Source organism: Corvus cornix, chromosome 1A (genome assembly GCF_000738735.6).
Source record: "Corvus cornix cornix isolate S_Up_H32 chromosome 1A, ASM73873v5, whole genome shotgun sequence".
Taxonomy (NCBI): Eukaryota; Metazoa; Chordata; class Aves; order Passeriformes; family Corvidae; genus Corvus; species Corvus cornix.
The window spans coordinates 54672637-54816815 of record NC_047057.1 but is presented as its reverse complement, the minus strand read 5'-3'; the positions used below and the strand labels follow the sequence as shown (position 1 = coordinate 54816815).

The 144179-nt window shown below is 37.0% G+C and overlaps 1 protein-coding gene and 2 long non-coding RNA genes across 3 annotated transcripts; 2 read left to right on the top strand and 1 right to left on the bottom strand.

Moving 5' to 3' along the window:
- Nucleotides 1-24190: 24190 nt before the first annotated feature.
- On the top strand, nucleotides 24191-33455 carry LOC109146148. The gene is made up of 3 exons (XR_002047986.3): nucleotides 24191-24312; nucleotides 24779-24882; nucleotides 33322-33455. It is a non-coding gene; the product is annotated as an uncharacterized LOC109146148 (long non-coding RNA).
- Nucleotides 28086-79761, bottom strand: IGF1 (insulin like growth factor 1). Its single transcript, XM_010410451.4, has 4 exons — nucleotides 79454-79761; nucleotides 75030-75186; nucleotides 39988-40169; nucleotides 28086-33176 (listed from the first exon to the last, which is right to left on the bottom strand). Exons 1-4 carry the CDS (start codon nucleotides 79514-79516, stop codon nucleotides 33117-33119), a joined length of 462 nt encoding a protein of 153 aa, XP_010408753.1. The 5' UTR covers nucleotides 79517-79761; the 3' UTR covers nucleotides 28086-33116.
- A 35752-nt stretch (nucleotides 79762-115513) lies between these two features.
- Nucleotides 115514-137508, top strand: LOC120411846. The gene is made up of 5 exons (XR_005604402.1): nucleotides 115514-115611; nucleotides 120577-120724; nucleotides 125701-125797; nucleotides 127934-128018; nucleotides 136566-137508. It is a non-coding gene; the product is annotated as an uncharacterized LOC120411846 (long non-coding RNA).
- The last annotated feature ends 6671 nt before the right edge of the window (nucleotides 137509-144179 follow it).

Genomic DNA, 144179 nt, shown 5'->3' with positions numbered 1-144179 from the left:
ATCCAAAATACTTCTGGTACTGACCAGCAATAGCTTTTCATTAAGGTAAAACTGACTGTGTACAAGTACACATATTAAAAACATAGTAACATTAGTTTTCTTTGAGTATTCCAGGACTGAAAGATGAGTCTCATTGAGATTTTTTGCCTTAACATTTCTAGCTTGGCCAGACAATGAAATATCTCATCTTGCACGTTAAAATGTCACAAGCTTAAAAAGCAAATGTTGTTGGCGTATGACTGAATAGAACTCAGGCTAGAGTCAGAGTATTTGGGGGGAAATTCACATGGAGAAGTGTCATGTGGTTTATGAAATTATTAGCAACAGTTATTGGAATCCCCAAATGCTGAGCACGTTAGTGTAGACAAAGGGTGTCAAAAGGTAGATAATGCAGTCAAAGGTCAGTGATAAATTTTGTTACATTGCATCCCTTTTGAATGTCTGGTAATACTGGGTCTTGGAGACAGCTGGCTACTTTTCTAAAGGAAGAATAAGACGTAAGATAAGCATTTAAGTATTGACTGTAATTGTGAGCACTCTAGTTTGTAGGAAAGGGTTGTGCTCACTACTCTGGGCAGAAGAACACATGTCCTTGAAGGCTTCCAAAGGGAAGGCCTAGAGGATCACTTCTGCCAGCTGGTACTGTGGGAAAGCACCAAGTCAGGAGCTTGTAAGGTTAGTTTGTGATTTAGAGGCTTGTAGGTCTTGCTGATGAGGAAGGGTTGTGCTGTGAAGTAAATGTGACTTTTTCCTGTTCAAGCTGATCTTACGCTGTACACTATTTGGAGAAGAGTGCTTTTTTTGTTGTTTGAGTAAGAGTGGTTCCTTTCATAACTGCTAATTTTTTCTGTTCATCTCTAAGTCCTTTCTTGATGTGACCCCTGCATGCTGAGCAAACAGAAGCTGTCTCTACTTACTGATAGTACCTTGTGTACCTGCATCTCTAACATCATTTTGCAGCTGCAAAGAGGACCATGGCTCCTTTCTTCTTCACCTTTGCAAAAATTATCCTCCTCCTTTATTTTTCTGTAATGTTTTCTTATAAACATGGCTTGCTTTTAAATGGTGTGCCCTTCCCTAATATTTCTGGCTATTCTGTAAATTAAAATCAAGATTTCTGGAACTGTATCTTGTTTAATTATATTGTTTGCAGAACCTAGGAAAGAAATGCACTTTTCAAACTGACATTGAGTTGAAAATGCAAGATAACTCTGGAAGTTCATGGAAGTGAACTCTGTGGGTTAATGGTCCTATGCTTTTGGGAATAGGTGAGATATCAGTTCTTTCTTTGATAGATAAGTCAAAGTTTAATCAAAGGTTCATATGGACACCTATAGTAAATTAGGCACTTTCTGTTTCTGTAGGTTTTCCAGTTAGGAAGGAGATTTAATTTGCAAATCAACTTTAATGCCTGAAATAAAAGTAAATGCAGAAATATATTTTATTTTCTCTATTTTTTCCATATAAAGCTCGGGTCAGCATGAAGTATGTTGTATACAGTTTTTCATATGGTGCTTGATAGTCACAAAACTAATGAGAAATCAACCCTCTTCAGTCTGTGCAGTCCCTGTGTTTGGGTAGTGAAGTGTCCCAGTGGCTACATTAAAGCGAGAAGCTGACTTGCACAGTAGTTGCCTAACAATCCTCTTTTAGCGTGACTGGCTGCATATTCACCCATTGGAAAATGTGTCCTGTAAACAGATGAAATACCTGCAAAGGTGATTAGGTTCACACACAACATATCTGAGAGTGTGACTGCAGCCCAGTATTTGATTTTTTTTTTTATATGTAAGCAAAACTCTTTGGAGTGAAGAGAATCGAGGCTATGTTTTTAAATTTTAACAGTGATAACTGGAACTCTGCTATTTTTTCATCTGCCTTAGGTGGGTATGCAGGAGGTATTACCTTCGACTTTATTTCTGGCATGCGACATACAAAATTATGTTTTCAGATGCTAAGAACCATTCTTTCACTTCTACAGCTTAAACTTTCATTACATCTATGGTCATTTTTTCGTTAGTGTAACATGCTCCACTGCTTCTATATAGTGTATTCATAGAATTGGAATGATCTCTCCAATGCAGCATTCTTGCATTTTTCATAAGAAGCATTGTAGTTTTAAGGTTTCCTGATAATTTCTGGCAGTTTTGTTTGGAGTTTTTTTCTCCGTGTGTAATAAAGCTTGTAAAATTCTCTAAGTAATTTCTGTATCTGTTCTAGTAATTTGCCATTATTCTAGCATATTTCAAATTCACTTTCAAAAATGTTAAAATATGAGTTAGATTGTTTTAGCTTTAGGCTAGTGAAGAAACACCAGGTTTTATAGTTGCCTATATATACAATACCTGTTTTTAAGCTAAAGGAAGAGGTTACAAATTTAACCTAAGATAATTTTAAAATTAGGAATTAAAATAGGTTAAAAAGGGATTTGGGGGGATAATTTTGACAAAGAGAAACATTAGGAAATTATAGAACACATTTTATTCTTTTTAAATTCATTTATCTACCACATAATGTATTTGCAGTCCTTGAAAATATTCTGAGTTTGGAGTATTATGCCTTCTAAACTAATAAGGCAGTGAGTAATTCAGTGGTAGGAGTTGAAACTATGAGTGGCAAAGTTTAAAAGAGGAGCTGAGCCTGTACTTAGCTAATAAGAGAAGCTTTGAGCTAAATCATGTAACTTCATTCTTTTATTCTTCACTTCCCTGATGTGTACGGTGGCTTGGGTGAGGTAAATAAGGTAACTGGGTTTTGTGTAATTAATTCTCGGGGTTCATTTGTCACTTTCAGAAGTTGAATGTGTTAGTTAAGCACTAAACAAAAGAATCAAAATAAGTCTGTCTGAAGCACTCACAGATGTACAATTATCACATTTTAACTAGAACACTTGCTACAGTGTGACCTTTCATATAAAATACATATAGACATAGCCAGAAAAATATTTTTTGTAAAGAATTTATTCTGTTGAAGTGTATTTGTGCTAAGTGCTTCTGAAAGAGAAACTGCAGTAGCAGAAATACTCTTTATGAAATGGGTGACAATAAACTGCTGTAAATGAGATGGTAAATAATCACATTTGCTTCATCCTGTTTAGAGAATGAAAAGTAAAGTGGATTTATATCAACAAAGCACTCAACCCCATTTCTAACTTATTCATGTCAACAGTAGAACCAGTGATTAACTCCGGTAACTCTTGTGTTTTTGCAGCAGTGGTGCTGTGTTAACACTCTGTGTTACAATGATTACACTGCTCTATTTCCATCAAAGCTCCTAAAAATGTTTTTTAATGTTGCTGTATATCTGTTCATCAGCTGCTGTTGCATAGTTGGGACAGGTAGTATACTACAGTGGTATTGCCAGCAACATAATAACAAGTCTTTTCCTGTTCCAGTTTAATGATTTCATATGTAATCAGGGAAATTTAGTACAATGATGGTGAATAGTAGTTCTTGTCACTGGCATTTGATTTTACCCTCAAGAGAAAAAATTACATTAATGTAACACTGTCTAACATTGATTTGCAAAAAACCCCATTGTTTAGCAGAAGGCTGGGGAACAAGTACTTCTCTCTGACACCCACCATCCTGTTCAGTTCTTAGGTTTATATCTGTCTGGCTTCAGAAACTGATGAGAAGTGAGCACATTTGCACTGCATATTTTACATGTGCCTCACTAGACCCGAGTAATTTATTCACCTGCAGATTATTCACTGAGAAATGTACTTGTGGTATAACATGGTATCTGAATAGAAACTGAATTTATTACCTAACATTGTCTGATCTGAAAATAGTGGGAAAAAGGCACAAAATTAATGTGATGTTAGTCTTCTGCCTGTGGCCCAAGGGTCAGGTGATCTGCATGCTTTATAGTTTTGTAGGAACATATTTTACTTTTCACTGAGTGAAAATAGTACACCTGATCAGAGCTCCTGTTCTACCTGTCTGCAGAAGATCTCATTTGCTTGTTTTTCCTTGCCAGGTAGCCTAGAGCAGATATCCAATGTAATATCACCCATGCCAGGCTGCCCTTCAGTGCTCTCAATTGTCTCCATGCATTCCAAATGTTCTGTCACATAAAGGACAACTTCACTGCTTCATCTTTGTGGCTTGTTCTTTGTAAAAGAGCCTGTTTCCATCTGTTTCAACTCTATGGATATATGATCCATCATACCATGTCTCTCTGATCATAACAGTATCATGGTCCTGCAACTGCACACAGATCTCTTAATTCCTCATGTTTATTCCCAATTCAACAGGTATCAGAGTACTGATTTCCCAGAAATTGTTGCTCACAATAAGGCAAATACTTTAAAGCAGTGGAGTCATAAAAATAATATAAATATATTTAAGAAGGGAAAGGACTTTTTGTGTTCCACTAATACCCATTCAAGTACATAAAAGGTATGTTAACTCTGTGAAGCAGTGTGCCATATGCAAGAATGCTACTCTTTTCCAAATATTATATCATAGCTATTCAAAGTATGACAATAGCTTTAGGCAGGAGATAAAACTTTGAGTGCCATTAGTTTAAACTTACATGGAAAGATGTTTATGATGCTATTGGAAATACTGCATTGAATTGCACTTGTTTCCTAGTTTTGTATTGGGCTAAAAGAAGTCATTAGCAATTTTCATTTTGAGAGCATTTTTGGTACAATATGGTGGTGTGAGTCACCAGAAGCTTAGTGGCATAAAGAATTGCAGCCTGAAGGAAAAAATAATGGTTGGCCTACAGTACTGTCTCTCATTTAGTATATTATAATCATTGCCTTTTTATGTCTTGTTTTTCAAAATATGGATTTAGTGCTGGTGAAAGGTACTGACTCAGTTTTGAAACTTTTCCTCTGTCCTTGAACAGACACAGCACAGGCAGTAGCAATTTGTGTCTGTGAACAGATGCAGCACAGGCAGCAGGACTCTGATCTTCCTCCCACAGCTCAGTCCTATACCTTGAATATGGCTTTAGATCAGTGACAGATGCACATCAGCTTCTGGGTTGGGTTGCAAGTTGAAGTTGTCATGTGTTCCCACGGTCAGTAGGACGCAGTGGTGCCTCTACTGCTGCTGTGTCAGAGTTCACTTTTTCATTTTCTGTTGCTTTAATGGGCTAAATGGGCTGATATGATGATAATGGCAATATTAGCGGTGGTTAAATAAAGCTAACCCTGAGTTCCTTTAAGTGGCAAGACAAAATTTTAAGGACACTGGGCATACCTCCATTTCTGACTTTTAGGCAGCCTTAACTGGGAATATGAGAAGTGTCACCTCCATTACTTTCTGATATACACAGATCTTTCACTAGAATTCACTATGTATATGGTTTTTCACATAAGATAATTTAAAAGGAAGAAAGCAAGCATTAATTTGGAGGTAAAGAAGTGAAAGAGACTATAATTTCATTTATAGGGAAGAAAAAGAAAAATTAGAGTCCATCCCATGGAAATATAGTTTCTGTAAATTGAGTAAGTTGCAATACTTCGGCCAAATACAGATAAAACAAATTCTTTTGGCAAAGTTATAAGTTTTGATTATCCTACACTGAAATAGATGCTACAGCCCTATATATTATGATTTTTTTCTAGATGGGGAATATTCAGCATAAATAGATATGAACATGATTTAGCAGCAGATAGTTCAGGATCAGGAATATAGATGAAGTTACATCTAGAGTTTTGTTTACTGAAGGCTGTTACATATGAATGTATTGCTTATACCTGTCTGGTGAAAAACTGAAAGGATATCCCCAACACCAATTTTAACCCCTCAGTTCTTTCTACTCCAAACTTGACAAACACTTATTCTGCCCAGTGTTCATAACACTGTCATGGTTAGTTCTTTTTTTTTCCTGGAGACTTCTTGTGCTTGCAGCCATATAGAGCATGAAATAGAAGGAATATATCAGCTTTTTTGTCTTAGCCTAGACACTTAAAACACAAGAAGTTACACTATTCTAACATCTCTTACAACATGCTTATGTGCTGGTTTATTTTAAAAACAATTTTAATTCGTTAAACAGGAAAACAAAAATTGTAACCCAACCCCCAAAAAGCCAACCTTTACTGGATCAGCCTGGGTCAGTGTACCTTGGGTGGGCCAGAGCTGCTTAAAAGTAAATTTAGACTGGATCAAAACTGGGCTCCAAATCTTGTTTAAAAGTGTTCAAGTATAGTCCAAAAATATGTCTTTGAAACTTGCGTAAACTCACAGTACTTGGAAGCATAAATAATTACTCCTGCTGAAGTTACTATGACTTTTAAATGTATTATTTTACAAGAAAGGATATTAACGTCGCTGCAGCTACTTGCTGCTGCTACGTACTGCTGCATTTGGATGACTGTCAAAAATCTAGAAAGTTACTAGAAATCTAAAAAAGTAAAAAGCATACTCGAACTACTGAGTTTTTCAGATTAATAGCTGCTGAAACAGAAAATCCACAGCAGTTATTTTTTTTAAGTTCTATGTATAACTTATGACTGTGAGACTACTTGATCTGCGAGACGAAACTAATTTTCTTCATGGACAGTTTTTTTGCTTCTTATCACTTAAGTTTTCTATTTGTCATGGTAGCATTTTGATAGCAACAAAGATGAGCATTTTATTTATTTAATGATGATGAAAAATTTATTTAATTTGGTAATTGAAAGTAAGACAGGTTTATTTTCTTTCCTTTTTTTGTTGTTGTTGAGATCTAAACTTTTTTCTATTTAACAACAAAGAGCTAGTCAGAAGAGCTGACTTTTGCACTGAGTCTGGCTATTTTGTACTTAGAATAATATTTTTTTTTTCTTGGAGTAATGTGAATTTCAGTGTGATGGAAAAACACTGAAAAAGATGGTAGGGGAAGGATTGTCTTAGATTTTGAATTTTTTTGTGCCAGAGACATTTATATCTCTCTTCCAGATGAATGCATTGTTATGACAATTAATAGATAATATATTTAGCTATAATTTATATTTTATATTGCCAAAAAAAGCTATATTTATATTTTATATTGCCAAAGCCAATTCAAATAACTCTAGTTAAATGTAGACCCAACTACTAGATTTAGTTTCTTTCATTTTTTCACAATTCTGACTCATTATATCCTCCTTTTTTAAATTTAAATAGGCATTAGAAGTCTGTCTCATCTGCCCACAATAACCTTTACTAAGCAAATGTCCTAAAATTTAAAGAATCGATTAAAGCAGTAAGCAATTCCAGATGCAGTAAGAATTAATCACGTGTGTGTATATATATATATATATATAAAGAGTGATTTTTTTTTTATTAAAATCTTGATTTTAATGAAAATGTAGTAAGAAACTTGCAGTTGGAGGACATATTTTAAAGCATTTTAAAATTGACCCTCATAAGGGAAAAACAACTACCTTTGACAGTTTCTTTAAAAGAGTTACAGTGTACAACTTTGTCAGAGTAGTTCTTTGTTTCTGCTGAGAGCCACCTGCTTCTACTGCATGATCTGATTTTGGATGGCACCATGGGGATTTGGGTCCCGAGGCAAGAGGCAGGCTCTGCAGTTAAAATACATGTAAGAGAGAATCCTGTGGAAATGTCAATTAAATAATGGAAAGCAGGTAATGGGTTTAAAAACCAGGGTTCATTTTTTTAATCAGCTATTTTTCTTTTAGAATTTAGGAAGCAGCTTCCCCCCGTGAACAGCTAAGTCAGCAAGATGAAGCTTGTGCTTTGGAACCCTTCAGCTGGTGGGTATATGTAGCTACCAAGGTGGAAATTTCCTGAGTGAAGCAAAATTATTTAAGGTCACTGAAGTTTTACTGCATCTCATATACAGTCAGCAAATTGAAGAAAAAGATTGTCAGGAAAAGAGAAGGAACATAAGGTCAAGTGAGCCCTATCAAAGAGTATCTAGTGCAGTACGATGGCCAAGTACAGCCCTTAGAACTTAAAGGCAGAAGAAAGTTAAAAAGACCTTAAATCGAGGCTCACCTTCTGCCTGCCTCTGTCAAGTTCTGTATAAAGTCTGGTAGCACCTTTGGCCTTGTTGATAATGGAAGTATACCTGCATACCCACCAAAACTGATATAATTTTGGGAGGTTCATACAATATGACCTATCCAAAACCAGGCACAGACAGCACAGAGGTGATATTTCTCTCAGGAATAAGCAGTTCAGTTTCACCCCAACGGGTCTCTCTTTTTTACCTGTTATTAGCCAGTGAATTAAGTGTTAAGAGATTGAAACTGCCCCAGCTGTGTCATAACTCAGTCACAACAAGGCTGAAGAGTTTTTTCTTGATTTGGCATTCAACTACTACAGTAACTGCGCCTTGGACTTCAATAACCTCTAAGAAGACTACCTGTTGGGTTTGTCAGTAATCTCAAAACTGGGGGTTTTTGACAGAAAATGTTGCTTTTACCTTCTTATCAGATTGATTCCCCTTAAAAAGGTTAGACCCAGTGAGGATGTTGCTCAGTCATGCAGCTGATCCCATCAGGTTTGTGAATGTCAACTGCATTAAATATGGGTTCAGAAATGAAAAATGCCAGCTGTAGTTTGTATTGGAGTTCTAGGAGCCCAAGTGATAGGGAGATAAATTCTTTACATGCCCTTTGGTGACATTATTTTGTTCTTGGTGATCTGAATTTGTCTGAAATAAGTGTTCACTTATTCCCACTTTTTGCCCTCCCTTTTTGTTATTAAATGTGTTTCTTTGTAGTTTAGCCAATGGTCTTTGACTATTCAGAGATGGTGCAAACTTTGGAATCATCTCTCAGCAAGGAATATGAATTTCTTTTCTATAAAACTATTTACCTACCCACTCAATCAATTCCAAAACTTCATTTTCCTTTGTACAGAACGTAAGATCTGTGTTTGTTAACAATTCACCATTCACAGTTTATAAGTTACATATTCGGAGAACTGTCACTTACAGCAGCAATGGTAATAACTGTTTGCATGTTTCCCTTCATTGTACAAATGTGATAAATTTTGAAAGACTCCACAAAGGAGTTTACTTCAGCATACACAATGTTTCTTAAAACATGTTAAGTGTTATTGTCAGTGTCAGTATTTCTAAATGTGTTAAATTTGGCAAACAGATTGAATTACTTGTTTCTCCTAAGATGGCTAACATCTTGTATGTCCTCCAAGATTTTAGTATGACTTCATTCTGCACCATGTCAGATTATGTTTTTAGTCTGGGCCAACAAACACTATGTAAGAACACTTTTTTCTCTACTGGAAAACTGAAATCTTGTGTAATTAATTCTTAATTGGTACTTATATTGTTTTTTCCTTGGGTTTTTATTTTCCTGGTTTTTTGGTTGGGTGGTTTGGTTTTTTGGGCTTTTTTTTCGGTGTTGGCATTTTTTGGGCAGCAGAAAACCTCCAGTTTTCAATCAAATATCCTTGAATGTTTTAAGAAAAATCGATATATCTTTCAGAACACAGGAAAGTAAGAAAGATTTGTAGCTGTCAGTAGAAATGAGTCTCAAGCAAAAGTTAAAGAAAATAAAATAACTTCAGTAAATTAACTTAAATTTAGGAAATCTGTACTTGGATGTTGTCTGATTGCAATTCCCATTTCCTACAAGCTAACTGAAAGCTTTATATAATTTCCACTAACACTGGAGTCTCAGCTCATATTGTTTGGCCCTTAGCTGGATTTCTTCTCATTTCTTTTCAATTTTAGTCAGAAACCCTGTTGGCTTTTTAAGAGATTTGCAATCTGTAGCAGTCATATTATGCAGAACAAGAGGAAGAGTCTGTGCTTGGTCTTCTGTTTAACAGGAAGGCTGTCTTCAACAGAAGTGCTCCACTGCTATTGCTTTTGCAACATATCATTACAATCAGTATCATTTGTTCCATGCTTTTTCAGCATCTGTGAAGCAGCAGCTGGTTACTGCTTTCTTCATCATCAAAGTGCTTTCAAGGACATTGGACTAGAAACTTCTAGGAGAATTTTATTAATTTGCAAACACGAGAATATGAGAATTTGAATGTTGGTTTTAAATGTAGGTCAAGTAAGATGTTAAAAAATGTTGGGGAAGGCTCATCCACCGTGGGAATGTGTGTGTTAATCCAAATATGGAACATCTTCTTGGAAGCAATGGAATATTCTTCTTGTAATTTTGATGATTCTCCATTATTTTGATAGTTTTAGTTTTCTTCTTTATAATTACCTTTTATTTTGCTAGGGATACTAGAAATAAAATTGCTCCCTTTAAATCTTCATGTTGACATAAAATGTGTACATTTGACACACTTCATTCCAGGGATTTATGTGGATCTAACACAAGTAAATCATCTTCAAAGAGACATCTTGGCATATTGTAACCACCTGTAATTCTTCTGCAAAGGGGAACATCTAAAAATCGTGCTTAATTGATAGCCACCAGTCTACATTGCACTTCTGTGAAGTTTGGCAATAAAACCAAAAAGATCTGGACATTTCCATTTAGAAGGCATCACACTGTTGGCACTTCCCTTGCTTGTTTGTTCTTACATGAAAATGGGATTCCATTTTTATGGCAAAGCTATCAAGATAGGTATCATGAAGAGGCAGTTGCTGTTTTAGCTAATCAGTAACCTCTTTTTAACAATAATCCAGCATAAACTTGGGGAAGTTCAGATACGGAATCATCAACAATGCTTTAAAATAGGTAAGAAACTGTAGTAAAGACCTTATGGGACAGAAGAATATTAGATTTTCTCAGTGCTCTGTCATATTTTTAATGTAGCTAAGCCAAACTCATTGCACTTGATGTTGAATACCATTAAATAAACAGCTAAATTGCTTTGAACATACTATAAAATGACATCTTGGTGCTACTTGTTAGACCTAGAAATTCAAAATAATTCTTGCTTTCGTAGTCCTTTTAGAATTAGTGAGGCTGGTCATTTTGGAAAGAGACACAACAAACTTTGCTGTCTGGATTTGTCCACCTATCCACTTCTTGCTAAAGTATCTGTACTTCTATTGCACTTCGTTTGGTAAGTATAAATTCAAGTCATTAATTAGATACTATAATTTTTCCCAAAGAACCTCATTTATTCTATTCTGTTGTTACAAAATCATAGAATCATCGAGGCGGGAAGGGATCAACCTCCTTGCTCAAAGCAGAGCCAACTACAGCACGTTGTTCACGTCAATTTGCAGGTGGGCTTGAACATCTCCAAGGGTGAAGACTTCACAGCTTCTCTGGCCAACCTGTTCTGGTGTTCAACTCTCTGACAGTAAAAAAGGCTTTTTATTAAATATGGCAGCAATTTCCATTATGTTATGTTGCCTCTTTAACTTTCAATGGTTACTATTGAAAATTGCCTGGCTCTGTCTTCCCTACTGCCTTGCATCTGAGATTTATACACATTCTCCCCTGAATCTTTTTTCTCATGGCTGAGTGGTCCTAGTTCTCTCACCCTTTCCTCATATGTCAAAAATTGGAAATTATTTTTATTTAGGTGAGGAAACCATATTTTAAATCGTTTTAATACAATTCTAAAGTTTATCCCAACTTCCTTATTGATGTATTTTTGTTATTCCTAATAATTTTATTATAGTTGTGCTGATCCTAAAACCCCCACATTCTTCCCCCCTCTCTATTAAAATATCTCCTAGGACCTCTGCGTGCCATTTTAATGTGTAAAGTGTGTAAAATCATTAACTATTTTTCATTATGGTTTAAAAAATGAAAAAAATATAGTAAGTGTCTGCAGTTGTGTAACGTTTAAGGTTCAGTGGTTGTAACTAATACTGTGGTGTACTAAAGTACATTTATTTAAAAGGTGTTTTGATTTCTGTGACTAGGAGGTGTGTGTCCTTTCACATAACCAGCACTAGAAAAACCTATATTGGCTCACCCTGTTCATACAATCATTTCCTTTTGGTTGATAGTGTGTTCTTCACTCCCTCAAAATGGCTGAGAAGCATTTTCTCCCTCTGCCTTTTCCAGCATGTCTGCATTACCTCAGAAAATAAAAAATCAAAAATCTCCAATCTAACCTTTCTAAACTGCAAAACCACTGACAGTATCTACCTGTGTTTTTTCCTAGCTTCTTTTTTCAGTAACACTTATCATTTCTTATGACTCTTTCTTCTCCAAAATTTCTTTCCCCAGGATTGATTTTTTAACTTTTAAGGTTAGATATTTTCCAGTTGCAAATTTGCACTAATGTCTCTTCTTCTCTATGCTCTTTCAATAGAGAAAGGTCAGCGAGGGACAGGAAATGTGACCTCAAATGAAACAGATCAGGCAAAATTCTTTTCATGGGGCTTGCATAGAGTAAAAAGTGCTAAGTGTTAAGATTTTTTACTCTAGTTCAGGTTCTTACTTGGAGGCATCTCACTCTGGTCAAGCATCTTGGAATCTCATTCTGCAGAAATGTGTGGAAGACTTTCAGTCTCTTTCCTGCAAAATTTTACACACACAAACGAAAACAGCAAAAGAATCAATAGTAGAACACTTTTTTTTCCATTGAAGTATGACGTACAAGAATCACAATTTCATAAAAATAGCAGGATATAAAAATAAGTAATAAAACGCCTTACTCTGAAATATATCAAGGTAGTGATCAAGTACTCAGGATCAGGGATACAGCATCCTCACTTTTTTTTTTTAGATTGGTTTGAGAATGAAGATGCATGAACCCCATTTAGATATTAAGAAGAAATTCTTCATTGAGGGTGGTGAGGCACTGGAACAGGTTGTCCAGAGAAGTTGTGGATGTCCCATACCTGGAAGTGTTCAAGGCCAGGTTGGGTTGGGCCTTGAGCTACCTGGTCTAGTGAAAGGTGTCCCTGCCCTTGGCCGGGGGTTGGAACCAGATCATCTTTAAGGTCCCTTCCAACCCAAACTCTTCTATGATTAGCTATGGAAATAGAGGGGGGGTTTTCTATCTTAGTGGTTGGTCCCATGTGCTCTTCTTCATATTAACTTTTAGGCAACATTTTCATTTATCAATACAGCTTCATTTAGAAACCCACGTAAGATAATGATTAAAATCCCATTTGCTATGTGTTTATGAGCTTAGTGATTGTGAGAAATGTTATATTATCCATATAACATTTTTCATTAGCTGCATGATACTACAGGTCTTGTTTTGCATCAATCGTATCAAGCCAAAATCTATGATTTATGATCAGTAAATTTCTTGACTGTAGTGGGATTTTTGCTCAGTTTAAGACCTTCAGAATTTGGTCTATAGTTTTCTCTGTACTAAGAGAACTTGATCATGTTTTCATGAAATAAATCTAGTATTCTTTTCTATTGGTTTCTCCCTTCCAGGATCTCATTTCCTCTAAGACATCTGGCATGTAAAATTGGCTGACAGGAATGTTGTCTGGTGCATGAGCCTTGGAATGTTAGCACTCTAAAGCTCAGTGCCATATCATGAGTGTGTTTTTCATAATGTTGGGAAGGATAAGTTTCCAGTTTATTCTTGTGCACAGACTCAGGACTTTTCTTTTAACAGTGCCTTCACCAGTTGTTATATGTAGGAGCTAAACCTGTAGCTGGTAAGGTACAGAAAGCCACTATGTGTTCGGGTAACCAGTCTCAAAACAAGACATCAAAGCTGAGTCTTGATTTCCTCTCTGAATTGAATGCCATGAATACATTCACAATGATTGTAGCTGTTTTTCCCCAACTTGTGTTTTCACTTATCTGTTACAAGTTTGATGGACTGTAAAAATATTTGCTTTACAGAATAGTCATGCTCTATGTCTTTCTAGTAAAACAAACAAAACCAAACACCAGTCAACCTGAAATCATTCTTTGGTTCCACTAATATGAGAGGTTTCAACTGATCATACTTTATTTTGGATGAGGCTCTTAGGCAGGCTTATAGCTGAACTATTTTTAGTTTTTTAATATAAGGGATGTATAATTGAAATATTCCGAGCTGCTGTCATCTACTGCACATAACATATGAGTGGTATTACTCCATTAGTCAGAATTGCAGCACATTTGAACTGTCATACACTCAGCTATACTGAAGTCAGGGAGCTGCAGCTTCTCTCAGAACCTTCTTAAGGTTCTGTGTCTGTCGTATTAAATCATCAGGTGAGTGCCAAATTCAATGAAGCTCGCTGAATATAGTGAGGCTAAAATTGCTGCAAGAAGTTAGAGAAGTAAAGCCAAGGAGCAAACAGGGGTAGTGTGAGGTAGAAGAGGAATAAAAAGGCAGGGCTGAAAGCAAGCAAGCAAGCAAAAAAGAATTTGTTAAAATCAAGGGGCAGAGAAACCAGTGTGTGCTGCTGAAGCTTCCTTAGAGATAGCCTGGTCAGTCATCCCAGGCAAACGTTCCCTGTGCTTCAGTTGCTCAGGCTGTTTCCTCCTTGGTGCCACTGCTCCTCTTTCTTGCTCAGAGGAGGCTGAGGCTTTCTCATTTGTAGGTTTCCTCTCGGTATGTTTGATTTTTCCTTTCCTGTCTGGTTTCCCCTAATTCTGTGTTATGCAAAAATATTCACTTTTGGATGCTTTGTATCTGTGGAATTCCAAGGGGAGAAATCAATTTTTTTTTCCTAATCAACAAAAAATATAACAGTGAAATACCCTACTAACTGTAAATATCTTCACACTGACACTCTAATAAGTGTGTATAAACTCCTAGGATTTCCATTGCTATGGAGGTAGGGAACTCGCCTTGATTTTTGTGTTACTGAAAGATAGAAAGTCACCAAAACCATGCATTTTCAAGAATTTTTTTTATTTTAGAGAGCCAAACATTTTTCATGCCTTGCATAGCCCTGAGTCTCTGCCGAGAATTTCCTCCAGAGACAGAACCTAAAATAATATAGCCATAGAAAGGATACTGTATGAATCTGAAATCTCTGCCTGCTTCAAATTTCAGCTATTGGTTTTGCACAAAGGAAATATTTTCTTGTTTTTCAGATGTAAAATAGAGCTTTCTGTGTCACATACATGTAGAGTTAATATTTTTTAAAAATTTGTAGGCAGATTATTTCTAATTTCCAGTAAATTACATAGCTTCTCATAACGCTGTGTTCATAAAGGAATTTAAAATTTATACTAAAAGCAGGTTTAAACATCTTCCTTGAAGAATTAAAAGAAAAAGTGCAGAATCTGAATTTTGAACTCAAGTTTATGCATATCTGTAATATTCTGCTAAGTGTTTAATAGTGCTTCTGTGCTGTATAGATTCATTGATATCACTTGCCTGTCAGACAACGCAGTTAATGGAAGGCATCTTTTTATGTGTTTCATTTACTCTGACCTCTCTTTCCAAGACTGAAAGAACCCAAGCTTTTCATGTTTTCTTGTATGTCATGTTTCCCAGATCAGTGGTCAGTTTTGCATCCCTTTGGTACTTTCCATTTGATGCAATTTATGGACTTTGATGCAAAAACTGAGTACAGCATTCCAGTGGAAGCCTCAATGCTTCTGAAATTCCATCTTCTATTCTTCCTTCCCTAGTTTTGAATATGCATTTTACTCTGAATTGGCTCCACTGGAAATGAAATAAATAGTTAAGTAAATTTAGTTTGCTAAAGATGAAGAATTCTTCTCCTTGTTTAATGAAATTTATGTGCAAAACATGAGAGCCTTTTTCATTTTTTTCTTCCCTGTGGTGTTTTTGTATTAGGATGAGTGAAATTTATTACATGGAGGTTGTAATTTTGAATCTATAGCATGATGTTACACGAGCGATAAGTTGCTATATGGGAAGCCTTGTCACGATTTCTCAGTCCTGGATTTTGGTCTAATAGGCAAAGCATTAATATTTAAAATACCTCATCATATCCATGGCAGAATAAGTTTATGATACTTTCAGAGGACATTTTTTTTCTACTGTTTTAAGAGCAAGGCCTGAAAACGAAAATTTTCAGGAGTTACAAGTAGTTGTGGTGGATGAGTGCAAATGCACAGTGGAGAAAGATAGAAATTTCTTGGAAATTCCTCTCTTACTTTTTTTCCTATTGTGAATCAAGCAGATGCTAAGCTAAAGTTGGAAGCTAAAGTTAGTGGAAATCAGAAATCACTTGCTCAGTGCTTCATGATGTCTAAAATGCTACAGAGATAGATGTGTATTTGTTTACATAGATAACCAAATTAATCGTTTTACCCCAAAGCTGTAACTGTGTCAGCTGACATTCTTTTTTCAAGTTTCTGCCCTGGATGAAGTCCTCTGCATGCTCTAGAACAATGAAATGAGAAGTTTGAGACAAATGTCTCCACCTCAAAATGCTGCTTTGCCAACATGCAAACTGCACACTTGATCTTCTATAGCAAAATATTTTTTTAAAGGACAAGTTTAAATTCTTGAAATAATATGTAGTGTATTTTCCAAATATAAGTTTGAGACAGCCATCTGAAAATTTGGACTATAACTTCTTAGTTATAAATTTGATCTTCAGATCTTGAATTTAAGGTGAGATGAATGGCCTTAAAATGAAAGAGGGTGGATTTAGATTAGATTTTAGGAAGAAGTACTGTACTGTGAGGGTGGTGAGGCACAAGCACAGGTTGCCCAAAGAAGCTGTGGATGCCCCATCCTTGAAAGTGTTCAAGGCCAGGCTGGGTGGGGCTTTGAGCAACCTGGTCTAATGGAAGGTGTCCCTGCCCATGGCAGGGGGTTGGGACCAGATGGTTTCTAAGGTCCTTCCAACCCAAGCCATTTCATGATTCTGTGAATGTTTCTCTTCAATCTATAATGATATGCTTCCATGCTCTTTCTGCTTTCTTCTTGACCCAGTATGTAAACAGAGATGTCATTACTAAGCCTTTAAAATAAGCAAAATCTTGGTCCTCTTCTGAGAAGAGAGCATGACAAATAATTATGTGAATTTAGTGTATTGACTTTTCCATATTCAAAACCTGCCCAAATCTCATTTGATTAAGCATAAAAACCCTCTGTGAATTCCATTAGGAATATTCATGTATATTCACATTTTCATTGTCTCCATTTGGTTTTGATAAGTCATTTTTAAATTGCATGTTAGTCTTTCCTCTTATATGAATAAAGTTTTATTCTCCAGAGACCGAAGGAATTGTATTCACAATAGGATTTTATTTAAGCATTCTCTTTTTCAATTGAACTTGAAAACTTTAATCAGCTGGTAAATTAGAGTGTACTTGTTACAGCTTGCTTGTCTGAAGATCTTGCTTCCCTTATACAAGATTCTTATAATCTTACTGACCAGATGGTCAGAAGAGGGATCTCTGTTAGCAATTCAATAAGTATTGGTTTATTTTCTTGAATGGTCTCAGGTTTTTTGTCTCTTTTGAAGATTTTGCCATTTTGACAGCATAGTCTCTGTTGTGCAGCCCTACTGACAAAGAAAGAGTTGAGAAATATGTAGCCATTGCTGATTTCTCTTAATTCAGTATCACCTGATTACTTTCATGATTTAAGTTCCTGTTTTGATCCCATCTCGACATAGATTTCTCAAATGACTATTAGAGAGAGACAAAATCCCCTTACCATTTCTTTGTAGCTGAATTTCTATCTATGTTTTTTGAGGAGACCAATGAGACTGTTTTGACAGAAGAATAATAAAAAGAAACCTGTTATGGATAGCTATATAGTTCAGATTTCAATTGAAACTGGTGCATGGTAAGTGTTTACAATGGTTGTAGAAAACTGGATGTGTTTTTGTTTACAGGCCTGTTCAGAAGGACTTGGTGATACCCAAGGATGGTACTGTGTGGTGTTTTCAGTGAGATTTCTAGGCTTATGTCAGGATAGCAGCTTACTGTCACCTTCTGAATTTGCAGTCTGGTAGATTCCAGTGGCTGAGACTTTCATACTTTTAGGATGTTATAGGTGAGATAAATGTATTCCATATATGTATATACACACACACACATCTGAGATGCTTATCCTACACTTGATGCTCTATTTCCCAAATTGGGAATAGTAGAATGGCTGCAGCAAAATATTTGTTTTTAACAGTGAATATAAAACCAGTCTTGGAATTCTTGAGTGCTGCTCTTGATTTTGTTATTAATTATCTGGTTTTTAGCAAATTAGCTAGAATTTGGTCTTTCCCTTTTGTCTGATGCAAAATGAAGATAATTTTGCTTCATTTTCTTCTGAAAAAACACTGTGATAAGTTCCAGAAGTAGAAAGAATTATTCCTCCATGATCTCATAACGTAATTATCTGTACTAGTTACTGTCAACTTTTTTTTTAATGTTCAAATTATATGGCATATCACCTTGATAATGTGTTCAGGCTTAAGTAATCTGAGGTGCCATATGACACATTTTTAAACTGAGCATCTTAGAGGGGCTTTTATCATAGAGTATTTTGTATTTACTGTTATGTTTTAGCTTTTACATTTTTACCATTTGGCCTTTCAGTTTCCTGAAGCTTTTTAGGTTAAAATTTTTCAGGTTTATTCTCTTCCTGAGCAGCATCTGTAATGGTATGAACATTCTGAAATTGGGCAAATAATAGACATTTCTGCATAAGGGGGCAAACTGGATAGGAAAGAATCCTCTGTATTATTATCAATTATCGAGGATTCTTTTTAGCCAAATATTGAACAAAATTTTTTAGAATGGAGGAGACATTCCAAATAAAAATTGCATTTGTTTGTTCCAATGTTTGCACTGATAGATTGATAACCCTTTTCAAATCATATATTGCACATTAAGTCAGCTTTTTGTGCAGCTGGAAAATCTCTCATCTGCACAAGCATGTGCTGCATACATCTAATGATTCTTGGTCTTTCTGGTGCTTGGAGAGTTTAAGAAACTGATGTAACAAGTCAGGAAAAAATCACAAGATACTGGAAAAGCACTGTGGTGTCATGGGTTAAATTCTGATTTTTTTTAATCAAGGTCCCAGGGACAATTTACCTGTATCTGACACTATTGTGCTGAGTGATATTGGGAAGTTATTCCATCCAATCCATAACAAAATGAAAACTGTATGATTCATTTCTCACATATGGGAATGTAAGAGGCATAATGAAGGAGGTTTATTAAATATTATTTGGAAATGTTCAGCTTTAAGTAAATAAATTACTGTGTTTATTTGTTGCTGGGAAGCTTGAAGAAATAGTAAGCATTGCAAAGAGAAAGACAAAGTTTCTTGCTCATGGCCTAGATTTAATCTCACACAGAAGGCATATAGTGTAGAAAATGTTTTCTGAGAGATTCTCTGGATGTATAATTATTAGAACATGAGGGATGGGATGTTTAGCGCTGATATTTTTTTGTACGAAGAAACTTGTTCACGCAGAATGCAACAGTTGAAAAAGAAGCAGAGAGTAAAAAAGAAAGTGCTTCCAGTACTGATGAATGCTAAAGATAATGCCAGCAAGGATAGTTTCAGAACAAGATACGTAATAAATGGCGTTTTCTGAAGCAATATTTGTCAAGGTACTGGAAAATTACTTGCAGATGAAAATTCAAGCACACGTTTACAGAGTGTTCTTTTCATGCAGTCTACAGCTTCCTCACGAGGGGAAGAGGAGGAGCAGACACTGTTCTCTTCTCTCTGGTGACAGGGCCCAAGGGAACTCCATGAAATTGTGCCAGGGGAGGCTTAGGCTGGATATCAGGAAAAGGTTTATCACCCAGAGGGTGGTAGGGCACTGGAACAGGCTCCCCAGGGGAGTGGTCATCAGAGTTCAAAAAGCTTTTGGACAATGCTGTCAGACTCGTGATGTGATTCTTGGTGTTTTCCTGTGCCGGGTCAGGAGCTGAACTTTGATGACCCTTCCAATTCAGAATATTATATGGTTCTATATTGTATTAGCTTCATGTGATTATAGAGACACTTTCTAGGAAGCTGACTTCAACAAATGGTGGGGGCAGCTCCCCAATCAACCATGTTACCTGAAAAGTAAAAATCCACTTGCATAAGTTAAACAGAGGCTGTAAGGAAATTAAAAATCTGTGTGTTTCTAGGAGTCAGTGAATAACCTTACTCTTTGAGAATCCTCTTTCGAAAATGAAAGAGAATATGTGGATTTGGGTTTGTTTTTTTTTTCTTGTTTTTGCATTGGACAAGGGAATAGAAGAAAGAAAAGGAACAGAGAAATGTTAAGAGAGCATAAATGGAAAATAGCCAAGCAAAATCTAGTTAAAGGATTTGTACTCTGGCAGGGAAAAAACTTTGAGCTATATGAAATATAGGAAGCCTGAAGTTTATAATTTGTAATTTATCTGAAAGGCATATAGTAATTTAAAATCCTTAAATGAAATACAGTTTAAATGTACCACATATTGAATATTGTTGAAGAATATCAGTGAAGGAAGAAAAAAGAAGAGAGAAATTAAAAAAGAATAAAACTCATTGCAAAGCCTTCTGTTGAAGTAGCACAACAAATACACAAAAATTACTATAATACATCTATACTAATAGACTTTTATTACAGGGAAAAATACTTCTGGAGTAAGAATTTTAGCAATTCTGTCAATATCACTTTTATTATTGGGAAAGATTCTTAAAAGGAACCTACTTATGGTATATATTTATGTACTGATTAAAATACAGTACTGAGTCTTGGCCAAAGACTTGGATGACATTTTTATCCTGGTAATTCTGTTACTGCACTGGAGCTTAGAATAAGTAAGTTTAAAGAACCAGTCTGTTTCCTTTTAGAAAGGAAATAGAAATGCAGAAAGACTAAAAGAGAAATCATTCAAACCAGAGATTTTCTTTATTTAGTACCCAGGAGAATTCCAGTCTATCTCAAAATAGAATGGTTAGAAAGAGGGTTGACTTTATCCTCAAAATTAAAGAAGTATTCAGAGCCAGACTTGCTGGCCACTGGCATTCTACAGGGTACAAAAATACAAGCTGTGAACTGATATAAATGAAAACCCTAGGTGTCAGTGGTTACTGCTGAGGGCAGTAGAAGTGTCCACATTTGAACGTGAGATCAAAGTTTGTAGGATGATGGTGAAATTACTTGACTCACGGGAGGCCCTGGATAGGGTTAGCATGCTGCAAGTTCAGCCATTAAATTATCTTGATTTTGAGATTAGAAACAGTATGGATGGCAAAACAGGTAGAGCAAAAAGGGATATTAAGTATAGGAAGACATGTTTGAATATTAACTGGTACAGTGGTTCTGGTTGGCATAGCAGAGAATATGTAATATTGGAATGAAGATTAAAAGATGGATAAAAAAAGATAAATGCTGTTTAAACAAAAGAAGAACAGCGGGAAATGTGTTTGATAGTAAGATTTATTTGCAGAAAAGGCTACTTTAAGTGTTTTGTCTGAAGTCAATTGCTCATTTATTGATTACTAAAACAACAACAGAATGTGCTTAAAGCACTACAGGATTGTTTTCAGCATGTTAAATTACCAAGAAATTTACTGACTGATTTGTCTCTAGGAGTTATGTGTACAAAAAAATATTTGAAGCTGGGAAGTACCAACAAGGATAACAATATCCAGATGAAGATCTGCAGGAAAGGCAATGATATAAAGCATTATTTGAAAAGGAAGGATTTGAAGAATGTGAAATGAAGAAAATCTCCCCCTTGCACAATATGTGAATACCAATTCGGCAGGCAGGTAGTTTTAATAAAAACCATTTGAATTCAAGCACAGGTAAGAGACTGATTCTCTGTAATTTGAATTAGAATAAAAATGATGCATGCGACTGCAACTTAAATAATTTGAAAGAATTAAGGAAAATTATATCTGGAATACTAAAGCCTAGACAAAAACTGAAAAAAAATTGGCAGCTTCTCTGTGGTCTGTTAATGGTAGAAATAACTGGTTTTCCCTGCTCCATCTGCTTTTGAACCCAAAATATCTTCAAGTGATTACAGTTGTGTTATGTGCCATGAGATGCTGTGAGGGCATGCTTAATGCTGTAGCACTGGGCACCCCAAAAATTCTGGCATTGTGGCTTTGCATCCTTCTTCCCCAAATTTTAAGCTAATTGTGGTATGTGTAGAATTAATTGGAAATGTGGTTTCATTCCATGTTCAGCCTGATGGCTTTCAAATCTTTATCTCCTAGCATGCCCAAATCAGTAGACTTACCAGCTTTTTTTTGTCACAAGGACTGGAAAGATATTTGCCATTTTCCTTATTGCATCGGGTCACCATGTAACAGGAATAGGTGGTATATGGAACAGAAGGAAAAGGCAAACAAAAAGAAGAAAAACATTACTTAGTGGAGAGAGCACATACTGAGAAGCAAGTCCTGGAGAACTTGGAGTCTGGTACAGAGACAGTGCATTTTAATTGAAATGGTTGTTTTATTAAAGATTAAGTCCAAGCACGCCCCAACCAAACAAAACCAGCCCAGTGGTAATCTGAAAATCCTGCTTTAATCTTTGTTTTATCTCAGTTTGACTAACACTTCTCTTCCTGGTCTGTTCAATTTCTTCTCAGCCTTTTGGTTGTCAAAATACAGAGATGACAAATGACTTCTTTGCAGAAAGCCGGCAGAAAATCTGTGTAGGGCTGGTGCATCACGCAACATGTGCGAACCGTGGAGAATGTTAATGGCTCTGTCACCCTCTCAGTTGGGAAAACACTTGTCAGAGGTAACTCCTTTTCACAGAGATGAATCACTGGCTTAAAACCACCACTAATCGACTTCATATTTTTACTTATTGTATCTCTTGTATACACTTCTTAGATAAAGTTGTAAGAGCCAAAATTTAGGCAATAATGTGAGAATAAAGGGTATTTTTAGCCAAGTGTAAAGCAGTATGAAAACATAGGACAAAACCACACATAGCTTAATGAAGTTGTACATGTATAAAAAAATTAGTTTAATTCTTTATATTCAGTGTAAACTTTGCACTAATAAAATAAAGTCTTCCATGACGTTATTAACTGCTGGTGTTGATACTCCTAATTTTTACTAAGCTTGCACAAGTCCTGCTGGTCTTCATGTAGCAGTGGATTTCTAGACTGATTTTTCTCTTTAGTTGTGATCCAAAAACTGTTTCAAGTTAGGGCAGTAAATAAGATGATTTTCAAGTAAGTCAATATCCAGCTTTGGTTAATATGCAGCAACTCTTAGATCAAAATTCCTATAACTTAAATTCTCTGCATCTGACGAAGTACACAATTGAAGAAAGAGGCTGAACACAGAAGTTTTATATTTTCTGAACCGCTAGTAATTTCTTATACGTTCCCTCAATCCCTGTGGATTGAGGGAATGTATATTTATGAATGTATGAATAAGAAAAATCTTATTTTGCTTGAGTTAGCATAGCTTACCATCCAGTCGTATTTAATAACAGGTTGTTGATGTAAGATTAAAAACTAGTGGTAATGCAATACGTATTATTAACAACCTTAAAAAACTGTGATTAAGATTACAAATTAATGAATTTTTAAACTTTTCCTTGTCTACATTGCCAAACTCACAATTTGTGATCTCTATTAATTGCATCTCCTCATGAGAATGTAAGAATGAAAATTTGTTGAATATTGTTGAGTGATTATTTTTAAACCAAAGTCTCCCTAAATTGCTCAAGTATTACAATAAGACAGTGTGGGTTTAAGCATTATTGCCTGTAAATATTTAAATATAGAGAATTTTGTATGAAGAACACTAATTCAGGGATTGTGCACTTAGAGATTGTGCATTTAGAATCTATAATGTCTACTATGGCAGTAAGATAAAAACACAAGGAGTCAGAGTAAAGATAATATGGGGTAACCAATCCAGGAGATTGTTTTGCTCTTTAAAATCAGTATCTAGGGAAAAATACTAGAACAAGGCAGCATGTAGTGAAGCTCCTACCCTCCATTGATTCACAATTCAGGGTCTTCCTGGGCCAGAGGCATTTTTTAGTCTGTTTTTGCAGTGGTAAGGCTGTCCTCAGGCCTTCCAGGACTGAAGTACACTGGCAGAGAGGAACATTTCCCACAACTAAAGCAGATGGAATTATGAAGCACTTCAGCCAAATGGAGATACACAAGCATTTGGGACAATGTGGGATACATAGGAGGGAGGTAAGGGAGCTGCACAGTGCTGTCATGAGGCTGTTCTCTATCATATTAGAAAGATTAAGGAAAGTGTGTGAGTTTAGTGACTGGAAAAGGCAAATACTGCACCCACCCAAGAGGGCCATGATCTGTGGAGGTGCAAGTTGGCCTGGAAAATTATAGAAAAATATCTTCCTGAAAGCTGTTTTGAAGCACATGAAGGACAAGTTGACAACTGGGAACAGTCTGCATAGATTTACCCTCATCATGCCTGATCAGTCTGATTGCCTTAATATCACCAATAAACTTTGTGTCCACCCCTTCTCCTGCTCATTTAGGGAGAGGCTGAACAGTGGGGGTGCTGGAACAGACTGCAGCAAGATTTCACATATGGTGCCACTCCACCTATCTACTGGCCATTCTTGCTGATGCCTCTCTTATGCTTTTCAATCAGCAGTGTGCAGGTATGAAGAACTTGCCTCTTTTCATGACAGTTTAGTGTTTTAAAGAACTTTGGATGAGGGTCCTAATCTACAAACATTTAGAAAATACAAGATCACCCTGATCTTCCTTGACTAAGTTCTTGTTCTTTTTTTTTTCCAAAGAACTCCCAATAGATTTCTGAGGCTTAACTTCACAACAACCATCTTCCTTTTCCTGCAGGAACCATATTTATCATGTAGTATTTATTCACCTACCCACAGATTCTGTTCTTGAGAACAGAAGGATAGAGAGACAAGGCACAGTATTTTGTACTTCCTTAAATGTCCCTTGTATATTTTTTAAATAGTCTATATCCTCTGGCTACCACTTAGTTCTGTTGAGGCAAGGAACTTTTGAGAGACTCTGTATGCCAGAGTTCAGTCATGTTCCTCTGTGCGTGAACACAGTTAGTTCCTGGTAATTCACTTCTATCCATTTTATCCATAGGTTCCCTAATTTCATCTGCTGACACTTCCTTTCATCGAGGCTCTTGAGCCACTTTCCATGCCAGTTCTATTTTAGGATGAATGAAGCCTGCTCATCCTGCTAAGGTATGTCCTGATTTTGGTGTATTCTGAGAAAATTGAAATGTGCATGCCAGGGAAGAAAAAGGAAGAATGCAAATTGCTGCAAAATCTGCATGGATGATGAATTTTCAACGCATTTTTTATTAACCATAATCCTTTATTAGACCTCACAGAGGTGTAAACTATACATACAAATACATTAGAAAGATACCCTCTTAACAGTAATGCTTCACATTTTGGACCTGATACCAAGAGGGTTGCAAACATTTCAGTACATTCTACAAACCAAAGGGTGCATTAGCCTTTATGTATACAGAGTGACAAAGCCCTTTACTGAAATCAAAGTAGATAAAAGTGAAAATCAGTCAACTACCTCTTCCAACCTTTACCTACCATAAATGCATATAAAAGCCTTTAAAAGCATGAATACACTATTATTTATGGAGCAAAGTTTACTGTTCTAGACAGCTCATAGAGAGAGGGGAAGAGAATGGTCAAGATGGCATTACATGAACTGCAAACTAGCAAAACTTCTTGAATTTTTTTTTATATTTGTACATATCAAGAGCTCCGTTTTTTTGATTTATTGGTTGTTACTAGAAAAGCTTGTAAGTGCTAAATGGGGAGAATAGCGCAACAAAGACATTGTTGAGGTATTTGGGGGATTCTGCAACACAATGATGTTACATACACAGTATGAAATATTATTTGTCATCAAGTAGTGACATTGTATTATGAGTAAGCACAAGAAAATAAAAAAGAAAGAATAAATCCAGTTAGAACTCTAATAGATATTTAAATGGTTTCTAGTAAATGAACACTTAACACTTGTCACTGTTTGATTATAATGACTTGAAATGTTAATAGTAGGATTATTCAGTAGTGAAATCAGAAATTCATGTATCCACATTCATGCTTTGCATCATGGGAACCCCAGTTTTAGTCAGGATACCAACTGAGGTCCAACACTGAAGAAAGGGAGGACAGTTACTCCTTATGGAAAGGCTGTCCTGAAAACCAAGAGCTATAAATCTCTTCATTGAGCATTCTGGGTGGCTTTGCAGTAATTTGGAAGAAAAGAAAGCTTGTACACAATTTGATTATCAGCAGCAGGTGGTGCTGCTTCTTCTACTTTCATTTTGTTTCCTGAAATCCTTAGTCTTGATAAACATGTTTAATATTCAACCCAAAGACTCCAAGGATTAAGAAACTGTGAAACAGAATCATTGCATTCTGATAAAAGCAACGTGAGGTGTCAGACTACAGGTGAAACTGTTCAGAGCAATATGAAGTACCAGTGTGCTTTCAGTGGAGTGTTTTATGACTCATGTCTGATGAGACTTAGTTTAACCAGGCAACTATTATCGTTATACACTTTTGACAATTATTTTTTCACCTTGCACAGGATTTCTATAGAATTCTGTTGGACTAATTCCTTAGAAATGGTAATAAATGAAAAGGTATGATTTATATACTGTATCATGCACTGTCACTTGCATGTACTTTATTATATTCAAACTTGTCTCTAGGTGGAAATAATGAAGAGAACCATAATTCTTTTGCAGTATTTGTATCAATTTCATTTGAAATTCTAATGTAAAAAAAAAAATAGGATAGAATTCATCACTGTGCACAAAATAAGGACATTTTACCTCTTTATTGATAACACTTTAGTCTGTTGGTTTTGGATCCTTTGTCTCTTTGATCATTGTTAAAGTGAGGGTTTTTTCACACCGTAAGTCAGGTTAATGCCAGTATACCAGGAAGAGTGGAACATTCATTTGATTTTTAAATTTATGAAGTTAAATACTACAAAATATGAGTTTCATTTAATCAGTTGTATATATAGTTATCTGGCTAAACCTTTTTCTGTAAAATGAGTACATGAAGCACGATCCTATTTGTCATGATAGAGTCCTTTTTGTTCTGCAGGTATTTTGTTGCTGCTTTAGAGGAATGGAATTATACTAATGAATGGAAAATACAATAAAATGCAATGCCTTTGATTTAGTTAAAGAATGGTGGGAAAAGTTAATCTTTCAACGGTATTTGTTTTGTTTCTTAAGAACCTCAATAAAGTTTGAATATGTAGATATTTTAGGTGGGTGTATGTTAAATACTTGTGGGAAAGAATGTTTAGCAGCAAAAGTATCACATTGGTGCTTTTTATGACTTTTGTGAGCCAAGCTGGCAAAATAAAAAGTTACTGAAGAACACAAAAAGTCAAGAATTACTATAAATAATTTGGGATATAGGAATTTGCTAAGCCTTTTTCACTTCTGATGTAGTTAAGGGTGCTGTAGAGAGGGATAAATGATTCTTACAAAAAACATAAATGAAAAATTAATAGTTGAGGTGATAACAGAAGTTTTCATTCTGCTCTGTTTATATTACCCAATATTCCTACTTTGAAGAGATGCTTACACCTAAAAATATCACACTTAATAGAAATTTTATGGAGAAAAATGAAATAAAAGATAAAATTTTAATAAAGGTTTTCGTAATATGGACCTCAGAGTTAGTATTTTTTTATCTGTATCTAAACAGACAGATATATTTGCCTGATGACAATGAAGAGGTGTCGTATGGTTTAAATATCTGGTCTTTAGGTAGGAAAAACAAAGACAGGATCTAAATTGTGACATCCATGTTACACAATGTTCTTCTAAAATTAGATTCCAGTTGGATTACTGAATATAACCCATAAGACTTGAAGAGAAAAAAGCAAGCATTTCAAATTTTACTTGACAGCAAAAAGAAAAGCATAATATACACATGCACACACACATGCACATAGACATGCACACACTGTAACATTGCCTATATATACACATATATACATACATGTGTCTATATATGTGTATATATACACACATACACCCTTTCTGCAAACTAGTATAAGATTTCCTAATGTAAGCATCAGGGAGATCCTGCTCATTTTGGTCTCTGCTACAATGATATCTCTATGCTGTGTGACATGTAAGCAAATTTCAAACATTCCCATAACACCTTTGGTGTAAAAAAAAAAGATTTCTATATATCAGATACTGTGTGTTTGGGCATTTATAGTCCAGTAGAATATTCCAATGCTGTCAGAAGCAAACTGTCTAGTGTAGGAGTAGAATGGGTAAAAACTTTGTGTTCAAATCTTTTTTTCCTTCTTTCAAGACAAATTTAATCTAGTTGCTTTCCTGAATGCTGCTTCCACACATGAATTGGATAATTAGTAATCTCATTAAGAAAAATTCTTTATTTTATGTGGATTGTACCCAAGAGAAAAAAATCACTCAAAAGCCTCATCTCCTCATCCTTACCCCTCACCCCTGGAATCAAAACAAAGTGAATCAAAGCAAAACAACCCTCCCAAACAAATAGACAAACAACAAAATTATGTTGCAATAGTGTTTTAACTAGATTTTCTGGGCAGAAGAATAAATGTTGGTTTTGATTAGAAGTTGGGTGTTTGGAAGACTTATTTCCACTGACCAGTATCCTAAAAAGAGGGACCAGTATAAGCAGACCCCCCAAATAAATTATTACTATTCCTTTTCAGACTAAAAATAAAACGTTTTAAATATATTGATTCATCAGAACAACATAAGTATTCTATCTGGCCTATAGGTTCCAAGAATCTCTTTTTGGGCTTAACTTAGCATAATTTCAAAACAAAAAAAATGAAATGTGAAATTTTGCACATAAGGATGTTCATAGTGACCACATAAAGTAATAATAATAAAAAAAAATTCACAGACTGTTAGCCATATATTTCAACTTTTTCTCACAATTTGAAACTGGTGAGAATTGAAAAACCATCAATTTCCTGTAAGGAATATTTTTTGTCATTCCTTGTTAAATTGCATCTTTTGCGAATTTTAAGAACATTAAGTTTTGGATTATGTGCCATGAGTGAGAAAGTAATTGGGTAAAACTATAAAAATGGGTGCTCAGTGAAAATCTCAATCATATCATGCCACTTACCAAGACAAACTCTACACTGATTTCAGGCTAGAGTGTGGTTTAAAAATCTCTGTTATGATACAGGACTCACATAATCTGAAAGGCTTTCAGTCATATCCATTGTTCCCTGACTTCTAACAATTTTCTTCATCTGAATTTCTGGCTTGGAGTAAAGGTTCAGAATTTCATTTAAAGTCTATGTTTTGTGGCATTTTGACTCTTATTCCTGCCCCATCTGCATTGATATAAGATTACTTTGCTGTTTTCCGAGTGACAAAAAGTTGAAAAGTTATGGCTAGTTTTATTTCTATTTTAATAACCATACCTATGTAATTGTCATTTTCATACATTAAAAAAATATTTATGCTTTCTTTAATATTTTAGTCAAGTACTTTCTTAAACAAAACAATAGCACCACTTTGGCATTGCTGGCCAAATCAATAACAGGTAAAGCAAATATGCAAACACACTTTTCCGATCTTGTCATATCACATCTTGCTTGTTGAATGGAGAGCCAAGAAGACACAGTGCTTGGCCTAAAGTCTTCATTAATCAGCTTTAATCATTGATACTGAGAGAACAAGGAGCTCATGGGGCAGCTGAGTGTGGCTCCTGGATGTGTATGGAATTCACTTCTGTAAAGAGAGCCTACCACTAATTCACCCTTTAATCTTACCAAAGGAATCGACACTGTAATCTGCCCTGGGGAAAAAGGAGGCCTATTTTAATCTATCTACCAGGACTGGATGCCATATCCCAGGGTTTGATTTTTCTTGTCTCTCTTGGCTGAATGGTGCAAATGAGCTCATACAAGTCTGTCACAGAAATGGAAGTGTGGGTTTCTAACCACATTTTGAGCAGAATAAAGAATTTATTGATTTTTCCATTAAAACTCTTAATGACTAATTATGTTTACTATGGAGATGAGACTTAAATTTTGCTACCTTGATGACAGAGAGGTACTAACTTCAGTGGGTTTAGATCTGCAGTGCTTTTTGGATTGACTGAAAATGAAGCTCAATTAACTTTTTTACTTATGCATTTCAGTGACATTCTGTGTAATAATTGGAATTTTAAGTCTATTCTAGAAAGCAAAAATCTGTGATCTTTGTCATGTGACTTACACAATAGGGAAGGATGGGAAATGGGTTTTTCTTTACCATTTAACAGATTGATGAGAATCAATGGCATCCAGTGGGAGCCCTGTTCCTAAATATCTGGAGTGCTTTTAAAAATCCAGCTGAACCTTTCAATTTCTCTAATTAGAAGTTTTTCAAAACTGACTGCTTTGTGCTTTTGGGAGGGAGATGCTTTGGCTCACGCTTCAACTTCTTTAAGTAGAGGATTTATTGAGATTATTAAGCTAATGCAGCCCTTTATCTTTCACACTAACTGGTTTATCATGTGCTCCTTGCCATATTACTGGAGATTTCTTATACCTCTGTGGGGCTGGAGCTACTTTCCATTTTTTGACACTATTTATTCTCTAGTAAAGCAAAGTGTTGCCTTTGAAGTTCGCAGCTATTCATTATTTTAGTTGCTTTCAAGACTTGTTTTAATTTGTTTAGACAGTTGTCAAATTGTGATAAATATTGCTGTCTCTGAGTGACATTTTCTCATTATGGTTTCTCAACAGGAGAAATATGGTGGCATGAATGTGAGTTTGTGAATCCCAAGATAAGACCACAAATTTGAATTAATTTACAGGAATGAATGCAAAATGATGTATAGTTATTCAGTTAAGTTAACAGTGCATCAGTAAAAAAGTTATCTACAAAGAAACTTGCTGCCACAGATATTTGCAAATTGCTTTTTACACTCACACCGTTCTTCCCTCTTCCCCTTAGAACTTCAGAAGAGATAGGGGACAGAAAGGGTCATGGGGCATGAAATGGAAATATATATCATGTCTGTGACATCAAAATAATGGCTTATTCTTAGATTGCATTGCAGCCATTCTTAGAATTCTTACAGCTATTAAAGTAAAAGTCCTTCCCTCTCCATCCCCCCTGCCAATAAAAGGCCTGTAGGAGCTGTGACAGATATCAGAACTGCTAACTCCGTTTATTGATTTGGTGGTAAATAATTTAGGTTAGTTTCCACATGTGTTTCTCTTTACTTTCTTGCTTTTTCAACATAACTATCTCAGTCAGTGAGAGCTGTGACATATTCTTTTTATTCATTTACTGTTCTACTTTTACATTGCTATGGCAGCTTATCGTGCATATAGACATCCATCTCACAGAAAGCAGAGGGTTTAAAGAGTTGCATAGGAATACATTGCACTTGTTAAAAATACAAACCGCAAATTTTCTATGGGAATAAGAAAGGAACTACAATAATTTGTTAGACTTTTATGACCTTTCCTTCTTGTTTCACAAGGGACTATTGAGGAGCTGTACATAGGCAGTCTGGAGAGAACTTTCTCTTGTGTTTAAGCCAATAGTTACCGACTCCCTTGGTTGCAGTAGAAAGTAAGGCAGATTTGAGCTGCCCTTAAAAGGAGATACTTTCTTTATATATCTAATCTACCACCTCCCTAACTGCTCCCTTCATACACTATTCTCCAGTCCCCCTTTGGAGCTGACCAAGATGTGCTTCATGCCTTGCCTGAGCTTACCCCATGCAGAATAGTGAGGGAAAAATTTGAATGGGATGACGTTGGAGTTCTTGGATGGGGTGGAACAGAGCATTCTCCTTTGCCTTCCCTTCTCTCACAGACAAGTTTAATGCTCACCTTGGGACACTGCTGGCTGCTTATCCCCCTTTGCTGCATGACCAACATACACTGAGCTGATTTACAAAAATTCAGCAGAGGACACAGTGTCATTCAAGGTAGAACCAGTGTAGGGCCTGTCAAAGTTGTGTAGCAGAGGTTATCTGGGATTCTCTGTCTCCCACAAGAACATATGAATGGCAGCTGTAAGTAAGGGAATAAGGAAGTTAATCTCTCCTCAAGGACTTATTCTACACTAGTAATTTGGTGATTAGGTTAGCTTTTCTGATGCAACAGCCCAACTAACAGTCAGGTAAGCTACATCTGATTGTGGGAAGAATTGAAATGGAGGGGAATTGAGCACCCCTTTATGATTGAAGAGAATGCTGATATTTCGGGAGGACTTAGGTCCTGGTGGACTACCCTTTGAAGCCACTTGAGGGCTGTTTTTCAGATTGTCTTCACTGGCCCTAGATATCTATGAGTTTGTGTACCACATAATCAGATGTCTAAACACCACCCTTCAAATATCTAAAAGGAAGCAAGTATGTGAATTTTCTTTTGAAGATGGTAAAGTTATTTTTATGTTGAAATCTGAAGCCATTTTAGTTGATTTAAGCTGAATATTTTTGAAAGTATTTTGTTATTTAATCTTTGGCTTGGTCTTTCCATATTTGCTGTTACCTATTACTGTTTGGCCAGACCCTTTCATGTAACAAACTATAAAATAGCACCGTTGTACTATAAAACAGATTTTTACATACTGTTTGATATATGTGTATTACTGATATGCTAAATTTTACATACGGCATTATATGGAGGAAGAAAGAAGTTACCTATACTGTTGCAAAATAATTACCTGGAAGAATCATTACTGGTTCAAGAGCCTATGTATGCTTTAACTGCTTTTAAAAATCTTTTGTCTCACAAATTGCAAAAAAAATATGCATGTTTGCAAGAGAAGGAAGAATAAAACTGTCTTAAAACAAATGCATCTATAACCCATATTTTGTCGAAATGCCACAGATGGAATTAATGGATGTTTAAAACTGTATATGTTACCTTACTGCTGCTGTTACTGGGAATGTCAAACTGTGCAAATATGAAGGGGTAGACAAACAATGTTTTCAGACACTGTAAAACAAACAGCCTGTTGCTTGTAAAGAAGTGCAAATAAAAAAACCACCACTTAGACAAGGCTGATGAATGACTCCAGCAGCCAGTGTTCATAGGTTAATTTAGTGCAATTGGATCCATCAAAGGCCCATAAATTTCTAGGCTTTTGAGGGGCACAGGACTTTAAGAGTTTTTGCGCAGGACATTTAAAATAGGTTAACAAACAGCATATATCAACCACAGATTTTTTTATCTCTGGGCTGCTTAAAATGTTCTGTTCTCTAAAGACTTAATATTGGAATGTTTAGTTGTGTTGTTCACTGGGAGAATGCCCATTGGTTGAATTTGCATCAAGCTTTTTAAAACAAAGGTTTTTTTTAAGTCTTCCAATGTTTAACAAATAATTTATTTACAGCAAAGTATCCTGCAGATGGCACATTCATTCTTCATTCTTGTGGATGGCATGTTCTTACATTCTGTAGTTTCTGTTTCCTGTGTTCCCTCTACTTGTATTCTTCAAATGCACTTCCTGAAAGTTTAGAAAGAAAAATTTATTACAGATAGGTTTAAATACGTTATATGCTCACAAAACTTATAATAGTGGGAAAACAGTTGTCCAGAGTGCTGGAACTGTTAGACAATTGTATTTTAATCAGTAATTCTGTTATCTACAGAGAAGTTAACTATGCAGAACTTCTGTATCCGAAGTTCACTGTTCTCCTAGATATAAACACTTCAACTGTTGTCGTTCTTGATCTTGGCAGAGGAGATATCTGCACACTGGAACCTAGATGGGCTTAAGGATACGGTAGGTACCAAAGATTTCCTTTCTTTCCCAAAGACATTTACAAAAGCAGGATGTATAGGGGCCAGGGAACTTTAGAGTTGTAACTGCAGGATTTGTGGAATCTCTTGGGCTTTGGTACCAGGTGTTTTCAAAATTGCTCTGCTAACTATGTATTGCATAAATGGCATATTGGATGTGTTGGATTTTGTTGGATAAGGCCTTGAGGAGGAAAAAAATTGTGGGTTCTCTGTAGGAGCTGCAGCCATATAATTTGTTTTCTCAAAGCAGACAATGTGATATGCTAAGCAAATCAAGAGAACTTTGGAATGAATAATGCCCTCAGTTCCCTGTCATTCCATGCACAGGCCAGTCTTCAGCAGCAGTGATGGGGGTGGTATATACATTTCAATTTGATTTCCTTGTTTATCGCACTAGTAAATATTAGCCAGGCCCAAGACTTTGCATATTCTGTATCAGACTAAAGGCAGAATTGTGTTTATAATCCTCCATATTTATAATCCTTATTGGAAGTCAAATTCTTAGTTAAGTGAAATTATAGGGGGTTTTTTCAAGAAAAGCCAAAAATAATAAAAAAGAAAATCTCTGTGACAGATGAAGCCATGTGTATACAGCTCTACCACTGCACTAGTTGTTATTTAAGCCCTAAAATTTAAAAGTAGTAACATTTTCTTGCTTTTCTAATGTAGAGAAATAAAATGGAAGCTAGTTTGATGCATTAGTTTTCTGGGGGTTTTTAGTGATTTCCCATAGAAAATACTATTCTATTTAAAACCTTTCCATTTCCCTTCAGTATCTATTAAATATAAAATAAATCAGAAACTTTCAAAGGATCACAAAACTATAGCTCACATAGAGCTTATTAATTTTCACTGGATTTGAACTGGCTTCTGAGGGATATGAGTGGAGTTACTATTCTAAGTATATACAACAAAAATTAGGCAGTACTCGTAATTGTTAAATTAATTATACCACCACCAAGTATAAAACACTGAGCCAAACTAGGATTTATCATCATTGACGAGCCAAAGTTGTCAACAGCAAAATAGTCATAATGAAGAAAAGTTTTTGTTAGGAATCTGCCATTATAGACTAGATTAATCATCTAGTCACTATTCCTGTGAACAGTTCAGAAGGATACTGGCTTCTCCTCATTCAGTTTTGCTAATATTGCTGTAGTATAGCATCAATCAAATACAGAATCAGAAATGTCAACAGAATTCTGCTTATCCTTACATTAAAATATGTGTTTTGCTTTTCACCGCCTGTTTCTCGTCCAGCTTTTCCAAAACTACCTCTGCTGTCTTTACTTCTTCCTAAGTTTATACCTTGGTTTTCACCCTGAAGAGCTCATCCTGGGTAAACCCCCTAAACTGTCACTGATTTTCATTAAAATCATCATTGCAGCATTTCACAGGAGTCTGCCAACACTAAGGATCCTGCCTTATTCTACAAATGGTCATATTGGTTACAGTGAGCTAAGAAAACAGGAATTTCTTTACTCATCTGCCCAGTTTTTTCTTTCTACACAGCAACAAAACAAAATATTCTCTTCAGTGCTGACCCTAGGTGCTCTTCCATGAAGAGAGTTTACCAGCATATAGGAAAAGCTATATGCTACATTTCATCTGCCAAAAGTCATATATTCTTAAGGACTACAAACTCTTGATCCATAAAATGGACAGTGAGAGCCTTATAATGAAACAACAGACATTTTGCATTGCAGTGACTTTCAAAGTATATTTAGATTGAAAATTAACTGTGTGTTTCCCAAATGAAAATATAAATTCTCTCCACTACTGCTGTTGGCTGACTTTAAAAGGGATTTACCACCCAAATAAAGCAGATACTAAGATGCAGGATGGTTTGGCTTACAGCTTTTAATACTGCCATGAAGGTGGAAAAAGAGCCGTCATGCTACAGACTAGCTTTGAAATTGAGAGAAGATGGCAGGTTGCTTTTAGAACACTTCCTTCTCCAGAATCAGCATTTTGATGAATAACTACCAGTAAGTGTACTGGTAGTAGCATGCATTCCAGAAAATGCTTTGACCCCCATAACACATTTTTTTCAAGTATGCATTGCTGAGACCACTGGGAGAAAAAACCCTAAAACCAAAAACCAGGTGTGAGTGCCTGAATTAGGTCCTCAGACCTGCATTTGTACTTGTATAGAAAAGTTTGGTTTATTTCTTAAGTCTTTGAGAAGAAGGTAACTAGAAATAAAATTGCTCTGAGCTGATATTCAGACCCAGACAAAGATGATCATAATTTTAAGATGAGAGATGCAAAATGTGAGCTATGTATAAGTCAGCTCAAGAAGAGGGAAGCAGACTTGTAGCCCATCACCTTCAGCATGGATCTATGGAGATAAGGCATCATTAACAATAGGATAACAACTGCCTTCATGATGGTAATGGTCATTTGGCTGAGCTGGAAAGGCATTGGGAAGCATGAAGCAGCATTCTCATCCTGTTAGGGCAGACATTCAAACCTCGTATTGGCATTAAAAGTTCCCTTAATTTACTGGTAATAAATGGAAATTCTAATGTTTGTAGTAACAGACATGATACCTTTGCTATGAACTCTCTGGGGTCTCTTTGAAAGCTTTCTAGTTCTGTGGGCAGTGTGATCACTAACATAAAAACAGGGCTGCAAAGTAAGCAGTGGGAGAAAATTCTCTGAAAAGGCCAAGTCCTTCTATCTGTTACACCTAAAAGTTTATTCATTGGCTTGGTAATGTGGCAGGGCTTCAAGAGAAATTAAGAGTGGTGCCATAGTGCATATTTTGGCCTGTAAATGTATCTGTGAGTTGATACTGAGCCAATTACAAAAGTCTTAGAAAAATTAATGAGAAATAATGCAATACTTTTTCTGTTTTCTTAATGGCATTTTCTTAAACTAAAAATACTAATATCTTTTCCCTTTCTCTCTTAGTCCCACTCAGTGTTATTTGAATTTTGAAGATTAGAAAAATCTGGAAAGTATTTTGAGAGAATCCACTTCCTAATCATACTTTGTTGGTATATATATTTATGCGTATTTTTCACATATGAGGCCTAAAGAAGAATAAGGACTGAAAATCTGAGGAAGAGCAAAATTATAGCTAGATATGCACCTCTTTTGCCATTTTGCTCGGGTTGCAAGGGGATGGCACTATGTTCATGAGCAAATTTAGATTGGATGGCAGGAAAACTTTTTTCACAGAAAACATTGCCAAGCACTGAAACAGGCTGCCTAAGGAAGTTGTGGAGTCATTACCCCTGGAGTTATGTAAAATATATGTAGATGTGGCAGTTATGGACAGGGTTTACTAGTGGACTTGGCAGCGCTGAGTTAATGGCTGAACTCAATATTCTTAGAGTTCTTTTCCAGCCTAAATGGTTGTATGATTCTTTTTTTACTGGATTTTAAAATCAGCCTTACCAGCCTTCACATTCAGTAGTAATTTTCAAGGTACCTTGAAAACCGATAAGAATTTTGACGTTATTTCTGTGACACTGCTTCATTTGAAAAGGTCACAGTCTTCTCTCATGTGTACAGTTGTGGAAATTGCTCAGTTGTTTTCTTTGGTAGGGCAGTGTTTTTCAAAGGTGCTACTCAGTAGTTTTCCAAATTGCTGTTTAAGTTTAGTTCACTTCAGGGTAATTGACTAAACTTTTAGCATTTTTCAGAAGAGGAAGAAACAAATCAAAGAAAAGCTAGATGGTACCGTGACAATGAAGACAAGACTTTAACTCCCCTTTTTGCTCTTGTTTTGCACTTTAAAACTCTAAATATAGTCTAAAACTAGGAGAAACTATTGCTTTGCTTTCCAGCAGAAATACTGAAACCGTAAAGAAGAGAAGATCCCTACTCCATTGGACTAAGATCTACCAAATTGTGCCTAGCAGGAACAATCTGCCCAAGGAACTGAGGAAATAGACCACTTAAGCACTAGAAACTCTCTAAAAACAAACAAAACCCCAAATACTGGATTTGTAATTTAAAATTTAAAAAGATTACAGGGAAATGCTAAACAAAGGCTCTATCAGATGTATGAAATGAATAAGAAGCTGATTCTCTATGAAATCTGAGAGGAACTGTACAACATCTTATATATTGTACCTATATATCCTACCTTACATCTTAGAGCCAAATAAGAAAATTTTGAAGAGGTCATATATATATTCATTTTCTATGAGTAAGATATAGGTCTCATATATAACATATGATATTGAGAGAGAAACAAATTGTTTAACTGAAAATTTATTTAAATTAAGCATATCTATTTTTTTAGTTAAAATCAGGGGCATATCAACAGTATGAACTAGCTAAATACATTTATCTTGGGAGAGTCTGTCCAAAAAAGTTTGAACGTAGTTGCCTTCCTTAATGGTGGCATGTACAACTGACTGCAAAAAGGAAAGAGAAAAGAAATTAAATATGTACCAGTTTTTCCTAATGAATTCACCTTCTGTTCCCTCCACAGTATTTTCCTTTTATCTACCATATATCTGAATAATAATTTCTCCTACCCCTTCTCTCTTTTTGTTTCCTCATTCTAATTTTCTCCATCTGCAGATAAAAAAGAAAATTTGTTTGTATTTCCCATCAGATTTGTTATTTTATTGCCAACCTCCTATCGAGAAGAATTTATGGTTTCTTTTGTTCAACATGCTCCTTTTTGCATACAGTTTCTTTGAAGGTGTTTTTTTCTTTCATAATAATTTGTCTCTAATTTCATTTTCTCAAAATTCCATCCTTTATTTGTGATGCACATTGGTTCCTTCAGTTTTACAATATTTTATATCTTCCCAACCTCTTGATCTAAGTCCTTCTCCTTTTTTTTTTTTTTTTTTTTTCCTAGTGCTCTTCATTGTCCCTTTACTGCCCCTTTCACCTCCTGATTCTTCCCCTTTTTAATTTCTGGGATGATTTCTTCAGCAGCTAGGCTCTCTCAATTACTCAATTACATACCCCATCTATTTTATCTTTTTACCAGTACCCCTCCTGAGTGCTACCTCCCCTGATGCTGCAGAAAGATACAAGGTCTTTCCTGTCTGTAAAAAACAGTGCTCTCCTGCCTATGTTTAGAACTGGGAAAAGGATGGCTGCCTAAAGATGACATCATTCCTTAGTCCTCCAAGGAAAGTGATGTGGAGATCCATCAAAGACCTGGCAGGTATCTTGTCTCCTTTACATGAATGTTTTATCCATTGCCTTAGCAACAAGCATGGGAAGGAGCACACAGATTCCTGGCCAAGCTCTTTTCTTGTTTTCCAGCAAGCCTTAGGTTTATGTGTGCCCAGATAGGAATAAACCTAAGGTTTAACAAGAGTTTCTTGCTTACAGTTGAGCTCTACCTGAAGAAGTCTTCACTTGCTGCCCTGTGTGCCCTTTGAGCTAAAGGGCCGAGGCGACTCTTCCCAGGAAGGATCATGCAGACACTGATTTTTGGAAAACTCTTGAGGAAGAGGGGAAAGGATTCCATTCTATGGATTGACTTACGGTAAAGAATGGATGCTGGAATGATTACAATAGTTCTTTTCATAAAGTTGATATTAAGGATTTTAATATACGGCATTGGTTTCCTGACTTCCTATGAAATCTTAGGTTCCATGTCTTGTAAGCAAAAATTTTCAGATAACTGCAGGAGTGGTGCCAATATGTGTAGGACAGACAAGGTCAACAGCAATAAAATAAATCACAGGAGACTTACAGCAGAAGACAGATAATATGTAAAACAGATGTTCAGACCTCAAACAAGAGGGACAGTTGGACATGAGCTTAATTGTAGCCTAGTCTAAGATGGGTTTTCTGAACTATAGGCTCTGTTGATACATATATGTACAGTATATCTGGTATCAGAGGAGCAAAAATCTGGATACTCAGAACTCTGCAACTATGTAAATAATACCAATTAACGTTGGAAGTGCTTGGAGAACATACATATTAAACTTCAAATAGTAAAAATGGAGTATGCAATGATTGCAGCGACTATCCATTTAACTTAGTTTTGATAAATAAAAAAAAGGCAAACATAATGAAGGAAAAAAAGTTTTGTTCATTTAAGTGTAAAATGAGTAGCAGAATGGCTGATTTCCCTCTTGAGCACTCATTCTACCTCTCCCTAAAAGTGGAGGATGAGTGAAGAGATTCTGGATAAATGAGTTGTTAATCATTCAGTGTTTAGTTTCTCTTTTGAAAGAAGTCTTAGGTGATACTTATGATTGGATGATGCGGGTACTTGTCACTTACTACCCTGTGGAAGGATAAAACCTCGTAACTACTAGCTTAGCAATTCCATGTTTTATTCAGTGTTCTAAGAAATGAAACGGAACACACCACTTCCTACTTATTTTCCACCTTGGAAAGTAATTTCCAAAGTTCCACTAGATCTAGTAGGCAGAAAACATCAATAGTTTTCTATGTTGCCAGCCTTGATAGAATTTTCCTCCCCTAAAATACGTTGGGGTTTTTTGGTTGGGTTTTGTTTTTGTTGGTTTGGTTTGGTTGTTTGTTGGCCGCTGTGAATTTTTCCCAGCCTGGCCTACCTTTTGTGCTTTTGGCATGTCGGTGTGGCGCTGAGCACGTACGGACCGTGCGGATTTAGGTGGCTTTATTGGAGCACAATACATCTCCAGCCTCCTCAGGTCACAACTCTGGAAGCAGCATTCATCCACTATTCCCTTGTGGTGTAAGCGTCTGCTGCTGGATCCATACCCTGTGGGCTTACCTATTCAAAACACAAAGGGAAAGGTTTTATGTTAGAAAGAAAATGCAAAGATCTCAGGTCATATTATGAAGCTGTATTATGTTAACCGAATCACCACTGACCGTTGTAGAGCCTGCCTGTGTGTATCTATTCTAAGACCCTGTTCTCAGATACACCTTTGAAAGATATTCCTGGAAATGGACAGCTTTGATCTCTGCCTCTGGGTGGTTGCTATTTAAGCATTTGAGCAAATCTATGCCTTCTTAGAAAAGTATTATTAAAGTATTTTCTTGAACTGCCTGAGCCTCGAAAATGGAGAGGGAGGAAGCTGAAATCTGACATTCAGAAACCTTACAAAGGAAGTTTGTCATTTAGCTTTTGTATGAAAACTGATTGTTGAGGCACCTGAGGTAGCTGGTGTGTAAAGACCATAGATCATGACTGTGCTGTAGATAAGTATTTCCTAAGAAAAAAGGCTACACCGAGGTACTGTGTGAAGTCAGAGTGTGCTCCAAAGGGGAAATAAATACTGTGTACCACTGCACCGGCTTAAGGTCTGCAAGCTCAAAAGTGCGAAGCAGGAATCAAGATAACAAAGTAACCAATGAAATATGAAGGTTGATGGAAGAGATAAAAGCAGAAGATTTTTATATTCTATAGATTTGCAGAAGATAAGAAGTGGGACTGACACAGCATGGGCTTTCCTGTGCTTTGCATTTGCACCAGCCATCTGTGGCTACTACTTAATTGGCAAATATTTTGCATTTTTCACTCAGCTCCAGTAGAGGCCAACATTTTCATTCATACAACTCTTACACACTTACATTTTTGTCTTTTTCCCCCCGTGGTTTATGATTTCCTTAGTAACTGCTGAATTCTCTGCTATCATATGCAGAGATTAAAGGCCCATTATTTCCTGGGATTTTTTGTACACAACCCAGTCAGATGTGCAGTTGCCCTGTTATGACTAACAAGAAATGAAGGAACGGTAAATTCACAAAAAATAAGTAGTTGCTTACTTAATATCTCTACTTTAAAATTCTGGTAGAATTTGAATTCAGACAGTAAAATTCTGAAAAGATTAAGTGTTTTGTTTTGACAATTTCAGCATTAAATGTTTCCATTTACAGAATGATCCACATTGGTTAAGAACTGAAAAATATGGAAAAAAAAGACAAATGTGCCAAGAGCCAAAAAATGAAGTAACTCAATTCAGTCATCTCTACCAATTTCTTTTCTTGCATTTTTTTTTTCTCCTTCTCAGTTATATCACTGAGACCAAAAATCTGTTATTCACAGAGTTTGGCAGGAGTTTATGTTTTAAGAATTACTCAAGTTAGATAAAGGATAAGGATATCAAAAAAAGAGGAATATTCAGTTTCTCTTTGGAAAATTAATGCCCCCAATGCTTATACAGCAAAGTCTAGATTGATATCCATATGTTTTTCCTGCAGTGGTCAATTTGAAAAGACAGCATTATATTTTACTGTTCCCTGTGATTAAAATATGTATCCACTGATGAAGAGCCCTTGAGGCCTTAGAACATCAGTAAATGAAAAGACCTCTAGTGGTACAGTACATCTCACATTTTAGCCAGCAATTCAGCCAGCTAAGAACTAACTCTCCCTATGAGCTTTGTAAACCCAGAAAGCAGGTTTTTAAAATGTCATCTTTTTTTTTTTTTCCCCCAGGGACTATAAATTAAACAAAAAGAAAAACATGCTTACTTAGTATATTGCAATCCACTGGAGGCCTCTACATTGTGCACTGCCTGCTAAGTTATTTGTTTCATAAGACTAAACAGAACAGCAAGCCAGGAGTAGATTACAGTAATATTTTGGTTTGTCTCTGTGTGTTGTTTTATGTGTATCACTGAAAAGCATTCTAAATACTAAGATGTGCAGTTGGCTTGGTTTTTTTTTCTCCCAGACTATTTTCTCTCACTGAGTTATAATCTGAAATACAAGCTTTTCCCTGGAGATTTTTCCTGAAATCTGTTAATCTGGTTGTTTTAGCCTAAACTTTTAAAATTTAGCCCCCATGATAAAGTGTGGAGTGTCATTACTTTGCAGTATACCCACAGCTGTGCCACATTTTGTCTCGCTCCCATTTAAAGCACAGAAAGGCAAATTGTGTTCCTGGATATGCAGGTGTAACCCTTCCTAAAAGATGCATCCAAACTATAGGTACAAGAATTGATGAGTTAAGCTTCCCTTTCTTTTACCAATCTGTCAATTTTTCTTAAGCAAGCATACCCTAAAAGCTTCTGTTCGAGTTATTTTACCCTACAGTGTCCAAATTTAACCATTTATAAAGTTGATAAAATACCTTTACTAACCTATGTCTGCTGCCTGCTTTATTTAGTCATCAGTAGCAACATTCTTCCTCACTATCATGTACATAAATAGTTAATACAAATCCTGAATCCTGGAATCTTTCTGGTGAAAATCTCAGAGTACTCCAAAATCATTTTTAGCGTAGCCAGACAAAAGACATCTATGTTTTATTTTTCTTTCTGACAAAATAATAATTTTATGAAGGATTACATAATGTCTAAAAGCTCTTCAAAAGGCCTGTATGGTACATGTAACAAGATGGGAATGGAATCTCTATCACATCAGTAATGGTATCAGCTATGAAGTGTGACATTAATTTATTTGTAGGCCTAAATATTCGTGCATTACATGGCATAGTAAATGCTCATCCTTTATATAAAGATAACATTAGTATTGAGAAGTCAGAATTTTTTTTTTCAAGAAATGTTTTCCCAAGGCTTTTGAAAGAGCTAAGCAATCAAGTATACTTAAGATTTGTGTGATGTAGAAAATGATATTGCCTAAAGTGCTGTACAACAGAGAGAGCAAATTAACAGAAAAAAATATTCCTTTTCAGTAATCATGATCCACAATCGTGATTGAGAAGTATCTGATGACTAATTTTAAAGCAATGGATTTTAAGTTGCTTCTGACCTCTGAAGTGCTGCAGTGTACAAATATGCTATCACAGAGAAAGATGAGATAAAGAATTACAAGGAGATAGCACCACTTCTACAGATGTTAATCACTATTTGGCCCATCTGTTCTGGCAGGACTGCAGGATCAGATGGTCCCAGTTCATCAAGTTACCAAAGTATGCACTTAGATCTAGGCAAATGTTCAAGCTCCTCTGTGGTGTGTTGGACTAAATTGCATATTAAACAGTGAGCACATGCCTGAGTGCTCTCCTACATAGGAACTGATATAACTAAGCACTTAAGTTAATTTCTGGACAAAAATCCATATTGGTAAATAAATGGCTGCTGGTTCTGCATTTTTAATATAACTTCTCCTTCTTAATTTTAAAAAAAATATTATTGCCTTCAGTATGGACTACACCTTCTGTGTCACTATACTGGGAACACAGACAGTTCTTTCTCATCTTTCTGACATAATTTGAGTGCTGCCTTCCTGCTGTTATCAGAAGTTCCTTTTATTTACTCAACCATCAAAGTGCTGCCTGTGGACATACAACAGTCCTAGGTGTTCCTTTTTGCTGATATACACTGATTTCCTTGGAGGTTTCTTTCCTTTTTTGTCAGTTGCTAGCTCAAAAGAATTTCATATCATGTAGGTCAAAGTTTACTTAATAGAATATTTGGCTCTTATTTAATCTACTTTATCAAATCTGAGCATGTTTCTTTCGGTGTGCGACAAGCAGCTACAAAGTCTAGTCACACTGTTCTGAAGTGCTCTGAAAGCAGGCCAAGGTATAGGATTCCAATAGTTAAACAGCTGGCTTCTGCACTAACAGCACTTCCCTTTAAATGATGCAAAGTCAGTGGAGTAATGCAGCAGGACTTGTTTACACTTACTTTCTCTGTTCCTCCTCATCTCTCCAAAATACCCTACTGTTGCTGCCACTGCTTCTGCTCTACCAGTGGTTTCAATGTGAGAAGCACTGGGTGTAGGTGGACTACAGAAGTTTCAAATGTCAAGTTATCTAGGCATTCTGGGTAGAATCATAATCTACTGTTGTAGTAGTAAAATTAGAAATAACATGAGAACTAGCCCAGGATAAATGCAAAGCTTGTCTACTCTAAGACTCTAGGAAAGAACTGGGGTTATGTGTCCTGGAAATTTTATGTGACTATTTGTATTTGCTCTTGTGTCTCTTTTAACCAAGCAGTAGAACTTGAGAGTGCCATGTAGACTGTAATTCAGAAATACATCATAAATCTGAAAAACAGCGGATTTAATCCTAATCTAGCATTAGAGTCAATCTTCAGGTGCAACTGCAGCTTTTAAAGTATGGTGGAAGGCCATTGACCTATTAGAGTGCTATAGTCTTGTAGTGAGAAACCCCAAATGTTTCCATCAAAACATCGGGGTAAGGTACAATTTGGAAGCATTGATAGCAGCTTACAGTATTGGGATGTATTGGAGCATCCTGTAAGGCAGCAGGTCAGTCAGACAGGATTTTCCTGTGGCCTGAACAACAGGCTGAGAGTTTGTGGTGCTGCATCACAACACAGTACTTGAACAAGCACGTCCTGTGTGCTAGATCCAGACTGGGAACTGCTGGTTGGAGAGGTTTTGAGTTGCATGTGCTGTCTGCCTTATGGTGGCACAGAAGGCTAAGGGTGCTGAGTTTGAGATTCATCTTGCTCATCCCTGGTCTCTGAAAATTAGGGATCTGGTTTAAGATAGTGAAGTCAACAGGTAGGTGTGTATGGAGAGTGAATTATTCCTGTATTGAATGCTTCGCTTAAAATTAAATTTATTCTTGTCCTCTGAAAGAAATGGTCTTTCATCGACTACAGATAAAGCTAATTGATCTGGTCTTAGCATATATGCAGAGCTTCTTCTAGGAGATGGAACTCAAGGAAAATGAATTAAATTAAAAATTATTTGTCCTAAATCACAGAATTTATGCAACTGGTGGAGTAAAAGCTAATCTCTTTCATTTCCAATTTAACAATTAAATATAATGATAAATTGTTCTAAAGAACAGTCCAGCCAGTGTACTGTTTAATTTTGTATCTCTATGCCTCTTTGACTACATTCTGTATGTTAGTCTAGTATTTCTGTCTATATTTGCATCATAAATGCCTGTATATGCAAAATAAGAGACTGTTGATATCACTTTTCATCTCCTTGTAATCTTGAACAAATGGATTAGTGTTATATTGGTAATACTTCTTGAGGGTGCTCTGGAATTTCTCATCTGTATTTGAAAAATTATGAGTCAATGTTCAATCAGCAGGAAATGCCTGGGTTTTGATATTTCTATGAAGTGTTAAAACAAACAAACAAGTAAATAAACAAACAAGCAAATAACAAATCTTGGGGGTTGTTGTAAAGTCCCTTACCAGAAATACCTCAAGGTTTAAATGTGCAAAGTAGGCAATCCGATTTTCATGTAAATAAGTTGCATGCATTTGAAGTGACAATATTTAATGTTTAGTTTCCATTTTCCTTCAATGTTTTGTTAATGCAAGAAAAATTATTATGCTTAGACTGATTTTTGTTTGTATTCATCAAAATGAGCATATATTAGCATTTATAAATGCTCAATGAATGGATGCCCTAGCTCTGAAATCTAATTTAATATGCATGAGAGTAGAGGATAAGCTTTATCAGTATGCCCAAGTAAAATCTTTATGAAAGCATATGCATTTGTTAATGTTGTGATATTGCACTACAGCTACTGCTTTGTGGAATACTAGATTGTATTAACTACTGAGTCCAAAGAAAGAAGATGTATGCTCTTTGCTCTGAAATCCTAGGCAAGTAAGACTGGGAAAACATGGACACTCAGTATTGATCTAGAAGAGGAATCTGTCATAACTTCAGAGTGTTTTGCCTGAATAAGTGAGATTTATAAATTTCACCTTCTGAAAAAAATTATAACTCCTTGATGTTTCAAATGCAGAGTAAAATAACTATTTCACTTCTCTAGTCAGTGAGACAAGTGTAGCTTTATTCCAGATGTGTTAATTTGTAATTTGTATGTCTATGTTTACTTAGTCTGTCACATAGTTAAATAATTTTTTTTTTCTTCTAGAAATATCCCTTCAGAAACTTTTTTTTTTCCTTCATTGTGTATAGAATTGGGACGAAATTCTTCTCTTCTCCTAAACTTATTTCGAAAGTACAGCACTTGTAACAATTTCCTCTCACATACAGGAGTGCTGTTCTCTGTCCTTGTTATGGAATAGCTGCTTTGGAGGCCATCTAATGTGCTAAGAATACGATAGAGCCATTATGCTTCACACAGTGATTCCCAAGTCATTTTCAATGTGTGAGGAGAAGGAGGTGTAGTTTTGAGTGTTGTACTGGGATATGAAGCAGGAATTTCAGAGTTTAGATACTTTTGAGGGGGGAAAAAAAATGGAAAAAGAATGGGAAACAATATAATGTCTTATTTTACACCAATTCAGTGCTCTGGAGGCTGAAAACCTTGCCGACCTAGCACAATTTACAAGCCTGCATTAGATTCCAGGGCTGGAAAGTGCCAGATGCTGCCAAAAATATATATACTTTGGCAAGGGAAATGCTTTGCTGAAGAGAAATTCACTATTGCAAGAATAACCAGGTTGATCAGGGTTTAGGACAAGATAATTAGAAGCCAGTAGGTCATTGTTACATTTGAATATTGCCCCTTGTAGTGCATTGAGGAGGGCAATGATAACACAGATATACAACCATAATGAAAATACATTCTCTCCCCTTCCTGCATATGCTCTCACAGGAAATAATTACTGCTTAACCTTGCGTGTGGTGGAAGTAGGAACAGTCTGATAGAAACTTTCATATCCTTCTTATCCCAAGCCAGTGTAAAACTGCATTTTATTTGTATTACCAAATTGATAACAATGAAACCCTATAACTGGGTGAAATTGTAACATCGCTGAAGTCACTGGTAAATCTTTTAGTGCAGTCAGGATTGTCTTGATGAATCAGATGCCAGAAGTTACTTATATATAACCTGATCCAAGGTCTACTAAAATCAATGGAAAGATTTCTACTGTCCTTAGTAGGCTTTTCAACATTCTGGTATTGAACACTTGCTTTTTCTTCCAACCTTGCTGTTCAATAAGTAAATACTGTCTTGGTGGCATCTAAAGAGATTGCAGGGAATGGGTGTGATGAGATTCCTTGAAGGAGGTGAGAAGAAGAGGATACTGATGTACAGTGTGAAGCAGAATGACTGATATGTGATTAGTGCCACTGACCACATAACAAGTAGTGCATTGCTTTGTACTTTGTAATCAGAATTTTTAGCTTTAGAAAAGTTACTCTTAGCTGTTCTCTGAGACATGAAAGCAAATAGCAAATGACAAGCATGGTGCTCTTGCATTTTGACATCATCATCTGATTAGAGGCAGAAGGTGGGAATGGCTGTTCCAAGGCTCATCTAATACCTTTTCCATTGTCCAGGAGTGCATACATTACGATTTTAATTTTTATTTATACAGAATATATATATCCTCTTTACAGGAGAATAAATAGGTGGGCACAGGCCAATGTCACCTAACAGAGAAGTAGACAATTTTCATTCCCTTATTAGAAACAAGTGCTGGTTTGGCAGCAGCTGAACATGGGCCAGCAGTGGGCCTAGGTGGCCAAGAAGGCCAATGGCATCCTGGCTTGTATCAGAAGTAGTGTGGCCAGCAGGAGCAGGGCAGTGATGGTCCCTCTGTTCTTGGTTCTAGTGAGGTCATCACACTTTGAGTGCTGTGTTCAGTTCAGGGCTGCTCACTACAAGAAAGACATTGAGGGGCTGGAGTGTGTCCAGAGAAGGGCAACGGAGCTGATGAAGGGTCTGGAGGAGCTGAGGGAGCTGGGAATATTTAGCCTGGAGAACAGGAGGCTCAGAGGAGACCTTATGACTCTCTACAACCACCTGAAATGAGGTTGTGGTGAGATAAGGGTTGGTTGGTTTTTACTTCTTCCAAGTGGTTGGAAAAGGGGAAACAGCCTCAAGTGCCAAGGGAGGTTCAGGCTGAACAGCAGGAAAAATTTCTTCACTAAAAGGGTGGTTAAGCATTGGAACAGGCTGGTCAGGGGAGCAGTGGAGTCACCACCCCTGGAAGTGTTCAAAAAACATGTAGGCACTTTGTGATATGGTTTAGTGGGCAAGGTGGTATTCAGTCAAAGGCTGAACTCGATGATCTTGGAGGTCTTTTTCAACCTTAATGATTCTATAAGTGTGGCAATTAAAGAATGAGTAGGAGGGGGAAAGAAGGTAAGGCCAGTAAGAGCCTGGCTCACTCCTCACTGACACCATTAACTTTAGTGGATTTGCTCTATTGTGCTCTAAGCTCTGTCTAGTAAGATCTCACATCATTGCCAAGGGCTCTGCCAGGGAAAAGCATCCAACCTCGTACATTGATGCAGCTATAGGGCATCAGGAATAAACAATATTCAGTTTTGTACCTATGAAGTCTTGAATCTTCTTTAGGCTTCCAGTTATTGAACTTTTCTGTACAAGTCAGAATGACATTAGTTACTTCAAAAGTTACTTAAGCATGGTAAGATGACGTAATGCTTTTGGTGACAGTCCAGCATGTAGTTTTCTTACAGCCAACACTTTGAATGTGAATCATTTCCCAGAAAAAATATTTTTTATTGTCTGCTACTTTTGCCATATTGGGATGCTTTTACTTGTGGAAGTAGATTGCAAGATTGACTTGCAAGATTCCTGATTATAAAGTACAAATTAACCACTACATTCAGAACAGAAATTAAGGCAGAAAGATTAAGAGACAGATTCTTTTATCTTCTCTGATGCTAAACAGTACTGTATCCTAAATTACAAGAGGTCTCTGCAGAGAAAGATAAGAACTTAATTTAAGTAATATTTATGGAATCGAACTATCAATTATTTGCACAGGAGAAGGCTGTGTCAGCGCCGGGAACTGAACCTACATCAACATAAGCACCAGGCCAATGCTTTAACTATATACCTGTCTTTCTTTAACCTTACTTTGGAGTCAGTAGGGCATGCAAAAATATAATCTTGAAATGAAGCATTCATTTGAGGTCATGATGCTCCTGGTTAAATTTGTCAAAGGAGATAAAAGAAAAGTGAAACTTTCCAGAGGAGTGCATCGTCATTAGGGAGTGAGGATGAGGTCATTGGGATGAGAAAGGGACAGTGCATTGTGGCTGGAAACAAAACCAGAACTAAACCTAGCTAAAATATAGTGGTGTTTGATTCATCTTTCGCTCACAATGATTTTCTACCAGTTGTAGCTCCATCCTTTAGCGATTTAATTTTGCAGTAGGAGCTAGGAGAATCAGTTCTAGTGGCAGGAACATAAAGAAGTCAGTGCTGAATAACAAATGAATCTACACTTGCTCTCCTTGTCCTTCCAGCTCACCTTGTTATTGCTGAAGAAATGCAGGGGGATTGTAAGGGAACACTGTTATAGTGCAGGGAGAAATTAGTTCCACTATAACACTTTAAATACCAAAACTAGAGTTTCTGTAGGATGCTTGAAAGTGGAAGTGCTTGTGGGAAGTAAAGCTGTTTTATGAAACAAGGAGGACACAGTCCATCTTTTATGGGGCTGACAATGCCCTCTGCAGTCACGGTGTTTAAAAGGGAATGTAGTTTCTGAAAAGATTTTTTTTTCAGTTCTCACTTGCTAAGTTTCAGTGGCCTTTTCAGGGAAGTTGAAAGATTTTTAAAGTTCATGTCTGTTAAAAGAGAAGTTTTTCTAAGTAACCAGAATTATTCCTTTCTTTTATTATTTATTTTCCAACTTGTTTAAGTTTGATTAATGATCAAAACCTTTGCATCAGTTAAAGATGTTTTTCAATGGCTTCTCCTATTTTGCAATCCTGCTATCCTTTTATTTCACTACGCTTCTTCTCTGGGTTATATGGGAATACTATAAACTTTAAAAAGGCTGTGGCAATGTTGAGGTTGACCTGGCCTTTACATTTTAGGTACTCACTGACTTTTTTTGAGCCACCACACCCACAATTATATAAGCAAGTGAATCCAGTTCAGCAGAAAAGCAGTAGGATGAGTAAGTATTCTTACAGTGGTGTAGAGTTTTTATTTTTCTTATAGGTGCCATAATGTGTAAGCTTAATGGTGACTCTGTAAAACCTAGCTGTTAGATGCACTTTGTCTGCAAAATCATTCTTCCCAGTGCTGGGCCAGTGTTTTTCACATCATGTCGTCCACTTCATCAGTCTGAGCTTACCCCTGCTCAGGATCTATGGTGGTTATAAAAAAAAAAAAAAAAAGAGAAAGGAGTATTGTGGAAAAAATACTTGTCTTAGGCATCACTGGCCAGTGGAGGGCTTACACGGTATCAGAACAAATGTGAAAATAGAACCAAGTAATTCCTATGAAATGCATTTCTAAAGAATCTCTTTTATTCCCTTGTTGGTTATTAAAGATCACAGCCTTTTTGAATTCTCAGGTCTTCAACACCTATAATTCATTTTTTATTCCTTTACATGCTAATAAATCTCAAAGCCTGGAGGACTTTGAATAAATCTTTTGATCATCTGAAAGCCTAGATTCTGAGTTTTGTGTTGGACATAGGCATCAGTATGAATATCTTTGTTGTGAGTCTTTAGATACTTAGTTCTGTAGTTACAAGTTAGCTGTATTTGAAATTTAGAATCCAGTATTCAAATTAAGGGTCAAGGTGTACAAAGGAAAATTACATTCAGGCATACCCTGTTGGTACCCAGAATTTGACTTAATAAGATCATAAATATTTTTAAATAACTATCCTTAAGTAGTTAATTGTAGTTAATCCTACAATTGGATCTAGTACTGTTGTACATAAACTGAATCAAATAGGATAGAAAACAACACTTCCACACAACAAAACCACCTAAGCACCAAAATCCTTGTAACTTTTCATCTTCACTTCTTCTGATTTGATACAGCTAAAGGAGTGGGCGAATGTCCAGGTAGGGCTAAATAATTTTCAGATATTTTAGATGTGCAGCTGAAGAGTTTTTCGTTTAATAACATATCCAAATTAACTTTATCGTTATCCACTCAAATGTCATTGAGAAAATTTAAAAAAGAATACTTGCAACTGCCTGCACTATTAGTATTTATACAGTTTTAGTGTGGATGTAGATGCCAGCAGTACAATATTTCTTTCTCTTAGGTCTTTTGTAGCAAAACCTTCTAGAGTTCTTTCCATTGAGAGTGATTTTTTGGATAAAATACGACCATTGCTCTCACTGAAACTTTGGGCAAAATGTATCCCAAATTAAATTGAATTTTTTGTGGTTTGGGAAAGTTGGATTAATTTTTTCCCTTGTTTTTTCTTTTAAATTCCTCTAAACTCCTCATTGCTTGCCAGAAAAGGAGGTGCCAAAATAACCCAAGGAGGCTGTGCAGCCTCTCCAGAAGTGAGAAGTTCAGTAAGTTTAGTGAGAGTGGCTGTTCACTCATTTTCCCCATTAGTGAAATTTAGAAAAGTTTCATGTCTGCATCCAGGATAAAATCGTAAATGAAAGTACAATGAAGTCACTTTCACAACTCTTCTTGTCTAAAACAGGTCTGAGTTTTCACTTTTTTTCTAAATGACTACCTAAACTGCATCTCTTGTGATTTGGCTTAATTATTTGCAATTTCTCATCATCTGTTAGTTGCTTATGCCTCTCATGTGTTCCTTCTTGACTTCTTCCGATACCACTTCATAACTTTTCTAATGAATTTCCTAAACTCATTCCAGCATTCTAGGTGTTCTTTGTTTATCCCTCTAGCAGTTAGACAGCAGGGCATCAAATACATTGCTACCAATTTAAACTTCATAGTTGTTTTGACTTTCCATTCAGCATCATAAAACTGCTATGCAATCAACTGTGATCACTCTAAAGACAAAACCCACGAAAAATAAACTATTGCGTATGGTTTTCTCTATGCAACTTCAGAACAGTATTGCTTTAAACCAGATAAATTTAATGTATGTCTCATTTAGAATTGGTGACAATAAAATAAACAACATCCTTGCTATTTTGTTTTCTAATCTTAGTGATACAAAGCATAAACTAAAAGGTTTTTATGCAGAAATAGCTGTGTGTTATGGACCTGTGTGGGATTGAATATGTTTCTTGATTTGTCTGTCTCCCTCTACTTGCATGGCTGGGATCTTTTGCCATACTACCACTTGCAAGCAGATCTGAGCACTGGAATTTCCTGGGTATGGTTTTATTATAGTGCAAACTGGCTGTGTCTCTGGAAGATTGGAATGATTCTGTGATAACTGATAAATTTTATCCTAGTGTACATAAGGTTTAAAAAAAGTCTTTCTGTCCTTTAAATGGTTCGTATCAATTGTTCTTAAGGTCACAGTCTATTGAAAAAAAATTTAAACAAAATATTCATCTGACAAGGGCTGCAGTTTATTTCTACCTTATTCTCAGGGTTTTGGATCTTTTTTTCAATTAAGACTGTCTTTATGGTCAGTCATACATTAGCCCTGAAATCACATTATGACATACATATTTGTTTGTTTGTTTGAGCTCAGGGTTGAGACCCAGGGGGCTTTGTAGTTGTTGAATCTCCTGGGCAGTGTACACTGTTGAAATGCCTGGAAACTGACAGGAACATTCTTTGCAGTCATTGTTTTCCTGTGTTATTTGTGTGCAAATTATGGGCTGTATGTCCATTTCTTATTCACACTAGAGGGCTCCTTCACACTTGCTTAGCAATGTGGCAGCACCTACAAGTTAAAACAGTGGAAACATGCTGCAGTGCAAGGCTTTGCCTGCATTTCAGGACATAATAGGGTCCTGCGTCCTCCCTTCACAGAAATTGCTTCTGCATATTGTAACACTGTCACCTCATGAGCAGTGTCAGAATGGCCTGTGATAATTTTCTCTCCTTCTTACCACATTATGTGGGAAGAACAGAAACACTAGAGGACTATTTCTGAACAAAGAGAAGATTTTCTCCCTGTTCACCTTAAAGGTACTCATGAGAATAATAAATGTCATAATCAAGCCAGCTGATAAACTGGAAATCTTACCTTGAATGTTTCCTAAAATTAGGTAAGATTGTTGAAGATTATTGAAAATCATGTGGACTTGTCTTTCTGCCTTTGTGGCAGAAGTGGCTGAGATGATCTAATTTCAGTAGTGAGGACCAGTGTTTTTACAAGTTGAAGAAAATGCTTATGCTAACTGAATGTTGCAGTAGTCTTTCCTGCCAGTACTTGTGTCTTGGACTACAGTAGCTCAGATAATGGAAAAGAACTAGAAAATCAGAAGAAAGATTAACTGTTGGAACAAGGCACCCCCATGTGATAACTACTCTTGACCTTTTTTTTAGACTAGAATTTCCGATAATTTTGGCTTGTAAATACAGCTCTGAAATTTGAAAACTAAGTTGGTAGAGAAGATGTGTAAATCAGGAAGCAAAACACTTCTCAAATATCTGTGTTGTTATCTGTTATGTTCTCTTTTTCACAATATTAATACTTTTCTTAATTGTCTATACAGAAATTTCTTAGTATTAATCAGATTGGGCTTTCTTAATGTCTAATTTAAATGAAGTATTATGGCAGAAAACCCTGAAATTTACTGACAAAGTAGCTGTGTGCTATAGTTCAGTAACCTTTTAATTTTCTAAAATAACTGAATTCTCTTCAGTGTGAGAGGCTGTGTAGTAAACAGCGTCCACTCAAGTAACAATATTGGAAACTGTTCCCAAAACACTGAGTTATGTTGATATTTTAAAACATTGCTACTGTTTTCCGCAGCTTCGGCACTTAAGCTCTACCCTGCTCTTTGTCAGCTTCATGCTTGGGAAATGTCACTGGAGTGACAGCTGGTGGAGTGAAGGCAAAGAGCGGAGAAGAAGCACTGAAAAAGGCAAAGAGTGGAGACAAAGCACTGAAAAAAATGCTTGGAACACATTCCCGTGTTGTAGGGAGAAAGGACGCCAGAAATAAAGAAACCAGTGCATGGCTTTTAATATGCACAACGTGTTCCATCCTATGTAAAAGCCTGTTCAGGGCTGGTTGCATTTAAACGTCCATGCACGATGGGCAGCGTATTTGTCAGGACTCCTTGCCACTCTTCAATAATGCAGCAACAAGGAAGATTATCTTTCTCCTACTCCAGGATGACGTCACTGCACTGATAAGAAGGACTTAGAAAAGGTTTATGTTCTTAGCACTAGATTTAAAGAATATAATGCTCCTTTTAATATAGTAATTTCTAGCTCTCCTAATTTTCAGTGTTGATCTTGCAAGATCATTAGGAAATTCAGAAATCATTTCTCTGGTTTGAGAGGAAAAGAGTGGGGTGATCTAAGGATAAATAAGCTTTCTGCTGTAGAGTTCCTCTACCACTGTATCACATCTGGAAAGTATTCACAAGGTCTTTTCAAAGTGATATGCTGTAAAATTGCTAAAAATGCAGTCTTTAAAAATTCAAAATATTGTTAAGTTTTTAGTGTTGAAGTAGGTAGTAGTTATTGAGTACTTGATTTTTTTCCTAATAGAGCAGACATTTTAAATTTATTATTTCACATTTTAAACTTTCACATTAGACACCATACTGGATCAAGAGAAAGTATCGGTGACAGGACACTTGTTCTTTCCTTATCAGAAGAAAACAGATATTATTGTACCATATCCTGCATCTTGCTCAGATTCATTTTGACTCATTTCCTCAGAGAAATTGCTGAAAACTCTCTAGAGTTCTTCATGGACAATTCATTCATTATTGTCTCATTGCCCTGGCACAATCATATTAAGTTGTATTTAGTGGATGTAGAAGAAGAAAGAAGAAGAGTAGCTCTTCTGGATGGGCTATGTGGCATCTGCTATAGCTCAAACTGGAATCAGTGGGGGGCAGCCCAATTCCTAAAGAACAATTCATCCTGACTTATTGCACAAAGTGCATATAAGTGTTTGAGATTTAAATACTTCTGCAAAACCAAACTAAATATCCTGCAACACTATCATCAATTGATACACAACAGAACACAAAGTTTTGGTAATCATACATATAAACTCTGATTATTTGGCATGGTAGTATTGTCACTAATTGTTGGAGCAGGTAATGACACCTAATCTTCATATTGCCTGACATTTCCTAATATTAATCTTTGCCTTAACACCGTTATAACTTAACCAAACATTGATTGTCTGGGTTTCAGGTTTTATGGATTGTGTGTATTCTATAGGTTCTGGAGATGTTTTGTTCTCTTCTTGTAGAGGAGTTGCAAAGAAAAAGGTGCAACTAAAACCATTGAGTCATTTCTGACAGTAAGATTGGAAGCTATATGGTTTTGCCCCTGTTAAAATGTACCCCTCTTCCCTGAAGTGTTAGCCTGTTTTACTGAATAACCTTTGTGCTTCCATCACGTGAAGGTGGAATTCGGGGAAGAGGCAAAAAGGAATCATGGTTTGGGTTGGAAGGGACCTTAAAGATCATCTTGTTCCAACCCCACTGGAGATTATTTCGGTTCAGATACTTTTCTTGTTATACTCCCCTCATGATAATCTCAAAGAGTTGTCATCTAGCAACTTTCCTGCTGTTTAGAGTGGCTGCTGTCATTTGTTACTGCTGCCATAGGTGAACCTGCTGTCTGATATTGACATTTCCCCATCTGAACATTGACATGAGGTTTCTCTTAAAAACATTTTTTCTTGGAATTTACTGATATTGAAGTTAAACAAGGTGTGGCTGCTTTGTGGTCAGGTGGGTTGGAGTGGGTGTTTCTGTAGAGATGCTTCAGAGTCTGCACTAACCAGGACTGCAAAATCGATATTTATGTACCTGTCCACTGACATGTAATGGCTACTATGCAGGGCAGTCACTGCCCAACCCAGATCTGATTAAGAAAAATGTGACAAGGTTGCATGTGCTGAGCGTTTGTGAGAGAACTGTCCTTGAAACCTGGTTCAAACATGATTCACCCTCAAAGGAGTCAAAGTCCTAGTTCAGGTAAGGTAGCTGCCAAACACAGAACTTTGTTAGCAACTTTTAAAGGCTCCTCTGTCTTAAATTATATTTTCTTCTGATTCATCGTTTTCACCTCTCTCTAGATGAGGTTTTTCTGCCTTTCTTGTAACACCTTTCTGTTACTGCTAATTCTCACCTTCTTCGCTCCTTGATGCAGTTCTGTTGTATAACGAATGCTTTTAAAAGAAGTATATTAGAGTATTGACTCCTTTAAATTCTTGATGGATATCTCAAAGCTCAGACTAAGACCTTTTTTTTCTATTGTTTCTGCATTAAGAATACTGGAAACTTTTGACCAGAGTTTCTATTAAATTTGAAAGAGTAAAACTTTTCTCAACTGACTTTTCCAAGTCAAAAAGTACTTAACAATTCTGAAAAATAATGCCTTCACAGCTCATCAGCACAGTATTGACCCAGAACTGACAGATATCCTAACTACAGGGAAGTCACTGACTTTGGAAAATTAACCTCATGGGAATATTGATAGAAATGAGACTAGGAAAAGAGCATGCAAGGCAAGTGTGCTCTTCTCTGAGGTAGTTCTTTTGATTTATTGGCAGAATGTTGTGGAAAATAAAAGAAATTGCTTACTAGGCTCTACCACTTTATTGAGAGGATGCAAAGGAAGTGTGAAAAGTGGAATGTGTGGGGAATTAGAGTGAGAGCACAGTATTTTGTTGCTGGCAGATGTGTGCTAGGCTTCACCATTTTACTGGGGTGGTATAATTCAGTTGTTATGACACATCCAGGAAGAAAAACAGAAAACACGAGCTGGAGGCTTGGAGAAAATTAAATGATGATGACTCAGAACTTATACCCCAAAGTAAAATGAAGATTGAAACACTACATCAATTTGTTTAGCAGAGAAATCTGATGCAAACGTGAAAAAATGAGCTTCCTTAAAGTTATTCAGGCTTTGCACTGATCTTCAGATGAAGAGGGTAATATTAGAAAGGTAGTGTCAAGGCGAAAGGCAAGGATGATTACAGATAAACTGCAAATTGAGCTTATGTTTTTGCTGTAATTTTATTTTCAAAGTATTTTTTTTGTTCATTGTGCAGTCGGCCCTACATCTGCTTCTGCTGAAAACCAAGGAAAAGTGTTTCATTGCCTAAAAGTGTTATTGTTTGACTTGTTTGGCTGGGAGAATGAGTCTCAAGTAACCTATGAACTCTGTGCCGTATTCCTGCAGTAAGCAGAGGGCCTGCTGGGGTGATCTACTTAACTTGCCATTAAGTTTTATGTAAACTGTTATAACATTGTTTAAAAACAGTTTGCAGGATTCTCTGCAGTAATATGGCATATATTAACTTCTAGACTGAAAGTAGTAGCCAATTTGTATCCCTTATGTAAACAGATCTATTTTTTTGTATTTACTGAACTGTCTTCCTAAGTTTGATAGACTATTACCTATAATTTATCAGCAGTACTGCAATGTGACACTTTGCTTAAAACTTTAACCCTTGCAGTATTTGGGTTATATGTGGATGAGCTTCTAAAAAGTAGTATTTTGTTGGATCTGAATTGCTATCTGAATCAGAGGATTTCAAAAGCAGTTTTAAAAGGTGAATAAACATCATTGCCTCATTTTCACACATGGTGAAAGTAAGGCAAATACAGATAAAATTAGTTGGTTCAAGGTTATGTAAACCAGTTAGTCCCATAGCCAGAAATAGTCCTAGCCCTCCCACCTGCTTACTCTTTATCTGTTGTCTATCTAAAGAAACACTTTGTCTGTCCTCTGAAATACAGAAGATGGGAGGTGGTTTACACCAATTAGGCTTCTCATATTAGAAAGTCTAATTTCTGGACTCTTGGAAAGCACAGAAAGGGACTGCGCTAGTCCTAATTGCATGCTGCTGGGCCCCTACATTTCAACATCTCATAAGTTTTTTCATGGTTGCAAAATTTATAATTAAATGTTCTGTACGTATGAGAAATTGGCTAGCAACAATATCATCTTATGCAGCATATCAACCAAGTGACTGTGGGTTTGATACTGTAAGTAATCTGTGTCCAGAAGTCTTGTGCACTTTAGGTAACATTTATAATTGCCTGGTGCTGAGAGGCACGATGATGGTCTTGTTACTTGTTACCAGAGAAATTCAGGTATTTTTACCTTTGCCAAAGAAGCTGTAATACTGTCTACCCTAGAGGATGATGTTGCATGGAGCACATCATCCCTTATCTTCTGAAAGCATAGCCTCAAAACTCACTGAACACAGGGCAGCCTAAGGGCCACAGTGAGCTTTTATTTCATATTTTTATGCATCGTAAAGACAGTGCTAGTGTTCTCCTTGATGGATTATCAGGAGGGCAAAGGCTACATTACACCACTGCTGCTGACTGTGGTCACAGAAAGGCACAATCAGACTGACATTAGTTCCTCTGGCTTACAGCTCCAACCTGCTGATATTCCAAAAGGACAGATAATAGGTAACACTACCTACTCCACACCACGTGTCACCTGAGGCAAAGGGTGCGTGTCATTCCCTTCACTAGTACCTGGCAATGCTGAGCTCTGTTTATCACCAGCCACTTGGCAACAAGAACTATTCTTGGTTAGGGCTTTGCTGGTGTCCTGCAGAGCAGATACTCTGGAATTTCTGCAGCTCACAAGAACGAGGCAATTTCTGTTGTTCCAGTGAAAGGAGGAATAGGCTAATGATTCTCTGGAAGGGCACGCAGGGTTGAAAAAAAGGAGAGGAGGATTACATTCCCAGTTTCTGTTACAAGTTATTCACCACTGCTTGTAGTTGTTGGGCTGAACCTATATTAAGTTCAGTTGGGTTGATAGCTGCATCATTTACTCAGCAATTCGGGTGTGCTATGGGTTTTTTTTATTGACTGCATATATTTTGGCACATTTTAGTCTGTTTGTAATGTAAAAGCCCAAGCAAGTGTATTGCTGCTGTCCATTAAAATGATCACGATTAGCTCTCTTACTAGACTATAGCATTGTGAGTTAGATTGGTAATGAAACCTGTTCTTACTGTGTCTGTTGTCTGAATCCAAACTTCCAGTGTTAACACTGGCTTAACAAGCTTTACATTTTCTGTTTCCTTTATAAAAAAAAAAAAAATACAAAGAGCTCATATTTCAAAATAAATCTCCTGAACTGTACTTTATTTAACAGCTGACACAGCTGAGATTTTAAGCAGCTGAATGCACATATAATGCATTTTAAGAAGTGACATTGCTATGGTTATGAGTTACACAACAATATGATGTCAGCCCTCTGATTGGTGCCATGGTATTTAGCAATGCCACTTGGACAGGAAAGTTCACACACAGAAGCCTGTCCAACAGTTCTAAGAATTTTATATCTTTTGAAGTATTCAATATATTTCTTTATGTGTTGAAGCACTGGCCTTCCAAAACCCTTGTTTTCATTTTCCAGCAATCTCAGTGAACTTGGGGTCATTGGATTGTTTGCTTTCTCACTGGCTGCACTGAAATCAAGCAGCCATCAGCTAAATTACTATAGCTTGAATGTGTCTAAAAAGAATTCAAAGCAGTCCTTTAAAACAGCATTGTGACTGTGCTTTTAACTTAGCATGAAGATATAATATAAACTTAAGAGGTGGAGGCAGTTCAAAGGAAAGGTGGATTTTTAGTATTGGCTCAAAATAAGAAATGCTGGGACTTTCAGATTTCAGCTGCATGCTTCAGTTTTCTGTGATTGTAGTTGTTTCAGCAAGAAAACAATCTACTTTTGATACAAATTTAGTTTTAGTTTTCCAAGCCATCTCTCCATCTCCTGAGACTATAGGGAAACACCAAAATGAAAACATTCGCAAGATATTATCAATCTATACTGGCATTTTTTCAATGATAACTTATCAATTCCTTTGGAAAAAAAAAAGACAAATTGAGGCCAGTTAAGACAGTCTTGACCAAAAAAATCATATTTATCTGTTTAGGTTACTCAGAACCACCAGTTTTCCAAGTGTTGTGTACAACATAGTGATGCAGAATGGAAAAAGGAGGAAGGAAACCAGGTGACGTACAAAGTGGCTTTTTATTGCAAACAAGGTTTGGTGTGTGAAAAACACTGAATTTTTATGGTGACTGTTGAGAAATGCACTGGTGGTCTCTGCTAAACACTCACATCATAAAATCACTTGAATGCATTTTCATCCAGTTAGTAGTTTCAACTGACTACCCATGTGGATAAGCCTAATTCATGTCACTACGGAGGACAGGAAATTGCTGAAGGTTTAGAAGGCAGGTCTGAGGTGGCACTGTGCCAGGAGGGCCAATGGTATCCTGGAGTGCCTTGGGAAGAGTGTGGCCAGCAGGTGAGGGAGCAGATCCTCCCCCTCTACTCAGCCCTGGGGAGGCACATCTGAAGTGCTGTGTCCAGTTCTGGGCCCCTCAGCACAAGAGAGACAAGGAGCTGCTGGAGAGGGTGCAGTGGAAGGTGACAAAGATGATGCAGGGTCTGGAGCGCCTCTCTTATGAGAGACTGCGGGAGCTGGGTCTGTTTAGTCTAGAGACGACTGAGAGGGGGTCTCATTAATGCTTATAAATACCTCAGAGGTGGGTGCCAAGAGAATGGTGCCAGACTCCTTTTGGTGGTACCCGGTGACAGGATGAGATGCAAAGGCCATGAACTGAAACACCAGAAGTTTCACCTCAACATGAGGAAGAACTTTTTTCCATTGAGGGTGTGAGAGCACTGGAGCAGGTCGTGGAATCTCCCTCTTTGGAGATGTTCCAAACCCACCTGGACTCGTTCCTGTGTCACCTGCTCTAGGTGACCTTGACTTGGCAGGGGGCTTGGACTACATGATTTCCAGAGGTCCCTTCCAACCCTAACAATTCTGTGGTTCTGTGAACTCTGAGAAGTGTTAATGCAACTACAGTACTTGATGAACCTTTAGTGAACAGATTTAGGGGTTTTCTGTACCGCCTTTCGTGGGGTCCTTCATTAGCTGAAAAGGAAATTAATTATTTTATGTTCTCTCTTAATGGTTTCTAACATGTTCATCTAAAATTAGATCTCTTGACCAAGACATTTCAATAATTTAAAACTTTAATTGTTTTTGCACTGAATTCGATTTATCACCAGCCACTTGGCAGCAAACATTGTTCTCGGTCAGAGCTTTGCTGCTGTCCTGCCCAGGAGGTGCTCTGGAATTTCTGCAGCTCACATGAATGAGGCAATTTCTGTCACTCCCATGAAAGTAGAAAGAAGCTAATGATCCCTTGGAAAGGTGTTTAGATTTGAATAAAAACGGAGGAGGATTAAATTGCTTTTGTTTCCAGCTCTTTTGGCAAAAGTGCTTTGTTAGTTCAGGTAGAGAGGGTATATGCTGAAGCTGCTTTTGAGGAAGGGGAACACTTGCAGCTGCATGCTTTGGAGATGGTTTTGTCTTTATCCTTCATTGTTCCCTGTATAAAGGGAAGGTACTACATCACTGTATCACTAGGTTAAATTCATTGACATTTGTATTCTATTTTGAACGTGCGAAGTTCTAGCAGAAATATAAAAATTATTTTGGGAAGTAAAAGTTCTTGCCACCTCCAGTTGGATATGCAATCACTAGGGCAAAAAAACTCACAAATGTGCAGAGGAATAGATGATTTCCTGGGATATTGTAGCGTATAATGTATTTGTCTGAAGGCTGCAATTGAATACTTCTATGACGAGCACTTTAGAGGAGTTTATGAAGAAAATATTAATTCTTATTGTCTGCAGTGTTTGGATCTTGGAAGTCAATAAGGCATGAGACCACCCATTACATAATGAAGACACTGGTTTTTCTCCTTCTCCTAGGAAGTGTGTATTCTGCGTAACTATGGATACAGTTTAGTCATTTAGTGATGGACTGTGTATCACAGCATAAAATTCATTGGCCTGTGACCAAAATTAAGGCTAGTATTCCCTGATTTTAAGGAATTCCTAAAGATACATCTTCAGTCACTGGTTCTTTCATTAAACTCTTCTGTTTGCATTGCAGCATGCTTAAAAGTGGGTTTAATTTACATATTCCTGTATTAGTCACTGTTACACAAATAATACTTTCTAATAAAACATATTCCTTATATTACAATGTATTTTGAATGATTGCAGTAAATGTAGGTGCTGTCAGATCGTCTCATTGCGGGGGAGACAAGGTCTAAGTCACAAGTATGTGAAACTCCTAAATAAGACATCCTAAAGAAGTTTATGAGAATTTAAATTAAACTTTCCTGGTTAGAAGACAAAGAAAATGATAAGATATGCATTGTCTCCAACTTTCTACAGTGATTATAATTTTTCTTATGTTTGATTTTCGTCCAGTATTGTTTGTGGTGCATGTTTAGACTTTGGCGTCTTGCAAGTGAGGTTAGTAGAAAGGTAGCATTTACTGTACTTATTAACCACTGTCTGTTCCAGAATGCCTCTTAGAATATTTATTCAAATTCAGCCATCATTATTTTTAGCTTGCTTGGGAAATTATTAGCTTTCATCTGATGCCTCACATACTTATGCTAGAAATAAGAAGATTTCATACTAAGCGTATTAGTGTGTTTAATGTCAGAGAGGAAGCCAAGTCATTATGCCAATTCTTATTTTGAAGAGCTTTTAATAGTGATAGCTTTTTGACAAGTAGTCAATAAGGTCCATAAGCAAAATTTAGACAAGTAGCTAAGGACCCTGACTTGTATTTCCAAAGATGCTGAGGCAACTAAAAACACAGGCATATGCCTAGAAGGATTAGAAAAACAAAACAAAACAACCTGCTTAGGATCACCTATCATTGATTTTAGCAGAAATTAGATACATGACTGCTTTTGAAAAATCTCTCGAGTGTCCATCTACCTCTTTAATGCCTAAAAACCATTGAAAATCTGACTCATATGCCTTTAGGAGCTTCAAAGGTCCCACTAGGTATTCATGAGACTCCTGCTGATTTTTGAGAATAGAGTAACTCTTTTCATAAGTTAGTTTTCAATCTTTTAGATAGAGCCATCTACTTGCCACAAAATCAAGAATAATTTAGATACTTTAGCAAACAGCTGAAGTATGAACTTCAACAAATTAGAGAGAGGAGCAACCCCCAACTGCACGAAGTTTAGCAAGGGTAAGTGCTGGACTCTGTAGCTGGGGTGGGGCAGCCCTGGTCATGTGTACAGACTGGGGAACAATGGGCTGGAGAGCAGAAAGGGCCCTGGGGGTCCCGGTCAATGGCAAGTTGAACATGAGCCAGCAGTGCCCTGGCAGCCAGGAGGGCCAGGCGTGTCCTGGGGGCATCAGGCACAGCATCACCAGCCGGGCAAGGGAGGGGATTGTCCCCTCTGCTCTGCACTGGGGCAGCCTCACCTTGAGTGCTGGGGGCAGTTTTGGGTGCCACCATATAAAACAGATATTAAGCTGTTAGAGAGTGTCCACAGGAGGCCAGGGGGATGGTGAAGGACCTTGAGGGGAAGCTGTGTGAGGAGCAGCTGAGAGCACTCGGTTTGTTTAGCATGGAGGAGGGGAGACTGAGAGCAGACCTCATACCAGCCTACAACTTGTGAGGGGAAGAGGAGGAGCAGACCCTCATCTCTGTGGTGACAGGACTTGAGGAAACAACATGAAGCTGAGTAAGGGGAGGTTTAGGTTGGATATTAGGGAAAGGTTCTTCACCCAGTGCGTGACTGGGCACTGGAACCCTCTCCCCAGAGAAGTGGTCACAGCACCAAGCCTGACAGAGTTCAAGAAGTATTTGGACAATGCTCTCAGGCACATGGTGTAATTCTTGGAGTGTCCTCTGCAGCATCAGGAGTTGGATTCCATAATCCTAGTGGGTTTGTTCCAGCTCGGCATGGTCTATGATTCTATGAAGAACTTTAAAATTACACTCCAAACCTTTCAGGTTGGTTTGAATATTGTTAAAAATGAGGAGTTTTTTGATGTGCTTGTACCCTTTTCAAATCAGGAACAAATAGTATCTATTGATTGCTCAAAAGAGCCTTTATTTGCTGTATTTATACACAGAAAGAAAAATATCAGAAGTTCAGCTGGTAGTTCTTAGGAAAAACAGGTGACTAGTAAGAAAGCAATGGGAATCCAGTCAAGGGAAAATATTTGTGGTGTAATGATACTTATGGCCAAAAGACCTAGGAAAATCAATGATCGATGTTTTCTTTAGTGACCATAGCACAGAGAACTCATGAAATAGAATTCCTCAGACTAGCTCCCGCTATCCTCAATGAACTGAGCTAAAGCCATTTGAAGTTAACAGATAACCCTGAGTGAGTATCCGTGAACTCATAATTATGGATTATGAAGAAACTCTTGGACAGGGCCAGCCTGGATTAACATTACTGTTTTCTCCTTCTCTGGCATCAGCTTTGTCCCTTCTTTATTATACTACATATCAGATTTTCCTTAACATTTTCTCTTTGCCACATGAAAATGTAGAGATACACCTTAAAAATATTACATCCTAAAATAAAAAATAAACAAGGCACTTCCACCTGTTTCTTAATTCAAATATAATAATTTTGCATTCAAAATCTGTTGCAGGTTATTTGATCCTTCATGGGGCAGGGAAAGCCTTATTTATTAAAAAAGTTTTGTTCTTTTTTCACAGATCTGAATTTCATCTGTTTCATATCAGAGTATTAATTTCTATTTGAAAAGAACAGCAGAGAGTAAGAGTATCACCACTTATGAATTCTGCTCATTTTATTAGTCTTCATCTTAGTGATAACAGGAAATAGTTGTATTTTATTGCATCAAGTCCTACTGCTTTCAAAAACTAAAAGAAAATGAGTAGGAAAGAAAGATTAAGGTAGTTGACTTAATGCCAGTAGAGCTGCAGTTGTAGAATTTCATTCTGTTTTTTGCAAAAATAAAGACAAGGGTGAAATTCTGCAAAATATCTTCCTTTTTTTTTTTTTTTTAAAGAACAGATTTTCTTGACCATTCCACTTTTTAAATGTTTGTATCTTGGAATAGCTATATTAAGTCTACTGTATGTAATTCCTGAAATAGTGGTGGAACTCCTTAAGTGTATGAAAATAATTTTCGTGTCTCATATGAGATCCTTTATGTCTTTTAAATGCAGAAGCAAATATACAACTGCGAAGTGAGAGCCTCTTTTCTGCCCCATTTTCCTCAAGCCAAATCAACTGGGAATAGTACAGTGCACAAGACTAAGAGCACCTTGAAGTAAGCTAAATTATATAAATATTTATTCTTAGAAAATATAAATAATTCTTTCTTGGTTTTAGTGGTGGTTTTTACTCTGCTTCAAAAGAATATAGTTACTGAAAAAGGATTATCAATGTCTGAACTACCTAAAGGACAGTTCCTATTGCCATAGATGGTTTGGAAATTTTAACTGCTGTGATTACTGTTCCCTGCGAAGGGATCACTTTAGAGAAGATCATGAAATACAAATGTCTTTGAAGTGGTTCTGTGCTTTTCTATATGCCTTGGATGAAGAGGGGTACTGAAGTGAGGAAGGTACAGATGCTTTGTGGTGTTGTTTCAACTCACTGAATGGTTTACAGCCTCAGGTGGGATTCTTTCTTAACTCAGATTACTGCTTTTATAGGTGAGCTCATTAGGTCAGCAGTAGCTATTTTTTAAATCTTTCAATTCATAGAATAGTTTGGGTTGAAGGAGACCTTTAAAGACCACCTAATCCAACTCCCTTCAATGAGCAAGAACATCTTCAACTAGATCAGATTCCAACCTGACTTGGAATGTTTTACTGCCTGAGTATCTCAAAAACTGTGCTTGAGTGTCATTCTGTGTCCTTTCTCCATGATGATACCATTATAGAAGGCACAGCACTCTAACAGCGAAAATCCTTCTTTAATGACATCTGATATTTAGCTGTCACTATAGGTTATAAGTATTATTATTGTCTCAATTTCTTAGAAAACTGCTGGGAGATGAATATTCATAGAAATAGAAATGATCTTGTGTGAACAGCAGTGTAAAAAACTGCTTCATTACTTATGCACCTTATTTCGCAGGAATAAAATATGGAGTTTCACTTGTTATGGCATGTAAGCGTATATTCTATCTATTATATCAAGAAAGAAAAGATAAGCTTTTCCCTTGTACTTTTACTGTGTCAAACTGCAGTGCTTTCTCCAACAGGATTCACACTTAGACTAAAGCCTGGGAGTTTTTAAGAGCCAAAGGAGAAGCTTGAACTGGTGTTACCTGCATAAAGTACTTTCTGGGTCTTTGCTTAACTGTATCATACCATAGCAGCTAAAATAAGTTTGGATTTACTTTGATCTAAAATGTGATCTGTATGAGTGCATCCTTACCTCTACATGGAAGTTCATAGTGTGGTTTTAAACAGATTAATTCCACCAAAATTTAGGCTTTTAATGGAGGGTCCTTACTCAACTGACTTAACAAGCATAAGGATACAATTGCCACAGCTTCCTTGCTTAATTTAATGGAGAAGGAAAAGTATGTCCTAGGGAAAATTTATAAATTAATGAGAGCTCTGAAAGTTTTTTAGTATTCTCACTGACTGCAGGATGAGTTTGAGTAGACTCCTAACTCAGAATCCTCATTTAAGTGCCCAAAAGTAGATGGACTGAATCTGAACCAGAATCTCCTTAGTTCAGGTCACACTCTCTTCAGTGTTTATCATTCAGCAAATTCATTCTGTATGTGGATAAATGAAAATGATGTATGTCTAGAAAGGTCTGAATTTAAAAGTCTTTTGTCTGAAAAGACATGAAAGGAACAATACAGTCAGTAACATAAAATACAAATGAGAGCCTCTTGAGTACATCTATCCTTCCTCTATATGAATTGTGGAGGTATAATAACATCAACTGTTCTTCCTATACCTCTATCCTCTCTTGAAAAAAAAAACCAAAAAACCACAACCAAAAAAATATCATAAGTAACACTTTCGTATTACTGAATTGCAAAATATAAGTAGGATTGTAATGCAAATTGTTTCAACTAGTGCCTCTGTTTTCATTCAGCACCCATTAATTTAGAGTAAAATGCCAAAACAATTAGAAAAAAACACAGAAGTGTTCTAAAAGCAAATATATATGGGATTTTTGCATTTAATCTTAGCTATATATTTCAGAAATAAACATGGCTTTTATTCAGGACATGTATTTGCCTATAATACATTTGATTAAACTAGGAAAATTAGACATACTATCAGTAGCTTGGTCCCAAATTACACAAGAAGAAATTAGATACATTTTCAGTAGCTTGCTCTCAAATTTCTACAGTCTATGAGTCACCAGATTCTTCCTGCCAAACTAAATATGTCTGTGAAAGGCTGGAAACTTTAATGGAAAGAAACATAAAACTTGGAATATGTAGGAAAAAATAAGTTTTTTTCATGGAAGACCTGTTGACTAGTAATTCAGGAATTTAGGGGATGTAGAAACAAATTGTTACAACAATATTATTATTTGTTCACAGAAGTTTCAAGGTAAGAAACATATTCAAGTTAAACCTGCTATGTTAACCTAAAATAGATAGACTCATTAGCTTTCATGTAATCTGAAGTAATCAATGAAGACTTACAATAAGAAGCTGTAAGACTTTCATGATAAGAGTAGAAGCTCATATCCAGTAATTTTGATGGGGCTGAGTTAAAAGAAACCTTCAGGATAGTTAATGCAAGTCTGAAAAAAGTATCCCTCTTGTAAATTGGACTTATTATACATGGTCTGGAACAGCCATCAAACATAATTAGGAACGTACTAATTTTTTCATATCCACAAGCAGAATGACATCTTCCCTACGATATTCCCCACACCACTTAGCCTTTTTATACCTTTGCATAAACCATACAGTTTAAAACTTTCTTTAGAATACAGACTTGTGAAATACAGAGTTTCTGTGCATAATTTAAGATTTTATCCATTGCCTTAGAAGGATATGGCTGTTAATGAACCTTCTTTTGAAGTCAAACCAATTTTCAGTAGTATTTGTTTTACTTAGAATCTGCTGTTTATAGGATTTGGGGGTATTAAGTGTTTACTTTTTTGGAGATAGAAATAGTATTCCTAGAATATTTATTTTCAGAAAGAAAACACTTCACTGAGCTGGTTTGAATCAGAACGGTCTGAGCCAGCCCCTTCCTTTTTCTGCATACTCAGCCTTGTGCAAATTTCTACCCAACACACAAAGAAACAAACAATATAAACAAATAGCTCTGTTTAAAGACCATCGTTTAATTTCAGGTTTGTGTGAGTCATAATTTCCCAAAGGAAGTGCTTTAATAGGACACTCTTTCCCTACTTCCATACTTTTATGGGCACATAAGGAAGCAGAAGGGCCTGCTGTCTGGATGCATCCTCTTACTCTAGAAGAGTTATATTACATAAATGGAAGACTGGGATCACAGCTGAATTTCAAAATAAGATGGGAAATATTTAAATATACTCTCAGGGGGAAAAAAAGGGCCCTAGAAAGTGTCTTTGATAAAAGGAAGCTATTCCAGTTTTCGCTAGTGAAGGATTTAACATGGGGTAAACAAATGCATTCTGCTCTGCCTTGTAAGACTAACAAGACTGAAAACATAAAATATCTCTGCATATGGGATTCAATCAGAAAACAGAGCAAGTATCTCAGACTTGAGTTGGAGTTTGTAGGAATTTAAGTAACTTTCCACAAGCTGGAGTCATCCACTGGTATGCCCCTCCAAAGACTCTGGATGTGTTAAAATTCTTGTTTGCAGAACCTCATTTATTGAGGCAAACATGAAATATGCCTGTCATTTCTTAAAAGTTAGACCCAGTACTTGGGCTTTATCTTTCATAATGGTTTTGCTCTAAATGCACCACATAGAAACTATGAATTAATGGCTTTTTCTTCCTCTTGACGTTGAAGTTCCTGTGGTTATTACCAGAGATAAATTTAGCATAAATTCTTCAATAAGTATACATTTGTGGTATTTCTTTTGTCTTGCTTTCTAGACAGAGAAATTACTTAACTGTTGGTTATCCCTTGCATTTGTTGTCATATTTTTGAACAATTAAGCTTGTGTCACAGGGAAATACTGACATTAGGGTATGGTTTAATAAACAAGTCCGGATCCATCCTTTTTTAACAATGCTCTGAGATGAAAATGGCTTTAAGTCTTTATTTTATTTTCAGTGATGTGAAAGGGTTTGAAACATGCATAAGTGCTGGAGTGCTGAATAAGCCCTAGAGAAACAGCTCTATGAACTTCTGCCTTTGAATGAGCACTCTGTACAGAATGCCCTTCATGCACAGGTAGTAAACACAAAAGGTTTTCATTAGCAGAGCGTGTGGTTCTGCAGACTGAATCATTTGCTTTGTGGCTCCTGCCGCTGTTGATCAAGAATCGCAAGCGCTTTATTGATACCAGAACAAACAAAGAGGTCCATATGCAAAGGTTTTGGCCAATTGCATAAAGCATGTGCCAGAGCTGAAGTCAGTGAAGGGTTTTTCTTGGTATTTAAGATTCAGTGGAAAAGTAAAAGGGGCAGCTATGCCAAGAATTAATGTTGATCTTGCCAAGCGCTTCTTTGAGTGACTTTATCCAACATGAGACTAAACAATGTATTAAATACACATATAGCAGTTAGGGAATCAAATGTCAAGTAACAGCTTTCTGTTATTTGAGACCAAATTTGAAGCTTGGTCTAGAGCATAAAAAAAAGTAAACATCATAAAAAGCATTAACATCTCTAATATCTACCAGCTAACAAGGACGTATATAAATTGAACTTCTGGAGAAAATGTACTTATTTGGTTTTGGTCGTAGGCACTTTTTTCAAAGATGTTTCTTGTAGAAATTTTGATCAATGATTTGTTTCCAGTCACTTCATTAAAATTATCATCACTACTGCAGTCCCTCTTAAGGAAAAGGTTGAACAATTATAAAATTCTTGGTGACCTGAGAAACTAGCTGTAGAGGAGACCTGTTTGCAGGGACTAAATTTAGTATATATCAGAGTCTAAATCCTCCTAGACTCACTCTGCAATCCATGGAGAAAGAAGAACCTCTCTCTTTCTGTTATTAAGAAGATTAGCCTCACTAAACTAAGGTTAGCCTTTATGAACACTCCTTACCCTTTCTTAATGTGGTAAAAAATGAGAAAATTCTTTCAAAGACTGGCTTATTTTCAGAGAACTTCCTCAATGTTTACTACCAGGGGCAACAAAGCACACATCTAACTTGTGTCAGCTGTTTGACTGGACAGTGATATCATTCCAGAACTCAGAGCTGTTCTCTTTCTTACAGGGATACGTCAGTAGCTGTGCCTATAGTTTTGGTTCCCTGAGCACTGACCCTGCAGACTTGGCTAAAGCACATCTGAGCTCCTTTCCAGGTTAGCTTTCCTGTAAGAAGGAACCTAGGGACAGACAGAGGAATACACTCAAATCTTCCATAGATACAGTATTTGGACATGAATGGGGCACATAGCCAGACCAAGGAACTTAAAAACACTCTCAGATCTTGCTGTGTGAACACGGCCAAGATGACCAGTGTTTGTTTGCAAAGATTTGTAAGACTGTCAGTGACACCAGAGTCTGTGTGTGTCCGTGGCAGCTTTTCAGCATGCCTCTGCTGGGCTTCTAACATTAACATTCCTTTCAATCAGGGATGCAGAGAGGAGCTAATGACTCATAGCTCCTACAGGTATGGAGTACTTAAAGAACTGAGTGCCATGCCATCTCTTGTAATTATGCTGATAGGTTTGACAGGCCTAGAAACTTTAATAACATCTTAAAAGCAGACTTCCTGAAGTAAACAAGAAGCTCTTAACTAGAGGGAAATGGAAGAAGCAAAACGTAATTGCCTATTGCTATGCTGCTTGTTTCCTCTTTTCTAAGGCAGCAATTCCTCCACATATACCTTAGTTCTACAAAGCAATGAGATCTCATGACAGCTCTCATTACCCAGAATTATGTTCAGGGGCTTATCCTGATTTTCTGATGATTATAAACTAATAGTCTTACATTGTGCATAGCTGGGGATTTTCCCAAGAACAACACACAATTTTGATTGTCTTAGTGGACAAAAAAATGTAGTAAAAATCTGCAGTAACTCTCCACAAAGCAGTTGACACAGGGAACATTAAGCTGGATATCAGAAAAGCCCATCTTTTATGGGATTCACTGCTTTACACATGGAAGCATGTGCTAGAGCATTCTCCATTCTCTGAAAAATATCAGAGGAACTCCAGTGTCTCAGGTACCTAAATTCAGCTCTTTCTTTTTATGCATGTGATGGTTCAGAAGATTCACATGAGACTAAAGCAGTGTTTATATCAGGAAAAAAGTTGGAGTTTTAATTCATGAAGTTGATTGCCATGATTTCAAATAAGTATTGCCATCTAACTTTGGCTTTAGAAATTAGAAGACTGAAAATGTCTAAGGAAATAAGAAATCTGTTTCTTTATTGACACTCATGTATTGTTATCCAGACTGCTATGTATTTATTGTAAAAGGAAAAGGCATCTTTTCAAAGGAGAAGAAACTAGATAAAAAAGAATACAGCATTTTCTCCTTAGAACAAGCTACCTGATCTTTCCTTTCTCACGGTAGTAGTAGTCCTCAGAAAACAGCATGAGCAAGAATGAATGATTTTCCAGCAAAGTAAAAATTTATGAAAAATGATCTTTTTTTTTTGCTAATCTACAAAATAAATTCCTGTGATAAGACTAGACTATTTCAAGGAAAATTTCCCCCCTCTTTGGCTATCACTTCTGTAAGTTTTCTGTAATTTCTCCTTTCAGTTTTTCCGATGTTCTCTGCTCTCAGCATTGTTTGGTAATAAGTGTACCATGGTAGACCTCTCTAGACATTAAAGCTCGAGTGAATGTTGAAGCCATCCCACTTTGTTTTGAGAGTGAAGAAATATTAAGAAAAGCTGCGTTTAAGTGTAGGCGCTTGTGTAGCTGTGGCCAGATTCTCTGTCACCTTCTCCTAATAAAACCTAGCACACATGAGGGGTAGAAGTTCTCCTAGAGGGTGTCCCTACAAAAAAGGTCACAACAATCTGCTTTTCTCCGGTAAATCACGGGAGACAAAAAGGTGTCTAAGGAGTAGCCAGTGCTGGTTGGAGTCAAATGTGACCAAGGAGAAACATAGATGCTCAGTTTGGGGATTTGTGCTGTGTTTTCCCCTAAAAAACTTAGAAAAATGCTCCTTTTCAGTCTATCTTAAGACAAAAGAGAGTGGTAGAAACCACATTTGACTTCCTCTTGAAGTCAATACTTTGTGTGTGGTAATAAGCAGCTGGGGCATCTCCTTAGAAGCTGTAAAGAGTTTCCTTTTATAGCTAGAAAGCTGGGCAGAGTAGACTATATAAAGGAGATTTTTGTCTTCCAGTCCTAGCCATAGATATAACCTTGTGGTTGGGAAGCACAGAGTTTCAACAGAAAGTAACACAATTATTTCTATCTTCACTTCCACCCACAACTCCCAAGGAATAGTCAGAAGCTTTGACCTTGACTCTGAACCAGGAATTCCACCTCAGCCAAAAGGTATTCTTTATATTGGGAGTCCCTAGTGAAATACAGAATGATGGAAGAAAAAAAAAAAAATTCACAGCTATTTCCTGTGCAAGTTAAAGGCAAACACTACCATTGATTATACTTTATTTAAAGGAACCATAGTATGAGAATAGAAGGCTTAAAATACTACTTTTATTGACATACTCTTTACAACAAAAGAAAAATTTCACTGGGTTTTTTACCTCTGCAAATGATGTGGCATTCTTAAAAAGTCCCAAGAAATCGAGCAACATTTTTAACTTCTAATAGTATGCTACATTCTGTACTACGTTTGATATGGGGATCTCAATTTGTTTTCCCAGTGTTACTGGGCTTACTTTTCCCTGATTTTGTGTTTTAGATTGAACTCGAGCAAATAAGAGGGAGAAGGTTAAAACGGATTAAATTTCTTCCTCACAAATAAGAGGTAGTCAGGTAGAGTACAGGCATTACTTAGCATCCAAGGGGCCACAGACATACCAGCTTCATAAAATTCCTATTGAATGATGCAACTGTAGTCTATTGATTACAACTGTGCAAGACTTCCCTAAAACAGGGTGGTCATTCATGAATAAAACCTTTTCCATATAAAACAAGGTCGACATTTATGGTGTCGTTACATTATTTCAAGTGAAAACTCAGAATGTCAGAAAACAACAAAGACTAGAGAGAAAGTCTAAAACTGACAGCAGATAAAAGTCAAGATTGCAAAGGTAAAATGTAATGATCTCCTTTGAAATGTTGGAAGCCCATCCTGGTATTTTAAATTAAGGATGACCTATCTTAGGGTAGAGATTTAAAACAGATTGTGTAACCTTAGAATAACTGAGATTGAAACCAAAGAGAGTTATTGCTAATGATTAGCATTTCACATGACCTCTTACCTTGAGGATCACAAAGTACACATCACAGTAGGTCTGACTGCTCGGCAGTAACCGCTACTCTCGTGGAAAGCAAGCACAAGAGGTCTCTGAACTAGCAGCAAACATTTTGCTGGGAGAGAAACACCTGAGATACATACACAGTAAAAAAAAATTGCTCTGCTGTTCTAAGGATGTATTGTCTCATCTTTCTCTGGTGCAGAAACAGGAGGGGGAGATGATAGTCTTTCAATTCACTCCAGCAATAAAATATTTGTAGGAAACTCAATAGCCCCTAACTCCACTGCTAATAAATGCAACAGACTTTGGTGTACAAATGAACACCTGATGAGCTGGTAGAAAAATGTAAATACCTGTATGAGAGATTCCAGTAGTTTTAGTATTGTGTTTAGCACCAGAATACTAAGCTAAACAGCACCCTGGAGTAAGTGCTTGTCAACAATAGCTGAGGTGTTTAATACAGAAAAGAAGGGTTCTTCTCTGAATAGTGGATTACTTTACATATATGAAACTAAGGTTTCAAAAGTGAACTTTAACAGAACGTGCCAAGAAGATAGTGAAAACCTCTACAATTTATACACTGAGGAAATTAGGATTTTCTGTAATTTAGAAGTGCAAGAATCTGAATTTCTGTTTTTATTGCAAGCAAGGAGAAAATATTGAAGGCAATGACTTCATGAATAGAAATAAATAGGAATAGGGTGGGTATGATCAGAAAACCAAAAATGCTAGCTTAGAAGAGAAGACTCTTCAGCCACAAAGGAATATTGAGAATATCAGAGAAACACATATTGTTAGTAAAAGTAAATGCTAGCTTCAGAGGCTATGAGAGCACAAATTCTATCATGTTTTGAAAAATTATAATAATGAATGTATTCAGAATGAATATATTCCTAGCTAAAAGTTTCATTAACTTTGTTGTTTAAATAGCAAATAGCTGGAAATCAGAAATAGATTTCTATTACTTAAAAGCTGAGTATTTCTTGATCCCCACTATTGCAGAGTTAATTTTATCTGCTGCCTGTACTGGTGTTAGTCTTTATTATCTCACCATGCATGAATTTTCCTCCACCTGTATTTAACTGATGAAGCATGTGGATACTTGGATATGGTAACTTTCTGCTTGCTGCCTTCCAGCTCTTCTTTTTTTTCAAACCAGATGTTGAAGCTTAGTGTGTTTTTAATATGATACAGTGTGTACTTAAAGTGTTTACTAGTAGTCTGACATAACAGGTACATGTAGTTCTGCCTCATGAATGTCTTGGGTTTAGTGTGTGCTTTCATTAATTTAATTTCAGTGACAGGTCAGTGGAAAGCAGTAATAAAGCAGGTGGAATAGCAGCAGCTGGAAAGTGGTGAAAAACAATAACAAGCCTGAGAACGAAAATTTTTCAGAAACTCAGAGAGGTTGAACACAGGCACAACTTTATTCTTTACTGAGGCTTCATGGTGACTGAAGGCTTGAGCATCTTCCAGGTACAGGATACCAGTCCTAGTTGGCAGCCTCGATGATTATAGCTAAGCTCCTTTAGAGCAGTTGCAGACTCCAATGGATTACATGAAAGCTTTTAGCAGTTAAATGAAAGAAAGGGATGACTTACTGAAGTAAAAGCCTCTGTCTCCACACACGAACTGAAGAGCATCAACCAGCTCAGCACCACAGAGTGTTTCCGGGCCAGCAGCAACAGAACTGGTTAAGGTAAGCAAACACAGGCCAAGGTAGAAGAAATGGATGTAGGACACAGTGTGCATCTTCACCTGCCAAGGAAGCAAAAGCAGTGTCAGAATTTCCCCAAAGAGTCTTAAAGAAAATGACTCCTGAACCCTTGTGAATGAAAATGAATATGTACTGTGATTTCTTGGACAAATAACATGGTATCAGGAAATGTCTCACCATGATTTTGCAACTGCCTACACATTCTAGTCCATGCATTTTTCAAACTGATAATTTATTCTGGTGAATAGTCACAATCACATCTAGTTAGGGAACCCTGTAGTAACTATGGCTTGTATTTGCTTTTGCAAAAGGGGGATGTGGAAGAGTGGAATAGACAGACAAAGGGAAACCTGGAATAATAGGAATAAGGAACACAACCTTGAATTGTTTTTTCTCAGACCAGATAAGCTAAGAGGGAATATGCCAGGTGCCTGCAAATGTACTGTGGGAAATGGGAGTGGCATATGATGGAGAAGAGCTATTTAAACTAAAGCCAACATTGTCACAAGAATAAACAGCTCTAAACTTGCTGGGAGGAAATTTGGTCCAATAGGAAAAGAGCTCATAATTAGTACTCCACAGTTCTCCAACTGCTTTAAAAAGGAAAATACCAGGACAACCCAAAAATGTTGCAAGGTTCAATTCACCAAAGTTACAAAAGTTGATGTGGGATCTTCTGTAGCAGCTGTAGCAGAGGATCCCATTCAGTGACACTTACAGTCCCCTGTTACTAGCAGACAAACATTTGGAAACATTTGAGAAATTAACAGTAGCATGAGTGGGACCATTAAAGATTTGAAGTTTTACTTGCTGCAAGAAGCTATACTTCACTGATCTTCATTATACGCTCTTAGGCAGCTGTGGCCATACGCAGAGGTGATAATTCTTCTCTCATTTACATTTGGTTACAAACTATCTTTTTCTTGTACTTATGATTGAAGAAAGGCCAGTTCTCAATGGGTGTAAAATTGCACCAATCCATTTATCCAGTTCTTTTCTATCACTTTACATCCACCTAATTTCTTACCCAACATGCAAAGAAGATACCTTTTTCTTTTAATACTAGGAAAAGCTATGTATGTACAGTAGCAGGACACTGAGTGATGTGCTTAATGCATATTCTGAACTTATTTAGATCACTTGCCAAAAAGGATAGTTTTGTAAGGTGTAAATCTGCATTTACTTTCATTCCATTCTCTTTCAAGGTTAACATTAGCATTGCAGTCAGATAAGAAGTTACAAATCTGTCTTCCACATACAGTTAAACTTGGCTTAAAACTGCTGCGTGTTAGCAATCTAGTGCAAAGTAATTGGAGTAAAATAATTAATCTTCCCTAAAGTTTATTTCAGGGTTTCAGGGACCATTTAATCTTTAATATTTCTTCACTGAACTTTTGAAAAAGAGATGAAATTATTTATTTTCTGATCAATTGGGATCTGATCCAGTGGGGTATTGAGCCTTTTTTAGTCAATAATTTTTAAGAATTCTTATTTTCTTGGCAAGAGATCTTAGTGCCTTGCTGGATGAGCCCCTTATTTCCACTGTGAAAATAATGAATAATTTTAAATCCCATGATATATCATCAAGAAAGAAAGAATAATTATTTTCCCATTCACAAGTGTCTTTAACCAACTTTGCCATGCAAAACCCAACAAGATTGAACGCGTGGACATGACTTTAATGGCAGATGGAAAAAGATCAGATTATGAATGAATGATGATAGCATGAGGAACTACTTCCTGTAATGATTCCCTATCTTAACAACAGTTTCTTTTTTCCTTTGCCATATTTTTAAATTTATAAGATAAATGTAATGCACCTGCAGTTTAAGATGGTTCCCAGTTCTGAGGAGGTAAAGCAGAAAGCTGTTTAGCACACTGCCTCAGAAAGCTGAAAGACATTACAAATACAAGAACATTATGTATTTAACAATTTGTTCTCGTATAACATTTGGTCCAGAAATAAACATAAATTTTAGACATTTAACAATTTTTTATTTTTCAAGACTTCTCAGCTGGCTTGCATTTTCAGATAAATATCAGCACTGAACTACGACAAAACAGATTATCTACTGTTTTTCCTTTAGTGGAAGCCAAAAAAGGCTACACAGTATAAACCACAGAGAATTTCTAACTTTATCTCCAAATTTAACAACAGACAAGAACTTTCAAACAAGTAAAAACTTTGCAGAAAAGAAAACAGGCTCACATGGTTCTAGGGTTCAATCAATTACTTGATAAATTAAGTACTGTTTCATAAAAGTAAATTCCAAAACATAGTTTAAAACTTTAACTTTACTTCATCATTTTAATTAAACACAACATTAATTGATTCAATATGCTTGTGATAAAATCAAAGTGCCCCATTATATCTGAGGGGAATATTCTTAAGAAAATACAGAGTTGTAATCCAATATTGCTTCAGGTTCTGTACAATCAAACAGAGTACTTACATTATCCTCAATTTGACTGGAAAGTTGAGAGCTTAAAAGAAAACGCATTGGCATGTGGGTGGGGTTTATCGAAGCATCTAATTACATTAGGAAATTGAATACAGGTTCAAGATGAGCCTGGTTAAGCACTTCTTTTAGTTGCATAGAATGACTGACCATATTTTCACAGCTGGAATTTCCTCTTTTTTTAGTAAACTAGCCAGCTTTTGCTACATTCCTCTTTTAGTAGTCCAGAAGAGTAGCACCACAAAAGAATGTTATATATGAACACACTGCATCTCATTTACTTCTTAATTCTTCTATGTAAGTCCCCTTCATTTAACAAACTATCACTTGACACAAGTTGTGCATAAGAATTCTTCAGATGCTTGGTCATTTTTGTAACATGTAAGAACATCTGCAATAATTATAAGTATCTTGAAGGGGGCAACATTTTTTTGGAGAGTATATGCTACAGCAAGAAATCAAGAGCTGTATATTCAAAATTACATTTTATTCCAGAGGGGTTGGGCCTGGTTATCAAGCCATAGTAGAAATGTGTAATTATTATGAAATATCAGTATTCACTAGTAATTATTATATAAATAAAGCATATATACTCTAGAGCGGATCAAGGTTTAAATACTGTTAACTTTGAGTAAAGAATCTGGGCTACATGCTAACCTAAATCAATATGTTCCATTGATTCCAAGGAAGCTTGGCAGGATGTACAGCTGAGGAACTAGCACATTACTTTTATGTCTCTTAGTGCCTTGCTCAATACTTTAAAAAAACAAACCTTCATCTTTCAAGTATATTGGAAAGGATGCCCATTTATACATTAAGGGAATGATTTCATCCCTTGCAATTACAGACCTGTAATTAGGTCATTAAGGAATGAGATAAGTGTGTTTTAAGTGTAAGACCCTCTAAAAAAAATAATTAGGCCCTAAACAATTAAAATAGGATAATTCTTTCAATGACATAAATGTCCTTGCAAAATATTAAAGAAAAGAAGTTCTTGAAGGATATAAATTTGCAGATAATGGAAAGTTGGACTGGAGCCAATTGACAGAAACAGAGGTCAATGCACCTACTGAAGTCAAATTTACCTTAAGACAGTTTATATTACAGTGCAGAAATTATAGGGTCATAACATCAAACTTCACATTCAAACTTTCCTGAAACAGCCCTCCCTAGAAGGGAAAACTTGGAGATGAACATGTAAGGGAATTTCCATTTTCTTTATGTACAATTGCTTAAGCTGTACAAATATGCAAGGTCAGCAAGAGTCGCAGCTGGTTTCTAATGTAGAAAACAAACTGAACTTCTCATTTACTTTTAATTTATGAAAGCAAAAACCAAGTAAATGCTACGATGCTGCCAGAAAATTGCTGCAGTGACAACATCCCTTAAAAGTTTCCTTGAGAAAGCATGAACATTTTCTCTATAATTGTGTATAATAAAACTGCAGAAACTTAACATGTGAATATTACCTTTTTTCCTATAAAACCCTGCACCTGCAGAAAATAGCTAAAAGTTCTTGTTTTCAGAAGCATTCATTAACAATATAGACAATGATGTAATTGGACCTTTTAATAATGACATAACTGAAATATTACAAAGTTCTCTGAATAGAAGTGAAATTTAAGACATGTATTTGCAATAGTTTACCCTTACAGTTATCTATGTAATTGCAACTATTACATACAGCCATTTTCCAGATCATATAAAATTGCATGTTCAGCAATTTATAAATAATTCTCAGTTCTAAAATAATGTTATTAAAAAGTGCACAATACTCTTCAAGCCAGAAGCAGACAATACACAGCAAAATAAAACTAAAAAATTATTTGAAATAGTAATAAAGGTTTACCTTCAAGAAATCACACAAGCAGCACTTAACTAATTGTGTTGAAAGACTGTTGATTTTTTCCATTGCTTCTTAAAAGTGCAAAGTCTGGAAATGAATTTGTTAGCAGTAATGATGAGAAAAAAGAAATCCAGAGAGATGTGAGATGTTGAGAGCAATGTCACATTTCAATATTGAGGACTTTATTCCATTGCGCAGGCTCTATCTGCTCTGATTTTAGCAGTGACAGTGAGATTTAGCAAACAGAAGAGGGATTTAGAGAAAATCCTCACATTTATCTACATTACACAGACACTGTAGACAGGAAACAGCTGGGGGAGCATTTGCCTCTCTCTCTCTCCCTCTTCTGGCAAAGTTACCGAGTAAGGACTTTTTTGGGCATGGTGACAAATAACATCATACCTTTGCATTTTAAAACTAGAGCACAGAAGCATATTTTTTTCCCTTTAAAAGAATGTGAATTAGTGACTGCGGGGTTAGCAGACAAAAAGAGCTTGTGCTGCCATGAAAAATAAGAAAATGTATTCTGGTTAACTTTCAGGTAGCTATGTGTGCATTTGTATTTATGTGTGTGCGTCTGCATTTCAAATATATAAAAACTTACATATGGGCAATATTTGTACATGTGCATACCTTTGTACATGCAGATTTTATTTATGCATAGAAACATAGGTATTTTATTTATATAGTACAGAAAGGCAGGCAGGCAGTTATCTACTTTTCTCTTAATGTGTCTTTACGTTATTAAACTTGGCACGCCTATATGCTGAGTAACAATTAAAACCTCCAACTCTCTGTGTGATTAACCCTAAAATAGCAGTTTGTAATTTGCTAAAAACCCCAGAATTGTTGAGAACTGCTTGTAAATAGGGCAAAATAGCTTTGTGATCTTTCAACAACCACACAGGAGAAATCATGTAATTTCCTAGAACTTACAGTACTATGAATACAGTAACACCAGTAGCCCAGTTTGGGGGGGCTTCCATGACGTTTATCTTAAATCTGCTGCTGTAATTATAAAGTGATTACCCCCTCTTCCCCCCCCCAACCCCCCCTTTTTAGTAGTAATCTTAAAATTTCTCTTGATAGCAATTTAAATGACACTGGGAAAGAGAGAATTCAACTTATTAGTTCTGCAATACCTAACTTCTGCCTTTTTATTTTTCCTCAATTATGAGTATATTATAAATAACACCAGCTGGCCAGCAACATGCTCTCACGGGTTATGATGTCATTCAAATCCCTCAACTGTGTTAGTGGCTTGCAATGTGCTCCAAGCCAGCTGTTTTTCTATTTATAATGTATGCTTGCATTTCAATACTTAGCTATTGAGAATAAAGTTGTAATATTGTTTTATAGATAGTTTATACTTGTTACCCTTTGGGTTTGGAAGATGGCATTCAAAAGTGGAGGACTAAACAAGACTGCAGCTCCAGAGACCAAACACATATCACAAACAGTGCATGATTTCCATAAAAGCTGTTTGAGAACATTGCATTTTGTCCCTGTCCGCTTCCACTAAGTGAGAGTTGCATGCTGAGGTGCTAGCTGTACTTTATTATTGAAAATAACAATTGAGATCATGTTGGCCCAGATCTGTTCTCAGTTTTCAGATCCACCTTGAACTATAGGGTGCTTGCCAGGCAGAAAGGACACATTTAGTTATTTGCATCCTCTATGAATGGCTAATACTCTGCTTTGTGCAATTTTAAACAGTGTATGGTTAGCTAAGCTGATTAGTCTTTGGAAGGGATTTCTTCTAATGTAACACAACGGCAGAAGCACAGGGGGCTTTGAGGTAAGTTTGCTTAGTACAGGTAATACTAATATTTCAAGTATTCTAATACATATTTGTACTGCAGGTGCTGTATTTTAATATTCTGGTCTGGTTTATTCTCCCCTCTGCGTTTCAGAGGTCATGGAATGGTGGCACCATTCTGCGCATGGCTTGATGAAGCCTGCTGCCACTCGTAGCACATGCATCACTTATTCCACTAGCCTTAGAGAAGAATGTGGGAAGACAAATTTGCAAAGCTCTGATAATCTTTATCTTTTTTTTTTTTTGCTTTTACAGTACTCCAGATGGGTGCACATACTTCTGCCTTTTTCTTCCTAAATAAGAGAAGGAATACACTCATTCATAACAGCCCTGCTGCCTGAGCATCAAACGCTCTTCTCACTCCTCACTGCTTGCTTTCTCCTCGGTTTCACCAGGCCTCTCTTGGTCATGAGGGCAGCACTGAGCAAAAGATTCCACTTTAGGCTGTCAGGTTAATCAGAGAATCATAGGGTCTCTAAACAACTGGTAATTCTGGTTCTTTCCACAGAGCCACTCTCAACACCTTTCCTCAATGCACCTGACCAGCCTAAGGTTCTGTTGCACTTCATTTCTCTTTTCTGGTTCTTGTTTTAAAGTGGTGTTGTGAAAAGGCAGGAAAACAAGAGATTCAAGAAAGGTTTCCATTAGTGATTTTTAGGCTTATTGCAGTGCTTATCTTTACTAAGAAGTTATTCCATTTTTTTTTAACAGAAAATTAAAAATTACTCTGGTCATCGTCCGATCATCAGATCCCTCATCTGGGGATCACTACTTTCCTGAAATATAGCTTCTACGCTGGTGGTAATATTCTAGTCAGTATAGCAGTCAGTTAACTACTGGAGATTGGTTCATTTCTCCCCTGTTAAATATAATAACTTTTTAAACTACTGAAAATAAAGTACTGTATGACTGCACACTTATGCAGTTGCATACATTCCCTTGAATAAAATACACCTGTAAACTCCAGAGTTTATGGTATTCTTCAAAGTACTGAAAAAGTTGTCCAGGTCAGAAAAAGTTATCTAACTGGTATGTGTATAGCTATTATATATTAAAAAGCAGTAGCATATATATCCTTCTTTGGCTTCTTAAGTATAACCTTCAGTACTATAGTAGCCACAAAGATATATGAAATGTGTGAGAGATGTAATCAGGTATTTAGGAATTTATGTGTCCTGATCCTCATCTTTTTTACTTTAATTCTCCCATGATTTCACTAACATGCTCTAATGCTATAGAGCTCATGTATCAGTTTTTCCAGGGATAACTCTGTTTTATAGATGATAAAAAATATACAAATAAGCAATTATCCTAATTAATATATTGTCCCTACTTCAATCCTTTCTTAAAAGGTAGGAACATTGCCACAATGCCTGAAAAAGCCTGAACCAGCTTGCTTTTGTCTTACATTCCTCTGTGTTAGATCACTCTTACCTATATGCAATTATTTGTAGCTGTTTAGATTTTTTACCCTGAGATTACAAGTTTTCTGATAGAAAACGAAGATAGAACCACTGTAATAGATATCACCGAGAGGGTGATAGGGCAGACAGCAAGGTTTAGGAGAGGATGGAAGAAGACAATAAACACAGTAGCTGGCAAACAGCTGTTCTTCATTATATAAAATAGCAGAGACAAGTTTGTCTTTGGAGGAAAAGATGAAGGGGAGTATTTTATTAATATGGAATTCTGTGTTGAAGTTAGCGATTAGTCAAGTATATGGTGGAGAATTCTTTTCATCAAGTTAAAAGTTGGGAAGTCAAGAAAAAGAATTTTGCTAATTGATTTGCGCTAAAGAACGTTTTTAAAAAAAAACCCTCAAATACCTTTTGTAATGGTGACCTAAGAAGCATCATCACTAGATGAAATGAAAATAAAAATTTTGATGGGAAGCATGAGGGCATGAAATCTGAGCTGTCATTACACTGTCAGTATTGAAGGGACACCATGGAGAGAGCAGTGCCATGAAAAACAGTTTTTCATTTGGGCAAAACAGGGAGAGTGCAAGCTTCATGATTAAGTTTTAGAGAGGATCACATAAACTGAAATCCTTTGTATTTGCTGATCAAGAAAAGAATGAGTGTTTCAAAGCAGGTTGGATGTGTGAGAAACTCAGTCCACAATTATGACTTATAGGTGGCAGGGGTAGAAAAATCAATGTTAGTAACAGCTCAAAAGTAATCCATGGACTTGTAAACTGAAGGTGTATAGTGAGAATGCTGTGATGAAAAAAATAAAATTATTTCATCACTTTAATGTGTAGCATAAATTAAAGTAGCTACTGTTTTGAATATCTTTACATTAACATGGGGTTTTCTCTGGTTTTAGAAACAAATGTGCTGAGATACAAAATGTGTGATAATACAAAGCCAGATATTGATCTTATGTTCCTACACAAGTGAAATATGCATCAACTATTGGATATAATTGTTCACAATTTGAACAATTCATTTTTTAAAAATTATAATATATTAAGGAAATTACGCATTAATTGACATGAGATGAGCTATAGCTATGACTAAAACAAAAATACAACATATGAAAAGTAATATAAACAAAACTGAAAAGTTCAAACAAAATGTGTTTCAACATTTTTGAAAGCATTTTTTTAGGGTTTTTTTTTTGATTTCTGCTTTGTGGGAAATTTTGAAATAGTTTGTTCTGATTCAGAATAATCAAAATACCAGCATTTTCCATTAAACTGGAAATTCCCAGTTTTAGCTGTTTGTAGTCTTGCTCTCACTTTCCCAATATTAAGCCCTGAATAGGTCATCTTTGCTCAAAAAAGTTGCTTACTTTCTTATTCCTAAAAGCAGCACAAAGTCAGAGTTAGTAAAGAAAGAAATTTAGGAGCTCTGACTGCATAAACTCTATCCTTGCATGCATAGAAAGAAAGTAAAATAAGTGGAAATTGGGATGGGCAACTGCTAACGTACATGTGTATGAAGGGTGATTTCCTTGAGTCATTTAAGTGCCTCTATCACAGGAAGAAAAATGCATGACCTTAGATATTCCCTTAATTTCCTAGACTGTTTCTTCCACATTTGTGTGAAATGTAGAGCCATATTAATTTTTTTCCTGAGTCATCATTAGCGTCAAGGCTAAATCTGTGCTCACAGATTTTTACAAAAAAGGGTCTAGCACATACGTTTAATGGTATTTTGCTTTTTCTGTAAGTTAGACACTGGAATGCCAATGCCCATGTGTGATTTTTTTTTTTTATATTTTTTTTATTTGCTGACTTAGGAAAAACCATAACGAGAACTGAATACTGTAAATTTTATGACAAGCAGGTTGTGTATGTCCGTACAAAGCAAACAATGCAAGTACATGATAAAAATACCTATCTCTTTTATCTTGGCCTGAAGAGTATTTGCATAAGTTAGAGGCTTCAGAAACTACTCCTTATTGTACTTATAAGCAAACTCTCTTTGGAGATGAAATAAGATGTCTCTAAAAAAAACAGAACATCTGCTTCATCCATTTTTAGTTTATTTAATTTACAATTACTCTGGTTCTTACTGTATGTCTTTGGACAATTTCTTCTGGGTTCATTTCTCTTCACTCTCAGGATTTACTACTCAGAAGGGGCTTATCCCATTAAATTTATACAGTGTTCTGTGGACTGAAGCCAATATGTTCTGCACCTTCAGATGCTAACCTCCCTCACTGACATTTTTCTGTATTATTTCTTCAAATAGAAGTTACAGATAAATCAATCCCCTCTAGTTTGGCTCATTGATACAATGATACTCTGGTTTATTTTGAACAAGACATTAAAAGCTAATGGAAAAAAAATTAACCTAAAGCCATAAACAACCTCATCTCATTACGATTCTTAGATTTTGGTCAACTATGCTTTCATTAAGAAACTGCTGAATAATTTAAGTACTAAAAAGAACCCACAGAATGCGAAAGTTGTTCCAAAAAAAAAGCTATATTGACTCTAATTCGTGAGTTCTTCTCTGATTACAGACTTGACTGTGTCATTTTAAGCTCAGACTTCAATCTATACTGTAGCAGTAGGATATAGGAACCATCTCCTCAAGTGTCGCTTTGAACAGAATTGTCTGATCAAATGACCAATTCTGATTTCCTTTCCCTATTTTTGTCTTAAAATATGAAGTATGTTGAACTATAGGAGAATTTTCTTAACTTATGTATGGATTTTGTGGTTCTGAGCAATATCTGCTTAGTAAGCTTGAAGTATTTCACACCCTTTATTTTTATCTGCTTTGCTTTGATAATGTTATTTTGCCATTGGATGTGGTTTTAGGTTTTTCTGGAAGGTGGTGGCAGCTTAGGCCATTGAGACTGATTTTGCAAACCTGTGGTTCTGGGTTTCAGGGCATCCTGTATGTGAATGAATTAAAACAAACAAAAATGCACCTTTGGTCTCTAACAGATCTTAAATATGGTTTCATTGAACTTGGCTCTTATTATAGTTTCTACCTTTGAATTTCTTGAGCCACTTGAGTAATTTCTCCAATCAGTTCCATGTTTTCCTGTCTGTGAGGAAGGAATAATAGTTACTTTAGGTACTTTGAGACTCAGAGAGAGAAAGCAGAGCAAGCCATATTATGTATTTTTTGGAAAATGTTATCATGGCTGAAAGAACACCTCTGTATATTTATAGGAAGTGACAAGCTACTATGTTAGCCCTGCACATATTATGTCTCTGTCATCTTCCAAATGTGTTAAGCACAGCTGGAAGAATTCCCAAACAGATGCTTCCTTTTACTTGTTTTCTTATTTTTTTTCTATTACACCATTCACAAGTGTTCTTGTCAAAGACCTACTTCACAAAACTTTTTCTGGAATGATTGTTGTACGATACAAGTACAATCAGGTACGATAAAAGTTTATGCTTCGTTACTTTGCTGCTTAAAAAAAGCAAGGCTGTTATTTAAACTTGGGTAAGTGAGGAGTAACATCTCTAAAAACAGTCAGATATAACTGGAAAGGGAACTGCATCCCATGAAGTGGCAGACACCAATGCCTAGCTGATGTATTAGTTGAGATGTAAGGGAACAATTTAATAACTTAGTCCTTAGTCTAAATAGGGACACATGACTGGTTAATAGAATAAGGTCCTGATTCTGCAGACTCATTAGCATGACATTTTTTCCAGTCTTTGAACCTGCCTATGAATTGAGCCATGCCCCTGTCCAGAAAAAAAGCCCCTTTCTGGCAAGGAGGTTACTGGCTGGGGTGGTTTTCAGTGGTAATGAGCACCTGCAGTGCTGACTGGACTTCTTTTGGTGCTAATAGGTGGTAACTACCCCTTAAGATTGGCAAGCTCATTTTGAATCCTATGTATGCTTTCTGTGATAGTTCAACCTCTTTTCCTTCAGTGCTATGTGAAATTTTAAATTAAAAAAAATCCAACCAAAACAACAAAGTAAGAAATAATTAATATGAAAGGTTTTGTTATATGAAAAAGAAAGAAGTAAGAAAGTAAGAAAATGTGTTTTAACTTCTTTAAAGAGGGGCAAGTATCATGGGCTAGAAGTTTTAATGATGAAGAGAAATCTTTAGCTATTTTGTTTTATTGTTTGTAATTTTAGCAAGAGATTGAGAAGGAGAACATATTTACTTCATGTTCTCTGTTATCTGTTTAAACAGGACTTTCCTGTTTCTATGTCTACTTTACAGCTATCATTTTCAGTTTCCTAAATCTTTATTTTTCTTGCTTTTTTTTTGTTATATAGGATATTTCCTACATCAAAGAGTATTACTGCTTCTTTAAAAGAATGTTTCTATTTGAAAGCTTTCTTTTTTATGGGCAACAGGATCAGCATTATTGTAAAGAACAGAATACTGGGGCAGTTTTGAGATCATCACACATCATCAGTGTTTCAAAACACTCTAAGATTTGAAAAGCATAGCAGGTTGTGTAGCAAATTTTACCACTGGAGCAAAAATCTTTGCTTAGTATTTGATTTTAAAGGTTTCTCATTCTTTATAACTTTCTATTTCCATTCTTTTTCCTTTTGACACAAAGGAAAGAGTACATACTGGCACAGTATCTACCTATATTTTGCAATGCTGGATTTATTTGGGATTTTTTTTTTGATACTTTTCTGTCTTTTGGTGAATGATTCATATTTTAGCATAACTTTTTTCATGTGCCTATAGTCATTGTAGTGGACATGTATGGGACGAGGTCATTCAGAAACACAAGTCTGAGCCAGATCAGCTGTGAACACAAGATCACGTTTCCACTAATAAGGCAGAGCAGAATTCAGCGTTGGTGTGGTTTTGTGCTGGTTGCAGAAGGAGGCATGGAATTTCATTTTTCATAACGTTATAGGGGTGAAAGCAATTGTTATGTGAGCTGGCATAAAGGCTGCAGGTACAGAATTAACCTGTCAAAACTCCAGCAAATTTCAACAGGCACACTGAGTTTTGTTTGAAGCTTTGTGTCATGTACACCTGGAATATTTTTATCTAATATCAGAAGCCCTAAAATTCAGTACTAATAATTGAACCGTGGACTCTAGTAATATTGGAACATATTGGCTTAGAATCAGTTGGTGTTTTAAAATTCTAAAATTTTCTTTGATTCTCTGTATAGAAGATTACAGTAATCCGGTAAGTGCATTAACTTCCTTTATTCTAATATTTACTGATAATTTTTATCATTTTCTTCTGCTCTTATTCTAGAAACATTTTTTTACATGGAATAAAAAAATATGCCAGGTGCTTTTCTGTCTACTTTTTGTTGTGATAGATATATATGATTCTGTTCATATTGAAATACATGTAAACTTATTGTTCAGTTCATTACTGGAAAAACATTTGTCTATTTTGCCAGTATTTCTTCCATCATAAGAATCCAAAATACTGCTACTGCATAAAAATAGCATCTCTTTAAATTAAATAATGGGATTTTATGGTAAAAAATCAAGCACAGGATATGAAAAGAATAAGATACAGTTGCACCTAAACCCTTTCATCAGCCCCCCCTGTGCATTCGGTTTCTTTCCTGAATGAAAATTGAGTATTTTTTGGGAAATACTCTATGGCTATGTAACTACAGATTAATAAAAGGATGGACTCAGGGCTACCTGAGTGAGCACATATTTGGCATCTCCAAGACCACTTTCCAGGCTTGCAAAACACCCATCTGAATAGCAAGTATATCCTTTCTTGGGCTTTGACCATGGAACTCACTCTTTTTCTTCATACTTTACTCCTCTTGCCACAAAAGTGGTATCTTATGTCTATTTAGTAAAATTGTTATTGCTTCTCTGTGGATGCGCACGGCCTGTCATGCCCAAAGACTGGAAAACCATCCTGTATTGTTGTGTTCAGTGCCATGCTTACCAGCAATGTTTTTTGGGGCTGTGCCTACACTTCACTGGGCAGACAACCCAGGCACCACCTTTCTTTGGAAATCACAGCTGAGAAGGTCTCACAATGTGCTCAGGTCTTGACTCGAGGCTCAAGATGCACATCTCAGCTGGGGAACTCAGAAGTCCATCTCAGTTTCGCTGTCCATATGTAGTCACAGGAGCCTCACTGGCTAAAGATTGCCTGGGAAACAGCCTCCTATAATTTTTATGTGTCTCAGTCTTCCTGGAGGCAACCATTTCATGACCTTGCACATCAAAAAATCTGATGTGATCCAGAGGCATTGTGTACTAATTACTTGTATTTGCTAACTACTACTGGGTTTTCTTGGCTGTCAGGTGAGCTGAGAAGTCTAGAGCAATCTTCATTCCAAACACATGAAATGCTTTCATAGCTCAGCAAGCACATGGCCTTTGGCCATCTCACTACTATATATGACAAATTAACCAGGGTGTTCTCATTATATAGCTGGGAAGCTCTGTCAAAGGGATTTGTCTGCTAAAAAAAAATGGCTTAACCAACACTTTTATTCTCCCTAAAGGTGTGAAGACATACACTGATGCCAAAAGCAGGTGTTAATGACAGGTACTAGGTCCCCATTATCCTTGTAGTTGCAGATGGTTGTTTTTTAGTTTCCTTCCTGTCTTGCACTGGTACATCATCCTGTGCATAGTGAAAAAGGGCCTGTTGTGTTCCGCTTGGGCTTTATACAGGGAGATATTTTTACCATTCTGACATAATCAAATCTAATGAAGTCTGTATTTGATTTTTTTGATCATGTGTGCCTCTTTTTAAGAGACATTGTTTGAATAACAGGTGAGACAGAATGGTTTGACAAAAAGAAAAAAAATTTCTCTTCCATCCAAAGTGGTTGCTGGCTTCCTTACTACCTACAGAACTGTTAACATGTTTACATGTCAACTTAAATACTGTTCAGTGTTACATGGGTAGCGAAATCTGTCCTCAAAACAACTGCTTGGACTGGTAAGTAATCTTAATATTAATGAAAATATTTTTGGCATCATGTCTTACAATACAGTATTTTAAATATGCATTATGTGTACATGTCTGGCTTGAGTTGATTGTGTGTTATAAGAACCAGCTGAAGTTCATGATGTAACCATGTTAACACTTTTTAATAGCTTTTTGAGAACACAACACAATTGTGTTAATGATAATCAGTTAAAGATTCTATTTGTTCCAGATGTTACTTTTCCAGGCAAAAAAAAAAAAAGAAAAAAAAATTTTCTTCCATATCCCTGCTTAATATCAAGTAGTCAGAAAAGTCCTAATGTGAACTTAATCTCTTTCTTTAGATAACATACTACTGAGCCATAGCTTGAATTGGATATGTGGATACAATTGTGAAAGAAACATAGATGCCTAGAAAAGCTTTTTTTTTTTTCTGGCATGGTTCTTTAGTTCCCAGTGGCCTAAAGTCCCACACCACAAAATCACTATAATTGGCATGGCTGGCAACTACTTCTCTCATTGTCAAACAGATCTTTTACAGTAAATTTGTAGGAACTCTGAAATTGAGCTAATACCAGAAGTATCAAAAGAGAAAAAAGAAAGCAAACCACACACAGATTCAAGTATACCATTAAATGACTGAATTTTGATAAACTGTACTATTAAGTGACCTATATTAACAAAAAAAGAAGCATTTACTTACTAGTTGCTTACATTTCGAAGGGTCATCCAAGACAAACTTGGCATTTAATGCCTCATCGATAAGAAGGGTACATTTTACTAGACTTATAATGAATGGACATTTCCAGACTTGTTACTAATGTTAAATAAAGATTGATCTTAAAGAATATATCTTCAGGAAAGAAAAGACTCTGGAACTTTGGAGGTAGGGAAACATTATGCATGTAAATCTGTGCTGCAGTTGTAGCTGGAAAATATCCTCAGTCATTACAGTGGACTGGAAGAAATACCTTTTCTAGGACTTTTCATTCCTGTATAAAATAGGAATAGGTATGATGGCCCAGAAACTCTCCTGCACTAGGACAAAGAAAGGAAGGAAGTTAATTATGGGTTCTAGATTCCTACACTTATGCACTTCTCTGCATTGCTCCAGAGGATCTCCCCTGTAAAGATATCTCTGGCAGAGGACATATACAAGACCACATGAGATGACCACATGACTTCCAGCCGTGTCATTCACGTTCACAGGATGTCCTTGGCATACAGTCACCTCTTGTAAGGATACTTTCTCCTTTCTTTGTTCTATGCCATGAACACTCTGTGACCCATCACTCTGCTTTTCATAAATGAACCTTCTCACTGCTGCCCTTCAGCATTGCTGTTGGCCTTTCTGTGACTGTGTGTTACTGCTCGTGACTAACAATGTTGAAGAAGAGTGAGGAAGGAAGCAGGAGGCTCCAAGGAAAGAGCTGACCCTGCTGCCCAGAAGGAAAGCAGGATTATTCTGCCCTGGCACTAGCCATTCTGGGCATGCTTTGTCAGTATCCCTACCCAATGAGGTGACTAAAAGGAATTTAGCTATCCAGGTGCCACGTATCTGCTGAGATTTCCTCTAATTTAGTCAAAGCACAAAGGCACTGCCTATGAAGCAGGTGGACTGGCAGTGTGGAGAGTGCTATAGTGATCACTCAGGACTCTAGAGCTCTTCAAAATGCCTATGGGGAGAGCATGGATTGTCACTGTTTATATGAATACAGTGAAGACCTTGACCTTGGTGGATGCTGCTCTTGCAAGGTAAGGGAAATATACCATCTGTATCAACATATATTGGGCATTAGGCCAAAATAATAGTCTCTTTGCAAACAGCAAAACCATTTCTTTTGGTCAAGTGCAAAAGTCACTTCTGTTTCGCAGTTTCACTTCTGTTTTACAATTTAAGATGATTTTTATTACCTTACGTGGGGAAAAGAGTTGTAAAATGTAGTAAAATCTGAAAGACAGGCCTTTTTTTCTCAATTGTTAAACACAAACACTCTTCCCCAAAAGGCACAAAATTATTTTTGCCAATACAGACAGAATCTATATAAAAAGGCTACCCATATTAATCACAGTCAGAATAAGCACTGACTTTTTTTAGAAGCACTATAATATGTTTATGCCCTTGATGGGCTGCCTTATTTTGATGTTTTTATAGTGTTAGAAAATTTTTCAGTTCAGGGAAAACCAGAAAATTTAAGTACCAGTCATGCAGTGATGAGGTGTTTTTTTTCCAAATTATTTAAGAAAAAAGCATCCCCTAACAGCCATATGTTTGTGAAAGAACAATGGGCAAAGAGTGAGTGCCACTAACCTTCTCTGTCATGCAGACTGTTGAATTCTCCACTGAGTGTTCATTAAAAAATGTCTGTTATCACATTTTCTGCATGTGACTGTGAACAGAATGTTCTGTGACCATGTAGACAGGAGAGATGTTCCACTGTGCCCTCATGACTGTAGCCCTGCGTATCTGCTTCACTGAATTTGCCCTCTCAGGGAATGATGTACTCCACTTCCTCTTGCTTGTCCCAGATATCATGGTCACACCTCGTCTCCAAAGGAAAAAAATGCTTGCCAATGAGTTTGGTCTGTTCAGCAGGGTTTTGGAAAGGACATGCTTTACGTAAAGCTACAGGGGTTAAGAAGTCTGATACAAGATTGGGGCAGGATGGGCTGTGCTGTGTTAGGCGTGATGTTTTGGAATACTGGGGTGGGCTGGCAGGAATCCGGATCATCTAAGCTGTGTAAGGAATTCAGAGCATGCTGGAGGAGAGCTCTCTTAAGGTTTATTTCTTGACATTAAAACTGCAATGCTCTCAGTTTCGCATAAAGGAGATGTGAAGTGCTAGACAATGTGGGCAGTCAGAGAATCTGGTCTTGAGTGTGTTGCTGAAACTGTAACAAGGCAAACTGTAACTGCAGCACAGCAGTTGACTTGACTTGTTCTGGCCATAGCCCTGGCATGGATGTTTTAACATGTGCCAAGCTGATTATAGTCTGCAGGAGACTATGTGCCAGCTGAGAATTGCTGGAAGGCAGGCCAACATCAAAACAGTTAGAGGGTAAACTGCTTGTTGACTTTGTGAGTGACTTCTGGGAAGAGGGGCAGCCTCTGGCAGCCTCTGAAATTGCTGAGAATGGAAGGAAGTAGTGTCCTCTCAGAAATGCAGCTTAGGGTGGTTATGAGAAAAAATAACCCTTGTGCTTCTTTGAGACAAGAGTTGTGGGAAAGATAAAGTGAGTACATGGACTTAGTGTGGGGGAAGGGAATGAAGAAACTTGCTGGGTTTGTTAGGAAATTGGTTAGTTTTGCCTTGTTTGCTCCAGCTCAGTCTGGAGGATTGGGACCCTCTATCAGCTGGTGAAATCAGGAGGGTTTGGTCCTTGTTTGCCACAAAAGCCAAAAAGAGAATGTGTATAAGTACAACCTTTTAATAAAAATGGGCACACATCATGCAGATACCATTGCACTTTACTCTTTCTGCTGGTAGTAGATTGACCAACAGCCCTCAGTTTACCCTTGCCAGTTTTCTTAATAGGGACTGAAATTCCTAAGTCATAGCTGTATTTCTTGGCTTTGATCTGTGCTTAAAATCATTGCAGATGGAGCCGGAGTGGATAGGTAAACTTGTGGCACTTAAAGCCAGGCACTTATTAATGATAAATTGTATTTAGTTCATTAAATCAATCTCTCTGAACATTTTTTTCTTCTGCCCTCAATTCCCTGTATCACTACAACCAAAGGGAGTTGTAGTGTCTGCATGTTTTTAAAATAAACAGAAAAATCCTTGATGGTGCTGGACTAGATGTTCCTGATAACATGTTGCCAACAGAAAAGTTCTCATCCTTGAAGAAAGTTTTTCAAGTGGTCATGACACTCTCAATCGCGTAAGCCTCTCTTCAGAACAGACATTCGGTGCCCTCAAATGACTCTTCAGACTTGGCTCAGAAACAGGCTGACACAAAAGGGGCTAATTAACACACACATTTTCATGTGGAGGAATCTGGTTTCCAAACAGATTTTTACCAGTAATATAGCTGACAAGCTGAATCTGCTAGGACTGTTTCTTCCGTCCAATTTGAATGAAAATGGGAACAAGGGATAGGAGAAAGAGACATTTCATTCCACTGACAGTACAGACACGACGAATTCCTTTGAGCCCAACTTCTGTCATGTTATATTTCTTCTTAAATGGAGCAATGCACAAAATATAAGAGGCAACAAATTAAAATACAGATAAATGTTGTATGTGCCATGTACATATCTACAGAAAATGTGGGTATGAACATTTCAGGAGCACGTATGCATTTATGGAGAAGAAAGAGAACAGGGCTAAAAAAGTGGTTCTACATTATAGCACTGACACATTATAAACTCCATTTTTCACTTCTGCTATAGACTTCAGATCCTGTAAATCTCTTATAATGGTTGCAGCAGTACAGCCCTCCTCTGCACAAAATATTTTAAGACTGTCTGTGTGTCTGTCCAGACAATTGTAAACAGGACTTTGAGGCAAAACAGTGCAATTAGTAGAACCCAAAATTCAAACACTTCCTCTGCTCTCTCACACTCCCCCAGCACCAGTTAGGAGAACTCATCCTTAATGTGCAGGGCCTTGGGCTCTCCTACTTACTGTCATATTCTCTCTGTTCTACCTAGATTGTTTCTGAACCAATTATTATTTTTACTCTCTCCTTTATGGGAAATTATACATATACCTCTCTCCCACCACACCAACAACTACCAAGTGTTGATAGCTAATTGCTCCAGACTAATCCACTGCCTGCACCCCTGTATCTGGCAGGGTATTGTAGTGGCTTCTAGTAAAGGGCTCTGGAGATAAGAACAGATTTTCACATGTTTTGGTGAAACTCACAAGGAGTCCACTGTAACACTGTGCCCTTTGGATTAAGATTAAAGAAATTACTTTTTTTCAGTTTATCAAAGGAAAATTAAAGTTCCTTAGACATCAGTTACATTGAATCTGAGCCTATAATCATACTGACAAGAAAAGATAGAGAATTTGAGCTGAAGAATGTGTTCATAGCCTTAATGTTGGATGGTTGGTATTTAACTCTGTGTAAACTACTGGTTTTTACCAGGAAGAGTTTTAACTCACCAGAGTTATGTACTTCTGTATCATCTCAGTTTAAAGTATTCTACCCCATATCACTCTATACATTTATTCCATGTGGTAGACTGGATCACTCCAAAGACTATTAGATAAAATTCTGGAAATGCTTCATTCACAAACCTGTTTGGTTTGCATCCAGCAAAACAAGGAACTCGAGCAGAAGTTTAGGGGGAAAAAAGTTGTGGTTCTCAATGACACTGCCTGGGCAGTCTTTATTCCACGTGAAACTCTATTTGCAGTACTACCAAATATTAATATACTGAAAGCTGTTATAAATGGGTGCTGGACCAACTCCCAGAAAAACCTTTAGGAAATGCTTAATGAAAAAAAGTGTTGAACTTGAGGCTTATCTTTGAAAAAGTAAGAAAATGCTAAGTGGAAATCATATGTAAACAGAAGGTGATCTGGTTAATACATGAACTACTATGCAGTTATTTCAGATTACAGGCTTTTCCACATCTGACCAATAGAAAAATGTACAAACAAGTTATAATTCCAGAAAGAAAGCCTCCTGGACAAACAGCTGGGGGTAATTACGAGACCGTGACCAAGCCATCAACAGTGTAGGTGTTACTTTCAGTTCAGAGCCAGAGGGAAAAGGAGGCAGTTAAAAAGTGCCCTGGGGAGGAGTAGGATGGAGCTGTAAATACAATAACAAAGAGGGGCCACCTTAAAAAATAGTAGTAGCAGTACAGAGCATACAAGGAATAAAAAATATACACGTTAAAAAGAAAAACAGAGTTTTAGAAGCAGAAAAGTGCAGAAATAGCTTAGGAGTTGTCCAAAGAAAAGCTAAATTAGATGTTACATGCCTCCCCCCCACCCCCCAAAACCTAAATAAAATATGTATCTAATTTTTCTTCAACTCTTCCTAGAGTGGGTTTGGGACACTTTTTTTATCTGTTGTCCTATAGTTTTCTTTTTTCTCCTTCTGTATATTTTGCAGTGCACCACAAGTTTTGTGATTCCCCTCTGTTACGTGCTACTCTTCACTTTTATTAATGTGCACTTTCTTGGATTGTCTGCCTCCTTTAGCATTAATTCTCCTTTCCACTGCTATTTACTAACTCTACCATATTGAGGATTTGGGACAATGAAATTTAGGTGGAATGAGGCATACAAGAGACTTTTCTTAAGAAAGCTTTGCTTCTAATTAAACAATTTTTTTTTTTGCTGTGAGGGATGTCCAGTCATTGAATGCCATGGGTGGTAACTTCTGCCATATAGCATGAATACATATTCACTGGAAGTCTAACATTGTTGACAGGTACAGTCATCTACTTGACATTTATCCTGGCCTTTACTCAACAGAACAGTGTTAAATTCAGTACTGCTAGATAGTTGAGAGAACTGGAATTGTCAGTTCTGCAGTGATGTAAGATGCGGAAAGAGATTTATCAGCGTTGATCCAGAAAGAGTAATTTTTCTTTCTGAACCCTTAAAAATGTAAGCAAGACTGACCAGTTCCAGGCCCTGGAGGAACTATGAGATGAAACTCAGTGTCTCATTCAGAGCCAAGGAAAATAATTATGAGAGAAGGTCAATATGCATTCATACAAAAAATGGGTAATGAGAATCAAAGAGGCTAAGTCCTGTCACTAAGTCTCATCTGAAACACCTGGTGCAAGCAGATCTGTAGCTCCCTAGTTTTGATACAACTTGATTAAAGTACAGCTGAATTTTGGTTGATTTTGAATGATAGATTTTCTGCTATGTGTTCTACCTTCAAACTAGTCATTTTTTTTTTCCATTTCATAAATTGCCTGTTCAGATTTTGTGACTTGCTTCTTGCCTTTGGACCTACTGGTTAATGCTCTGAAATTCTGGTTTATAATTTGATTGACACTAGGAGACACTGTGTGTAGGTTTTGAGCATTTTTTAGCCTAAGTTCTTGAAGAAGCACCATACAAACACCAGAAAATCTTTTGACAAAAAAATCTTGAAGGCTGTTAAAAGAAAATATTGAGCTACAGAGAACAAAAAAAAAAAAAAAAAAAGCAACTTTAGCTTGTTATGTTGGTGTGGACTGAGCATGTATTCCACTGTTTGGGAGGTGTCAAGTTGAGCATGCTGTCTTAACCACAGCCCTTTATAGTGGCTGAGGTCTAAACTTGACCCAAGTGCATGTTTAGCCAGATGTCACTTGCGATTACAGGAATTTGGACTGACTTTCAGCTAAACCACAAACCTGGATGAATGAGTGTTGTTCCAGATATGCATTATCTCATAATCCTAAAGAAAATAACATCTCAGATGAAAGGACTATAGAACTTTCCTTTGTATGAGCTTTGAAAGCTAAGGCTAATCCTGAGATCATTGAAAAGGTTTAACCTACCACTCTATGAAATTTTAGCCAAACAGAACTTAAGAGCTTTAATACTTTTAGAATCCCCTCAAATTAGTAAAAGAATATTCAAAATTAATTGAACTGGAAACAGAGATCTTGAAACTTATGACAATTTCTCACTTTAAAACATCTTAATACATTTTTAAGTGTTAGCTTACATTGTGTTAGTAACATCTCGATCAAGTATGGAATATGCTTAATTGTAGGGAACCCTTTACATATACTATTATCCAGAAAGATCCCAGGGATAGTATAATCCAATAACCATAGAATCTTTTAGGTTGGAAAAGATTTTTAAGATCGAGTCCAACCATTTACCCACTATCAAGTCAAAATTTATTGACATAAAGACCTGTTGTATTGAATATCTGGAGAAAAAGGAACTGGGAGAAAGACAGCGAATGTTTTCGGGAGTTCCAATCAATAAATAGCTGCTGTACATTTCTAATGATATATATGTGTCTATATATATGATTAATATTGTCACTCTCAATCTTACTCTTCTATGCTTCAGAAGACACTCCAGGTTTCTAGTCTAGCTCCTGACTTTTAGCTTAAGACCTTATATGAAATCTTCTCCCTCACAAAATATTCCAGAAGACACAAAAATAGGCAGGGCTTTCAGAGAGACATGTAAGACCTATATGTTCAGTGCACAGCTGAAGGTCAGCTATAGTTAATACTATGCTATTAACCTGGATTTCAAGTCAGGTTATGGTGTGTTACCATGCTGTCTTCTATTAGCTGAACTATTGCAAATCTAAGTGGGTCTTCTTAGCCTGTAGCATGAGCACAAATGAGTCTCAGTTTTAGTTGTTTTCGTTGCAGACTGATCTAAGTCACAGTAATTTCCCGTTGTTTCTGGCAGAGTGAACTGGCAAACAAAGATCATGTGTTGTACAATAATTTGTCAAGCAACTTAATGGTGTGTCTGAGTCTTTATTGAGAGCTATCTGAGATATTGTAAAAGAAGTATGCCTGGTAAAACTTACAGAGCAAGCTGATTTATATGCAGATGCAATATTTAACAAAAGCAGGCCCATTTTCTTAATGGTGGGGCAATTTATTGGATTGCTGGAATAACAGAATTAAAACAGGGAGAATAACATGTATCTCCCTAAAAGACTATGAGTATCATTGGTTGATTTCTTTGGTGCAACCAGAGTGGTTACTAGTTTTTGAACTCCAGTTGCAGAAGCAGCCAGAAAATGAATGGATATAGAAGTATGTGAAACAGTGGCATGGGCTATACATACACAAATTAGAAATCAGTTATGCTGAAAATGTTACTGTTAATCTCTTCGAAAAAATATTTGGGTTTGCTCACAGTACATATACCTTTGAGATGTATGTATTAAGCTAATGATGAAGGATTAGGTACTAAATTAGGTGGCTAATTCATACATGCTTGTGTCAGAAAAAAGATATTCTCTTAGCTGGAATTTGGCACCTTGTTACAGATAATTTAGAGTGTATGAGTGTATCTTTTTGATGCCAAACAGAAATCTCCAGTAATGGCCAGCACTGTCATAATGAGCATCACAGATTTGAGTAACTATTCCTTCCAAATATACCTTTTGTAAGAGAAGTGAGAATCTGCTAACATGATATTCAATTATTTCCCTTCCTTTTTAAAATTTAACTTTTAGCAGCCAAGTAGGTCTCTTCTCATTGACTGTTTACATAACTTATTCTTTCCCACCATGGACAATTTAGGATAAATAACAACTATTCACTGAAATGAACTTCATTCCACTTTTGTTTCATGATTTGTTTTAACTCAGGTGATGCTCTTATCATCTTGGGAAGAATAGGAAGAAGAAGCAATTACTGGATTTGCTAAGAAGAGCTAGTGCAAAAATCACCTGAAGTAGATTTAAATTCTGTACCTGTGCAACATAAATCAGAAAACAGAGCTGACAGACAATTCAAGGGTTTTTTCCCACATATACATATAAATTAGCTACAAGATTGCTTTGATACTGTTTTCTAAATGTGGTGAAACACTGCTGAGGAAATAATCATTTAAGAGTGCTGAGGCAGTCATCCAATGTCATTGCAAGGCTGCTCTAAAAAAAATCTTTGAAAAGTCATGGCAGTTGGGCAAAATTCTCAAGGACTGACAGACAGCAAAGACATTCCTGTTTTCAAGAAGCATGAAAAAAAAAAAAGGAGCTGATATTGTTTATTTTGACTTTTACAAGGCTTTCAACACTCTCCTATAATATCTGCATAGGCAAACTAATGAAGTTTGGATGACATAGTGAGGTGGATTGAAGACTGGCTGAACTGCTGGGATCAAAGGCAAGCAGCATGAAGTTGTACTGGAGAGTAGTCATGATTTGTGGGCTCTAAGACTGGGATTGTGGAGCTGATTACTGTTTAGCATCTTTGCGTATGATCTAGATACAGGGGTGGAGTGCACACACAGCAAGTGTGTGGATGATGCAAAATTAGAATGATTAGCACACTAAATGGTTGCGCTGCCTTTTAGAGAGACCTTGACAGGCTGGAGACATGAGTCAACAGAAATCTCATGATTTCTAACAAAGGGAAATGTAAAGTCCTGTACCTGTGAAGCTTCATGGTTTAGAAATGGTATTCTCCAACTTAATTCTTCCCACTGAAACCACTCCAAGATACGTACCTCTCGTTTGCTCCTGGGAGTGGGCTGGAGAGGAGAATTCTAGGCACAAAAGGTGAAGATCATGGGTGGAGGTTAAGAACAATTTACTGTAAGCAGCAATGGCATTAGTAAACAAAGAGTAACAGCAACAATGCTAATGGCAGAGGGGAGAAGAAAAGAAAATGTTATTGCTCACTGCGACATCACCATAGACAATTCCAGATGGCTCCTGCTGCCATGCTCCCCCCACCGCTCCCTCTGGCTCTAACATGCCTACCCCCATAGCTCCCTCTGTCATGCTTTGACATGTCCTTTTTGTCACTGGAAAAATTCAACCCTGTCCTGGCCAGAACCAGAACAAAGGAATTAACCCCCTTTGCCAACACAGGCTGGAGACCAACCAGCTGGAAATCAGCTTTCCAGAAAAGGCTTTTGTACCCTGAGGATTCTGGTGGACAAGTGGACCATGGGCTAAGATTGTGACCTTGTGGCAAAGAAAGCCTGCCAAGATCTGGGCTGTATTAGCCAAATAATTGCCAGAGGATGGAGGGACGTGACCCTTTCCCTTTTTGCACTCCATTCCTGGACTACCCTATATTCAAAAAGGATATTGTTGTACTGGAGTGATGCCATTAAAGGGCATGAAGATGATTTAGGGACTGGAGCATCTGACGTGGATGAGAGACAGAGATCTAGACTTGTTAAACCTAGAGAAGTTTTAGAGGGATCTTGTCAAAGTGGAAAGAGGGAGAAGGAGCAAGAAAGAAGTTGGATTCTTCTCACTGATATCCTATTAAAAGATAGGAAGCAATGGAAACAAACTGAAACACAATATATTTAGATAAAACATAAGAGAAAGGTATTCAGAGTGAGTGTGTTCAAAGGCTGGAAGAAGTTGCCTACAGAGATTGCAGAGTCTCTGTTCTCAGAGACATTCAAACCCCACATGGACATAGTACCTAACGAGGAGCTTTAGTTGACCCTACTCAAACCAAAAAAGGGGGGGTGCATAAGGGGAGAACAGCTGATATTTTTAGGGGATTGATAAACCATCATTTAAGATGGAATCATTGGGACTGGAATGACTTTCAAGAACTACACTTTCCATGCACTGTTTACAAACTGTGAAATCTAGAATGTTGGCATAAAAACTGTCAAGACTTACATGACTGAAACAGTCAGAAAATCTATCTGATTAGGCAAAATGTTGTTTTGTGAACCACACTGCACAAGAATTTAACCTCGAACTTTTTCCTGAGGTTTTGACAAATTGGTTGTGTACACAGGTAGCAGAGAAGTATGGTCAGGGCAGTTCTTTGGAAGAAGCCCATTTAGTTTCCACTTCTAGCCCGTGAGAAAGTTTTGACAGTTGTCTTGGCATTTAGTTGTTTACAGGAAACAATATGCAGGACATGCAAAGCAAAAGTCTGAAACTGTTGACCATTCTTCAGTTTTCATGAGACTACATTCCTACAGAAAAAGTAGATCACGTATATTGACTTATTAATAAGTTGGAGAATATTTTGTCTCTTAATAAATAAGACTTCTGCTAAAGTAACAACTCCCATTCTCTGTGAAATACTTGCAGTGTATCTCAGAAATTAAGAAGAGCTGCATTTCTAGTTCTCAGTATTAACTTATTTGGGATAACATTTTTTTCTTGTATGGAGACGAAAGCATACTATTATTACTAATTTGGCTCAAGTCACAATTATGATGTTCAAAACTAGACAGTACTTCTACAAATATCTTGCTTTCTTTTGCTGTCTGAAGTTTTATATATTTTAACTTTCATCAGTAAATGTGTCACTCATCCAGAAGCTTTATCCAAAAGTCATAGTTGGCACACACTCCATTACACCAAATAATACTAAATAATGAAGAAGAATGGAGACTGATTATTAATGCAAAATGGCTTGAATAAGCAAATGAATAGAATGACAAAAATAGATTAAATAATTGAGTCTCAGAAAGGATGTTAAAATGTATGTCTTACATAAATCAAAAATGAAGTGTGTACGACACAGAATGAGTCACCCTGTGAATAAGAGGAAGATGAATTCAAATGTTATTTGCCAGTAGTAATAGATGGTACCACTCTGGTTCTGCCAATCTGCTAAATAATAAAGATGGACCTAATACAGGAAGTCAGTAGGAGTTTTGCTTGGCTACGGAATGTAGCATAGAGCACTAGGAAAATAATGAATTTAAATACTAAATATCTGTTGTGTTGGCCTACATTCTAATCCGGTCTCTAGTGAGTTAACTAGCTAAATGTTTATTAGCATCACTGAGAACAAGGAAGGACCCATCTCCTCTGGTACCAATTAATTTATTTGTTAGATGAAAAGTAAAATTTAAAGTAATCTGCAAATAGTCTATAAAATGTTAATTTTGATCAAAATAGTAAAATCTTTACCAGACTTTTTTTGTAATGTCCATCAGTGAAGGACAAGGTAGAAATGCTGTTCATTTTAGAGTCAGTAGAAATTTAAATTTTTATCATATGTCAGAGTAGACATGAAAGAAATGGCAAACCTATAAGACAAGAAATTTTAAGAATTAGCATTCAGATAATATCACATTATCAAATCTGAATTATATAAATAGATATTACTACATTACTAGCATTGAACATTTCATTATTGGATTAGAAAATGAAAGTTTAATACCAAATGGCATTTCCATATGAATTTTTGACTATGCATAAAATACCACAAATGAAGTTTGAAAGTTGCTATTGTTTTTAGCCATGTCCAGATTGGATCAGTTTTTGAAAGTCTCCTTCTTTGCTCTACATATTAGGCTGAAAAAATCCAGGACAATGACTTCAATTTTATTGCTCTTACTAATCTGAGATCTCAAGTTTTAGTTTGTCACTGCTAAAGGGAAAATAAAAGAAGAAATAGTGGCGTCGTTTTAGTGCACTAAGAGTAGAAAAAAAAGTAGAGAAGTAGAAAGAGGCTAGAGAGACAGAGGGGAAATAAACTTGGCAAAAAAAGTCTTGAAGTGCAGGAAGGTCAGAACAGGAGAGAAAGCTTGGAGGAGACAGATGTGCTTGGGAACAAAAAGGGTAAATGCAATTTCTGGAGTAGAGCGAAGCCTTGGACTCATTAAAGCAGAGCAAAACAATCAAGAAGGAGACTTTGGGGAGCAAAGAGAGCAATCACACCTTGGAAGGAAAAAGAGAAAGAAACTGGGAAGTGGGCCTGAAAGAGGAGAGCAGGGGAGAATTGAGAAATGAGGTTTTGGGAGAAGAGATAGGGCTTTGTTAGGATGGAGTTAAGCAAAAAATATTGCTGAAGGCTCCAGCTCTCTGAAATGTCAGCCAAGGTGGCTGTCTGTAAATCTCCAGGTTTATTTATTTGTATTGCCACAATATATAAAGGAATTTATTTAGTTAGTGAAATGCATTTTTTTTGCATTCTGCAGAGCCTATTCTCCCTTTAGTGTACATGCTAATGGGAGATTGTTGCATATATCGATGGGAGAACAGATGTCTCTGAGTAGTTTTCCATTGGCAATTTTTTCTTGCTATTTAGAATTTTTAAGAATATGTGAACTTTTGGAAAAGTTTGCATAGAATGTGCCTAATTCATGCAGGCTAGAAACTCAGAAATTTGTACTTAATTGTGAAATACAGAGGGCTGACAAACGGCTAGATGATATAACCCTGAATCACTTAATCACTAACATGGTTAGATTGTCAATGTTGTTATTCCACCAGAAAGTGCTCCCCTGCATGAAAAACAGTTGTACACTGTATTCCAAAGACTATCTTGGACAGTGAATTAAGCAGTCTGGGTGATTAATGGATTCGGTGAATGCTGGAATGGATTAATCAGTCCTTGATTATGGTGTTCCAAGAAGTAAAGAAGTTATGAAAAAAAGACATGAGTTCTGTTAATGGTATAGTTCTTCCATTTAAGTATATGAAGTTTCATAGAATTTGTCCAATTATACAATCAGATGTGACACATTAGGAAAAGAGTCTGCTTCCTTTGCTCATAACAATTAGTATGTCACTTTTCAGGTGGGATACCTGAAGGCAGCAGAAGGCCTTGAAAAGTAACATACTGTTCTTCACATAAAGAGTAGGTAAGGAGTTTAAAAGCTTCTTTCAATATTTTGCTTTTTTTTTTCCACTATATATCAGCACAATGCTTTGAAAAGTTTCCTTCCTTGTTTAATCTGATCGTTGTCTTTACAACACTGAGCGGCAAACTGAGCTAAACCAAAGCAACCTAAACCCCATTGAATTTGCAGTGTCTCATCTACTAATGCCCACATTTTGTCACAGGTTTCATAATTAGTTAAGTATATAAGAATGTGTTTGTACCTGTTGGCAAACCTATAGCTGATCTGTGAAGACAAAAATAAGGAATACAAAATGTTTTCACAACAACTACCAAAAATACTACTTTTCTTCTACTATGATGGGACATTTGTTTTATTTTGGACTAGGATATTAAGAAACAAATATTAAACACTTCTTGTACTTAGAAAACACACCTTGTCTGGGATCCTGATGATTTAAATCTGTTCAGTTTAGTAAAAACATACATAAATATGTATACATAAAGTTCTTTTCCTTGTTGAGTGTTACAGTGACACACGCATGCATAAATTAGTCTGAAAAAAAGAAGTCGGATGGGTTGCACAAATTCTTTTAGGTCGTTGTGATGTGGGTAGAGAGGACAAACCATTCCCAAAAACTAGAAGGATATGGGTTCTCTGCCATGTCACTGAGGGGAGGAAAGGACAGACTTAGATATATTAGATGCAGGAATTGTCGGGTTCCATGTGTTGAACCAGCTGCCATGAACAGAGTGGTTTCTGGCATCTGGTCTGAATCATCTGCTGGTGGCTGGTACATGGACCCATAATCATCATATCAGAAAGAGGGAAACTGTCTGGATTCCATTTGAATGCTGACTGTTACAAAGGGTCTTTGTTTTTAGCAGGGATTGCAACCCAGGATGAATAGAATTCTGAACTATTCATTTAAATCTTGGCTGCAGGAAAGATTATTTTCCTTATTTTGACTAGTCTAGAAAAGGCTGATACAATCCTTGGTTTGAGTTTTGTCATTTTGGGGTACCCATCTCAAAACCAGGCTGAGCAGCTTTTGTCATGATATGAGTGACTGATGCACAAAAGAGTCTGGTATCCCAAGACTTGCCTTTCAACTGACCTCTGTGAGACTGCATCCACAGCCTCCCATAGGGATCCGAGTGACTACTAGACCCCCAACAGGTCAGAGAATTCTGCCAACTTGCATCAAGTTTACATTAAAACAAGAAAGGAAAAATAAATTTTTAAACCTTTCAAATGGAGAAACATTTTGTGAATTAAGATTTATTACTTGGTTTCATAATCTGTTACTTGACAGCAGCTGGCTATACAAAGTGTGGAGTCTATTGGATTAGTTTATATAACAGATGGTTCTGTTTTCAAATTTATTCCAAATGTTCAGATGCTTTAGTAAATTAATATTTCCCATCTGATAATAGCTCATGGATTCAGCTTTAATCTTCGGTCTTTCAAAAAAAAAAAAAAAAGAATTAAGAAAGACCACTGGGAATCATTGACACTCAATTTGAAAATGATAGCCTGGGGAGTGACAGGACTGGGGCAAAATGCATAAGAAATGGCAGCAAGAGTACTGTACTGAGGTTTAAACTAAAATCACAGTGTATGCAGTGTCAGAGTGTATTTCTCAAAATATTTTTATTGGAAGATTTTAAGACCTGTTTCATGTCTTAGACAGTTGTGTGTGTTTTTTGCACTATCCGTAAGTTCCACTTATATAAAAATCAGTCTTGAAAGAGCATAAATAAAGCAATACCAGGACAATAAATTCCTTTAGCTTTATGAAAGTTCTGTAAAGTTAGTGAGATTATCATTGTAGTGCAACACCCTATTGCGGTATAAGAATTATAATGAATGGCTCATCCCATATATTTTTTGATCCATTGGAAGAAAAAGAAAAAAGAAATCCAAGACAGCTTCTAAACACCTGCAGGCAGTACAGTGTTGTCTGTTTCTTACTCAGTAGACATATGGAGATGTTCTATGTCTGCATGTCAACCCTATATCAACTTTCAACAATTTTCTTTCTTTGTCTAAACTGACATCTAAAAAAAAACTTACTAAAGGATGTGAGGAAAATAGGAACTGCAAACAGTGAAGCTGCTGTTTCAACATAAATTTGCTCTCTGTATATAGACGTGATGTGATACCTGTTTATATTACATAGCACTTTTAATTAGGTAGCCCACTTTTCTACAGAATTCCAGCCTCATTAATGACTATGACAAATGGTGCTCATTGTAGATTGGTCTTTATTTGGCAGTTCTTCATAGTCTCATTTTTCAATATATTACCATATAAATTATTTATCATGTGCCATCTAAACCATGTCCTCAATATAGAAATTTTACTGTGTACAGAAATATTTCTACTGAGCCCTTGCATTAGTGCCAATGGATTAGTTCAAAAAGAATATGTGACTGCAGACAGGATTTCAGAACCCTAGAGTTATGTGCCCAAGCTCCACGTGTGATGTAAAGGGAGAGCAAAGACATTTCACAGGGCTATGTGGATTAACTCTCAGGTTGAATAGACTGCTGTCCAGGGATGACACATAGAGGAGGTCTGAGAAGGAAAAATGCTCTTAAAGTCTTTCCACTGTGAAAACTTAAGTCTTGCACTTCGGACAGAAATCTATCCCTCATCCTTGGTGAAGTATTTAAGTTCCTGCTTTCAATAAAGAGCAGGAAGCATTATTATTTCAGAATTTGACTGGAGGAGGAGGCAGCAAAGGATTTGAGGGTACTCTTACTGTGATATTGGTTGTGCAACAGTTTACTGGTTAAGCATTCTCTTGACATTTTAGAAATCCAAGTTTCATTATTTTCTGTCTCACTCTGATAGAGGAATAAAAAGTGTGCTCAACAGCCATTGCACTGTGCACTAAAGCAAGTTCCACTCAATAAGGCAAGAAGGAAGATCAGGTGTACCAATATTTCTTAGTTTAATGGCTAGACCATGCACTTGAGAATGAAGGAAGAAAGGAGTGAGCATCTGCTACCCAAAATAGGGAATATCTATTTTGCTGCTTTTTCCTAATATGGAGTCCTTAAAAAAATATGAAAACCTACAATGGAGTGCAGGGCTTTCGGATCCAGTCCTGCTGTTGCCTGGAGCCTAAAGCTTGTCCAGAAAGTTTATGAACATCATCCTTTCATGTTGTGGCAGAGTTTCAAAAGCAACCAGTGTTCTACCCTCCCTTCCTTGCATTCCCCAAAGCCTATTGTGTGGAAGCTTTGAGTATGACTCACCTCAGAAGAAAGGGGAAATTGAGACTGCACCTCCTACATCCCTGAGAATTGCCCTATTGACTAGACTGTTGCCTAACAGGAGGCACCACCTTCTTGGTCGGTTAGGTTTTAACAGAAATCAGTGGGAGTAATCTTCTTAATAGATATAGATGGGAGTTTTTAGAGCCAAATCAGGCCGAGGAAAGCATATTAGATTGAAATAGGCCCTATTTACAGTGACATACCTCTCAGAGAATGAGAAGTAGAATTTTAGGCACATGTTAAAATGTGAGGTTATTGAGACTCTTAGAGAGATGAGGTAATTCCAAGACTGGGTTGAAACAGACATGGGTGTTAGAGGAGCTCAGAATGTTTTTATCTTAGTGATAGTCCTGTCCAGTAGGGACTATTTTTATCACAGAACTATGACAGACTATAGATAAAACAGTGAAAGAGCATAAAGTGGCCAGGCTGACAGTTTAGCTGACATTATAAGAACAGTGTAAGTGAAGAGTAGAGCTCATCCTGAGGCCTCTTTGGTCTCAGTGATCTCAGTTACAGGAGTAAGAGCTCAGTGCACTTGCTGCACAACAAACTAGGAGCAACCATGTTGTCCACTTCAGAAAATTTCAGATCCTTTGACTTTCCCAGCAGGACTAAGAGCTACAATAGGAGCTGAGACAGAATCAATTTACCCTAGGGAAGCTTTAACTACTCTAGCCTTGACATCCTTCTGCCTCCTGTATGTTTCAGTCTCAGTGTTAGGTTTTATGGCAAAACTCAGGTAGCTCTCCTCATTCAACAGACAGCCTTGAGTACCATGCACTGAATAAGGCCTGGCTTCGTTTAGAAGAACTACATCGCCATGGACTCTGATTGTATCTATGTATGCGCGAGGGAGGCACATCACAGCTTCCTAAAGCAGTTTGCAGTGCAGTAACACAGGAACAAAAATCAGACCGAAGGAACACGGACCATTCAATCCTGCGATGTATGGCGGATCCTCATGTGGGTCATCAGTGGGTCTGGGCTCCTGATTTGTAACACGGCTGTTTAGCACTTGAGCTGACAAAGTAATTTGTAGTAGCAGAAGACTTTTATCTTCCACTAGGGGGGAACGGATACACATACTTTGCTGGTGAGTTAACAAATCTTTGCTAGCCCATGAACAAATTATGAGACTTGGGGGTAGTAGGTTAACTGGTCCTAAGGCAAGGATTAAGAAAGTCATAGTCTGAAAATAGAAACACACCCCAAGAATGATGCCTTGTCTCCTTTTATCTGTCTGTGTTTCTGTGAGCTTTTGGAAATGCTTAGGTCAAACTTTTTTTCTTTGACTGAGAGGGGGGAAAAAAATGAAAAAGTAGGACTTTAAGGAGAACACCATGTATTGAAAGATGCACAGTAAAAGTGTATGGATAGTTGAAAAAGATAATTTTTTGGTGACTGAAAGCTGAGTTGTCAGTTCAAAAACCCTCAGCTGCCTGCACCATAGACAGCAGTTCCTGTGCTACTCACAGTGGCTCAAAGCTCCCTCAGTTCATTCACCACAGTCAATAGCACCTGACCTGACAAACCATCCCAGCTGTTTCTACATCCAGTTACTGAGAAGCAAAGGTGACATGACCTGACATTTAGTCAGAGATCTTTCCAAAATCCAAAATAGTGACGTTAAGATCCCAGTTCTTGGATCTTTGGTTTCTGAAGTTGGGAGAGCTTTTGAGTTTGGGTCTCAGTCAGGCCCTCACTCCTGTGATGTGCCAAGGGCCCCTGGCTTCCCAACAGCCTTATATATGGATGCTCTTCTGACTGTGTCAGCTTGGGCCTCAGTCGTAATTGAGCTCTCAGCTTTTAATTTCCCTATGCCTGTTCATTCTTCTATTAATGCCAGTTGTCCACCCTTTCCCACCCTCGTGGGAATGAATTTTCATTCACTGTGGGCCTCTCCAGTTCCCACTGTAGTCAATGAGTGCTTTGCCATTGACTTCCATGAGAACAAGATCTGGCCTTTCCTATTTTTTTCTCTCTTCTCCACCCACAGCTGTTGTCCATCTATTCTTATGTGGTTTCTCTAGGCTTTTTTTTTTGTAATTCTGTGTCCAATATTATAAACTTCATAATTTTTTTCTAATATTTCTCTGGCCTCTTTATGCGCTGTAATCTGAACCCTTTGCTCTAAACCTCCCTAACTTTTCACACACCCATTCCCTTGTCCTGCTTTCATTTTGTTTCTTTTCCAGCTTTTGGCTTTCCTATTTTAACCTCTCTGACTGACACAGGAAACAGAAAAATAAACGAAAGTACTAAGACTTTCACACAGTAGCTGAATGAGGTGGTGGTTTGAATTCATCAAAGGGTATTCGTTTTTCAAATTTTAATAGCCTGGGTAGGAATCTTGTTCATTATTAATCTGTGTTAGAATTGTAATGAAACACTGTGGTGGTGGTAATTAAATTTCAAGACAGATGCTTCATAAATAAAGAAGCATTTCATAAATATCAAATTATGCCACTATCTTAACATGTGCAGGTTCTCTGTCATCACAGAAATGTGATAATTATCTCTGGAGATTCATTACAATTTAAGAATGGATAAAGAATAGAAAATGTAGGCATGAAGGAGGGAAATACCTGTAGCATTGAGGCTGTACCTTAGCTCTTTTGTATGTGAGTTTTAGAGGGGTTTGCATTTTTAATTCAGTGCTCATTTCAGCAGGGAAAATTAGTATGTAGTTAAGTAGTACCTGTCTTCAACAGTACATTTAACTGTATGTTTCACTAACTGCTGAATAGCACTTTTCCTTGCAACGGGCTCTCCCTTTGAACACTACTCTGCTCCCACTGGTGCTTTCATAGATATGGTCAACTTGAAAACTTATTTTGTTGGGTTTTAAAATCTCTTGAAGTGAGACTGACAGGCCTGTAGTTTCCAAGGTCTGCCTTCTTGGCCTTCTTGAAAACTGGGACAACATTTGCCAACTTCCAGTGAGCTGGGACCTCTTTGGATTCCCAAGACCTCTCAAAAACCATTGAGAGAGGTTTTACAATTACTAAAGTGTTGCAGTGAGGTCCATTTTGTGAACTGGAGAGAAGTTTCAGTTACACATCACCCGCACACAATATTCCTCTAGCATATTCACATATAAATACAGCAGTAGATTCATCCTTGTATCGTATCCATGTTAAATTTTGTGTGTGCAGAGGTGTGCTTCATTGTATAATTCCAAATCATGTGGCAAAATCCAGTCAACACCTTTGTGGATTTAAATGCAAATCAAGTAGTTCTGGCATTTAATTTTTATTAATCACAAAGTACTCTAAACTTTCTCAGAGCCTGATCTTTTCATCCTAAGCTTGTTTGATCTTCATCCAAGTAACCAGCATGATTCAGTATTCTCCCAGGATATAATATTATAGTTTGCAAAGTGATTGTTAAATGCATTAATAATTTCAATGGGATCATTAATAACATCTCTTGTCAGCGACCTAGCTCGGATAATAACTTTCTTGTGACTTGCATAAAGTAAATTTTTTTTCTGGGGGGAAGGGTATTCTTTTCCAGAGGTTTCGAGATGTCTTTCAGTTGTTTTCCAGTGGCTGAAATAGCTTTTAACTGTGGTATGTCTTGAGGTTTATGCACTCATTTCTAAGAAAATGTGATAATTGGTTAACCAATCATTCCTCTGTAGTTGTCCTGATTGCTTAACCTAACAAATCCACCAATATTTTCTGTAAATAACGGTAATTATATGTATTTTTCATAATAATGTCTTAGTAATACAAAAGAATTTAAGGTAGTAAATGTCTATTGACAGAAGTCATGTTAATGTACTAAAATAGTATGGGAAAGACTTATCTTGGGGACTGAAAATTAATTTGGCAGAATTTCAGTTTATAAGACCAATGTCTTATAAATCATTGCTAATATTTTCATATCAAGATAGTCACAGGGCTGCAAAGGGTAGCTCTCTGGCTGTTGGCATATTGTTGAGAACCCTAAAATGCAATGTAACTTGGAGAGAGACAGTGATCATCTTTGCCTCCCTGTTTACCCCTGTCAGACTGATAGATTGCTGTCTGGCAACATTCATCTTGCAGATCACCATATCCTCCTTGAATGACAACAATCTATCCCTGTGCATCTCTACATTCCCTATATTGCTGTCCCCTCTCTACTGTGTGTGGAATAAAGCAAGTCCAACTACTTGCTGGCCACAGTTCAAGCAAGAATCACTCTTCCTTCTTTATCTACCTTGCTATGATGTGTAACAATGGAGTCAAGGGCCAAGGTGTCATCCTTTATCAAAGGAAATAAGTTCATACAAAAAAATTCAGTTGTGGAAACAATATATCCTGCTAAAACAATGAGAGGGAAATCCCTGCCAAATGTTGACATAACTCACTAGCAACCAGTTCTGTAAGAAGTTGCCTCTGTGCATTGTCTAATGTGAGCAAGCCAGATTTCACTGTCTTAGGAAAATGAAAAAGTCTAAGGTAGGTCTGCTTGTAACTGTCCTTCACTGAAACATATTCTGGTTACTCTTCTCTGCTTCTATCTGATACATCAGTGTTGTACAGCTGAAGAACAAGATTTATTATGTATTATCAGCAGCAGTCACATCTTTGTGGTTTTTGCACATGCATTGAAATGGCAGGATGGGGTCCATACCTGTAGACTACAATGGTTACTATGGTTTGTGTTCTTTGCATAGTGAATGAAGTATATTTACAGGTGCAAGACAATTAATTTACTGTCCCATCCCTGGCAGTGTTCAAGGCCAGGCTGGATGGAGCTGTGAGCAACCTGGTCTAGTGAAAATTGTCCCTGCCCACGGCAGGCGTTTGGAACTAGATCATTTATCTTGTTGGTTGGGCTTCCAACCCAAACCATTCTATAGTTCCATGATTCTATAATTCTATGTATTCTTTCTAAGCCTAGAAATTTTAAATAACATTTTTCAGAAGCATATTGTTATAACTGTACTTTTGGAAGTACAATTTTATCTTGGCTCTCCTGTTCTTCAGTCCATTCCCTAGGTCAAATTAGAGTCACCCGTAAGAATCTTCATCTAAAGTCAGCAACCAGTAGGTGCAACTGAGTGGGTTGTACCAGCTGGGAAATGCAGGCATTCCCACAGTGACTGTGTCATTGTGTGCACTGGCATAAGCATCACTCTTGGTACTTTGCCTTGTTGTGCTTACCCTCTTCCCTTACCTTTTGCAGAAAAAAAAAGTTCACCATTTAGTGGCTGCTTTACTTTTCTGCATCATTTCACCGAAGCAATGCCTAAAACAAAATAAGGGTACACAATTAGCTGGAGACAGTATTTTCCAGCAAACCCCAGCTCAGACAATCATTAGTAGAGTGGAAAGAAGGATATTCAATCTGGCCTTGTTTTACACAGTCCCTATAGGCGTTATTTATTATCAAGGTACTAAACAAGATGCTAATCAAGCATTGTAGCTTCTTTTCTGTGAAGTTTTGTATCCTGTAGCTTTAATTCTTCTTTGCATGCAGGAAAACTGGGTAAGTATTTATCTCTTCTATTCAGGTGAGAGGCTGAAACTTATGTTGTTAGTATTACAGAATCATAGAAATTAAAGATGGAAAAATTTTATTAGATCATCTACAGTAGTAGTTCATCATCTTGCCAATACAAGCATTTTACTATAGAACAATGACTCCTTGCCCAAAGCCGCAGAGAGAATCAGTGTCAGAGCCAGGATTAAAACTTAAGGAGTTTCTGGCTCCCTGTCCTCTCCTCAGACGGCGAGAGCATACTGCAGAAAAGCTAGATTGTCCAAACATTAACAAAAACCAGCAGGGATGATTTGATTAATTCAGATTTGTTGCTAAAAGGCCTGTAGTGTTTTTGATTAGCTCTTGGGCCCTCATCAGGCTTAGAGGGGTGTGTGTGGTAAATTTCCTTTTACCAGTATGTTACCGACAAGATCCTGAAGTGATGTGTATTCTTGAGAAACCTGCAATTAAAACACTTCTTCAAGCAAATCCCTATGAATATATGGATCAGCATCTTTATGTTAAATAGGTCAGACTTAATCCTATAAGCTCTTAAAGACAGGGGCTATGTTTTCAATGTGTCCATACAGTGCCTTATTGGACACTCTGAAAAGTATTGTGATATGTATAAATAATAATATATATTTATTTACTGGACAGGAGAGCTAAAGTTAGAAGTTGTTTCTGAGGGGTAGCTTCACTTGTTCATAAGAAACTGCACCATGAAAATTCTATATGCTTAATGTGCCGGGCTAAACAAAATACCAGTTGTTCTGCATCCCATACACATTTGCAAGGATGAGTAGTACATGGGAGGTACTTAATATTGTTATTATTACTGCATAGAACTCAGTGTATATATTTTTATAGATGCTCATGTAGCATCTACAGAAAGAACACTCAAAAAGTCAATATTTGCTGCACAGCTTGGTTTTCACTTCCACACCAGAATTTTCTCACACATGTTTCTACAATAGAAGTACTATTATTGGTACTGGAAAAAGTGCCTACTATTACAGATTTCAGATGTATCTCATTAAAAGGTCTTGTTTTCAGTAGCTAAACTTTAACTATGTAAGGAAACTTTTCATTTATATGTGTCCACCTCAGATAGGATTTTTTTGAGAAAATTTCTAAGAAAGTGAGAAGAAAAAATGCAACTATTTTAGTGAGATCTGAATCCCTGTGTTTAGTAACAGGAATATAAAATTTGTCAAAAGGGGATCTTTATCTTAGATGTCTGCTTTCTTTCTGTTTCGAACAAAGTTTTCAGGATATTCTGAGATGTTCTGGAAGCAATTTTTCTTCTCTCAACTTTTCCCACTTAAAAATGAAGTTTTCCACTGGTCTGATTCTGTTTGCTCTTGAACACCAAGGTTTTTGCCTCTTCAGTGCTCTTTTGGTCCTTTCCCCATTGTCAGATGACTTCTCAGACACTAAAAAGTGACACTCAGTGTTGAGTTTTACGTTGCATTTTAGCAGGAATCTGAGAATGAGTGGTTACATGCTGTGGCAATGCAGAAGATAATGAGAATTAACTCTGCGTGCAGCTAAGGTTGTGCTTTCACAATCACTTGAAGATGATCTAAGTAGATGCTTCTGCCAAAAGTGGTGACCTCACCTATCCCCAGACAATGGTGGCATATTCCTGCTTCTTGACTTTGAGAGAACTAACCCAGATGAGGACTACTAATTTTCAGCTGAATTAGTTTCCTAACACTATCCATGAAGATGGTAGCACAGAAGTAGGGGTAAGATTGCTTACCTCTGGCAGGGACAGGAAATGCTAGCTCATACAGGCAGCAGCTGGAATTGTCTTTATTTAGTACTAGCAGTCATCCTCCTCACCTATCTGTTGATGGTATACAATCTTTAAATTCAGGCAGCACTCTGGCAGCATAGAGATTAGTTAATGAGTCATGGTTGGTAAATGTCAACAACTTTTGAATATGCTACTGGAGATACTTATCTGCTACTTAAAAATTATTAGGGATATATGTAGGGATTTTGTTTTATGCCTGTACTTCCTTTACTGTGTTACAGACCACCTGAGTTGCACATTTAATTTGGCTGTGGAGGATGGAATTCATTTTACTTTAAATGTCTGTAATGTAAAATTTGAAACTGACCTGACCACCTAGGCTCCCTTTAATCATCAATGAAATGTTATTGGGACCTCTTTCAGTAATCTGTCATTAGGATTAATCATGCTCTAGAAATGCTTACCTTGCTCTATTGAGTAAATAAAAAAATTAATTCTCTGCAGATGAGTAGTCACATGACAACATATACATGGTTACATGAAATGAAGCCAATCAAAAAGCCTAACCTGGTAAACCCAAGGACTGGTTAGGCAAGGAGAACGAAAAGATAAGGCTTCCTTATGGGAGTATCCATGCTAGCATTTGTGCCCATCATCTGAGTCTTACCAGTGCAACACTGCTGTCCCCTTCAGATCTTCTGGCTTACTTGTAGGTGTAGTGTCCAGGTTGAGGGTAATTAGATATAAAGAATAAATTCTTCACTAGGAGTGTATTGGAACACTGCAACACATTGCTTAGAGGAGCTGTGGGTGCCCCATCCCTGGAAGCGTTCAAGGTCAAGTTGGAGTGATCTAGTGGAAGGTGTCCCTGCCCATGACAGAAGTTTGGAACTAGATCATCTTTAAGATCCCTTCCAACCCAAAGAATTCTGTGATTCTGTGAGATTTGGCCGGAGCAACTGGAATTGTTTGGCAAATTCATGATGCAGCTGGGAATAAATGGGGCTGAACGCAGAACAACCAGTAAGAACAATCAACTACCAACTCACTTCTTCTAAACCGTAGTAGTCTGTGCCGTACAGCAGAGTGTATCAGCCCCATTCATGACTTGTGCGTATCAGAATAGTGCAATGTGATGGATGTTGCCATTTCTCTACTTCTTTGTTTTAAAAATATAGGTATTGATTCAAAGTCAAGCACTGGACAGTGAGAATTACCACTAAGTTCATCCCTAAAGGATCATCATCTATGCTACATTTTCTGTGAAAGATCCCAGATGGGAATTTACACTGTTCCTGTTCAAGGTTAGCATATTTCCCTGAATTTCAAGGATGATATTAAAAAAAATAAAACTTTAGGATTAAATCTTGCTTGCAAAATATAACTCATTTTCTAAAACCTTTGTAAATATTTTTGTTTGTTTTTAAACTAAATCTGATGAATGCCACTGTGTACAGTAGTATTGTCATGCTTTGTTTGGTGTTATGAATCAGAGATCTAGCTACACAATGAAAATTAGACAGATTTTAAGTATTTGTCAAATTGAGGCCAAAGCAAGTAAAGTTAACATACCATTCAATTAAATTATATTTTAAATATAAACAGTAGATACATGTTAATTTAAATTGAGTAATATGTAAGAAATAAACAGCTCACTTTCCAGCTGGGCATTTACAGCCTTTGGCAGGTAACTAACAGTAGCTTCAGAGCAATTTAAGTAGTCAGGTTAAGTGCTATGCATGGGAGCATGAGGCGTGAGAAGAGCTTCAGCATGTGAGAACGGGGGATCATCCCAATGAAAAGCGCATATGTGCATTTCATATCCTGTGAATTCTCTGGCTCCAGTTGGAGATCATGCCATTGTTTCTAAATAGCTCTGATATTCCCCCCTGTGTCAGTGCAAAGCATTGTTAAAGTTTAATACTACTTCTGTGCTGTTCAGTTTTTTAGTTTTCTTGGCACACTCAGCTGAGGAAAAGGAATGCTCAGGGCTAAAAATGAATAACTTAATTACTGGGCAAAATTCTGAGTCCCTCAACTGAGCAGAACTCCCACTAATTTGAGAAGAACTTTTGTTCAATTGACTGCATAACTTAAATCATTGTCCCATGTTAACCTCTGGTATCTTAGTTAGTCTCATTGCAAGATGCACAGGGAAAACATCTTAATCCCGAGGAGCTGAGTCTAAAAATGTGTCACTAAAAACCCTCTTCTAAAACAGTTGTTATGTTCTAGATTCACTTTGATTTAATATACTCAGCTGCTGGTGATGCAGGGTACCTCTTCCACACTAGCCAAAGCTTTGGTTTTGAGTTATACTGCTGCATCCTGGGAGAACAAGAGTAAAATTTTGGACTGTTTTTCAGTAAAAAAAAAAATCTATTTGGAAATTACTTGCTTGTTCTTGCAAGATGATTGCTTTTACTAATGCAGCTAACTGCCTCAAATTCACTGTAATTTCAGATGAGCAAGCCACTGGGAAACTTTGTTGTGTTGCACTCAAGGATGGTTGCATTTCACAGATGGATAAAACAGGGGGTCCTCCCTCCTGTTCTGTTTATGACAGTCAGCAATATGTTCTGTAATATTTCTGGAAGAAAGAAATAGTGCTGCAAGAAATGTGGCTTAAAAGACTGTTTTTAAAGGCTTCTAGTCTGGCTGCATGCATGGTTGCTTTGTTCTCAAAGCAAAAGCACCTTATGTGAGAACTATTACTAACATTTTTATTGCTTAAGGAATTTGCTATGAAAAGAATGTAAAGGAGAAAACTAGCCAGCTCCTTGACAGTTGTCAGCTTTTGTGACAGTAAGGGTAAGACTTTCAGAAGTCCTCAAATTTACTTTACACCATGCATTTTCAGAAGCAAAAATAGCATTACATTTGATGGAATTTAGATCAGAATGAAAAAAAAAATCATTTGAAATTGCAGAGAAATAGAAAACTTCAGCTTGTATTGTCATCTGTTGGTCTCACATTCTGACATTTATGGGAATATTTCCATTCTGTTTTTCATGTCTTGTGACCGATGTTATCACATTCTTATTCTAAATCTTGTCTTAATAACCTTAGTCTTAAGCCCCTTTTGATTGATTTAGGAAAAACAGTTTAAGACATTTGTTTTTCATTCAATGACTTAAAGTGGTGAATGATTTCACCATAACACTTCTAAGTTATTTGTTATTATCTTGATAATCCAAAACATGCACCTTATTTTTGTTCTCAATTTGTCAAGCTTCAACTTCCAGTTATTGGTTCTTGATATTTATCTTCTTTAATTAAAAAAACCCCAACAAAACTACTACCAAAAGTATTCTTATTTAATCACTAATAAGCTATTATCAGGTCATCTAGTTATCCTTGGACAAATTGACTAGACTGAGCTGTTCTGTTCTGTCATTCTATGACTAATTTTCCACACTATGATTCATTCTTACTTTGCTTTCCTGAGCCCTGCACAATTTTTTAACATCTTTGTTTTAAGTCTGGACATCAAGAACTACACACACTATTCTAGTAGTGGCCTCACTGGTGAGAATCACATGTGAAAATCACTATAAAATGCATTATTCAACTCCTATTGCCACAGGGGCCAGATAGTACCTAGCTACCACGATAGATATAAAAGCTGTAATAACATTCCATCCCAACCTTTTCTTTGGTTTTGGTTCCTGTGGTTCTATGCACTCACCATGCCCATTTAGCTTTGAGTTTTGGTTGTTCCAAAACTGTAAAGTGAAACTCATCTCAGCCCACAGTTCTTCCCTTTCTGCCCCCTGAATTTTGTGCTGAAACTATGCAAAAATGTGCATTTTTGTTATTTTTATTTAAACAGCAAAAATAGTTTGGCTCAACTGTGCAGAAAACTGGGTCATGGCTTGTTTAAAATATTTGCAGCCCTTTCAAGGAACATTGGTTATACTTAGGGCTTGTAAAGAACTCTGAATTTAACGGTTTTAGGTGGCAGGTGAGAACATTGTCCTGAGTTAAATGACTTTGCTTTTTAATGTTTCAGAACATGCTGTTGTGAGATAACTCCTGTTCATTTTCTTACAGTGAGTTAGTGATTGAAGTTAAAATATTTTTGTGTTCAGAAGCCAAGCGTCACATTGAATTTAAATTAAGTTTACTGAATATGAAACTCTCTCCATAAGGAATTAAACTCAGGTCTGTTTTCCAATAACACCTGTGCTCGTGATTTCGTGAAAACAGTGCCTTGTACAAACTGGGCTCAGCATGGTTAGGCTGAGGGCTCACAGAAAAGTCACATTAGTTTAACAAGGCATCATGCACCAGCAGAGCAACAGTTACAGCATGGAGGATGTCCTCAGCTCAAAGCAAATATAAGGTCATCCAACAAGAATGTTCAGGCACATGGTTGAATTACAGAAGCTTTTTTAAGTCTTGGTAGCTGAATCTATGTGTCCTCTCAGACAGTCGGTCATAAATTAATAAAACCTAGCTTAAGTCTCAAGGAAAAAGTAGGAGAAAGGTTATATTGCCTTGCACACGAAGGAGAGTAGCTAACAAGACAAACATAAAATGTCATAGAATTTCCATTAGTTATATGGTAACATGGTTGTCTATATGATGTAATGTATAACAGTAATGCAGATTGCTTTAAAAAAGTATATCTCTTGTGGTATGTGTTTAATATTATGAAACTGCTGGTAAATGGACTCCAACTCATGGATTTTAACAAGAACTACAAGACTTTTTGGCAAAATAGGCTGGATTTCCAGCAAATATGGAGCAAACTTTTCTTTGGAGGGGAACTGTGTAAGGTCTGCCTATTTCAGCTTTTTTTTGCTTTTGATCTGATACAAACCTATAGGCTTAAATGAAAAAAAACCCTATTCTTTAGCAACTGTTCAGTCTAGCTCTGAAAGCTGAATTAATCTGGATTTATGGGAAGAGTAGGTTCCATACTTTATCTCTGAATGTGAATGGGAGAATGATAACAACTTTGTACTTACATCATTTTCACTCTGAGCATGGGTGAGAGAACACCAGCTAAAATGAAGTTGTCAGTTCATTTATGTTATTTTTGTAAATAGATGGCAGCATGTTTATAAGAATTCAGTCTGTTCAAGGAATGAGGAAATCAAACCTTAGGCATGTGCTTTGAGATGATAGTAATTACCACAATTTCAGATTAGCACTGAGAGATTTAAAAACGTGTATTTCATTTATTAAATCTTTATGCTATGTCTTGAAATTAAGATACAAAGTAAAATGCAAGAAGTATGGAGCTATTAGGCATGACTGCTGCACAAAAGACACAGAACCACAGGTTGCTGTATTTCTCACATGAGGAAACATGGAATTAAAACTCAGCAAGTTTTGAAAATCGTTGCAAATTCTAGACCCATTCCAGCTCTTTGAAATGCCTGGGAAACCTTAAGGTAACTCATGGTTTGAATTTTAGGACAGCATGAATCAATACCTGAATAAACTTTGGGGACCAGACACCACATGATTCTGCTGTGATGAAGTCACTGATGTGCATCTCTGCAATGCAGTGGAGGGGTTGAAGGGATTTACAGTGCCAGAGTATCTACTGGACCCAAACCAGTTGTTATTGACTTCCTTAAAAATAATGTAGAACATGAAAAAAAAGTCCTGTGTAAATTTTTTTGGTTACATTATTAAGAGTGTGGGAAAATTACAAGTCACCTGAGTTAACAGTACTTAGGAAAACCCTTGTGTAGGTGCCCTTAAGTCAGCAAAAAGGCACATTTTTTCATGTAACTGCACCTCAGAATATAATACATCTCAAAGACAAAGTAATGAAGTATGGCATATTTGCAGGGATGCAGGAATTACTCACAATATTTACTAGGATGATTTAAAGGTTGGCCAAAATCCCATTGATGAAAACCCTGAATATTTTTAAACTTGCGATAGCAAACATGCAAAATCTTTGGGTGTTCCAGAAAGCAGTCACTCTTCACTTTAGCGAGCATAAGACATAGATAAAGCTAAATAAAACATGTATTTCTCTGTTTCTCTTTCTTTACACCTTCAACTCAAACTGATACAAGCCATATTTTTCTCGGGTATCAGACAAAAGTCTCCTTCAAGTCACTTTTGTAGCTAATTTTCTACTTCAAGTTGCTTCTTGAGCTCGTCTCTTAACCTATTGTTATTTCTTAAGTTTCCTTTTGTTGAATCTCATCACTTTGATCAGATGAACACATACTTTCCACTAGAGATTCATTGCTAATTATCAATCTACCTTGCTTCATTGGTGTTTTTGCTTCTTTCTTAAGCATATTCAGATACCAGGCACTGTGATCACTCAGTCCAGAGCTGTGTATGTGACACAGGTTTGTCCACTACTCATATAAATCCCAGCAGACATCTCCAAAAGAAATCACCAGTCTGAAGTCCAGGAACATGGATCACAAAGTTAATCAGGTAAAGGGATGTATATTATAAACATTTAATGAAGAGGTTTATTTGCCATATAATCTTCCCCTCCATGAGAAGGCTTTGTCAGCTCTAGCGTAACAAGCAAACCCTACCCAGCACACATAAATACCACATTCAGAGCCATCCCTTGTAAACCAATACCATCATGCTTCAGGTAACTCTCTTCATATCTGCTATAATACCTAAACAAAATGGGGTGAGTTGAGGACAGAGTTGCAGCCCTAACTCTAAATTTCCTGGCTTTTGTGGGCTTAAGTCATACCCTTAATGTTATTTGAAAGTATTTTTTTTGTGGTTTAATATATACTATAACTTTTTCTTTTGTGACAACTGGATTTATACTGGCTTCATCCCTAATACCACTGGAAACTGGAAGCAGGTCATAGTGTGAGCCTGTCTTCCAAATATTTTAAACAGAAAGTCACCATTCGGCACTCATCACTCTTGTTCTCCAATAAAAGTTCAGTGTTCCATTTTCATTAGAATGATACCTCTTATGTCAATACGACATCCAACTTGTAGACTCTTTGTCCTCCTGAATGCTAAAGGTGAACAAATGAACAAAAATCTCTTTGTACTTTTCAGCTTTCTATTTTATTCATATTTATTCATATGAAAAGACCCCCTGACTTAGTGAAAAAAATAGGTGTTTTTTCACTAGAAATTATTTTCCTGTATTTTAATTTGATTTTCCTTGGTTGATTCTGTAGTTACTCTATTCTATGGTAAAACATTTTAATGCTACAGACTGCATTCACATTGACAAAAATCTGCGTATCTCACCAATAAGTACTGTTTAATGTCTTCATATTAAAGCCATAGTCCTTGCTTGTCTGAGCAACGTTACATCACATTAAAAAATGAGTTCATGTGAAGTTGTTGATCTCAAGTCCTGCCTCCTAATGACTTCTCAGGACACAGTACTGAAGTGTATTGCTGGAGGTCAAATCACTTCCATCAGGATGCTCTTCCTCCCACATATGTACACAAGCATTAATTAAGCTAAAATCCTTGTCACACCAATTCTGTGTAGCACTGCCTGCCTGCAGAATGCTGTCATTTTTCTTTACCACTGAATGAGCTGTATCATTCTCATTCACACACCGTTCATTCATACAGCCTCGGAGAGAAGCTGGATAAGAGAAAGTATTCCAGAGACAGAGAGGTCAGAAAAAACCTTGAACAGCTGATCTGCTCCCTGTCTGATCAAAAAGACTTTGCTGAGGTCACTTTTGTAATTCAAAAGCTTTTGTTGTATATCCAGAAAGTCAGTAGACACTGGCTTATTTTTGGACAGATAACTGTTGTTTGCAATTTGCTTGGTTCCTTATATTTTCATAAAGGTGTAATTCAGTATTTCACAGGTTCTAAAATTGATTCTCTCACACTGGTTTGATTTTCAGGGCTTATCTCTGTTTTGCCAGGAGAATACTGTTAGAATTGTTTTCAACTTCATGTAAAAATTGATAGGATGTAATTTTCAATGGTGGGCATTGTGATGAGTATATAATTTGGGGATGTGTTAGAATGTCTCTTTTAAGGCTACCTGCAATTATTTTTTAATTTTATAAATTGAATAATTAAGAAAGAATCATCACTGTCATATAAATGGAAGGCTAGATTTTCTCTCACTTCAAGAAGCTGAGAAGCTGAAACAGTGTTAGCCATGGAAAATGGTCAAAATTAAATTTTAGAAGACATTACCTCTGTGGCAGCCACTGTCTAAAAGGTGTTTCTCAGAAGACTGTATAACGTCTATATTTGCAGGAGAAATCCCTTTTACACAGATCTGTAATACTCTTCAATAATATCTAATTTCATTAAAGAGCACTTAAGAAAGCTCAATTTTTGCAGCTGTCTTAAGCATTTCCTCCATTAAACTAAACCTGTATAAACTCTCTTCCTTTGTTGTCTGATGTAGCTTTCACTTTGAAGAACATCTGTAATAAGGAGGAGAAACGATACCTTTTTACTTCAGAAAGTCAATTGTGAAATTTTGGTATTTGGTAGATTAAGTGTTAATTTTTCTGTCACCTTATTGGCCCCCAGTTTTTCTCACCTGTTCTGAGGTCCACACACTTACCCCTTGTATCACTTGTACTTTTCTGACAATGCAAAGAAGTTGAGCTGTTTTGGTTTTTTTGCATGGGGGCATTTCAAATACGTTTGGAGATTGTCACGGTGAGCCGCATGATCTATTTCTTCCGCCTTCCTCTCTTTTTGGTGGCTAGCAGAAGTGTGCACAGGGCTCTTGAAATCCCAGACTGAAAAACTATTTTCCTAGTAAGCGGTGTAAGCACCGTTAAACTTAAGTTTTTCATCTGGATTGTTTTGCAGAAAGAGCGAAAGTTCACAAGACTCTGAATTTGTCAAAAATATGGTAATGTTTTGGTAAAGGGGACACCTGCCCAGATTTTCAAGTTAAAAAATCTCACTAAAATGACAGTGGTGATATTGTGGCAGGTGTATGGTTGTAAGGTCATTGTCTTGCTGCAGGCGGCAGACCATCTCTTGTTCATCTTGTTTCCATTCTTTTGGGCTGGTCTCTAAGTAGCAAAAGGAGCTTGTTTGCTCCCTCAAAATACAGTACAGAACAGAGGAATGTGTGTGTCTATGTATGGACACACATAAGTGCACGAAACCACAGAGGTTAGTTCTAATTTACTTTAAAATGCGTAAGTGTATTTGGGAGATGGAAACTAAGAAAATTCATAATATGAATGTAGTCCAGGAACCTTGTAAGATTTGAGAATAGAAAGCAGTTTTCCAATCTTTCATGTATGGAAATACCAGATGAGTCAATGGGTGTTCTTTGAGCTAGGAGCTTCCAGGGCTGCTTTCTCTATGCCAGCAGCATTGCCTTATAACTTGTTTTTAAAGGCCACCCAGTATCCACAGCCACCTCTGATTTAACTGGAGTTTTGGGTGCTCAGTGCCCCTGAAACTGGGCTTATGGCTGCCACAGTGCTTCTGGAAACCAGTCACAGAAAAACAGTTTAGGGAAATTAACATCTGGCATTCGGATTAATGTAAGACTTGCTAAAGGTGACAATTCCTGGTAAAAAATTGCACTGGAGATTTTAAAACCAACAAAAACCCCCCATGAATCAAAATGAAAAAAACAAGAAAGGAAAGAAAACCTGACTTACTCATCGTGTAATAACACTGGGCTTTTAAAATGCTTTTGACCGCAAACAGTTTGGAGCAACCAACTGCAATCTATTAAATTTCAGCTCACAGGGATTTTACTTTTTCCTCAACCATTTCTTGTACATTATATAAGTATTTTTAGGAAATTCACAGTTCTTACTGAATTTAAAAGAAATATCTAGCTTTATGAGTAGAAAACAATTAATATCTATAGCTTCTAAGGTAGACTTTGGAAACTATGGAGATTTTTCACAATTGATTGATGGATGTATTCTATATTATATTATTTTTCTTTTTCCTTCTGGGACTTATTTCATTTTAACTTTAGGGTAAAATCCAGCCTGATTTATGCAAGTGTCATTATGTAGAATGCTGGAATTTTTATTACATTTCTTTCTCTGGGATGAATAAAATAAGCAGAAGTTGCCTTAGAGAGTGTGTCTATATAGAGAATGATTTTTTTTTCAATATCTACCTTATATGGGAGAGATTTTTACATATAATAATTCATGAAAGATGAATGTATAAGTAACAGAGGCAATATTTAAATGCTGTATAGGTACTTATAACTAGAGTAATTCTTTATCCACATAGACCTTTCAGGAGTTTCAATGAGAACTGAAAGGTCTTCATCTCAGTGGTCATGGAAATAATTATTTTTGCAAATTAATAAAAAAAATAGGCCATGTTGTTTGGGTAATCTGTTTTGGAAGCCAAGAAGCAATGAAATCTAATGACTAAATCCTTCTTTCACAGATTTTCAGAGGCAGTCCATTATCAGCTATTCTACTTTTGTAGGGTTTATTAAATATTTTATGGAGAAGTCTCATTTCACATTTTTTCGGGCTCTGTTAGGATGGTGATTCTTGTATCTAGGAATAGACGTGCTTAATGGCTAGAAGTGTTCTATAATGCTTCTTGGAAGCTGTTTAAAGACAATTAGTGGTTGCTTTGGAGCTGTGATATTTTTAAGTCTTTTTAGAGAATTCACCTAATATCCTTCCTTTCCCCCACCGTGTTTTTGTTTGGTTTTTTTGGGGTTTTTTTCTGGCTATGCCAGAAATAAACAACTGAATGATTTGTTATATGAAATTTGTGAACTAATTTTTATCAAAGTTGCCATCAAAACAATTTTGAGTGGTGTCAGAAGAGATGGGGATGTGGGGGTGAAGACTGGGCCTTTCCTTACATGGAGGAAATAGAGGCTTTCAGGTAACAAGTCTGAGGTGACAGGATCAGAGAGAGAGAAAGGAGCTGCAATAGTCCAGTCCATGGGTGAAGGGGCAGTAGGAACACGAGGCAGATTTAGCTTGGGAGCTACTTCTGATTCTGGTACCTGATTTAGAACAAAACCATTTTCAGCTTGGTCCTTGTAACTAACTGATGGAAGAATTAAAAGAAAATGCAAGTTGTGGGGGTGACAAAAAATTACTTGGAAGCATCTCTGCCTACCTATTTTGCCAGGAGAATACCATTGGATTTGGTTTCCATTTCATGCAAAAATTGATAGGATATAATTTGTGATGATGGGCATTACACTGAGTATATAATTTGGGGATGTGTTAGAATCTGTCTCTTTTAAGGCTATCTGCAATTATTGTTTTATAAATTGGATAATTAAGCAATAATCATCACTGTCACATAAATGGAGAGTTAGATTTTCTCTCACTTCAAGAAGCTGAGAAGCTGAAATAGTGTTAGCTTCATGGAGAATGGTCAAAAGTTATCTGTTCTATGCCTTCCACTTGAAAACAAAAGAAATATATTCTTGAGTTTAAGAAATAAATAAGTAACTCAGTGCTTGTACAAAGCTCTCTTGATTTCAGGGGAGATGCGCCGTGTAACAGAGTGAATGAATCTGAAGCCTTCAGACTTCCCATTTGCTTTTCTGGATAAATTCAGGCAGAGGTAAGTATGTCTGATACAGAGTCTATGTCATGAATTAATACCCTACACAGCATTCCAAATTAATATTTTTCTGGGAAAAAACTTCAGTGTATATTATAATAAATCATCAATACTACTGTAATTTAGTATACTGATGAGGTAATTTTAGTAAAATTCTTCTACTTATGAAGCTATTCTAGAGTTATGCTTTGTCTTGTAGTTCATGGAGCTTTATTTACTGAAGAATGAAGCCAAAAACATGCTTTGCAGTTATTTGAAAGCATGGCTTTTGAAGAGCATCATACTAATTCTGTAAAGTTTAGCAAATATTTCTGAGATTTCCAGGAACTATCTTCCTACGTAAAAAAGGTGGTAAAGGAACATTGTCTACTGGTACTAAGGTTACTGGGGAAAGTTCATGGACTCAGGGAGGTTTTCGGGGTGATTAACCTCAGGTGCTAAGGTTGATCCATAGTATTTTTTCTCTGAGAAATAACTCATACTGATCTGATTAGATTAAAGAGGGTGCAGCAGATCATGTTCTTACAACTGTCTGTACCAACACTTGTGGATGAAATATTGTATATTCCAATATAGAATGAGGTTCTGTATTAAACAAAGATACAGGTGGAAAGGTCTGAATTTAAAAAGCCTCTCCGATACTTCTTTTTGGGTTCCTCATGTAGAAGATGATTACCCGCCTGATAAACCAGATCTGCATAGAAGATCTTCATTGCTTCATGAATTGTTGTCTCTGAAGCTTTTATTGTTCTGTGTAGATGATAACTAACACACTTACAGGTGCTTGCATTACTAGTCCTGATGTTGTCCCAGTGAGGAGATGGGTAAAAGTTCCTCCATGAAGTCAGTCTTGCAGAGATCAGCTCAAAGAGCCACTGGCTCAATCTCCCCCTGGATGGAGGGAAAATAAATGTTTCATTGTCAAAATATTGTATCATTTCAAGGTTTTAAAACTTAACTAGGACCACTGAAAGAGACACAATGGATTAGAGGTGCAATAACCACAGAAACCGTACCAGACACCCTCTGGGACACACCAATCTGTGAGAGTTTTGTGAAGAGGGAATATAAAAGAAAGGTTAGACAGGTCTTCAGTGTGCTGAATGTCTCTCACATTTTTTTATAGAATAATACAACTGAACTGTGCTTAACTCAATTTAAAATTTTACTTTGTGGTTGACCTTTTCCAGCTTAATGATACAGTTTCAGTGGTAGGACACAGGAGACATGCCAGTTACAGTGATTAAATTAATAAAGAAACCCATTAAGAGAAACCTTGTATATTGTTGCCTAGCAGAGAACCAAAACGTTGTTTTCTTGAAAGCCACATGAATTTATTTTCCCGGTGTTAAAAAGGGCATCGGACATCAATAGAAAAGAACTGGAGGAGAGAGCTGGTTTGTAGTAGTTGTTCTTTGGATGATAATTATTATCATATCTCCAAATTATTTTTACATGAAAATAAACATTGAGTTTGAAAAAAATAGTGCCAGATTTAATAATGTTAAGGTCACACTCCAAGTAGATCTTTTAAAATGTGCTTCACTTTACTGACTTTAATTACTGTCTCTCTCTACCTATTTCCAGATGTTACCTCAAATCTGATATGTATGAATGAAGACTTAATCTTTTCCCTATTAATCCCTTTTGCCTTCTTTCTAATCAGTATGAATAATGCTAATCTGTTTACTCAGCCCCAGAATCCAGGCATAACCTTTGGGTTGGGCTTTATTCCAGATCTTCACATCCAGGCTCTGCATGTGTCTTTGCCATCTGAGACCTCTGTTCTGGGCTGGGATAAATCTGTCTCTGAACATGTCAGTTTATACACCCTAACTATATATAGACAGCAAAAGCAAGTAGTTTAGGTTAGATAAATTTTTAGCAGGCCACTGTTGGATAAAGCGAATCCCTAGATGAGATGATGTGGGCCTGGATGAAGGATTTAGCAACATGTAAGAATAGAAAAGGTAGAATATGAAAGATGATCTGGAGAAGGAACTTGAAGGCATAGCACCATTTTGAGACGTCTAGGCACAAAGGTTGTTTTTATTCTGTCTGGAATTAATAAGAGCTGCTTCTTTCTTCTTTTTTTTTTTTTTTTTTTTTTTTTTTTTTTTTTTTTTAATTCCGAAGAAAGGCAAATCCCTGACTTTTGTTCTCTTCAAAACAAGAATTAAGATACATGTGTTGGAAGAACATTACTGAAGTCACCCAAAGTGTAAGTATTCAAAAACCAATGAGCTTTGAAGATGGCATTGAAAAGCACAGTGTTTACACCAGGCAAGGAATAGGAGCAGTAAATGAAACCTCAGCCAAAGGATTCTGTGAACTTTTGCTACTAGAGGCAATGGGCTGATTGGGACAGTTTATATTCTCTTCAGTCCCTGAAGACTTGAAGCTGTGAGAGTAGGCTACCACCTGGGAAGATTATGCTGGCTTCATGGCCTAGAATGCAGGCTGATTTTCCTATGATTTGGAGAATTGCTTTTGAATCAATCAAATATGTTAAGCACCTGGGCAATTCCTTCCTTTTCTTGACACTTGAAGTGAATGATCTGTCAATGCAAATGCTTAATTTTCTAAGAAGTCATCTGGCGTATAAACTACACAGATTTTTGCTTGTTTCATGTCTATGACATACAAAGTCTAAATCTGTGTTTGATAAATGGAGGGGGAGAAAGGCCTCTAATTTACTCCTGTTTTGTATATTAAATATTCTCTTATATTCCTGAGCGAAAAAAGCAGGGCTTTTAATAATAAGTTTTTCCTTGTTTGTTTCTTTATTTGGGTCAGTTGCTTTTTTTTTGTAATTTATAAAAATGAAAGCTTATTTTTAAGCAGGAAGTAATCAATTTAATTATTCTGTCGTTTCTTCGAAACTTGATGCCAAGATCAGCTATGGTTTCCTGAAGATCTTCAGGTAGCTTCCTTCTTTTATTTTTATTTAAATTTTGGGGGATTTGTCTGTCTTCTCAAAAAATAAACAAAAACAACAAAGATGGTAAGCATCCTAGCATTAGTGGTGCACTTACCAAACTGAAAATATGGTTGCCATGTCCCTTAGGGAGGCATTGCTGAAATGCCCCTGTACAAGGAATATATCTAGTTTGCCTTCATACTGCTGATATATTTAGTGTATATACATCTTTCTTGTCGCTGGGTGTTGTGATTCCTTCTCAAATACAACTATTTCTGCTCTAAAATTACCCCATCAATACAAGCAGAGGTGGTTCTACCTCTGATTTCCATTTCTTCAACATCAGGGCTATGCATATGAGGTGTTGGTTTGCAGTTGGGGGTTATTTTCTTGGTTTGCTTATGTGGACTCCAACTACAACTAAAATGGATTTTTATTCATTTAAAGAGGGCTATGAATGTTCTTAAGATAGATATTTAGATTACCTGAATGAGTACCATTTCTGCAGGCAGACAAGACACATATTTAGTCCATGTTTCCAGGTTTTTTCTACTTCTCTGGCAATTTGAAATACAAAGTCTCATCTGCCCCTTTCATCACACTGGGATAAAAAGCCCAACGCTACATTAAATCTATTTTTTTTTTCCTTTTCGAATGACTATTCAAACAAGCTGTGTTGTTCAGGTATCCAAAATCTCTGTGTGGTATTCACTGCTAAGGATAACCCAATTTCAGGGAGCCTAATAATAGATTTCATGGGCATTACTTAAGTAAAATTGCCACCTAAGTGAAAGGGGAAAGCATCACACGAAAACCAAACAAAACTGTCTTGTTAAAAGATGTCTTAAGCCCAAATGAAGTAAGAATATAATTGAGTCTAGTTAAAAATTGAGGTGAAAAACTGGAAGAAATTTGCAGGAAACTTTTCCATTTTGTTTTACAGAAAATGAATGGATATGTTCCCATTCCTGTGGAAAATTTTGGAGGTACCTCACATAATTTATAATTGATTTTCCACTAAACTGTTGAAGAATCATTTTTGCTTCAGTTGCTAAAGTGCAGCACCAGCAAAAAACCTGCAGAATATCTTGGCAAATTCTTCAGAAATTACCTCTACCTCAAAAACCTGAAACTATGATTTTTTTGGTTTGTTTTTAGGGTCTCTTGGGTTTGGGGTTTTTTTTGTATTTGAAAAAGAAAATACCATAAACGTGTGGAATAACATTAGTTCCATAATTCAGTAGAGTCATAATACTGTAGTACATTTTAGCAGAACATTTCAAATGACATTTTAAGGTAAATCATACACTTTATAGATTTGAAATTTAATAATGCCTTTTTAGAACTCTTGGATCTAATCTGTGACTTAAAAGCCATACACAAGCAAGTGTCAAACCTACACTTGGTTTGCTGTTTCCTAGATTTCCAAGAGTCGGGATATTAGAACTTTTTAAATAATCATCTCATGAGTTTTATTACTGTATAATGAGTCTCTCAGCTTTGAGTTGCTGCTGAATTGTCCGTAGCAACAAAAATGCTTTATTACCTGGAGAACAACTTAAAGAAATCAGAAGTTTCGTTTAGCGTGTGAGAACTTTGCCCACAACTTGAGGGCAGTACAAAGAGTCATTAGAGTCAACGTGAATTGACAAGTTCACTAGAAATCAAGGAGAAATTTGTCCTTTAGCCTGAAATACAATTTTATCTGCACTGTTTTGGTGTCTCATGTTTGATATAGATGGGAGTGAGATGTCCTTTTTTACTGCTCATTATTGTAGTCATGCTGTGGAGGATGAAGTCTTCAGCTTTTGTCAGGGAGATTAACATTTTGCCCTTAGGTTCCATAAAAATCAACCTGGAATCATTCCCTATTGTTGTGGTTAAACCCCAGCCAGCCACCAAGCCCCACGCAGCCCCTCGCTCGCTCCCCCACCAGTGGGATCAGGGAGAGAATTGGAAGGGTAAAAGCTGGAAAACTCCTGGGTTGAGATAAAGACAGTTTACCAGGGAAAGCAAAAGCTGTGCACACAAGCAAAGCAAAACAAGGAATTAAGTCATCTCATCTCATGGGCAGGCAGGTGTTGAGCCATGTCCAGGAGAGCAGGGACCCATCACATCCAATGATGTGGATCTATCTTGGGAAGACAAACTCCATCACCCCAAACGTCCCCACTTCCTCCTTCTTCCCTCTACTTTATATAGAGAGCATGATATCACATGGTCTGGAACATCCCTTTGGTCAGTTTGGATCAACTGTTCCATCTGTGTCTCCTCCCAACCACCCAGGCACCCCTGACTTCCTCACCATCCTGGCAGTACAAAAAGCAGAAAAGGCCTTGGCTCTGTGTAAGCCCTGCTCAGCAATACCAAAAATGTCTCTGTATTATCAAACCAGTGTTCAGAACAAATCCAAAATACAGCCCCATACCAACCCCTGTTGAGAAAAACAACTCTACCCCAGGCAAAACCAGCACACCAATGCACTACACTGATTTTTCAATCCTGTCTCTGTAGCATCTTTTGCAAAATTACTTACACCGTAGATTGTAGGGACAGCTAAATGAACAGGTTGCAATCGTTCTCTCAAGAAACAGACATTAAGCTACCTTTTATCTCCTAAAGCCCTTGAGAATATGTTGTAGTTTAGCTGTGGTATTAGTGCTGGTCGTATCACTGATATGAGAAAGAGTGTGTATGATTAGTTTCACTGCCAGTACTCTTATCTATTTCACATTTCACTCAGCACTGGTGAGATTTGCAGAGACTCTTTGAAAAAGATTTCTGCCAGTATTTTCTGTTGCTACAGAGCCATTATATAGCTTGAAAAGTACTGCTTAAGACATAGGTTCATCCCTTTGTTTCCATTTTCCTAACACTTAATATTAGATCGTGCATATTATGTTGCTAAAACCTAGTTTTACTCAAGCTCATTTTCAAAATGCCCATTTTTATCTGTGTCTGGATACACGGCCAAGACTGGATATTATCATGGTTTTTTGACTTGAAAACCTTCAAATGAATGCTAGAATATTAACTGAAAATTCTGAACTGAAATAATAGTTACCTGACAATACCATTACCACATGAGGTTCAAGCCAGCGTTGACTACTTTCTACATGTGTTTTATGCCTATGAATTATAGCCAGGTTCTGCACTTCAAAGAGAGTATTTCTAGTTTAGATATATTTTATATTTAATAAGTTGATTCCTGTCTTCAAATTAATTATTTAGTGACTGATATTGGAAATAAAAAATTTTAAAAATCCTACTTGATCTTTGACATAGAATTTAGGGTTTTTTTCCCCTTGCACTATATATCTGTTATTCTTTTTTTTTTGGTAATGACTGATCATTTCTTAAGCTCTAAACACTTGTATATATAATGCAAATCAACTGAGTTTCACTTATTTAAGGTAATACCTGTCTTTAAGACACTAAAGGGAAAGTATGAAATCAGACTTCAGATTAGCAATCTATTATTGTATTTTTTGAGGTATCGAAATAATTGTCATGCACTCTCTGGAATCTCAATTAATGACTCAAGGCTTCTATGCTCAGGTATGTTTGCTATGGTGGGCTTTGGCTGTGAAGCTTCTCTTGCTGGTATTTATGAGTGTGACATGGCTTTATTTCCTGAAATGCCATTAGAAGCTTATTTGATTTATGGGACTTATTTGTGATTATTTAGGATGCTAATTCTCATTCTGAGCTGACAGGTTAGATGGGTACCCTAAAAAGGAGTACTTTTCATTTATTAATTGTTTAATTTGGTAATAATAGAATGCCACTTCATAAATAAATTGATCTCTAAGCTCACAAAGACAAAACTGTCAAGGAAATTAGTGGCAAAAGAACTCTCCCCCTTTCCCCTTCTATTTAATATAGGAATTATATCCGTTTTCAAGCTAACATATCCCAAGGGAAAATTGCTGTGTAACTTCTCTCTCTAGAAGAAAGCTCTTCAGTCAGATAAAAAAATAAAGGCCAAAGATTTACTCTGTATCTCCTGAAGGTTACTTCAATGCATAGAAAAATAAGAAGGCACAACTACCTTTCTATAAGTTGAGTATTAGCCTTATTTTCACAATTTTATGAGTTCTTTTTAGTTCCTGTTAATTTAGACTTGTTCAAGTGGGGTGATTCAGATGCGAATTCCTCTGTGTAATTTTTTCTGGGCTTTGTTTTTTTTTTAAAAGAAAAACTTTTCAACATAATCAATTATGTGCTGGAAGACACCTTTCACTCAGATAGTTTGGAGTAGGAGAATGCAATTACATGTAGGACTTGAGAGCGTATGGTGAGATCCTTGGCTATTTTAAACATGTCTCTGAACAGATTCAAATGGATGAAAATAATCCTGGATGTAAAAGTGGTAATATAAACTAATCCACCTTTTGTTTTTTTTTATTATTATGAAGTCATTCGTTAAGTACAAAAGAAATTGTAAATACTCCAGACTCATATTTTCATCTGCTGCGATGTCTTTGAGGAATAAAAATTCATTCTAATGCAAATTTATTTTTCTTTCTTTCCATTCTGATTTCACCTAGCCTTTCACCTCTATTACTCTTTTCCATCACACAATCTGAAAACACTATCTATGCTTTTGGAGCCAGTGATTCTCTTCGACCCAAATTTGTACCCAAGGTGCTACAAACAATAAGATGCAATAAATATCAAGTAGTATAATATTCAATTCTGCTCTGTGGTTGGAAATGTGGAAGGAAAATGATTAGTGTTTTGTACATCATGAAAGAAATTGTTGTGGCTTAGTTGTGTGCTGCAGAAATTTATACAGACAGCTGAAGCTCTTTTGACATATTAGTGGCATCGTATGCAAGAAAATTCTGACATTTTCCATTATAAGGTGCTTTTTTTAAAAATTGCTTTCAACTTTGCTAGAATTAAACTGTTGAAGTCAAAATTTCCTTGTCTGACTGGAGGTGGTTTTGTTCATTTAAGTTTCAGTTTCACAGAACATAAGTTTTACACATGATATTACACTTGTTACCATGACAATGATGATCATGAGTATAGACTTTGGAGCAGGGACCTGATACGTGAGAGAAGAATGTTTTGAGTTTTAGGGATGGATCACTTACTTGCCCTTGAAAATTTGTTCAGTTTTGGCTAACTTATAATTGTTTGAATAGTCTTAATTTATACATCCTCAGTAGAGTTTTGTTAACAAATTTTTGCACACATTTAATGAATATTCCCTATGCTTTAGGCATGCTTAGTCTGCTCAGAGAGCCAGTGGGCAATTTACACTGTTTGAAACATCTTCAATCTCATTGAGGAAATATCTGTTTTCATTGTTTTCAGGACACTGCATGAGGAACATCCACACCATGCAAAATTTTAGTGTTTTCCATGCTGGCTTGGGATGACCAGCTGTATCTGCATTGCACAGAGCAAGTGCAGTTATTTTTGCCTCTACACAGTGGTGACCCTCACTTGCTTCTGATCCTGGCTTAACTAGCTGATTTAGGTATCTGCACTTTCCTCCCTCACCTGCTGTAATTACATCCACTGCCTACCTGTACTCTCCATAATCTCGCTCTTGCTCCCAAAATGTCATGGAGAAGGTAGAGGGGAGGAAGGGTGTACAAGAGAGTGGAGGCTAAGGCTGATCCGTCCTGACAAACGGAGCTTTAAGCAATTCCCTTTAGCAAATCAGACTTTTTACCGAGGTGTGTAGAGACAGTACAAGGGGCAGTGGTTTTAAAGTGATAGATTTAACTTGGACATAAGGAATTTTTTACAATTACAGTAATGAGACACTGGAACAGGTTGCCCAGAAGAGTTGCGTGTGGCCCATCGTTGGAAGCATTGAAGGTCAGGTTGAAGGAGGCTTCGAGCAAATTGATAGTGAAAGATGTCCCTAGGGGGAATGAACTAGGTGATTTTTAAAGGTCATTTCCAACTCTCACTTTCTCAGCTTCTTCTCCTGCCATTTATTGCATTAGTTCAGGTTGTAAACGGCTGTGTTGCGATTCTAAAAGTTGTGATTCAGATGAGGACCAATAACTTTGGGTCAGACTTCTAGTTTACAAGATAAATTTCAGGAAATTACACTAAAAATACTGCACGGGTGTTGTAGTTGAAAAGTCAAATACTTCAAAACTGTGCCAAAATTAAAGATACTTGTTCTTTTTCCAGCAGAGCTGTGTGAATACATTACAATGGTACTTTTAACTGTGTTTTTGAATGCTAAATACTTTTCTTTGCTCCACTGATGAGGCAAAGCTGTTAATGAATGGTAAGACAAATGCTGGATATTTTGACTGCTGGACAAGATGGATTAAAAGTGTCAGAAAGCAGCAAGTGAGGAAACAAGAGAGGAGGGGAGGGACATTGTTTGCTCTTCATTTCATTAGCAGATGGCAAGGGTTAAAGGGGTGTGAGGGAAGGGAAGCTGGATAAAGCTAATATTGGTTTTGCATGACTTTGTCTAAGACAACTGCAACGACCCATCTGATTATTCCATGTGGGTCAGAAAGGTACCCTCAAAAAGGAAGCCTTTTACCCCTACTGAAACAAGAGCTTCTCTCCTTCTGTTCCTTCTTTTTTTTGCTACTTTAGTGAAATGATTAATCCATCCTGTGTTTATGCTTTTGGCTGAAGCACCTATTCCTAGAGCAGCTACGCCCTTCCAGCCTAATGATGGGCCATTAACACCCCATGGCTTGCATACCCTGCCTTGAAGGTCCTCACAGCTGGACCTCCTCAGTCCCAACAACTACCTCCATCCTCCCACTCACAATGCATTCAGGAGCCAAGCTCTCTGCATGCCTATTCCCCTGCAAAGTCAGAAAGGAACCACTATTCAACAACCCATGGACCAGGCATGTAGCTTTAAGCAGCAGCCAAAAATCTGAGTGGGAGGAACACCTGCAGCTGAACAGGAATGTGTCAGCAAAAGTGTTCAAACTACAAATTTTTAATCCCTGGGAGGGCAAACATGACCCATAAGTTGCCAGAAGATGAAGAGGGAGGGAGATTTGGAGGGAGGTGTGAGTGAATAGGAAATAGAAAAGGGATCAGTGTAGTTAATATGCCCACCACTCAGAAATTCCTTAGTAAGGTAGCTTGGCCCACTAAGGACTAAAACCCTCAAAATGCCAGTGTAGCAGTTCTTACGCGTCAGGATTGTTGAGAAGACTAGAAAGGCCGCAGTCGAGGCCCTGCTGAGTAAATCCTGCTGACATGCTTTGCTTCCCTGGGCCAATTTGGAAGCATAAGGGGTGTTTCTGAGTACTGAGGATAGGGTGAGACCCCACCTGGAGTACTGTGCACTGTTCAGGTCTTCCCAACAAAAGAAGGACATGGAACTGTTGGAGCAATTCCAGAGGAGGGCCATGAAGTTGATAAGAGGACTGGAGCATTTTCCCTTCTAAGACAGGCTGAGAAAATTGGGGCTGTTCAGACTGGAGAAGAGAAAGTTGCATGGAGACCCCACAGCAATATTCCAGTATCTTAAGTTGGACTATGGGAAGTCATAGAGGGACTCTTTATCAGGAACTGTAGTGATAGGACAAGAAGTAATGGGTACAAACTGAAAGAGGGGAAATTTAAGTTAGATATTTGGAAGAAATTCTTTAGTATGAGGATGGTTAGCCACTGGAACAGGTTGCCCAGGGAGATTGTGGATTCCCCAACCCTGGAAGTATTCAAGGCCAGGTTGGATGGGTCATTGACAACCTGGTTTAGTGAGAGATGTCCCTGCCCATGGCAGCAGGGCTCAGGGCTAGATGATCTTTAAAGTCCATTCCAACCCCTTAACATTCTATGATTTGATCCCATATCAGGATTCAGCTGACCTTTCTTCTCTGGTGTCTCCTGCAGCTGGCCAACACATCGTAGCCAAGGGAGCAGGATTTTGGAGGAGGACCAAAAGTGTTATAGAGGCTACTGTTTACACAATTTCTCCAGCCCTTCCTGCTCTCAAGGAATCACCAATTCTCTCAGACCCAGTAGCTGTTGTACAGTCAGCCATGACAATTCTACCAGGGAATCCTGCTGCTGGAGGAATGTTTGGACCTCTCCCAGTGGAGGCTGACAGGTATTATGTCTTCAGAGACTTAGGGAACATCTTGAAGGTTCATCTGAGAAGCTTCCCCTTGACACTGGGGAAAAAGAATTTGAAAATGTGATGGGAGAACAGAGAGGATAATAAAAAGAGTCTGAGTACAGGAAAAAAAATATCAGGGTCAGGTAAAAATGAAGGGATGCTGCAGCAGCCAAAAGGTTGGATAGATGAAGAAGTCCAGTTGCACAGCCTTGGGAGCTAGTGTACAGTAGCCACACAGAGGCGTGGACAAATTTTGTCATTTTATATTATATGAGAATTGATTCAGGGTTTTAGATATCAACAGTACCAGGGCATTGTGTTATTGTATGTGTGGTTGATACAACCTGGAAGACTTTGCAATAAGGCAGTCACCTCATCAGCAGTTGTTCTGCACTGGAACGTTGGCTTCACAATCTGAACTGATACCTGGTAAGCAAGGATAAGGGGTATTGTCATGGGTTAGCTAGCATAGGCCCTGAAGTGATGATCTTGCAAAGGGGTGCTTACAGCTTCCTCTGTGACCTGACAGGACCTATCAGCTGGCCAGTTTGAATACGGACAATTCTTTGAGCCACTTAAAGTTGTGACTGCCTCTGTGATCCACACTTAAGAATAGGAAACTCCGAGGCAGAGCCTCTCTGTCTCGTTCCCGGTGCTGGGACAGGTGGCTGCGGGCCCCATGGGGGGGCCAGCGGGCACGGCCCAGGCCCTGCTCGGGCCGGGCCACGGCCATCCTGGAGCCGATGGGCCCTGTTCCACCCGCGGAACGCCCCCCCCAGCCCTGCTGGGAGCAGCCGGAGCGGCTCGGCTCCTCCTCCCCTCCACTGCAATAAGCCACATTCCAGCTGCAAGGCTGAGGTGAGATTAACCCTTTTAGTGCTGTGAAGAGCTGAAAACCTGAGGGAAGAGAAAGAGGAGATGCTTAAAGCTGAAATTCTGTTGTGAAGCTATGATATATCAGAGTATCCCGTTGTAATTTCATGAAGATATGGGGGGTGGAGTGTTCAACTCATGCTTGTTAGCAAAAGCACCTGCACTGAGATAGGCAGATGCTGACGCAGCTGTAATTTCATGAGAAGTTAAACAGGGAGAGATGGAAACGATGAGGACTTTTGCTCCAAATGTGAAAGGAGAAAACCTCAGTTCCTAGAGATGCTCCCAAAGATTTCTTAGAGATGAAATGCTCCCAGAGATGGGTGAAGAGAACTTTTGTTTCTGAACGGCTCAACCTTAAAATTGTACCCCAAAAAACTTCAAGAGTGGACCCTCGAAAGCAGTTGTGGGAAAGCTGCAAGTTGGGGGAAGGGACTCACATGTGAGCAGAGAGACTCCTCTTCCTAAATGGACTGAACAATATTTGGAAGTGGGCGGCTGTCTCGTTGTGATACTGTGTTCATAGCATGGGCAAGAGAGACTCCTCTTCCTAAATGGACTGAACAAGATTATGGAAGTGGTAAACAGACTGAACATCTCAAGGATTGTCTTTTTACATTGTCAGTGGGAGAAGGGAGGAAGGTGGGGGAGTAGAAGAGTTTTGAAGGTGTGGTATGATTTTTTTTTTGCTTTCTTTTAGGTCTGTTAATAAACTTCTTTATATTCTTTCAAGTTTGGTGCCTGCTTTGCGTTCCTCCTAATTCTTATCTCACAGAAGATAAACAGTAATGAGTATCTTGGACCAAACCACTACACTAAATTGGTGTTTCTGCCTGGTTACAAACCCAACCCGCTACAGGTATTTGCTTTAAATGCCACAACAGAACTCTGATTTAGATGCATACAGATTATGTCTGTCCACTAGGCCTGTTGGTTGATCTGTTTTACTACCAGTTTATATCTGCTTTTCCAGGAGGATGTTGCTTAGATTATTGAAACTTTGCTAAGAGGCAAGGGTGGAAAGAAACAGAACACCTTATTGGATTGGTTAATGAAAAAAATCTGTGCTTATATTATGTAATTATTGGAGTTGGCACTTTGTTCTGGGTGTCAGTTTATTGTTTCAAATTCAAGCTAGCTGTCTTTGACTACTATATAATACTAAGATGTGATTTCAGACATTTATTTTAATGAAGCTGTTTTCATCAGCACCTTTGTAAGGGTTATATGTCTATTTTGCTTATCATTGTAACACTTAATGAGATTCTTTCTGGTAATTTTATTTTTCATTTGATTTTATCTCCTTAGGTCAAGTTATTAATTCTTTAAGTGTCACTATTCAGGTATCTGCAGTTCGCACTTTGCATCTGAGATAACCTTTAAAATAGTCAGTATTTGCCTTAATAAATTTCCCTTTTTTAGTCCAGAACAATGAAGACTAACTACAAGATTCTCTCAATGACAATGTTGATGGTTTTCCAATCTTTTTTAATTTTTCTATTTAATTACTCCTGGTTGTTTGCCAGAAAATCATACTAATGATTTAGAGGTTTCCTCAGATAGCTGAAGACTCTTGAATCTAAGATATCTGAGTTTGTAAATGTTTAGTTGCCACAGAGACTACCTCATATCCTCCTTGGATATGCATGGCTAACTATTTGATCTATCAGTAATACATTCAGAAGTAGCTACACATCTTGATTCCTTCCAAATTCCACTGAAAAATCTACTGGACATTTCTGCTTTTCCTTCATCCCACTGCACTATCCCACTGTCTGAATCTAGCTATTGACTTATAATTAATTCACCGAGTTTATTGCTTCTGGAATACTTTTAAATGCCTTATTATTTAAAATTTGATGATTTATGAAAACTCATTCATTCATTTGAGTTACTCACCTCATTACCCGTTTGCTTCTATTTGTATTTTATAGTAATCTCATTGATTTTTTAATTCCCTCTCCACGTATACATGCTATATGTTTGTGTATGTATATAGGTGTAAATACACAATTTATGTGATTGCTTTCACCAAGAAGATCTTCTTCAGTCAAGTATACTTTTTTGAATCTGAGGGATCTTGGCTTCTTGGGCTCCAGCAAGATGCTCCTGAAAAATTCCCAGTTGTTTTAGCACTTCTTCATTTAAATGTATTTTCTCAACTCTAATCTCAACTGTTCCTCTCAGTTTCAAAAACCTGCAGGTTTTAAAAGATCCAACAAGAGATATTTCAGGTTGGTGACATATCCTGTTTGCATTAAATAAATCAAGCCTCATTTCATTGGGCAATTTTTCAATTTTTCAATTTTTGTAAAAGCCACTAACTGTTCCTTATTTATCATAATGAGGTCCATTATGGTGAGTAATTGATAATGGACATTACTGGGTTACTTGATATCCCATGTAGGATTTCTGTGCTAAGAAAAATTCCATTGCTTCTAGAAATTTCTGAAGTTGTATTACTGATTGTGTAGACTGAGAAAATGATCTGTAGGATGAAAGTCACTTTGGGTAACAGAATTTTCCTTTCTGCTCTTACAACCAGAGTTTTTGAGGGGAAGCTCCTACAATTTTGTGAAATGTGGTAGTCTGTTGAAGAGACTTTCTAGTTTGATTTTGTTTGTTTGGCTAATTAGTACTTTAATCACAAATGCTGTGGAGCCCACTCAGTCATCTATGACCTTCTAATCATATAGCAGGATATTGGATGCAAAATATCACCACCACCTGATCTGATTTTCCACTGTAGCTTTTATGGAACACATTAGACATGAAATACAATCCTCCAAAACCCATTGGACTTACCCCATCAGGTTTCTCTATTATTAATCACATAATTTCTTTTCTCCTACATGACCATTTCCAACTACCCTTATTGACTCTCCAAGCTCCACATGATAGTACTCATGTTACCTCTCAGCATACTTACTTGCTTTTTGTTTTGTCATAAAAAATGATGCTTTTATTTGGCCTATGTGCTTGGATATGTATGTCTTGTTCTGTCATCATGATTCTCTCCTTTCATGTAGTTTGAGTAGATTAAGTCTTCCTGACTACTTCATCTGTCAACCAGAAGACTGGTACATATTTGGCTGAAATTAAAGCCATAATACCATGTGATCTTTTCTTTCTATAGAAGTTACCTTGCTGTTTTATTGAACCAAAACCTTCTCTTACTTCACCTACCACCCCTACTATTGAACTCCATCATTTTCTGCCTGCTTTTTAATTTTGCTTGTAAAAAAAGAGTTTAAGGTTTTTAAAGTATCAGCTGGGGTAGCTTCTTTCTGCTTTTCTCAGCTGGCTGATTGATTAATGTTTTTAGTGGCTGAAAATCAGCTGAAATAAATAAATAATCCTGGCTTCAAACCTTTTTAGTTGCCCTTAGTGTTTCCTGTTGTCTGTTGTGTATTGTGGAATACATCTTAGGCACATGCCCAAGATATTGCTGGGGCACTTTTGTGTACTCTGGTTTGAGCTGAACATCAGCTCTCTGCATTTTCCTCTGCTAAATTAATAGATCATTTTTACCTGCTGTTCTTTCTGATGCCTCACACACTATCAGGTGAGATTTGATACTTTCAGCTGGGAGTAATAGACTTTAGAGACTCTCAAAATGTAGAGTGAAAACAGATTAATATTTGTAGTTTCTCACTTGACATTGGGAAACTGGAAGTCTCCTGTCATACCAACTGAGCTGATCCACTGGGGAATCCCACATATGGACAGTATATGAACTTCAGTATCATGGATTTCTTCCCCATTTTGGTTATCAGAGTGAACCTCATGTAGAGGTGAAATCATTTCTATTCACAAGGAAGGATATAGATAATACTAGATTTGGTGTTGGTCACAGAAAATGATGACTATTCATCTTTGTTGCTATAGCAAAACTACATGTATACAGCAAAACTTATAAACACTGTTCTGCAAATTCTGATGGAAACTCTGCTGCTAACTCCTCTATTTATATTTCACAGTGTCTGTATTAGCTAGCTTTTATTCATTGTTCAAGTCAATCCCATCCTGTGTCAAGAATTGTCAGCAAAGTTCAAACACCCGATGAAGAGCACACGCCTCAGGTGGTGTGTGTGAAAATCAGTGATACATTCCTGTAATTGTTCGTGAAACTTCCAGACCAGGAGGCTTTTACTCAGCCATATATTCCACTCTTTCCTCTCATGATGATATACTGCTTGAACTCCACCTTTGGTCTCTCCCAGTTTGTCACCCTGGCTGCTCTAGGGCTTGGTTCTACTCCTTGTTGTAGAAGCATTTTGAAACCATTACGCCTTTGTTTTCTGAGAAGCAAGATTTATAGGGAAGGTAATATCCTTTATTAGACTGTTCGGTTCATTTGGAAAAAATGGGCATTCTTGTGGGGTCAGAGTCCCTTCATTACACTTGTTTTCTGCCTGCTTGGTTTTTCCGTGTCTGAAAGCACTGCTTTGAGAAAGCAGGCCCGCTCCTTTTGTTCTTTTTGGTTGCTACATTTTCTTCCAGAGTAATAGAGAGAACACATGTACTTGTGCGATTTTGTGGAGACTTGTGTTCTTTTGTGGAGACTTGTGTGCTTGTTTTTCCAAAATCCAAAATAAAAATAATAAAACCAATTTTAGGCCAAACATCTGTATTTTAGCCCTGGTGTATGGAAACCTCACTGCCTCCAGGTTTTTTGGAAAAAGTCCTGGACTGATATGATCAACTTCTCTTTTTTTTAGAGGAAAAATAAAAATCTGCTTTATCAGTTACATAAGAGGCAGAGAAAAATCCTATGGATAATAGCAAGATATATGTATTGATTTAAAAATGACAAATAGAAACATTCCAAATATTTGCAAATTATTTCTTCTGCTGCTTACACCCCAACTAATGGAAAAGCAATCTGTATTGAGTAAGAGACTGTAGGTTTTGAATATTTTTAAGGTCTAATGCAGTCCTGAATTCCAGATGCATGGAACTCCTCAGATATCTAGCAGAGTTTGCTTAAGTTTTAACTGATTTAAATACCAATATATTTTTGCTTGACAGCATGGCCTATACATAGTGGGCAAAGAGGCCTTACACTCTTCTAGTAATTCCATTCTATGCTTTTCTCACTCTGTTTACTTCTCCCTGAAATGACCGTGACCTTCTGCCAGATTTTCTTGAAGGTTATGCTAATCTTTATTGGCAAGAGAAACAGTAGCTGGAGCAAAAAAAGTGAAAGAGAATGCCACATGAGAATGAACAGCATGCAGAGCGTGAGAAGTTTCTGCAATAACTGGAACTGGAGTAGCCTTGTCAGCATGCAGTCCCCGGAGCAGTAAGTGGGGATGTACACACTGGAATGTTCAAGAATGAAATCTTAGTTAATATTCAGGTAATCAAAAAGGCATTTGGGATAAATCCTTTGCTAAGGGAGGTGGATGCCCCTCAGGTACTTTCCATGAAGTTTTGTGTGTCTCACACAGCCCATCATTTGGCCCCAAAACTCATTTCTCTCATGTTTAAATCCAAATGAATTTGTTTATCTCCCTGAGAGTTCTGTGTACAGCCTTTCACACATAAGTGATGAATGTGTTTATGTGCAGGGTCAAACAAACTTCCCACAGTATTTTCTGACCTGATATCAAATAAACACATCTTAAAACATGGTCAAAATTAAGCTGCCTTGTGTTAGATTTGTGCAGATAAGTATATTTAACGAGATAGAAGTATTCTTACGGAGTGGAGTGAAAGGGTTAATGCCACTCTCTTTTAGGAGATGGAATTGCTGCTGCTTCCTACAAGATCCCAAGCATTGCAGTTTAAGCCACTTCAGGCTCTTGAGCGTTGCAACATCTGTAGCATGGTTCAGGGCCAAAATGCAAACAGTTATGTCACATCGACTTTACAAGATGGAACGTGGTTTAACCAAGTTGAGGGGCAAGCATGCTGTAAAGGAGGCCCCACAATATGTTTGTTTTTGTAGAACAGATGAACCCTAAATTAGTACCAGATGTCAGTACTAGGTCTGTTGTATGGGGAACACAGCAGGGAACAAGCAATTATGGTGGAGCCACTGTGAGGCCATATTTAAGGTTGCATTCTATTTTACACTGACAGGGAGAACTCAGTCTTTTTTATTATATTAAAACACCATCTTGCTCCTTCCAGTGTTGCAACGTCCATGTGTGTATCTACTGGGGGGATGACGAAGTGCCTTCTGCTGTCAAACCAAAGTACTATCTGCCTTTGGAGTGCCTAAACAGCACTATTTCTATTTGTGCTCTGCACAGAGATTGCGAAGAGTGGTGTGAGCCTCTTCTTTCTTGGTTTGCTTCAACTGCCTTTGGCTTCAGATGTAGCTCTGCTCTCATCACAGGCTGCAATGTTTTTGGCCTTGTGATCATTTTTCTGTCATTTTGCTTGTTAGTTTGTTCATTTGGTTACTTAGCAATTTTCTTTGTTTTCCTAGACTTTTTTTGTTGCCAAGAAATTTCCTCTTGGCAAACAGGGAAAAGAGGAGATTTTCAGTTTGAGTTAAGCCATGT

Bases quoted from the DNA above. Each gene is read 5' to 3' on its own strand.
- IGF1 (XM_010410451.4), bottom strand. From the start codon at position 79,516: ATGGAAAAAATCAACAGTCTTTCAACACAATTAGTTAAGTGCTGCTTG. The intron at 75,187-79,453 runs GTAAACCTTTAT...CTTCCTTGGCAG, and splicing joins GCTTGTGTGATTTCTTGAAG to GTGAAGATGCACACTGTGTC. The intron at 40,170-75,029 runs GTAAGTCATCCC...TGTTTTGAATAG, and splicing joins AGACAGAGGCTTTTACTTCA to GTAAGCCCACAGGGTATGGA.